Consider the following 139,254-nt stretch of genomic DNA (forward strand, 5'->3'; position numbering starts at 1 on the left):
GGATGCAGGGGGGAAACATAGTTACAGTGGATGAGGACATGGCTGAAAATGCCTTCTTTGCTTCAGTCTTTAATAGCAAGACCAGTTGCTCTCCAGCCACCTGAGATGGAAGACAGAGACAGGGAACAGAAAGAAGCTCCCATAATCCAAGGGGAAGTAGTCAGCTGCCTGCTACACTTAGACACTTAGACATACATGTCTATGGCCATGGACGGGGTCCATACAAGAGGACTAAGGGAGCTGGCAGAAGTGCTCATCAAGCCACTTTCCACCGTTTATCAGCAGTCCCGGCTAAACAGAGAGATCACAGTTGAATGGAGGTTAAGAAATATGATGTCCATCTACAAGAAGGGCTGGAAGGAGGATTCAGGAAACTATGAGCCTCTCAGCCTGACTTTGGTTATGGAGCAGTCAATCTTGAGTCATGTGCCATCATGCGTCACATATAGGACAGCCCACTCAGCATGGGTTTAGGTCCTGCTTGAATAATCTAATTTCTCTCCATGATAAGGTGACCTGTTTAGTGGATGAGGGAAAGGCTGTGGATGTTGTCTACCTAAACTTTAGTAAAGCCTTTAACACCATTTCCTGGAAAATCAGCTGCTCATGTCTTGGATTTGCATACTCTTTGCTGGGAAAAAGACCAACTGGCTGGATGGCCAGGCCCAAAGAGTGATGATGACTGTTAGCAGCTGGTCACAAGTTGTTTTCCCCAGTGCTCAGAATTGTCATCAGATCTATTTAATATCCATCAATGACCTGGACAACAGGATTGAGTGAACACCTCAGTAAGTTTGCAGATGATACCAAGTAGGGTGTGATCTGCTTGAGGGTTCAACGGTTCTGCAGAAGGATCTGGACGGGCTGGATCAGTGGTACGAGTTTCAACAAGGATGCACGCCGAGTCCTGCACCTGGACCACAACAACCCCATGCAGTGCTACTGAGTTGGGGAAGAGTAACTGGAAAGCTGCCTGGAGGAAAAGAATCTGGGGGTGTTGGTCAACAGCCAGCTGAACATGAGCCAGGTGCTCATATTCACACACACCTGGGCACACTCACATTAATATGTGCCCAGGCAGCCAAGAAGGCCAAAAGCATTTTGGCCAGTATCAGGATTAGTGTAGGCAGCAGGACCAGGGAAATCTAGGGAAATGATCATCCCCTTGTACTTGGCACTGGTGAGGCCAGACATCAAATATTGTGTTTAGTTTTGGGCACTGCACTATAAGACAGATATTGAGGTGCTGGAGCCAGTCCAGAAAAAAGTAACACAGGTGGCCTAGAGCACAAGTCTCATGAGAAACGGCTTAGAGAACTGAGATTGTTTAGTCTGCAGAAAATGAGACTCATGAGAGACCTTATCACTCCCTGTAACTACCTACCTAGGTGGGTGTTGGTCTCTTGTCCCAAGGCATAATCCACAGTAAAAGAGGAAATAGCTTCACATTGTGTCAGGGAGGTTTAGATTAGATATTAAGATATTTTTTTTCACCAAAATTGTTGTCAAGCACTGGACAAGGCTGCCCAGGGAAGTGGTTGAGTCACCATCCCTGGAGGTATTTAAAAGATATGTAAATGTAGCCCCCAGGGACACAGTTTAGTGGCGGATTTGGCAGTGTTAACAGTTGGACTTGATGATCTTAACAGTATTTTCCAACCTAAACAATGATTCTATGACAAAAACACACTAAACTCTCTGATTTTGATCAAGCTCTTCAAATCCACCTAAAGAACCTTATCACTTCGATTTTATTAATGTGGACTTCAGCAGTTACTCAGAGAGCACTTATTTTACCTACAGTTTTCAGAAAACCTTTTTTTTTTTTTTTTTAAGTTTAGAACAGTGTTATAAATATGGAATTAACTTCTTTAAAACAAATAACAAAATAAAATTTAGGAAACAATGTTGAAGGATTTAATTTAATAATATATAAATGAGAAAAAGATACACCAAGTATGATGATACAATCACAAGTGAAATTAAAGCTCAAAGATCCAGCTGGGAAATTAAGTATTGTGAAAGTTACATATTCTTGTCTCTCTGCTAAAATCCCTAATGTTAATATGATCCATGTCATAAACTAAAATAGCTAAGTCCCAGAATAAAGTCATTTCTCAGAAATGAAGCAAGGAAACTGGTGTATGTTTAATACACAACCGGCTAATCATCATTATTACCTAGAATAGTAGATAGGAAGGCAGAATTGAACACTTGCAAGCTATTCAAGATCATTCAGCTGTGTTTTGTTTGTTTTAAAGTCTGCTCAAATGGTGTATTTTTACATGTATATCTGGTAAGAACTTTCAAATTGGAACAGTACCACTACCTTATCTGCCTTTAAACATCTTTTTTCATCCTGGGAAATACATATTCACATACATACTTTATAGTCTGATTGGATTTTCACATACAGGGTAAGAGTTGATACAGCTGGACATATCACCCCTTATTGTTAAGAGACTTTGACAGTGGAGATCAGACACTGAGGAATTTAGCTCCATTCTACTGAACCCTTTGTACTTAGGAAATCAACACAAGACACAGGATGCTGTGGCATCTTTGGGGTTTTTTCTGCTGAAAATGGAACTGCAGACAGGTAGTCAACCCTTACCAATGCTGTGCACTTTTAAGATTATTTTGACAAATGAGAGAATCCAGGGTTTATGACACAAGCACTTGCCAAGTTGTGTGATATTTCTAACTCTCAGGAACATGAGGAAGTTCATCTTGAGATATTGTGGGTGGGTTTTTCCATCCAAAATAATAATAATGGTTTTGGGGTGGTTTTTTGTGTTTTTTTTTTTTTTTAATACTGCATGTTAGAATAAAACTGAAGCATCAAAAATTAGAAATTCAGATTTGAGTACATTTGAGATCTACCAAGAAATGAGGTAAATTGGTATTAGAATTTTATATCCTATATATAAAGCATGTGCTCAGTCGATCATACCACATTGATAATGACTGTAATCACTGCTGTCACAAAGTAGCATGTTGTAAAAACATTCACCTTCTTACCTTACACAGTTGAAAAATGTTAGGACCATTTGTACTGTATATTGCATACCTCTGTGTTGTTTGTTTTGATGAGAAGGGCAGACAAGTAATGAAGTTGAATTTGAGCAATGTAAAGCCCCGTATTAAGCCAATGATCTTTTTAGTAGTAACAAAAGTTTTCCTCCTAATAATAAGCTTTTAAAGACAGCGATGCTCTGGGATCTTTCAGCCTCATCACTTTCCTGTTGCAAACTCTAAGACAAAGTTCAATGAAGTTCAGACTTCCATCAGATAATTCGTACTCCTGGAAGGGGAGGTAGAGGCTGAAGCAGAAACATTTCTCTTTCACTATTTGGTGCACATTAACGGTGCATAAACTTAAACAAAAGGTTCATGTAGCTAAAACAAGAATCAAAGTTGTTAAGTTCTGTGAACTGAAACTGACTGAAATTTATTTACATGTATCTCCTCAGCTAATTTCCTACTTATGCACCAGTGAAAAATATTATAAGGTTGGAAGGGCAGAAAGTGTACCTACAAGTATCAATTTGTTCATTTCTGTAAATTTCTGTACAGCTTTAATTTCCTTGTTTTGCTAGTTAGCAGTTTTGTTACTGCCAACTCAAATATTCTTTTTTTTCTCTGACCTGTGTTCCAGATTAGGTTTTAAGATTCTTTGTCCCTACTAAATCCAGACGTACTTCAATAGAAGGGGAGTTTTTTTAAGTAGAGGCAGAATGAAACATTAGAATTCAGTTATTAATTTTTCAACCAGACTTACAGCTATTCAAAGTTAAATAGGTCAGAAAAAAATTAATATACATTCTGGACAAATGTATAGAAAAGGTTTACAATAGACTTTGCTGATATAGTTTTGCTCTGAGTGTGATCCAAGTAAGGATTAGTCAGTTGCTTCCAGTCATGTGGATTTTGCTGTACTCCTGCATTATTTAACAAGACATAAGAATTTCACAATGAATAATTTAATTATTTGCTTTATACTTCATCCCAAGAAAAGAGGCACTTTAAGTTACTTCCTTACCTTGTTTTCTTTGAGTATGCCTCTGTCACTGAAAAAAAAAAATCTACCCTATATTTTATATTATACTATTGCTTTTATTACTACACCACCAGTGTTTGCCTGTTATTTTAATAGGACTATCAAGTCAAAAGCTTTTTTTCTAGCTTCTATAGAATACTGAATGTTGCATCAAAAATTTTAACAGGGCTTCCCTATACCCTGTACTGCAAGTACATTATAAAAATGGTTTGGTTATGGTAATTTCTCTTGCTTCATGAGCTCAAGAAAGTACTTGGTCTCTATTTATTAACATGGGATTTGCAGGAACCTATGACTTGGGTAAATTGCACAACTGCAAGATAAAAATTATACAGCAGTTCTGTTTAAAAAGCATGTGGCATTACTGAGCATTAGAAGCCTATTATGTTACGACATTGACATGCTGTTGGAAAAATGACAAACATCAAACTAGGGTAAATAAACAGAAGCATACCTTTCAGAATACTTAAATATGCTCCTGCACTCTCCACTCTGGGGGTTTACTTAGCTGAAGGTTTGACCAGTTTTGGACTTCCTATATAATGAAATGCATGGATAAAAACTGGAAAGAGTGTAGAAGAAAGGAGAATCTAGATTAGAACTCTAAAAATATGGACTATAAAGGAAAGAAAGTAAAAGGTATGACACAGATGTAGCTGATTCTGATAAGAGATCTCTCCCACCTTTATGATTCTAAGACAATAAATAAAACAAGACATCTTCAGTTTTAAAATGTGCATGTTGAAGCTCCACTATGCCTTTCACAGAAAGTAACTTGTAGGTTTTGAAATACTGTAAAACTCTTCCAGAATTAAAATACACTGTAAGTATAAGATCCTCCTTAATCTTAGGAACTCTGCTAGTCTTCAAGAGATCAATACGGGAAAGTAGCTTATTTGTATTTTCATGATGACACATGAAGTTTCTGGCAGTATGAGGTGGGATGAAAACTACTTTGCTCAGAACAATCTCCTGCCGTACACCTAAGCTACTCTGTTGGCTACCCTATTCAAATATACATTTTCTGGGTAGCCATCTTTTCTGTTACCGGTTTATAGTCAGTACGCGTGAGTGTAAATTTGTTTAGTTCCTAAAGAAAGTTAATGAATCACTGTAGGGATAGACTGATGGAAGCTAGTCAAAAAGTCAAAAGTCAAAAGATGGTGAGACTTGTCAGACAATTTTAGTGAAGCCTCAATATTAAGCTTTGTTTGCTCAAATCAATTTCTATCTTTCTTATCCAACATCTTTCTTTCTTAGTGTCCTCACATTGTTATTATTTGTTAAAATTATAAATTTCTTTTGTATTTTTCTAAGTCACACCAATGGAAAAGAAATTCAGGTGACCACTTCAGTAACTACTTTTTTATGGTATCCAGTATCTACTCCTTGTTAATTGACAAAAATAAGATGGATGTCTAGTGAAATTTCTGTAATATTAAATATCACAGAAGCATTCTTCTGTCCATTTATGGGAAACCCTGTAAATAATGTAAATATATCAAAACAACTATCTTAAGTGTAAACTGGTTTTATTCTCACAGCCAAGCACATTATGCCTAAAAAGCCCTGGAATATTCATTCATAGAGAAACATGAGTTGGTGATAATCTAAGATTATAAGTGGACAGAGGGAAACGAAATTAACATTGGTTCCTGAAGCATGCTTATACATATAGCAGTCCTTTATATCGATATCTTATCAGATGGGAAGTTATAATTGTTTCATTTAATGTTGTTGCAAGCATCTGAGAGAGAGCACCAACACAAGTACATCTGCAAAAAGGCATCTCAGTCTTAAATTTTAGGTTTTTTTTATAATTGTTTCATTTAATGTTGTTGCAAGCATCTGAGAGAGAGCACCAACACAAGTACATCTGCAAAAAGGCATCTCAGTCTTAAATTTTAGGGTTTTTTAAATCTGATATAAAAATTACTTCCATCTACTGCCATACTTTCTAACTAGTAGCACTTCTATTCACTTCTATAGAAAGTCATTCCACTGTTTCTTGAGAACCAAATTGTTGCCTTGAAAATTTGGTGCTCCTTCACTTTCAAAGTGGAGAAAAAAAAAAGTAATTAAATTCAAGAAGTTGATTAGTTTAACCTAAAATTAATAGTTTAAAAGTAATAATTGAAAATTATGATGAACATGTCCAAAATAGGAAGCAATTTTAATACCAACTGCTCTCAATCTCATCAATTATTTTTTTTATCAGTTGCTGCAAACATGTGAACATGACCACATCCCAAAATGTAGGTGTGACAAACTATGGTGATAACTGAGTGATGCGCATCCAGTGATTTCTCAGTTTCAAAAACTGACAATTTTCATCCCTCTATTATAACATATCGTAGGGGGTGGAAAATGCACTTTTTCTCGTGAACTTGCAGATCCCTTGAGCACAGATTTTCAGCACTTTCTAGTCTCCTGAAACTTGTCTCTTTATATTTAATATAAACTTACATTGTTAATTGACCTGCCTAACTGTAAATTCAACAGCTGGACTTACTTTCCTATGACTAAATGTGTCTTGGTTTTCTTTGTGTATGTGTGTTTAAGTACACAACCAAATGTTACTATTACCTATAAATATGCAATCTAAACAAGTATCACTTAATTTAGTTTCTCTAGATTACCAGAATAGCTTTGGATTTAATCCAGACATCGTGGTGATCCACTATATTACCAAAAAATGAACCCTCGTTCTCAGAAAAAAAGCAGCGTTTTTGTTTACAATCAGAAGCTCTACTAGAAATGCTCTTATTTTTTTCAAGCTGCAATATACCTCATACTAATTAAACTGGCAAAGGAAAGTTGATATTCCTCATGTCAGCATGTACCAACCTATTCTGAACCCATTCTATCAAGTTATATGGAACGGGATTTGTCCAACACCCTTTCTTCAGGAAACTCTTACTATCCACTAGCAAAAAATTTAGTCTTGCTACTTGTCCATCACGACAACCTGTTAGCAAACGGTTCTGCCTTGCTTTTGGACCTATACATTCCCAGCTTCCTCTCACATTTACAGTTCTAACACGCCAACATAATCTCGCAGGTTTTCCAATAACCTGCTAGCTTCAGTCTCCTCTGACAGAAGAGGCACCATGTAGTTAAAATAATTCAACTCAAGACAACTTTTTAAGAATTGCACTGAGGTTCTTTCAGTGTTTTACATAAAATTCCCATCTAAATTACACCTCAGCTGTGCTCCTGGTGTGGGAGAGACACCGAGAACTTCAGCTGCATACCACAGAGATGACACCATGAGTCTGGGAGTTCCTTTACATATGACTTCTTAGACATCTCTACTAATACTTAAATATTGTTATCTTAAAACCTACTTTAAAAATACTAAAAAAAAAAATTCCATTACATGGCTCCCCATTGGGAAATACATTAAACAGTTATGGTAACAATTTTAAGGTAGAACTTTACATGGCTATGTCTTCAACAAAAAGTATTTAAGTACTGTTTAATCTCTATTTGATTATGATGGACTTTTTCTGATAAATTACCAGGCTTCTATACTCACTAGTTTACAAAATTGGCAACAGTAATTTGCAGTAACAATTCATATCAAGCATATTTGAATATATGAATTTTAAAAGCTAATAGTATTACAAATTCTAACAGCATGAAAATTAACACTATTTCTATTGTTAATGTCACACAAATCTAACGATTCAAAATGTAAGCCTTTTGAGACAAACATGAAAATAATGCCCTTACAGTGACTTACTTAAAACTTTTGACAAGATGTGTTTCTAATTTATCTTTATGGACAATTCATAAAGAACATTAATCCAACAGTGCTTGCTAATTGTAAAAATTATTTGTATCTTTGAGGGAGAGCTAGCATATGCCAATTATTGTAACATCTTGGAAGCCAGTACCACTTAGTAGTAAACAAAGCAATAAAACACTCCCAAACAAGTAAACAACAAAATTCTCAATTAGAGACTGCTACTAAATTCTGAGAGCATTTTCTATTGCCCTGTAAGCTGGAAAACACTCATCTTCCTTTTCCTTAGGTTGTGTGGAAGCAGCTAGGACACAACAGAATAAGGGCAGCTTTTCAAACTGAGCAGCAGAACAGAAAAGGGTGGATTTTATTGGAGTACAAGACAGGTATTTAGCAAGATTTGTGAAGGCACCATTATTTTTCCAGGTGCTCTATCTGCAGCTACAGAAACCAAGGGCTTATCTAGCTAAATATTAGTGTCATGTAGTGTCCCAGACTTCAGAAAGTTAAGAAACTAACACAGAAAATTCTGTTCTTCTGCTAACAGAGATTAAAGCCCCTGGGCCACTGAAAAATTATACTGCATTCAATCTTGGATGTTATTTTGGTATCTTAGCCATTTATTAAGTGGTATAATGACAAGATTGACACTTTGAGAAAAAAAAACGATACTTTGCAGGAATCTCCAAATGTGCACAACTCCTTAGTAGGTGCTACTTGGTTAGACCTAGTCCCATACAAGGAATGGAAAAGGAGAGGAAGTATATTTTTTTGACAGTGACTAGTTTTAATAGCCACTTATCAAGTGCAGTTTCTAGTAGACAGCATTAGAGAACAAACACCAGGATTACTGGACCACAAAAGGCTTGAAGTTGCCTCACCTTTGTCCAGTTGCTTATGTATGACTATAGATGAAACGCTGGTTTCATGAAAAAGCCTAGACCTAAGTCACTTGAGATAAAATTTAAATGAGACCTATTGTAAAAAAAAAAAAAAAATCATCTGGGAAACCTGACTAAAGAAAGCCTAAGGACAAAGAGATTATGATCTACCTTAAGGACACAGCATTTTAGGAAATTACATGACTAGTGGAATTAGGATCGCTAGTATTTCTTCTTTATTTTTTCCAACTGAAATATCTGAATTTCCGAATTAGTGAAAAATAGAACATAGAAAGATGATATGGCAAGATGATGTAGCTGACATATGTCTAATGGCCTTCAAAAATGCTTAGTTTTTTTAAAAACAACCAAACTGTGAGTACAGACCATGCAATAAGTATAGCTATGTGAGAAACAAATAGAGGTCCCTGAAATTTTTGAAGATAACCAGATCAGCTCCACTTATTGCGCTAAATGTTTTTGCACTATTGACTGGAAAACTGTTTGAGTTGAAGTATTTATTTCCCAGTTCCACTAGTACTATTTATTATAACATAGTAGTACCTTTTATTCTATAATGACCTACTTCTGGATGTATTTTACACAAGAAAATAGTGCCAGGGAGAGATTAATTGACTTGCTCAGGATCACACAGTAATCAAGAGGCATACAGAAAAAACACAGCTAATCCCAGCCATCTTCTTGACTCCTCTTGCTTTTGTGTAGCTCTTGCAAATATAAATTCAAAGCACTCACCTTCTCGCTTGTAAACATAGAAATAATCTTGGCTTTTAAGAACAAGACATCAGTCAATGATTCTGGTGCATTGTTCTGTGCAATGAAATACTATTGTATTTTTCTGAAGAAAATATAGCACTGTAGTAAATAAGGTGCGTATGAAGTTACTGATGATCAAATGGAGCCAGAGTAAGCATTACAAATGTTACAAATAATATTTCATTTTCCAAACTAGAAGCACATCCTGGTTTTCAGCTAACTCAGTTTAGATTTTTTCTGGTTGATTTTGCCTTTGAAATGTTCAGTCTCTTCAGTCTGGATCATAATGATGTACTAGACTGTTCTAACTCAAATTTTAACATATGTAATACCTTCTCCTTGTTTCTTTTGAATAATATAACTGTTACTATTTTTAAGTTTTCTACCAAACTTAAAATAGAAGAAACTACAAAGTTTTATATTTGGCTTCTTAAGTGTTCCTTTCTGGTTTTCACTGAGGTTTTAAGAATTGGGATATCTTCAAAGCAAAACAAAACAAATTCTGGAAAAACAAACTTTACAGATATAATTTTTGCACATTTGAGCCATTCACATAATTCTATCTCCAACACATGATGTGTACTCTAGACACAATTTTTCCCACCCTCTCATATTCAGAGTACTTTGGGGTTTTCTGAAAGACAAGCTTATCATTCTAAACCATAATAAATCCATGGAATATATTAAGAAATGTTCTTCTGATAAGCAGGTTAAATGAGGGAGAAACACTAAAAAGTCTTAATATGAATAGGGAAAAAAATACTTCAAAAGGGACTGGCGTCTTTTTTTAAGGTAATGCATTCTTTTTGCAGGTTATTGGTTTTACTAGAATCCTAAGAAGACATTTTGTTTTGGTTTCCAGGAAAAAAAAAAAAAAAGAAAAAAAAAAAAGAGCATTTGACCCAGAATTTGAAATGAAAGTCCTTGAAAGACCAGCCTTTTCTGATATTTCTTGAACATATTTGTAAAGCAATTATTTGTTACAATGCACTTTGTATTTCCACACTATAGCTGTTTGTTTTATTCAGAATGACTAACTGTGAGAACTTACTTTTGCTAAGAAAGTTATGGAATGATCAATTTTATTGAGCTGCTTTACTCCTCTTTGCTTTAGCACTTCTAAAAAGGAGGCAGATCTGAACCATTTTTACAAATCTCAGAAAATGAAAATAAAATGCACTGACACCCCCCGCCCAGTTTTAAAGCAGCATGTCTTGTCAAAACAATATTATTGCACTTATAAAAAGAATGTAACATAAAAAAAAAAGAAAAATAAAGCACAAAATACTGTTCATAGATAATTTTAAATTTCTATTTAAACTCGCAACATAAGAATTGCAATTTAAAATTTTAAAATGGCCAAAAAATCCTAATAAAAAATAGTAAGCGTACTTTCCCTTCCCACCTTGATTTGTTCAATAACTGAACACTTATGACAGAAGGCTGAATATACTCAAACCAGCCATTACAATGTACAAAAATTAAACTTCTTTGCATTCAGAAGACAGAAATGCATTCAGTCTTAAAGACAAAAAAACCCAGAAGCCTAGAGTTTTTTCTATAAAAAATACAGGAATGTATTGAAAAGAGCATTAAATTGAGCATTTGTTCATTTTGAAGCATATGATTTGTTCTTTCAAATCTTACATAGTGAAAAATTTAACATCATTAAGTTTGGACAAGCATGAGTTCACACAAGTGATACAAAGGTGTAGCAACAGAATGGCTGTGTGAAAACCAAAGATATTAAAAGCCAGATTTAAAAGATTACAGATCTGAAAGTGTAGTTCTAATTTAGAATTGCTAGACATCTCTTTATTTCTCAGTTATATACAAAGTGTAAATGAAGCCAACATTAGGTAGAAATGGAGCAAACACTGCCACAGAGTATTCAAGTATGTCTTGCTCAGATTTATGGCCAAGGCACCATAATAAGGAATACAGTGTGTACCACAGAAACACACAAAGCAATCTTCCTTCAGAAAGGAATCTATTATTTATTCATTGAGTATATCATGCTATAAAAATCTGATTATCCTGCAAATCAAAAATCTACAGAGTAACTGAGTAGTAAGTATTGTCCTTCTGCCCACCATTCTCTCCATAAATCCTTTATTCACAATGTCCGCTTAATATTCAGATACGCGAGTGTGGCTTTCCACTAAAAGGAAGTGGTTCCAGCTACTAAAAATGAAGACTGAATAATAAATTGATCAATCAAATACAATATCCTGCTGATCTTGACAGAGAATTTTATTTTACAACAGATGCCTGTGATAGCCATCAAGGGCAAAATAGGCATTAGTGAGCTACACACTGCAAAATAAATCTACAGCTCATTTAACAGGGAACAATAGACTACTTGATGACGGACTCCTCCCTCTGGCTAAGAAACCATTAGCCTATTTTCTCATCTAGGGCCATTCAAACTAGCAGGACCCTAACCCTGGATTTGCCAGACTGTCTCCCACCTCCCAGAGCTCTCATTATTTTAACTTTGTGCAAACACCACACGAATTGCGTCCTTCCCAGTCGGCACCAGCGCTGGAGGTTCCTGGGGAGCGCAGGCAGCAAGGGCAGCTCCGGCGAGCAGAGGCGGCCGGGGTACGGAGCAGGGCGGCGACGGGAAGCGGGAGGCGGGCGGGAAGCGGAGCCGGGCTGGAAGCGGGTCCCGGCCGCCCAGCACTATCCGCCCCACTCACTGCTCCGTGCTGGCACAGACGTGGTCCCGCTCCCACCCACGTGTTTTGCGATCGCTTTTCCACCTACAGACCGGCGTGTATGGGACGACGCTCCGCCGCCCGAGCTCCAGACACGGCTGCTCCCGGCGAGCACTGCCCGGGGACCGCGGGGAGGCAAGCTGCCCCGCTCCCCGCACCCTCCCACCCCGGGCTCCCCAGCACGGCAGCCCAGCCCAGCCCCACCTCTCCTCCGGAGCCTCTGCAGCCGCAAGGAGTCCCTCCCTTTCTTCTCCTGCCCGCCGCGGGGAGCGGAGTCGGTGCGACGGGGGGGTCCCGCTGTGCCCTCACCTCAGCGACCCCACCGACTCCCCTTCCCGCGGCCAGGAGCTACCATGGCTGGAGAGAGAGCGGCACCCCGCACGCACACGGCCGGAGCGGTGGGCCAAGCCGTCTCCTACCGTCTGAGGCCCTGGAAAGAGGAGGGCCAGGACATCCGCGATTTCTTCAAGCCGGGCCGGTGACTGGTCTCTACGGCATAAGAGGCGCGGTCCATGGCTCGGCAATAGAGGTACCGCTCCGTGTCGGAGTAGCCGCGATGCCTGACGCGTGCGCTGGCCAGGCAGCGGCCACGCGAGGCGGGCGGCGGCGGCGGGCCGGGGGTCTGCTGGTGCTGGAGAAATTGGTGCTGCCGCAGCTGCGAAGGATAGTGCTGCTCATGCCGCCACAGATGCTTGGGGGCTTTCAGACCCCCGTCGCCGTCGCTACTGCCGCCGCCGTCGCTGCTGCCGGCCTGCACGGACAAGCCGCTGCCGCTGCTCTGTTCTGCCTCCATGGTGCCGCTGGGCTGGGCCGGGCCGGGCCGGGCCGGGCGGCAGCCGCTGCCTTTCTCTGAGCAGCGGCAGGGAAACTGTGCTGAAAAGTTGGACAGCTCCTTCCGCACCGCCCCTCGGCCGGCTGTGGGAGCGGCTGCGGCCGGCGCGCCGCCAGGTCCTTGAGGCCACTCGGGAGGGGAGGCGGGGACAGGGGCGGGGGCCGGGGAGAGGGGCCGGCACCCGCTCGAAGCTATTTAAAGCCGGGCTGGAGCCATCGCGGGGGAGTGGGGAGGCTGTGGTGGGCTGCAGTTGGTGAGGAGGGAGTGCGGATCTATGCGGGAGACGGGGAAGGGCAGGGACCAGGAAGGAGCAGGATGAGAAGAGAGAGCCGAAAGGCTCTCCCTGCCGCAGCTCCGGCCTGCTGAGGGGCTCTGCTCTATCCCCTGTCCCTGCCGCGACTCCGGTCCGCTTGCTCACCGGACGCGCCAGTGCCGTCCTGGAGCCCCGGGAGCCTGCGGCACGGGCGCGGCGTGTGGCCACTTGCCGGACGTGACTCCCTCCCAGGGCACTCGCCGAGCAAAGCCAGGGCAGGTGGCAAAGTTTCACACGCCCCAGTTCACCCAGAACTTCGCGGTCGGCTAAAAATGAGTTCTTAGTCCCTAAACTCCTCCTTCAGCCACCCCTTATTTCCTACATCATACTTTCAGTCTTTGCTACATCAGGTTTAGAAATCGTCTGTTTCCCAACTTGAAACCTTCCTCTGGTCTGTCATCTTCACCGATGAGTAAGCTCTCTCCCCCCAGGGAGTAAAACTGGCTGTAAATCAATGTGAGGAAGGTTTAATTATAGCGATGCTGAGCCTACTGCTACAGGGAAGCCTTTATACTATAAATCACTAGTTTCGGGAGTTTGTAACTGTCACAGAAAAAAAAAAAAAAAAAAAAATCATTTAAAGTTAGAATGTACAGAACGCGAACTTAATCCTAAAAAGATATTTTTAAAACTCAGTTTCACATTTCAGTTTCTTCTGTGCTCATGTGCAATCAGTAATCCAGAACAGAAGCAAATTGCATGAGTTTTTTTCCTTTAAGTTGCCTTTTTTGGGGGGGGGGGTGGGGGTGGATGTGCCTTGGCCCCCCCCCCCCCCCTTTTAGTGGGTTTTTTTGGTTGGTTGGTTGGTTTTTGTTGTTGTTGCTGTTTTGGTTTTCCTTGTTCATGACAAACTTATAATTGCTACCTCCTGACAAAATATGAAAAGAAGACATGTAGGTGTTCATTTGAAAACTTTTAGTACATATTTGTCTAGTCCTTCTGTTTGCCAGGGTATCAGTACTAACCACAAATGCATTGCAAAAATGTCTCTCCTACAGTACCTTCAAAAAACATGCACTTTCTTCCAATCAGTGTTCACTTACTCATTAGACTGTTCTGATTAGCTTCATGCACAACTTCAACTTCCTCAATCACAAAATTGGTCTTGCCATCTTTCTTTCCTTTCCATCACAGATCTGCAATTATTTTAAAATCCATATTTTTTTTTCTGAACATCTTAGTTTCTTATTGATGGAAATGTGCACCTATATCAGTTATTTAACAGGTTGATGCATTTTTTTCCATTCATCATCCTGATAGTCAGCCTTCCTTCCCAGACATACAGCTCCCCTAAAATCAAGATTCACTCTCTAATAATATGCATCCAAGGTCTTTGTTTTTCCAAGTTAACAGCACTTTCCTAGATAATTTTGATAATCACTCCTCATCCCTTCATTTCTTTCTTTTTTTTTTTTTTCCTGTCCTAATAAGTTTCTTTTTCACCAACCAATTTCAGACAAGACACCATTGTGATGCATAATCTAAATACTGGGAAAAAGCTGAAGTAGTACTTCTTTGAAGTAAACTTAAGCTTGAACTGGTATGTTTATCAAGTTCTGATTCTCCTGCCATTTATGCAGACGTACAAGACTTTTTTTTTCCAAACCAGACATCTTAGATGCTACCATTTGCCTAGCCGTAGCAGACTGTGGCAGTTTTGGCAGCATGTGTGGGACACAGGAGAAAGACCAAAGCGAGACAAGAGGAGAGAATAATATCCAAAATGAAATACATAATGGGATAATTCCAGTGTGGGATATAGGCATATGGAATGCACCTGCAGTACTGTACTCAGCTCTTGAGCCTCCAAAACAAGAGGAACGTGGACATGTTGGAATGAGTCCAGAATGAGAGCCATGAAGGTGATCAGAGCTGGAGCACCTCTCCTCTGAAGACAGGCTGAGAGAGCTGAGGCTGTGCAACCTGGAGAAGACTCTGGGGAGAACTTAGAGCAGCTTCCAGTGCCTATAGGGAGTGCCTTATAGGGGAGGCCTACAAGGGGCTTTTTACAAGGGCGTGTAGCAATAGGACGAGTAGGAGTGTCTTTAAACTCAAAGAGGATAGACTTAGATTAGATATTAGGAATAAATTTCTTACTCTGAGGGTGGTAAGGTGCTGGCACAGGTTTTCCCAGAGAAGCTGTGGCTCCCCCACCCCAGGCAGTGATCAAGGCCAGGCTGCACAGGACTTTGAGCAACCTAGTCTAGTGGAAGGTATCCCTGCCATGGCAGGAACAAGATGATCTTTAAGGGCCCTCTCAACCCAAACCGTTCTATGATTCTATGAAATTTGGTGTCCTTTGCAATTACCCTCCAAGTAGCTGCAGGCTGCCTTTGAATCACCTTTCACCTCCTCCACAGCAGACCAAGTAAGCTCAGCCCTGAGCCCTCGTCACTGATCCTGTGCTCTAAGCCCAGGACACCCTGGTAGCTCTTTTCCAGGTTCCCAGCGTTCCCCTCGATCCAGTAGCTATGGTCACTTTGGCACAAGGTCTATTTTATGATAAAGAGTGCTTGGCTTCTGCCTGCCATGCAGTCCCTTGAAGCCCCAGGCCCTTTCCAGCAGGGTTGTGACCCTGTCAGTCACTTGCTGACCTGTGCCAGTGCTTCGGGTTAATCTTGTCTGGACTTCAACATGAGCTCTAGTAGTGATGTGCTCATTACCAGATGCCAGCTAGATGCTAAGACACCATTCTCTACACTTTTGATCCCACCTAACACTCTCTTCATCCAGTCCAGACCTCCAGAGTTTCCAAATAAGAATGTTTTGTGGGGTTGTTTCAAAAGCCTTACTAAACTGAAGGTATGTTACACCCACTGTTCCCTTTTCTTCACAGTCTTTTAATTATAAAAGACAGTCAGGTCAATCAAAAATTAGGTGCTTTTGGCAAATCCTTCAGGAACAGACTGCTCCAGCATGGGTCCCCCTGGGGTCACAAGTCCTGCAGCAAACCTGCATCTGGAAATAGATTCAGAGATGGGCTTGGAACTTTCCATCAACTGTGATCAGGCTGATCAGTCTGTAATACTTCTATCCTCCTTACGCCCTTTCTTAAGGATGAGTGTAACGTTAACCTTTTCCAATCTGTCAGAGACTTCCCTTAACCATCATGACTTTTCCGAAATGAAAAACAGCAGCCTCACAGTCACACTGGTACTGCCCTTTGCATATTAAATAAACTTTGACTATGCCATCTTGTCTGAATTCAGGTCAGTAGTGTAAACTTCATTAGCATATACACTGATGTAAGCTAAGATAGATTTGCTTGATTTTTGAAATGTATTTTGTTTGTATCCTGTTTAGGATAGGAATTTTTATTGCCTAACATAAAAGATCTTTGTATTTATGGTACAATACAAACAGTAAAAATAAAACTACACAGGCATCCTATGGCTCCAAACCCTTTCTTTCACATGAACTATCCTACCAAAGCCTAGATGCGAACAGAAGTTATTTTAGGTTTGTATTGGAGTGAGACAACTTCTGACTATATAGAAGACAATTGAACTGTTGGCATTTTTAACATTTTTGAAGGTTAAAATAAAATTAAATATTTTGAGCAAGTAGTACTGGTTACTGCAGTGGATTTTGGAGGATGGAGAATAAATTCTAATAGATGGAAGATGGCAAAACCAGACAGATACTTGTCTGGTTTTGGAGCCTTAGCCCTGTGCTGGAAATAGGCTCACAGTTTGACACTTGCTTTCTCTGGAGAGTATGGGCTTAAATTGTTTGCTTTTTTAAAAATTTTCCTGTAATGTCAGTTCAGAATGAACCTAATAATACATTAACATGTTTGACCCTGCTTTATAAGCTCTTTGTGGCAAAATCATTCCGTTTTCAGTTTGGTTTGGGGTTTTGTTTGGTTGGTTTTTTAAAGCTAACATGCAGGAAGCATTACTACAAGGAAAACAATAATAAAAAAATATGTTAATGTTTTTTGCAAACATTTCTGGGTTTGAAGGTCAGCGTAAATTGAAATTTTTGCAGTTACAGGGAGAAAGGGTGAAAGAATAGTGTCCGAAATTCACTGTCCTTTGCAAAACCTCTCAAATACCAGCCTATACAAAAAGACACTTACAACCACAGATTTTGCTTTCTAATCAGCTGTTAAGAAACACAATTTCTGCATAACTGTATTTGGGAGATTCATGTTTGCTCCCAGAGGCTGAAAGGAGAAAGGTATGCAGAAAGACTGATCTGGTTAAAATGTGAGTAAGCTTAGCTTGGGAACTCTGGAGGAGCAATTCTTTTCTTTTTAGAATTCTTAGCTGCTTCTCTGCTTGGAAGCATCAAAAACTTCTCTGATCCTCCACCTACCATAACAGGGTTCCTATAGAGTAATGAGATTAATTATTCCGAATGCAGTAAATCCACATTAACTGGCATAGACCATTTTTCTCTCCTTACAAGCTGCAGATCATCTCTTCCTTGCTTTTGCTTGTTAAATGGTCCTTCTGGCCACACACTCTATTTTGTGAAATAATACACCCTAAAAAATTTCATACCAAATTACAGACCAGTCAAGCCTGTAGTTAAGCAAACCATAGAAATCATAACCATCAAATAAAAGGTAAGACTTGGATCACACAAAGCCAGATCAGTCCCTGTGACCATGCCCCTATTAAGTAGATGTGATGGTGGGTTGCTCTGGCTGGCTGGCAGGTACCCACCAAAGCTGCTCCACCACTCCTCAACTGGAGAGGAAGAGAAAATACAATGGATAATAATACAATAACACGGTGGATGGATGATGGTAGAGCGGTGGATGTGGTCTACCTTGACTTCAGCAAAGCGTTTGACACGGCCTCCCACAGCATCCTTGCAGCTAAATTGAGGAAGTGTGGTCTGGATGGTCGGGTAGTGAGGTAGACTGTGAACTGGCTGAAGGAGAGAAGCCAGAGAGTTGTAGTCTATGGGGCAGAGTCTAGTTGGAGGCCTGTATCTAGTGGAGTGCCTCAAGGGTCGGTACTGGGACCAGTATTATTTAATATATTCATCAATGATTTAGATGAGGGAATTGAGTGTACTATCAGCAAGTTTGCTGATGACACTAAGCTGGGAGGGGTGGCCAACACGCCAGAAGGCTGTGCTGCCATCCAGAGGGACCTGGACAGGCTGGAGAGCTGGGCGGGGAATAACTTGATGAAATATAACAAGGGAAAGTGTAGAGTCCTGCATCTGGGCAGGAACAACCCCAGGTTCCAGTATAGGCTGGGGAACGACCTGTTAGAGAGCAGTGTAGGGGAGAGGGACCTGGGGGTCCTGGTGGACAACAGGGTGACCATGAGCCGACACTGTGCCCTTGTGGCCAAGAAGGCCAATGGCATCCTGGGTTGTATTAGAAGGGGGGTGGTTAGTAGGTCGAGAGAGGTCCTCCTTCCCCTCTACTCAGCCCTGGTGAGACCTCATCTGGAATATTGTGTCCAGTTCTGGGCCCCTCAGTTTAAGAAGGACAGGGACCTGCTGGAGAGAGTCCAGCGCAGGGCAACTAAGATGATTAAGGGAGTGGAGCATCTCCCTTATGAGGAAAGACTGAGGGAGCTGGGTCTCTATAGTTTGGAGAAGAGGAGATTGAGGGGTGACCTTATTAGTGTATATAAATATATAAAGGGGGAGTGTCACGAGGATGGAGCCAGGCTCTTCTCAGTGGCAAACAATGAAAGGACAAGGGGTAATGGGTACAAATTGGAGCACAAGAGTTTCCACTTAAACCTGAGAAGAAACTTCTTCTCAGTGAGGGTGACGGAACACTGGAACAGGCTGCCCAGGGAGGTTGTGGAATCTCCTTGTTTGGAGACATTCAAAACCCACCTGGACACGTTCCTGTGTAACCTTATCTAGGTGTTCCTGCTCCGGCAGGGGGATTGGACTAGATGATCTTTTGAGGTACCTTCCAATCTCTAACATACTGTGATACTGTGATACTGTGAAGGCTTGTGGATTGAGATAAGGATGGGGAGAGATCACTCACCAACTGCCACTAGCAAAATGGACTTTGGTGAAATTAATTTTATTTCAAGTCATAGAATCATAGGATAGTTAGGGTTGGAAAGGACCTTAAGAACATTTAGTTCCAACCCCCCTGCTATGGGCAGGGACACCTCACACCAAACCATCTCTCCCAAGGCTTTGTCCAACCTGGCCTTGAACACCTCCAGGGATGGAGCATTGACGGTTTCCCTGGGCAATCCATTCCAGTGCCTCACCACCCTAACAGTAAAGAATTTCACCCTTATATCCAATCTAAACTTCCCCTGTTTAAGTTTGAACCCATTACCCTTTGTCCTGTCACTACAGTCCCTAATGAAGAGTCCCTCTCCAGCATCCCTATAGGCCCCCTTCAGATACTGGAAGGCTGCCATGAGGTCTCCACGCAGCCTTCCCTTCTCCAGGCTGAACAGCCCCAACTTTCTCAGCCTATCTTCATACAGGAGGTGTTCCAGTCCCCTGATCATCCTCGTGGCCCTCCTCTGGACTTGTTCCAACAGTTCCATGTCCCTTTTATGTTGAGGACACCAGAACTGCACACAATACTCCAAGTGAGGTCTCACGAGAGCAGAGTAGAGGGGCAGGATCACCTCCTTCAACCTTCTGGTCACACTCCTTTTGATGCAGCCCAGGATACGGTTCACTTTCTGAGCTGCGAGCGTACACTGAAACCGGCTCATGTTCATTTTCTTATCAGCCAACACCCCCAAGTCCTTCCCCGCAGGGCTGCTCTGCATCTCTTCTCTGCCCAACCTGTAGCTGTGTCTGGGATTTCTCTGACCCACGTGTAGGACCTTGCACTTGACATGGTTAAACTTCATGAGGTTGGCATCAGCCCACCTCACAAGTGTGTCAAGGTCCCTCTGGATGGCATTCCTTCCCTCCAGCGTATCAACCAAACCACACAGCTTGGGTCATCAGCAAACTTGCTGAGGGTGCACTCAATCCCACTGTCCATGTCAGCGACGAAGATGTTGAACAAGACCAGTGCCAGCACCGATCCCTGAGGGACACCACTCGTTACTGGTCTCCAGCTGGATATTGAGCCATTGACCACAACTCTTTGTGTGTGGCCATCCAGCCAGTTCTTTATCCACCAGGTGGTCCATTCATCAAATTGATGTCTCTCCAATTTAGAGACAAGGATGTCGTGTGGGACAGTGTTGAATGCTTTACACAAGTCCAGGTAGATGACATCAACTGCTCTACTGCTGTCCATCAGCTCTGTAGCCCAGTGAAGCCATGCTGGCTGTCACCAAGCACCTTGTTGATTTTAATGTGCCTTAGCATGCCTTCCAGGAGTATCTGCTCCAAGATTTTTCCAGGCATAGAGGTGAGACTGACTGGTCTGTAATTCTCCGGGTCATCCATTTTCGCCTTCTTGAAAATGGGGTTATATTTCCCTTTTTCCAGTCATCGGGAACTTAGAGTAGGGTAACAAGAAATAAAACCTAAGTCTTTAAATACATTCCTTACAATTCTCTCTTCTTTCTGGGCTAAATTTGCTCCTGAATTCTCTACCTCCTCTCCTTAGTTGCTCAGGGGGATGGGGCATGTGGGTTGTTCATCACATGTTGTTTCTGCTGCTTGCTTTTTCCTCCTCAGGGGAAGACTCCACACTCTTCCCCTGCTCCAGCATATAGTCCCTCCCACAGCAGACTGTTCTCCATGAACTTCTCCAACATGAGTCTCTCCCACAGACTGCTGTTCTTCAAACTCTGATCCAGTGTGGGCCCCTTCCATGGGTGCAGTCCTTCAGGAACAGACTGCTCCAGTGTGGGTCCCTTCCATGGGGTCACAATTCCAGCAGAAAACCTGCTGCACTGTGGGCTCCTCTCTCCACAGGACCACAGCTCCTGCCAGGAGCCTGCTCCAGCACAGGCTTCCCACAGGGTCACAACCTCCTTCTGGCATCCACCTGCTCCGGCGTAGGGTTCTTCATAGGCTGCAGTTGGAGATCTGCTCCTCCATGGACCTCCATGGGCTGCAGGTGAAGATCTGCTCCTCCATTGACCTCCTTGGGCTGCAGGGGCACAGCTGCCTCACCATGGGCTACACCATGGGTTGCAGGGGAATCCCTGCTCTGGCACTGGAGCACCTTCTCCCCTCCTTCAGCACTGGCCTTGGTGGCTGCAGAGCTCTTTCTCACACACATTGTCACTCCTCTCTCTGGCTGCAGTTGCTCCTGCACAGGAACTTTTTCCACTTCTTATCTATGTTATCCCAGAGGTGCTAACCATTCTCACTAATGGGTTCAGGCTCTGGCCAGGGTGAGCCCATCCTGGTGCCATCTGGTATTGCTTCTTGCAGCTTCTCACAGAAGCCACCCTTGTAGCCTCCCAACTACCAAAACCTTGCCACAGAAACCCCATACACAGGCTTACCCATGTTTCGTTTTAAAATGTATTATAATAAAAAACAGCAATGCATGTATATTATAATATCTATATGTTAATTTTTGCATTGGTGTGTTCCATATCTGTACCAATTTTTTATTATTAGTAACAATAACATGTTATTAAGAATAATGGTGTTTTGCATTTACATAGTGGTTTGTGTGCATTTCATCCAAAAAATACATATGGGATGTTACTACCTATATTTTACGCAAGTGGAAACTGAAGCACGGGGCACAGTATTAAGGCAGACGTTCTATTGCATTTAAATATCTGACTCTTCACTTACAGTTAAATATCTGACTTTCACTTCAGTCACCTTCAAATCTTTAAATTTAAAACCCCACATATTTAACTGTTTATTACACCAGTGTGCTAAGATATTGACAGAACATATTGTTCCTAAAGAACAGGATATTTACACTTTATTGAAAAATATGCTATAAATAGAACCTAGAAGCTTTATCTAGAAACAAACAAATAAATAGCATATGATAACTTTTCATCAATATTTTCCATATGAAATCAAGGTTGGTTGTTGGTTTTTTTTTTCCTAATTTGGCTTATTTCACTACAGAATCCTCAAAAGTACCAGGTCTGCTGAAGACTCAATAGCAACAGAACATTCTATGCTTGAGAGTTGTAACTGAAATTATTTAGAAAAATATATTTCATTTTCTTGGATCTTGCCTGAGCTTCCTCACACAAGACTGGAATCTCCCTTGCGTGTTGAGGCTTGAATATGAGAACTATTGCTCCAGGCACAGCCATGTATTAGCCTTGTATTAACATCTTGGAGCTCCCTGTGTATATCACACCAAAATGCAGAGAGATCCATAAAATAAAATGTAACATTCTACCTTATAAAAAAATGCCATTTTACATAAGGTAGGTTTCTTAGCCTTTCACTTCTGTCTTTAAAAACATGTGCTTGTGTTTTTTAAGAAATACTTAGAGAAGGAGAAAGAATAGCGTTCAAAACTAATAAATTTGTTTGCTTTTGTATCTTTCCTGACAAAGGTTTTCACAGTATTTTCAAGGCTCTGTTTAGCTGATGGCAGTAGCACTAACAGTGTATGGTTATATCTCTTAGTCCTCAGAATGGCAGTTCTTAACAGATGCTTGTGATACTGCAGTGAAGATAATTCTGACATACAAAAAATATCATGGAGCATCTTATATTGTCACTTAATTTTTTTGGACTAACAATGGACATACAGTCATTAGAAACTATTTCATTTAATTTTTGGCCTCAATATAAAGGAATTATAATGTTGAGGTGCAATACAAACCATATATAATGTAACACTGAAGGTCAATGTATTAAGATAACATGTATAACTGGATTACATAGACTAATGTCCCCTACTTCGTGTGAGAGAAGTTCCTTCTGTAATAGTTTACATACCTTGTAAAAAACGGTAGAGTGAGAGAAAATCATTTACATTGTCTGTACACAAAATGAACCAATGCTAAAACACAAGTTACATAATGATAAATTTTACTCAGCAGTATTCACCACTTACTACAGTGCTGATAGTAATCATGTTATAATTCAGCACAATAGCGCTTAAAAAAATGTACTCTGTTTTAAATATAAACATGAAGTTTCACTGATTTATTTTAAGTCCACTAAGATTGAATTTCTGATGCAGTGGACAGTCACTAGCTCTTCATATAATTTTTTTATCACATCTGACTCATGAAGCAGAAACATATTCCTGCTGCTAGCAATGGATAAGTAATTCAGCAGATCATCATTCTATAAATCAATTGAAAATATTATTAAAGAGGAAAAAATTGAGTGCTTTAAAAAGTAGAGATCTGATTAAATGTAGAATATATGGTTAGATGTAGAACTACAAAGTGTAGAAAAAGAAAATATAACAAGACCATACCCATATACGTCTCACATAATCTACTTGTAGAATGTATTCTCATTAATCATTAACTTCTTTACCACTGCAAGCAAAGGGACAGTTATGGTAAGAGCACCGTATCTGTTTCAACATATATTCTGAAATCCTTTTGCAGAGACAAGTTAACAATCAGTAGCCCCTTTTTTCTTTTTTTTTTTTTTTTCTAAATGTCTTTTTTAAATTATGGAATTTGTCCATAATTTAATTTTACTAAAATTACTATTAACATGGTAAATGCTTATTGCCTATTTGGAAGGCTGCTTTTCCAGTTTGCAGAAAGATGTTCCTGTAGATAGCTCCGTGGGGATCTATTTTTGATACATTTTTTTAGTGAGGAATAACACTTCCAAGTTGGGGGGTGGGGGGTGGGGAAACACACCCAATGACAACAAACAAAACAAAAAAAACCACAACAAAACACCAAAACCACCAACAGTCCAACAAAAAAAAAAAAAAAATCCACACAAAAGCCCCAAACAAAAAAAACTCTATAAACTTATTAGCCATCTAGTCTACCGCCTTCTATATATAAGCAAGTTACCTGACAGATGATATTTTTTAGTGTTCTTTAATTTTCCCTGTGTCCAGTCACAATTGATTCAAAGATCTACTTTTCTTAGAATAGGTGTGGCATAAATACCAAATTAATTTATAGTATAAAGTGAAATAGAAATCATATTCATTTAAGCATTTACTATAACACATACAACATGTCTTTCAAAATCTGAATACAAACACAAAGCTAACAGTTCCTTGTGCACACAGTTTCTGCTTCTTACAGAGAGTATTTATGCTAGAAGGATGTTTCTTTGAATCAAAATTCCAGTTGCAAGAGCATAGTCTCTCTGTATAAATTGTGTTCTTGTTCTGTGTATTAAAGCACTGAGTTCAGTCCTGTGGAATACATTCATCACAACTCCGCCAAAAAGAAGAGAAATACCCTGACACACGAAAACCAACCCTCTCCTTTTACCCGTGTAATTTAAAATCTGTCAAGTGTGTAAGAACCATGTGTTTGATACTTCAGGTACATGGAAAGACACAGCTAAGGCCTGGGGTTTGACACCCCTAGGGCTGTTGCAGAGCTGTATTTATGAAAAGCTGAGCTGATTGAGATGAAAGGCATTTTGCCCCCATTAAGATCACAATTTCATGTATCCTCCCACTTGGAACACTGAGCAAAGGCTCAATCTATTTCAGAAGCACACTAAAAATCACAAGTTATATTCCTGCTAGTTCTATGTAATTACTGAATGTAGAAGGGGGCAGATCTTAAAAACATTTCCTTGACTGCCTTGATTTGCAGCTGGAGAAGGAAACAACAGCAACACTTATTACTTTCCCAGTTGGATAGTACAGGAGCAAGAGAGGAGAGATTTAGCACAGTCAGTGCTCTTCCCACTACCTCCTCTTCCCCACTGTACCACAGCAGCAGATTTAATGAAGCATAAGCCCCAGGAGAGGCTCTGTGGAGTTTCTTCCTTTTGTAGCAATAGGGGACAGTGATACCTTGATTGAAACTTGGTTTCCAAAGTAGTTCCTGAATAATAAAACTGCGTATCACCCATTGATCTGGAAAAATCACAGAATGAGAATCTAGCCTGTTTTGAACAAGGTCTGGAGGATAGAAGGTACTTCTCCAGTTTCTTTTCCACTCTATGAGTTAAATTATTGATCTGCTCACTTCAAGCAGAGGAACGTGGGTGGCATCCAAGGTATTTTATTAAGGGTACACTTGTATGAAATATAAAAACTTCAGTTTGCAGGGGTTTAGGAGCATTTAATTCCTTAAGACTTGCACAGCATTAAAGCCTCTTAATTTTACTCTGATTTCCACAAATAAGAAAGCTTACAAGTTAAAAGCAAACCTCATTCAAACCTAGATTCACTCAGTTCTCAGTGAAAAAGCATAAACCCTCACTGAACTAACAAACAGTAAGAAAAAAATCCAAAACAAACAAACAGAAAAAAATGGAGTGTTTAATCAAACCCCAAGTCAGGTGAGTTTTGCATAAAGCTGGTAAGGTGTTTACTCAGAACTAGGCAGTATAATTCTTTGGTTATTTTATATTACTCAAACCATATCTGAAGCTCACTACTCATTGTCTTAATTCATTTCATAATTTTTAATTATGGTTTGGATTAATCACACACACACACACACACACACACACACTGAAATACTCTGCTATTTAAGTTCATGTAAAGAGAAAAAAAAAGAAGGCTACTAGGTATTCCGTGAATGCAACTGAACCAGTATCTTTTGTAGGACCAATCTTGAAATAACTCTTTTTTAGGTAGCGTTTTACTTTTTTGTCTCTACATCCCCTTCATTCCTTCAAGTTCTCACATAAGCTTTAATATTTTTCTCCAACTTTATAAAGCAAGATGCAGAGAATAAAAATAAAAATTTTTTAAAAATAAACTTTTAAAATAGTCACTTTTCTGGAAGAGCAATGCAGGTATTTCAGTTGACTCTTGCCAAGTATTAGGAAGGCAAAAGAATGTAAAAGGCTCATGTCAATAGATTTCAGTTAATTGCTCCCAAAAATGTTTCCGGATTTATTTATTTATTTAATGAAGCAGTAATCAATCCACTACCATTAGAATGAATAATAGAATTTATTTTCTTTTCTGAAAGACCATTCAAAAGAAAATTACATTCTCCTGTAAAATATATTTCAATTATTGGACAGCTTAATTAACACTTACCTAATCTTAACTTGGACAGATACAAACCAAAATTCAAAAATATAGTGCATTGAAGCTAATTAAAGTGTCAAAATTTCTAACATGTATGAAACTATGTATTTTTTTATTAGAAAGTTAGGAATGTATATCAGTCTTTCAATAAATTATTTTTAAACAAATAAACAAATTGTATTTAATATTTTTTGATAGTAAACAAATTTTTAATATTTTCAAAAATAAAGGATATAGATGTAAATTATCTTATATTTCTGGTAAAAGGTTTGTTAATTACTTGCTTTTGGTGAATCAGAAATATTAACAGTTTGAATAGTAAAATGTAATTTTGCAAGTCAGTGGATTACTTATTATTTAAATGAAGGATAGAGGGGAAAGTAACATTCATTAGTGCGGGTAAGTGAGTGTGAATATTGCCAATTTAATTTCCCATCTGTAACTCTCCAAAGTAAAGGCCTTTATAGAAGAATATTAACTCGAGGTATAAAAAAAAGTTTTAAAGTGTTATTTATCAAAATTGTCATTTGTTACTTGTTCATCTCATACTCACTGAAAATATTAATGGCTTTATTTACTAAACTTGGCTCATTTTGGTTTGATAGCCCTCCAGCTAGAAGCACTTGGAGGTTTTTCTGCTGTCTTCATTGAAAGTTGGATTGTTCAGCTCATATTTGAGCTACAAGTGAACATTATTTGAATTGCAATATTTGCCTGAAGCCAGTATAATATATCAGTTTCAGTTATGCTCCAAAAATATGAAATTTGTTGGCTGAAAATTCTTTCACATTTGTCAAATGAATCACTTGTATAAGAAGAGCACTGAGTCCAGAGACAAATGTGAAAGATCTCATAGACAATGGTTTGCACAATAAAATTCCATCTATTTCAAGTTAATTATTTGCCAAAAATGGTGGAATGCTTTGATCCTATCTTTCACTCTAGCTAGCACACGCATAGTTCCCTTCAACCTTCTCTGTTCTCTCACCAGTTTTCAAGCAGAGAGAAATAGAGAAAAATTAAATAATTAAAAACTGCTTTTCAGTCATTTAAAAACCCAAGCAAACCAACCAAACAAACAAAAAAAAAAAAAGATTAAAAAACCAAAACCAACCAAAGCTACCAAAAACCAAATCAACAACAAGAAAAAAACAACACAACAAATAAACCAAACCAAACCAAAACAAAAAAAACCCAGAAGCTGAGCTTCTCCCTGATTTTTGCAGGGTTTATAAATCCTATAGGAAAATGCTAGCCAGGTCGTGACTATTCAAGGCAGCAGTCACAAACAGCAGAAGCTCTGAAACTATTCCCAGCTCTGTTTCTCTTGGGTCAGCACTCACTGAGTGCTTTAGTGAAGGCTGACCCTCTAACCATCAACAGAGCCTTACAGGGGCAGAATAGTAGACTTAGACATTATTACCTCTTTTAGAGCAGTGTGACTGCATGCTTGAGTGAACATGGTCTAGCACAATTGGGACATGTTAAAATTGTACTCAAAAACGGATTAAGATGGGGTCAGAGATGCTGAAATCTACCAGTACCTAGAAGCTATTGTTAAGATGTGATTAATATTTCAGGATTAATGGGGAATACTTGTAAGATTTTAAGTTTACATCTTTGTTACTGCTGGATTGAAGGTATGGGTCTTGACTTTTGTGGGTTTTTTTTTTTAAATAGTGAATCCTTCTAGCAAATTATTGTTTGTATATTCAGTATCATGAGGGTGTTCATGATCAAGATAGCAGCTTTCCATACACATATGTTTGCGAATACTTTCCCAAACACTTGTGTAATCTGACATCCTTGCAAGAAGCAGCAAATCTTGAAATACCTACCTACAGAATAAAATGAGTACAGGTTTATTTTCTTACTATCTGTTAGGTATCATAAAATATGGAGCACTAAATTTTGTCCTCAGGTTCTGCAAACAGCTCATGCTTCAGGGAATCAGGACTTTGAGTGACACTGATCACTCAGACAGTGAAATCATCTGGCTTGGATCTAATTCATGATGGAAAGCTAATATCCATTTAATGCTGAAGAAAAAAAAACAAACACCAGTAGCTCAATACTTATGATTTCTCTGAGTGAGATATAATAGTGGGTAAGAAATCATAATCCACTTACTGCTTTAATTACTGAAATAACTGCTGACAGTAAATGCTGTCATAAATAGAAACTGTTGGGTAGTTTCAGTTGAAATTATTGAGAGAAAAAACCCACAACTATATTCTTTAAGTGAAGCTTGTGTTCTTAGTTCATACCCTTACACCACTCTGTTGGTAACAACAATATTCCAGCTTTGTTTTCCTTTATCCGTACTACCTTTTCCAAAGCTTTTTGCATTCTTCAGTAGGTTGTCCCCTTAATTCTCTAGTTAAGTGCATTATATAATTGATGTTTACGTTTAAGTAACTCTGTAGCTGTTACGCATTTTACAGATCTTGATCTTCCCTGTGGAAAATGCTATACGGGAGAGGAATGATGGTAATTTAAACATCTTCAACAGCATTATTTAATTATTCTCATCACAGTTCCTTATCACTCTGTGTTAGTTCAGTAATACTGTATGCACATTTTATAAGCCTTGACATAATGTGGAAAACTGGTGCCATAGTTTTCTACGAGATTTCTTTTCCTTTCTTCACCGTGCTTCTTGGCACAAACCTTACCACAATTTATCTTGGCTTATAAATTTAATTTTCTGTGTTTTGCAGAGTGACAACATTTCTCAAAATATCTTCAACTTACTTCTAATCTATCTGTATTTTTAAAAGTATTTTAATTTATTATTAAACAAACCAGATAAGACTTACTTAATTCCCTTGTATTAAAGCTTCCAGTCCTACATCCTGGAATCACACTGATGATCAGCAAAAACTTTTATTATTTGATTTCTAAATAGGATTTAAAGCCAAAAGAGATCACCCAAAGCAATTCCTCTCATTGTAATGCTAATAGCATCTCATGAATTGGTGCAAAAGAGAGTAGCAATTGCTACTGCTGTATTACAGGACTAGCATGAATATGACTTCTGTTATCTCACACTACCATCAGGTGTCATTAGAAAGCAAACTTGAAAGGCATTGCAAATATTTTTTACTGACTATGCCAACACTCTGAGACTGAAAAAAATGTTGTATTGCCAATGGCACCATTTTTTAAAGGTCTAAATTCAAATGAAAAAGTTTTATGTGTGGATCTATCTACTTAAACCATTCTTAGCTACCTAGCTGCCAGTGGAACATGTTCAAGCAAACAAACAAAACCTGAAATATTCTTACAAAATTGCAACATCAATAAGTGTATTTCAATTATCTTTGAATTATGTGTTCTCTGACTTTACTATCGAGATTATCATGAGCTATTTTTACTCAGTCCTCTTAAAAGTTTAATTTTCTGGATTTTTTAATCATGTCTGTTGCTCATCTGTACCTGATCTTTGGTAGATTGCTCTCACTACTATTTTTAGCAGTTTTGTGGGGGTTTTTCCAAATTCAAGGTATACCAAAGATAGACAAAATAACCCAATACTGAAGTTACTGTCCTCAAATATAGGGAAAACTCCTACATCTAGCAACTGCTATCAATTCCTCACCTTTCTCAGAAACTACAGATTGACATCAGCAAGTTTTGTGCAAGGGTAAGCACATATTTACAAGAGCATCAAATGAATAATGGATCTTCAACTCAGCCCACAATTAAAATGCCATTTACATTTTAACTGGGATTCAGGATGATTTGGTTCTATGGAGATCACAGAATGTACAACGGCTATGATTCTATTACTCACTAAGGCATTTGGCAAGAAAAATCTTAAGAGGTGAGGATGTTAGAACCACAGAATAGCTTCTAATACAAAGTCAATACTAACCAGTGTTGAAAGAAATCTTAACTGTAGAGTATATTTGTCTGCAGTGATGCAGCTGCTTCTCAGGGTAGCAACTTCTACTTTATTTTGTTCAATTTTTCTCTAAAAAACTATGACAGAATACATCTAGCCTTTGCTTTAGCAAGGAAATCAATGACAGTCATCTGAAATACAAGCATGTTAATGAAGAGCTTAAAGATTTTTAAGCTACCAGAGAAGTCAACACTGCTTATTTTATTATCTTAATGCTGGGATTTTAAAGGCTTTTCCTATCCCTCCTTCATTTTTCATTTCCTCTCCTACTACAATAAAAATATCATATTTTATATGTTTTTAAATAATTGTTATTTACTTTAAGCAAGCATGCCATTTATACTTAACAGAGAAAATCTTATGATTTTTTTCTCTGTTTTCAATTAAGGCTAAATTTACAGAACAGTCTCCAGAGGAAACCCCAGACTACTGATGACTTTAGATTAATCTCCCACACAGCTTTTAGTACCTCTGTGTAGGCCGCATCCTGTCACCATTTAATTAAACAGGATTTTGTCACCATGTCTACATGAAGAACAATCAGGGCTTGAAAGTATATTCTACATCAAGATATTTTAGCATCATAAAGATACACCATATTTTATCAACATAAAGATGACAAAAGCATAGTTATTGTCCAGATTTATACCAATTAATCTGTCAATAAAAAAGTACAATTATATATTTACACTTGATGAAGAAGAGCAATTGTTATTAATTCATGCATATATAACAAATGAAGCATCTCAAAAGGAATATTTAGGGCTAAGGATTATTTCATACATTTTATTTTTGTGATTATAAAATCAAATTAGATTTTTGAGGAAAATGACTAGGATGACATCAAGTTTTACCACTGATTATTAAATATCTTAATGCAGATCTCTCTGTATATACAAAAAAAAAAAAAAAGTGCTATTCACATCTGTATTTACATTACCCCAAAAATAGATGAGAATTCTTTTTTCAAGAATTACATAAAAGTTTTTAGAATTTCATTTCCATAAAACAGTTTGGAAACCGTGGTGCTGAATGGCATATAAGTTACATGATACACTGTGTAAGTTACTCAATACAGACTACTCCATGTTCTCCATCTATCATGCACTTTTCCAGTAGTGATAATTTCAGAAACAACTGAATGCAGGACTTCTGCCAAAGTTGAAGAAGAGTTACAAAAATTATACAGAACATGAAAGAGAGCTATCTTGCATTGTTGCAGACCAAGAATGCAGAATATGTGTGATTAATAGATGGTTTAGACAGTGATAGAGATTATAATATACACCTATAAGCATCCAAAGATTTAAACATCTGGAGGAGAAGGGAGATATGAGCCAAAACAAGGCAACAGAAGGGAACTGAGGAAAGAAATGTTGCAGCAATTTGCAGTCAGAGAAATAAAAATCTCCTTCAAACTTTTCAGACAAAGATGTCATAAAAATCCAATTGCTCAAAAATCCACAGTACTGATTTGTCTCCATTGAAAAGTCTCCATTTCTGCCTGTTAATTTAAGATCATACATAGATATCAAAAATTATCACTATACATTTATTTTCTACTAGAGACATACAGGCATGTTTAATGTTGGATCTGAGAAGACCTTTTACTGTAGAGTCTATGTGGTTCCGCAGCCACTTATTCACACCTTTGTCATTGTCAAACTGTTCCATTTAATCACCCTATCACCTATACCAGAAAAAAAGATCAGAGTTACATTTGAATTAAAGAAAATTATAGTTGAGAAGAGATGTGTCAAGACAGAACAGAATGAGACCATTGCATAGCCATTACTTGAGATTGCCCAGAAACTTATTTTGTTGAAAGTAATAGCAGTCAACCAAATCTTACTCTATCACATGGAGCAGATCCTCTGATAAAGCTCATATTTTTCCTCTGTACTGAGAAGTTCAAGCAAGACACCTATGAAAAACATCTCATAAAATTGGTTCACTGCTGGGAAAGAGGTGAAACCAGAGTTACAGCTTTTCATGGCTTCTCTCTTCTATATTATTTGCTGTTACAAGAGCTACAAATTATCTGCCCTTATATTTTTGCAAGATAATTTTGAAGTTCTTTCTTTTTATCTCCATTTTATAACATTATCCCTTTTAAAGACCATTTTAAGAAAAGCAAAAATTATGGTACATTCAAGTCTCAAGAGAATCTGATCCATTTATTTTCCAGAGAACTAGTGTCGAGCCTTTGTCTGAAGTGAAAGGGGAAACTGTAACTAGGGTGTTTAAAAGAATCAGAAGAAAGTCTGGAGCTTTAGACTAGAAACAGAAAGTCAGCAGATGAGTAAATGTACTTAACAGGCTGTTTTCAGAGAGTACACCTAATGTAAGATTTGTAAGTGGAAATCGCTTTCTATGCTAGATCATTCGAAAGTATTATTTTGATTACAGCTGTGAAAAAATCAGCTTCCTCCTGTTTCCAGAATATCCCATTTATTCCCTTGTGTTCCAAACTGGAATATTACTCATTGTCTGCTCTATGAATTTTCCTTAAAATTTTCAGTGTGAAACAAGGCATCATCTCAATAAATTCAAATCTCACTTTCTGCATTTGAGCTGTCTACTTAATAGGAGACTATATTTTCCAGATAATGAAAAATGGCTCCAGAGTGAAGAGAAAAATTTTCATCTGCAAGAAGACAAAATATATTTTTCCCTAAATAAAGTTTCAACAAAAGGTGAAGTCATATAATGAAATAGCATTTTGATAAAAGTGTTGCATTATAAAATGTTCTTTTTATTCCAACAGTATAACCCTGCAATGCCTTATCACAGTTATCCAAAATAATCTGTATATATTTGGATGTGATATTGTACACTATTTAAACATCAAGTCTTAAAAGTGTTAAATGTTCAAATTCCGGTGAGATTTGTAATCTGCATTAACTACATCATTTGCTAGTAATGCAAAATGTTACCATAAATACATTCAAATGATCTAACTTAAATTTGTAACTCTAAATCTGCACCTACCCAGTCATAAAACAAATGAAGGCCTTACTAAGCATATGCTTATGTACAAATATAACTTTTGAAGTAGATTTATGGTTACTAATGGTCTGAACGTGGGTGAAAATTCTGCTGAATGAAGTTGAAGGAATGCAAACATGACAAACAGATGACAAAGGTCTAGAAAAGAAAACTTATTACAGCCCTTTTTATGTGAGAATGGCCATATTTAGCCAGACCAAGAGTCTTTCTAGCTAGCATTCTGTAACCCTTACTGGCCATAAGCAGGTACCTGACAAAAGAAAAAACAGGACAGGCATAGCTGATATGCTTATGAAAGCAGACCTTCTCAAGTAACCTTGTAAACCGATCATATTTCTTCTCAGAGGATTTCCAGGTATGTTTTAAGTTATAAATAGAATTGGGCTATAAAGTAACATACTTTATGTGTTGCTATATATATAAAGCACTACAGAATAGTACTATAAAATGGTTATTATGAATTGTGTGTACTAATTAGGTTATGGAATCAGATGCTTGTCTCTGCGCAGTATTATACTGAAGCAGGAAAGGTAAGAAATGGCGACAGCTTCATTCACTACATAGCCCAGATCCTTTCTTGTGCACTTCCTTGTTACTTCCACTGATTTAGAAAAAGGAAGACATGAGAAAAAATATAGTTAATAACCAGCCTCAATAGAGTTAATACAGCAGTAACTGTGCACACAGACCTGCAGAAAGATTGGGTGACGTAAATGCTCAGAATTAATATTCTTCTACTTTGATTCTCATTCCCAGGTGTGCATTGATTGCTCAGATTCTAGTCACCATTCTACACACTCTCATACAAAGGGCCTTTAGGCTGCTCTGTGCTTTCCTACTACCATTCACTATGTTCTTCCATGACAAGACAGCTTGGATAGAATTACCCTAAAGTCTGAGTTCAACCCCAGCTGCTGGCTGGATCACCCTCTTAAAGTGATTCCTATCATTCTCTCAGCTTTATGTGCCTGTAAGAGTCCATCAGGTTTCTTGTATTTGTAAGCTGCCACTGTATGGATGACTGAAATGCAAATCAAAAAGAGCTCAAGACATCATGTCCTGGGTTTAGCAGTGGCAGTCATTTTTTCTCCTTCTTAGTAGCTGGTGCAGAGCTGGGGTTTTGACTTTCGGCCTGGGAACAGCGCTGATAACACCGATGTTTTTAGTTACTGCTCAAATGTCTGGTCTGGCCAAGGACTTTGTGAGTCTCATGCTCTGCCAGGGAGGAGGGGAAGCCAGGAGGAAGCAGAGACAGGACACCTGACCCAAACTAGCCAAAGAAGTATTCCATACCACAGCACATCATGCCCAGGAGGTAACTGGGAGTTACCCAGAAGGGCACTCACTGCTCGGCCAGGCTCATTTTGGCAAGTGGTATCGTATTCTCTTCCCTTGTTATTTCTCTTATTATTATTATTATTATTATTGGTGGTAGCAGTAGTGGTCTGTGTTATACCTTAGTTACTTGACTGTTCTTATCTCAAGCTGTGGGAGTTACATTCTTTCAGTTCTCCTCCCTATCCCTCTGGGAGCAGCGGGGGGAAGTGTCAGAAGGGAAGAAAAGAGGGGGAGTGAGAGAGCAACTGTGTCATTTACAGCTGAGCTTAAACCACGACACATCAATAGTGGTGAAACCAATTCAATAGTGAAACCAACATAAAGTGACAATTTCCAACATGAAAAATCCTCATAAGGAAGACACTCTGTATTCCTGTAATTGGATAAGCCTTCTGATCTCTCTTGTCGTACCTAAATTGACATTAATGTGATATAGTGAAAAAGTATATTTTAAGAGATTATTACGCATTTTTTCACCCTGCATTTTCAACAGTAAATCACTATTTTCAATTTCACACAATTTTCAGTAGTGTGTGATCTTGTGTTTGGCTAATTGCCCAAAGAAATAGTTTAATATAATGACTACTTTACTAGTTAACTGCTCAAAAAAAAAGGCAATACCTGAAAAGTATAAATCTTTTTAAAACAACATAATACATTCTCCATTTTTGATACAGAAAGTAAAGCTGATCTTAATGAATTTTCAGCCTTCCCTTGCATCGCTGCAACTCTAACCAGTTATATAGGAGCAGTCTTTTACTTTTTGAGCTTTCCTTTGCAAGATGAGCCATTGTAGCAGTAGGCCTTGGCACCTATAATCATCTAAGTGGAAAAATGAGCTACACACTAGGAAGAATCATCAAGAGAAATCATTTAAAGAGATTACTTAGCAAATGACCAGTCTTTATATATCTACAGTCAAATCCATTATGAAACAAAAAAAAATCTCTCCTATTCTGTTTAACATAACAACACCAAATTATATGAGTGCAAAAGCAGAGAACAGAGTACAGTCACATTAAGAAATCCCTGATTATTTTTTTAATGCATACCAGAATGTAATAATAATTGAAAATTAAAATAATATTTCATCATAAAAATCCTACATAATCAGCCAGTGACTCACTTTCTTGTAGTACACTGGATAAAATGTGGTCGAAGTCTTAGAAACAATAGTAGGACACCAAATTGTCTGAACAAGGAACTTCTGATAGAGATGAAATTCAACAAAGCGTAAGTATGGGAGGTGGAAGAAGAAACACATTTCCTAGGAGGAATATGGAGGTATCACCTGGTTTTTCAGCAATGGCATCAATAAAGTCAAAGGTCAGCTGGAAATGAACCTGGCAATGAGAGGCAAAAAGAAGAACAAGGATGATATGGGCCTGACAGTGAATGTAGTTGGCAACCAAGTGATGAAGGACATAGAAAGGGATTAAATATGCAAAACCTTCTTTGCCTTATTTTACCAGCAAGGTCTGCTCTCAGGCTTCCCAGGTCACCTTGTCCAGATGGAAAGTTTGGGGGAATATAAGGTACCACCCATTGTAAGGATAGGTCAAGTTAGGTTCTGCACAAGTAAATGTCACATTCAAATCCCTGATACCACATAGGATGCATTCAACAGTGCTGACAGAAATGGTCAATGTCATTGTGAGGACACATTCTATTTATCATGCTGAAAAGCTGTGGTGGTCAGAAGAGGTTCTCAGTGACCTGAAAATGTCTGATGGTAAGAACATCTTTAGAAGAGAGAGTGTCCTGGGTTTAGCAGTAGCGGTCAATTTTTCTCCTTCTTGGTAGCTGATGCAGCATTGTGTTTTGACTTTCAGCCTGGGAAAAGTGGTGATAACAATGATGTTTTTTTAGTTGTTGCTAAGTAATGCTTACCCTGACCAAGGACTTTGTGAGTCTCATGCTCTACCAGGGAGGAGGGGAAGCCAGGAGGAAGCAGAGACAGGACACCTGACCCAAGCTAGCCAAAGAGGTATTTCCATACCACAGGACGTCATGCCCGGGGGGGTAATAGGGAGTTACCCAGAAGGACACGGGGTCTTCTGGGTCATACTCGTTTTTCAGCGTGCGGTGTCGTGTTCTCTTCCCTTATTATTTTATCTTATCATTGTTGGTGGTGGTAGTGGTGGTGATTTGTGTTGTACATTGGTTGCTGGACTGTTCTTGTCTCAACCCATGGGAGTTGCATTCTTTCAGTTCTCCTCCCCATCTCTCCAGGAGCGGGATGGGGGGGGAAGGGGTGGGTAAGGAAAGAAAGAGGGAGGAAAAGTGGAGGGAGTGAGTGAATGAGCTGTCTTGCTGAGGAAGAGAGAAAAAGAGGGCTTGGGATACTACAAAGTGCTCTAACCTCATCTTAAAAGCTGGGAAGGTTATTGAGCAAGTTCTCTCGTAATTAAGTTTTAAGCACATAGGAACACTTAGCATAATTTTACCAAGGCTAAATCATATGTGATGAACCTGATTCCCTTTCATGAATTCCTGGCTTTGTGACAGACAACAGCAGCAGCAGCAAGGTTTCTAACAGATGTGCACTGAAACCTTGTAGCTGAGCAGGAAAGATACAGACTAGATGAGGGGACTAAAAGGCAGACAGCAAACTGGCTGGACCATCTAGCTCAAAAAGTTTTGGCCAAGTGGTTCCAAACTTCAGCATCAGTTTAGGAAGAACAGGCATCCCTAGGAGTTAATACTGGAGCCAAGACTAACTAACACCTTCAACAATTATCTGGACAGTAAGGTGTAATGCACAATCATGAGTTTGTAGATGACACCAGAGTGGTGGGAGCACTTGATACGCTGGAGGACTGCCATTCACAGGGCCTTGGCAATCTGGAGGAATGGCAGGACAGGAATCACATGAAGTTCAACAAAAGTAAATGAATAACTTCAGCTCACTCTGCTATCTGCTGTTACCTCACTTTTAAAAGTTTATCTCAAATTTTATCTGATAATTATATAACCCTGCAGTCAAAAAGGACTATACCATATTTTAGATTTTTTCAGATGCAACTTTTGATTAAAAATAACTATTTTTGAATGCCTATTCTAAGTAGCATTTGTACATTTTTCCTTAAATTAGAAAACACATGCACACATACACTTACTCATCCACAATTTACAGTAATGACAGTAATGTCTGTCTCCCTTCTGTGCTATATAAATATATATAAATATATAAATAATGGTTTTGAAGGCCAAACAGGTAATTTTTTATCATTGAAAAGACAGAAGTTTTACCACTACTGAATAAAATGTTAGCATTTGACAAAAATTCTGTTTTTTTAAAAAGGATTTCAGAATGGCTAATGCTGTACTAGACACAGTACCTGCTGTCCTCCACAGTATACCTGTACATCAGATCTAAATCTGGCAGATCTTAATGATAGGCATAAGTTAAAATAATCCTTTTCTTTGGAGATGAGAGCCTGGAGATAAGTATCAGATATGAAGTCTTCTATGGTATTAAGAATTACTATTATGTGAGTATTCTGGTATGGGCCCTGCCACCTTCACAGCTTCCTTACTTCTCTAAAGCACCCAACCGATAAAACTCTTGACCAACAGAATTATTTTTAAGTTATTCTCCAAAATTACTCTAGCATACATATAGCAACATATAAATTGTTGATGCTAAACAAAAGAACAGAAAACTTGCTTAAAAGCCCAGGCTTGGATGCCACAAAACTGTAAAACTTCTAACACCCGTTTAACTTTACAAATCTTCACCGATTTTTCCCACTGATATAACTAAGCTTACATACTGAATCAATTTTGGTTTTCATGATAATCAAATATGCTTTTCTTTCTAACAGATACTGTAGTCAGATAGAGTTCAATGAGACTGAGTCAATATGATGAAAACACAGGTTCTGTGTGAGTCTGGATGCATACAACAGTTCCATGTGTAACTCCTAATAATAATAATTAAAAACCTTCTCAGACCTGGTCAATAACATTCTCCTTGACATACTGAAATAAACTTGAGGCTTTTTTTCTTTTTTCCCAAGTTCCATCCTCAGCTTTCTAACATGTAGCATACACTAGACACAAAGCCAGGAGCCAGAAACTCTTGAATTATATTCATAGTCTGATTACTTGTTTGTTCTGTAGACTTGGCCAGTTGCACTACCCCATTGCGTGCAAGTTTTCTAATACATAAAATGAAAATAAAACTTGTTACTCACTAACTGATCTCCCAAAGGCAACATGTGGGTTTGTTCATGTTCATAATGCTTTTAAAATAAAGAAATCGGCAATAAAAATGCTAAGAATTGTTGCACTATTCTTCATTATTCTCAACTGGCAGGTGAGTCAGGGAACACAGCTGTAGCTGAAAACAGCCTAGACCCATGAGAAGCTTCCTAAGAAGAATTACAGCATGGCAGGTCCAAGATCATAATTCTCGGTTAAAAAAAAAAAGAAATACCAATTTTTATTTTTTATCTTTTATTATTTTTTATCTTTCAACACTATGTAAACAATAGTTCCCACTTATTTTCACTACATATTCTACCCTACAGAGTTGCAAATTAATAAATCTGAAGGATAATTTTATCCTAGCTTTTATACTTACTACACGTTATTCTTCTAAGGTTCAGTCTCCTTATCTTAATCATCTCTCTCTCTAACACTCTGTTCCTTAAAATAATAACCCAGATTCAGAACTCTAGCTGTTGTTTTAAAAATATTTTGCTGATATAGGAAGTGAATAACTGCAAAATTATGGCTCAGGATTCACGCATTTCAGTCATTTAACATTTGAAAAAGCTCTTCTGGCCCTAACTACAAAAGGCAAAATCTAGTCTTTGAGGTATTACTCTGACAGGGCAAAGAAAATGAGCAAGCAAGTGGTAGACCTTAAGAAACATTTAGTTTGCAACTAGGACTCTCAGTCTGTATTGCCATAGTATCAAACTTACATTGATGATGCTAATAACACTTGTCTAGTATTTCCTTTCAAAAGCAGATATTAAAAAAATTAAGTGCATCTTTAAAGGGCAGAAGGAAAAACTGGGGATAGTTTTAAACCAAGTTTTTATTTGATTTCCAATAGAGTTTTGACTGCTTCTTTAACAGGTAATAAAACACAAATGTTCTTAAGCAGTACAGTGCCTATCTCATCCACAGAATTTAAGGAAAAAAACTAATAAATTAGGAGAGAAGGAACATTGCAAAAAAGATACTTCAGAAATTAACTATCATGTAAGTCATTCTTATAGCTCCCTAAATTTTCATAAACACGCTGAAATACACACTTTCAGTTGAACATAAGCAATACAAAAGCAATTTAAAATAGATCTTACATTGTACAATGATAATAATCTCTCCCAAATGATGTTTGAGCAAAGAATATGATTAGTAGTAAGAAGAGACAATATATATACTGAATTACAGATAACTAAATGAAACACCAAAAGAAAAAAGTTTCATATATTTTTATATTGAAAGCCTTTCTAACCACATCTTAACTCCAAAATACATTTTGCTTTCAAACAACCCTTTCAATGAAATCTTCAGAAACATGATGTACTCTTGACATTTCTGTAATTTACATCTAATGAACATTGCATTTCCCTTCATATTAGGTCAGCCATATGTATTAGGAGGACAGAAAAATCTCATCAGCAGCTGAAAAAGGCATACTTTCAAGGGGAAATAAAAGCCTTCATCAGACTCTTGATACCTTGAATCTGTACCATTGAGAGTGCCATTGCACTTCACAGTGTCCAACAAATGCTGGTCCAGCCAGCTCAAAAATATGAAACCTGTCTACTATTCCATCTCTTCTTCTGAGTTAAACAATGCAAAGAGGTAGTTTCCATCACAATGGTGACTGAAGAGACTTTTATCATATTTCATGGAGCTTTGGACAAATCAATATAATCATTATATATGGATATGACCAGTTGACCTAAATCACATCCAAGTGTTTGAAAGAAGAAATTAAATTTATAGTATCTCATTTGTTATCACAATATAAATATTTGCTTGAGTATTGAATCAGGGTGGGATCTGTGGCTATTGGGCAAAACAAACATAGAGGAAAGTAAATCTTCTTTGAAACACTTACTATAAAGGAGTTCAGATCAACTATCTTAAATCTCCTCAAACAAATAAGTTCCCATGTAGAACAGTCACCCGCCCTTTTAATACCAGGTGTTTTGTCAAAAGCAAAAGTATTCTTCTCTCAGTACCTTCCTGTCTGCACATATCATAAATGGCGGAGGTCATTGCTAGACCACTCTCCATCATCTTTACCAAGTCTTGGGAAACAGGAGAGGTGCCTGAGGACTGGAGGAAAGCAAATGTCACTCCCATCTTCAAAAAGGGCAAGAAGGAGGACCCAGGTAACTATAGACCAGTCAGCCTCACCTCCGTTCTTGGGAAAGTGATGGAACACCTTATCCTTGGTGCCATCTTAAGGCATATCAAGGATAAGAGGGTTATGAGGGGCAGTCAACATGGCTTTACCAAGGGGAAGTCATGCTTGACCAATCTCGTAGCCTTTTATGAGGAAATAACACGGTGGATGGATGATGGCAGAGCGGTGGATGTGGTCTACCTTGACTTCAGCAAAGCGTTTGACACAGTCTCCCACAGCATCCTCGCAGCTAAATTGAGGAAGTGTGGTCTGGATGATCGGGTAGTGAGGTGGACTGTGAACTGGCTGAAGGAGAGAAGCCAGAGAGTTGTAGTCTATGGGGCGGAGTCTAGTTGGAGGCCTGTATCTAGTGGAGTGCCTCAAGGGTCGGTACTGGGACCAGTATTATTTAATATATTCATCAATGATTTAGATGAGGGAATTGAGTGTACTATCAGCAAGTTTGCTGATGACACTAAGCTGGGAGGAGTGGCCGACACGCCAGAAGGCTGTGCTGCCATCCAGTGAGACCTGGACAGGCTGGAGAGATGGGCGGGGAGTAACTTGATGAAATATAAGGGAAAGTGTAGAGTCCTGCATCTGGGCAGGAAAAACCCCAGGTTCCAGTATAGGTTAGGGAACGACCTGTTAGAGAGCAGTGTAGAGGAGAGGGACCCGGGGGTCCTAGTGGACGACAGGGTGACCATGAGCCGACACTGTGCCCTTGTGGCCAAGAAGGCCAATGGCATCCTGGGGTATATTAGAAGGGGGGTGGTTAGTAGGTCGAGAGAGGTCCTCCTTCCCCTCTACTCTGCCCTGGTGAGACCTCATCTGGAATATTGTGTCCAGTTCTGGGCCCCTCAGTTTAAGAAGGACAGGGACCTGCTGGAGAGAGTCCAGTGCAGGGCAACTAAGATGATTAAGGGAGTGGAGTATCTCCCTTATGAGGAAAGACTGAGGGAGCTGGGTCTCTATAGTTTGGAGGAGATTAAGGAGTGACCTTATTAGTGTATATAAATATATCAAGGGGGAGTGTCACGAGGATGGAGCCAGGCTCTTCTCAGTGTCAAACAATGATAGGACAAGGGGAAATGGGTACAAACTGGAACAGAAGAGGTTCCACTTAAACCTGAGAAGAAACTTCTTCTCAGTGAGGGTGACAGAACACTGGAACAGGCTGCCCAGGGAGGTTGTGGAGTCTCCTTCTCTGGAGACATTCAAAACCTGCCTGGACACGTTCCTGTGTAACCTTATCTAGGTGTTCCTGCTCTGGCAGGGGGATTCGACTAGATGATCTTTTGAGGTCCCTTCCAATCTCTAACATACTGTGATACTGTGATACTGTGATAACTGTTTGTTACCTACATGAGCACCTTTGATCAATTTAGTTACAGTTACTTGAGGAAAACTGGCAAAATTTAAAACACATGGTCACATGCACACTGAAAATACCCTAGCCAACTTAGCTTTCAGTAAAATACAACGTTTAATATTCTATATACACAAGGTAAATATAATGCTTATTAAAATAAAATAAAATAAAAAACAAAAAGAACTAAAAAGAACTAAAATATCAAAAGCAATTGCCTGTGTGTTTCAAATCCTCCCCATAGAAGGTCTGGCAATTGTTACATTTCATAAATATCACTGTTGCTACCAGCTGCAGGCTGAGTCTATCAAATTGTAAGCACTAGTTTTTATAACTCCTGTTAGCAAATGTAAGATATAAATCTTCATCTTAATGATGATCTTTATAATTGTCTCGGTTTAGCCTGGGTTAGAAAAACTTGGAATCTGTCTCCCTTCATGCGTGGAAAGAAATCAGAAAAGAATGACAAGACACTTTGATGTCTCCTTAGAGTAAGAAGGCTAAAAGTTTAAAAGAGGATGAAAGATTTAGAAAAACATTATTGAATAGTTTATTTCTAATTTTTCATATACTCTGCTGTGTTGTTTGGGAATTTTTAAGAGCTTTTTTTGAATTACGTAGCTTGGTCATACAAAGCTAACATAAAACCAGAAATGATTCTGAGACATTCTAACGATAAAAAGCAAGAAAAAGTAAAAAGGGAAGTGTGTGTACGTAAGTGCATGTCAGGAATGAAATGGATATTTTATTTTAAAAACTACATGCATTGTCACTGGTTTTAGCTTTGAATCGCAGTGCAAGATGCTTTATAATGTTATATCTGTGGGTTTTTAGCATATTCCTTAAAAAAATGCATTTATAATTTATAGTGTTTTCAGAGGTGAAATTTTTCCACATCAGACTGAGTTTCTATAGCCCAAATGTTCCTCAGTCTTCACCTACTTACTGAAGACAGAGGTTTCCTTCTCTCAGCAGCACATTGCCATACATTCAAAGGCAAAGGAGGTAAGCATTTCCACAGACATAATAGGTCCCTTAAGTTTGTGTACTTTTACGGAGACAAGATGCCAAATAAAACGATAGCTTCCTCCAGCTTTTCTGCTGGCATTACAAGCATGTAAACAGGAAATACATAGCTGCATGAGAGAACTAATAACTGAAAAACGGCACAAAACAGCTAGAGAAATTTAATTTCCTGAACAGTATTCTTCCTGTAGCAGCGTAATTGCTCTTTAGCTAAGAAGGAATCATAAAAGCTGAAGATTTTATATTACAAAGAAGCACCAAAATTATAATTGCTTCTGCTGTTCTGTTCAGTTTTGGTTCGTTTGTTTGCTTTAACAGCCTGGCAGTTCCATTCAACGATCTGTAGATCTACTGTTTCCCAGCCTCTTTCAGAAATATACTTACTTGGAGACAAACCATTTTTTGTCCAGTTCTGAAACACATTATAACAACCATAGGATGAATATCATAAGCAGGATACAAACTTATCTCTTAATGCCTATGAGAAATTCTTAGCCCAGAGAAGCCTCTCACAAGTACAGCAGATAGCTACCCATAATAACCAGTACATATTATGTTTGTTAGTTATCCAAATACCCTTCAAACTGTTTTGCTTGCTCTTGCATATTTCAATCCAGCCTAGAAAAAATGCAGTTTCCAGAAATCTATAATCACTTAGACATTTACATAGGACAGAAGTAATATTTTTCATTCTGCTTTCTGATCTTCTATCACACCAGAAGCATACATATTTTCTTCACTTAGTGTTACGAAAGCTAAAAACCAGAGTACGCTCAGTGCATTACACAGTTTACACAGGACATCCAAAATCCCATTGAAGTTTCAAAGCCAAATACTCTAAAATCTGGAAAAGCCAGGAATCTGAAATACAATCACTCCACCTATACTTCTTTCCCTTCCGTATCTCAGACCAGTCTTCTCTCCAGCCTCCATGGATAGAAAACAAAAAAATCATGACAATTTATCTTCAAAACTTTACTAATTGCCATTACATTTATCTCCCAAAACAATATTTACATTTGTAAACAATCTAAATGTTTATATGCTTATATGGATGTAGTCACTGTTTCTATAAACATGTTTCAAGAACTGATCTCTATTAATAAAAAAAAATCTATATGGAAATAAGATTCAGGGGTGATACTAAATTTAAATTAGTATTAGATGATTTTGGATGTAGTAACCTGATGAATACTTATATTTTTTTCATACACTGCAAGTCCTGCATTCTCTTCATAGTTGCATTATTCAGAATACAATATTGTGTCTGAAGATCTATTCAAAAGTTCCTAAGTCAAGTACTGCATTTCAGCTCTCAGTGTGTTTGCCTTTCCTTTTCCTTATATATTCTCAGGTTACCAAACAGCTGCACTGCCACTGCTACCATTGTAATGAACAATTTCACACTAAACAATTCACATTTTGGAAAATAAACACAGCAGATAGGATGGTGTTAGAAACATTTAAGAACAGGAAAGTTTACCCTAAAAAATGTACATAATGCACGAAGTCACAGATGTAATATGAAGAAACTATAATACAAATCACTATAACCAAATATGTTCAACTATTTACATTTAAAATAGTGTAGTTATACAGGAGTATTCAAAAGCCTCTCGTGAATCCTTGAAACTTTTTTTGAAACTGTATCACAAAAATTTGTCTATGTAGAAAATGGCTCTTATATTTATTATGTTTTTAAAAAATGGTTATTCAAGACTCCAGAAGTCTACTTTCTGAATATATAGTATTAGTAATGTCCAGAGAAAATACTTTCTAGTGTTTGTATTTGGACATGACCAAAAGATTTACAAGCAGTATTATCAAGTGGCAGGCACAAATCTACATATTAATATTTTATTCTTCTTTTTCACTTATTTAGGGGATTTAGGAAAGAAATAGATTCCTGTTCTAGAAGCAGCATCTGCTGTCCTCCACCTGCCACTGGAAATATCAAATCAAGAAATTGTTAGAACTTACCTGCTGGACTCAGGAGATGTAATAGCAATGAGAGGAAGAATCCTCAGTGGAAGGGTCGTGGGCCTTGGGATAGTATCAGTATCATTCTTTTTATCCCAGTCTGCCTGTTCTAACTGTCTGAAAGCCAGGGGTGGAAGCTGGATGTTACGGCATGATAATCTGCGCACAAGATAGGGCTCCATTCCCTGGGTAGACTCTTCATCCTCAGTGCTGTGATGCAGAGCTTCTTCTGAAACCTATGATCAATGCAAAAGAAAATATCCATCATGTAAGACAATATCTATAATGTTAATTTGATAAATCTTTTAATTCCTTTTCGTAAGTTACTTTCTTACAAATATCATTTATACTGTCATTATTGAGAAAATGAAAGAATGAAAAAATGCAGTAAAAGGTTTCTAGGGTTTAGACAATTTGGTGTTTTAAAAGGAAAGACAAAGTTATTTTATTATGAGATTAACACGCTACTACCTAAAATGTGTACTCATACCTGTAGAGGGGACAACTGTTGCCTGCATTAAGCAAGTTTCTTTCTCATGATATGCTTGCTTTGCTACAAGTTATCATCTACCTTTTGGAAAAAATGGAAGTCCAAATACCAATAATAAAATAAAAGTAGTAGTCAGAGATTTTCAACTATACAGGTCTCAATGTGAAAACAGTAGAAAATTCATGCTAAATTCTCTCAGCTTTGCCAATTCCCATCTTTCTTTCTTGCTCAAGGCAATTTCATGTTAAATAGTAAGTGACAAATACCTAAAGCAATCACCGTAGAGCTTAGAAACAGTGAATATCAGAACCTCCTAAGATCAGAGTGAAATCTAAGCATTAATAAACGTTATTGTTTGTTTAATCATCTACACCACTGGTAATATTTCCTGTGTCATGGAATAATGGAAGACAATCCAAGAAAGAAATCTCCAAATATATTGATTTAAAGGAGAGAAGAAGTCTTCAGGAAGTTTTCAAAACTTTTAACAAAGAGCTCACCATTGTGAGAGAAAATTGTCAAAGAATTACATTTCTGAGAACACTGATATTCTGAGAAGCCTGTTGTAATAATAAGAAAAAATTGGCTTTTTTCCTCCATGTCTTACGCAGTCTTTTACCATTACCTGATAAATTCCCTAGCACAGATATTACAGTCTGCACCTATTGACTTGATTACTTTCCTTTGAAGAAACCTGTTCTGAGCAAGTCAAAAGATTTCTTACATCTAAATGAAGAATCAGGAATACAGCAAATATAGCTATGTATTATTCCACATAGGTCATGCATCAGTAGTTTCACAGTCACAGTACAATATTTAAGAAAGTTACACTGTGCAGTTGCCTCCGCCAAACTAGATTTCACATGTGTATTATAGCACACATGGTATACCAAATAAAGCAAGCTATACAGTGCCCATAATTTCCGATCAAATGTCCAGTTACAGCATAGACATGGCTTCAGTTTGACCCCTCTCATGACGGTTGATACAAACCTGCAAGAAAAGCTTGCACAGCAATGTATTTAGGTGTCCCTGCCCATGGGATGATCTTAAGCTCCTTTCCAACCCTAACCACTGTATGATTCTATGATTCAACGCACCCAGGGAGAATCACTAATGAAACAGCTTTTGTGATGAGTAATTATATGGGGTTTGCATGGCAAAGTTGGAGGTTTTTTTTGGGGGGTGGGGTGAAGCTACAATGATGGCTTCTGTAAGAAGCTGCCAGAAGCTTCTGCTATGTCCAATAGAGGCAATGTCAGCCAGCTCCAAGACGGACCCACCACTGGCCAGAGGCCAAAACAGTGACAGGGGTAGCACCTCTGGGGCAACATAGGAAGTGGAAAAAGTTCCTGTGCAGGAGCAACTGCAGCCAGAGAGAAGAGTGAAAATATGTGAGAGTATCATCGTTTAAGCCCAGCCAGTAACTCAGAACCATGCAGCCACTCACTCGCTCCCCCCTTTTCCTCCCTCCTGCTTCTGGAGGGATGGGGAGGAGAATCAAAAGAATGTAACTCACATGGGTTGAGATAAGAACAGTTCAGTAACTGAAGTGTAACACAAATCACTACTGCTACCACCAGTAATAATAACAATAAGGGAAATAAAAAGGGAAGAGAATACAACCACTCATCACCAGCCAACCGATATCCAGCCCCACCTGAGCAGTGATCTAACCCTTCCGGGTAACTGCCCCCAGTTTATATACTGGCCGTGACGTGCTGTGGTAAGGAATACCTCCTTGCCTAGTTTGAGTCAGGTGTCCTGTCTCTGCTTCCTCCCGGCTTCCCCTGCTCCCTGGCAGAGCATGAGACTCACAAAGCCCTTGGTCAGAGCAAATATTCCTGAGCAGCAACTAAAAAGATCGGTGCTATCAGCGCTGTTCCCAGGCCGAAAGTCAAAACCACAGCAGTGCAATAGCTACTAAGAAGGAGAAAAATGACTGCTACTGCTGAACCCAGGACAGTGAGAAACAGCTCTGCAGCCACCAAGGCCAGTGCTGAAGGAGGGGAGGAGGTGCTCCAGTTCCAGAGCAGTGATTCCCTGCAACCCATGGTGTAGCCCATGGTGAGGCTGTTGTGTCCCTGCAGCCCATGGACGTTCATGGAGGAGCAGATCTCCACTTGCAGCACATGGAGGTCCATGGAGGAGCAGATCTCTACCTTCACCCCATGGAGAACCTCACACTGCAGCAGAATTATACCCAAAGGAGGCTGTGACCCTGTGGGAAGCCTGCGCTGGAGCAGACGTCTGGCAGGAGCTGTGGCCCTGTGGAGAGAGGAGCCTACACTGGAGCAGGTTTGCCAGAGGAATTGTGACCCCATGGAAGGGACCCACACTGGAGCTGTCTGCTCCTAAAGGACTGCATCCGTGGAAGGGACCCATGCTAGAGCAGTTCGTGAAGAACTGCAGCCCATGGGAAGGACTTGGTTTGAAGAAATTCATGGATGACTCTCTCTTGTGGAGGGACCCTATGCTGGAGCAGTGGAAAAGTGTGAGGAGCCCTTCCCTGAGGAGGAAGAAGCAGCAGAGACAGCATGTGACGAAGTTACCACAACCACCATACTGAACTCCCCTGCACTGCTAAAGTAGAGAAGGTAGAGAAAATAGGGAGTAAATTTGAATCCAGGAAGAAGGGAGGGGTGGAGGGAGGGTATTTTAAGATTTAGCTTTTATTTCTTCTTACCTTACCCCTGATTTCATTACTAATAAACTAAATTAATTTTCCCCAAGTCAAGCCTATTTTGCCCATGACTGGAATTGGTGAGTGATCTCTCCACCTCTGCCTGTCTTTGTCTCAACACATAAGCCTCTAGTTATGTCTTTTTCCCTGTCCAGCTGAGGAGGGGGAGTGATAGAGCAGCTTTGGTGGGACCTGGCATTCAGCCAGAGTGAACCCACCACATTAATGTTAATAAGCTCAGTTTATACTCAGAGCTTCAGCAGTTGCTGTAAGCAAACGCCTCCTAATTAGATTTTTCATCACAAAATTTATATTCATAATTTAACTATTTTTCTTAATCTAGCTGTGATGTGGTTTAAGAAAACAAAGATTATAAAATGGTAGGCATTAATGTACGTACTCTGAAGGAAACCAACAACAAAATTGATCGCTATGAAAATTCTACAAGAATTAATGTGTTACAGTCATCCAAGGAGAAGTTTAACTTCAGGCTTGCATTTTCAGTGTGGGCACAGTAGATATTCAAAACATCTGAATACATTAAAAATAATAATGAAATTAATTATATCCCTGCAATAAATGAAAAATGCTGATATCAAAGCTAAAAATAATCTGCTACATGAGGCTATTTAAGTCACTTTATCATTTCATTTTTTGGGATGCTATGAAAATCATAAAAATACTTGAATTGCATCCACAGAGAATCCGAATGTGACAATTGAACAGAGAAAGTGAGCTCACTGGACAAACTCATATGCAAAAATTAAAGAAAACCATAAGGGAAAGGAAATACTTCCAACCCAAACATTAAAGTCAAGCTTCAGAGGAATCAAGCAATGGACACCTGATGTATATTTGGAGGACAATGGAAAATAAATAAATTTATGGAAAAAGAGGACACTGATTCAAGTACAAATACTTAAGCATCTAAATCAGGAAATAGAGAGATGTTGAGACTCCATTCTCTACACTTTTGATCCCTGCTGTGGAGCTGGTTTTCTGCTGTAGAAAAGATCTAGCAGCCTTTACACACTGCTCAGGTTTCCTGACTGAAATTCAAAGTAGTGTTTTTTAAGAGTGTAGTCTGCTAAGAGAGATTTTACACAATAAAGAGGCATGGGGGGAGATTCTTGTTTTATCTGACATTTACAGCTCTTCCTCTTTCTTTAGCATGGATAAGCAAATAATAATTTAAAAATTCATAGCAATCAGTGAATTTATATATTTTATATATTCATAAAATTATGGTTTCTACTGAGAAATCATGGTTCTGAACTAAAGACAGAAAGAAATATAAAGCAATGATGGTGGGTGTACAGATGCAGGACAGGGCTAGCTAAGTGTTTCTTGTAAAGTCCCTTTAACTGTATGTGATCTTCTGACAAAAAAGGAAAAATATAGACTCATAAGAATGGGCGAGAGCTAAGATACTCCATGTCAATCACCCATAAGAAGCCTGCCTTTCAAAAAGGGAAGACATGAAAACAGTATGACTGTAACCACCTATCAACCTCAGGAAATAAAAATTTTATGATAAAAGATTAGTTAAACCCATTGGTTAAAGTTTGTATATAGTCCTTGGCTGCTAGTCACTCATAGAATGCAATTTTAAAGTCAGCTTTTAATGTACATCTCACATTCATTGCATGATAACCTGGGCAAGTCATTGATGAAAAGCCATAGACAACAGCATAAGAGTTTTCATAGAATCATAGAATAGTTAGGGTTGGAAAGGACCTTAAGATTATCTAGTCCAATCCGCCTGCCATGGGCAGGGACACCTCCCACTAAACCATGCCACACAATGCTCTGTCCAACCCAGACCTGAACACTGCCAGGGATGGAGCATTCACAGCTTCCCTGGGCAATCTATTCCAGTGCCTCACCACCCTCGCAGTAAAGAATTTCTTCCTTACATCCAATCTAAACTTCCCCTGTTTAAGTTTTAACCCATTACCCCTTGTCCTATCACTACAGTCCCTGATGAAGGGTCTATCCCCAGCATTCTCCCGGCCCTCCTTTGGACTTGTTCCAACAGTTCCATGTCCCTTTTATGTTGAGGACACCAGAACTGCACACAATACTGCAGATGAGGTCTCATGAGAGCAGAGTAGAGAGGCAGGATCACCTCCTTCGATCTGCTGATCATGCTCCTTTTGATGCAGCCCAGGATACGGCTGGATTTCTGGGCTGCAAGGGCACACTGCCAGCTCTTGTTCATTTTGTTATCAACCAACACCCCCAAGTCCTTCTCTGCAGGGCTGCTCTGAATCTCTTCTCTAAAGAGATAAAACACAGCAAAATCTATTTATTTAAAAAAAATTTTGCCACCACTTGAGATGCTACTAAGGAATTACTTCACTAGCATGTTTCAGCTTTTCTAAACTGCAGGCATAATGTTCTAGTTCATTCAAATGGCATACACGATGCTGTCTGCACACAAGTTCACAGAAGCAACATTATCACACAGGTGATAACTCATATTTGCTTGAATGAACTTCCACTGCACACTTTTGGGGGGTTTGTTGATTTTTTTTTTCTTATTGTCTTTCTGACTGTTTTAATCTTGACCTTAGTTTAAGATTATATCCTCTAAAATGTTTACTTTGAACTGCGTTTTAATGTATGTCAAATAGAAATCTCTTTCAATATCAAGAAAGAAGCCTTTTTACTTGCTTTCAAGAACTATAATGTGATCATTGGGTAATTATTTGCATCAATTTTTTCATACTAACCATGTTAGACTCTGCTTTTTCACTCTGTGAAGTGGCCGGTTTTATGCTACTTACAAATAAGTCATTGCCCTTTAACCTTAGAGCCCTTTAACCTTAGAGTCCTCAAAGCCCAAACTTTTGATATCTTTTTTATTAGGACTATAAGGTAACCTTATAATTTACCCCCCCCCCCAAAAAAAAAAAACAACCCAGATACTGACATAATCCATTTCCTCTTAGCTCAGTAATTTTTTTTCTTCCTTTTAACTTAGATATCTTTCTTTTCACTTATTTTTGTATATAAGACCTCTTCCTTTGCTTTGTCACAGACTTACACTGAAGGTGCTTACCTGGTTGCTTCTGCCTGTTTCTAGTTCTTTTTGTTACTTTCCATTATCTTGCAACCTAGATTTCAGTCAGTCCTCCTGAAATGTTCTTGCTTTCACCATGTTAGTACTTTTATAGGCTGTCCAGCAATGTCACTACTGCTATTATATTCTCCTGATCTAATACTAATTGTTGGTAGATGCTCTATAAAGGACTTTTAACTGCTTCTTCCATTGAGTAAAAGATAGCTATGATATCCAGTTAGCTCTGCACTTACTGAACAACAAATCAAAAGTAAAACTGTTGGCAATTACCACCACTGTACACTTTTTCTTACAAGTTTTTTTTTAAGGAAAGCTTTTTCAATTACTTAGGACTTACTTATTTCCTCATTCAGGAAGAGGACACAATTACTTTGTAAAAATACCTTAAACTACAGCCAAAAGTTTAATACCATAAAAATCTGTGTAAGGGCATCAGCCCATCTGAACATTGTTTTAGACTAAGAAAATCAAAGGAAAAATTAAGTTATCTAGCAGCATGGTTATACAACATAAACCAAAACTCACAAAAACGGCACTAAGATGGTTTGAAGAATCATATACCTAAATATTAGAAAATGGCAGCCTAACAACCACAAGTGTTACCTCAATTCAACGTTCTTATGTTTACACATTACAAAACAGTGGTTAATAACATGATCAATATGGCTATATTCCAAGAAGATGACTGCCTTATTTATTGCACAAAATTGATGCATCTCAACTAATGAGTAGCTCTTTAATATTTTAATATACCTTCATTGTTGACTGTGACTACTGTTTTGTTACACAAGTCCTGGCTTGCACTGCAATTGCACACACAATTATAATTAAAAAGAAACAATGGAAGTGAAAGTCAACTTATTTAGTAAGGGATGAAGAAGCTTCTCCTAAGAGGGAGCGGGAGAAAGAATGAAGAAGAGACAGCCTGTGCTGCAGCAGAACAGTTACAGGAACAGGAAGAGAAAGGGATTGAAATCATAAATGAGACAGAAACCACATAATCTCTATCCCTAGGTGAGTTGCAACATATGCAAAAAGGTTTCAGCCACCACCTTGGCAAGAAAATTCTTAGCTTGTTACTCTGATGCTAGGATATTAGGGCCAGTAGTCAGGAATTAGATGGTAAGGTGGCCCAGCTGGTATCCCTTGCTATCAATAAGGCCATTAACAAAGGGATTGTAAAAGGGGTGGGAGTGTTCCCTTTAGAGAGGATTTCTGTCAAGTGTGAAGAACAGGTATGCCCTTAAGAAAAATCTTAGAAATTCCCAAAGAAAATGAGCCACTGAGAGAGGTATCCAGTATCTTTGTTGGAGGTGGCTAATAGCAACCTAGATGACAACCGGGTATGCAGAAAACTGGGTAGAATCTGGTCCACATGGTGAATGTCGTAGAAGTTCATACAAAGTACACCAATGTTGTATGCAAACATCCTGGAGATAATGAGTTGGACAGACTCAGAGATACCAGGTGTGGATGGATTAGACAGCCAAATCCAAGAATTCAATCAAAATCTCACTTCTTCCCTACAGTCTTGGCTGTAGATAAACTGATTCACCCTTGTTCCAGAAATTCCATAAAGGTAGATCTTCCTTACCCATACTGACCAATGCTTCAGCTATTAAGGGTCAGCCTTTTCTGTTCAAGTACTAGTGGTGCACATCACGTTTACCCTGTGGCTCTACATGCATAACCAGAGAGGAGGACATGAGGACGTGGGATAGTGATCCTACCTGAAGACTGGAAGTTTTATAGGAACTGCAAGAAAAAACAACAGCAAAAAGGCATCTATCCAGGAAAATTACCACTCCAGTGCCTGCTAGGCAGAGCAGATGGGCTGATCATACTTTTGACCCCAGTGAAGAGACTTATGGTTTGCAGTTACAAATTAAGTAATGAAGACTCCAACCAGGAGCAGAAAGGCCCTGACTTGAGGCAGGCAGAGGAAAGGGACAATCAAGCTTAGTGGATTGAGTGGGGTTTATGACCTGGCACGTTAGCCCCATGGTAGCATAAATCTCTAGTGGACACTGGTGCACAGTATATTCTAACACCATCAGATTACAAAGGGGCAGTATATCTGTACTTCTAGAATGGGATGAGGATACCAAGACCTGTCTGTGTCAGACGATGATGTAAACCTAACTGAATGACAGAAGCAACCTATTGTGTCTTATCTGGAGGCTCCAAATATCCTTGACACAGACTAATATAGGAAAGGATGCTTCAGGGGCCCGAAAGGGTACCAATGGGCTTTTTGGCCTTGAGTGTAGAGAAAATCAAGCAGCTGCCTAGCTTGCCTGGACTCTCAGAGGATCTTTTTGTTATGGGATTGCTATCAGTTAAAGAACAGCAGATGCCAATTGCTACCATGACAATGCACTGGTGACAATACAACACCAGTCAAGACTTACTGGTTCCATCCATATACTGATTCACTAACTGGAGAATAAAGGACTGATGAGTAAAACTCATTCAACCTTCAATAGTCACATATGGCCAGTGAAAAATTCTGAAGGACAGTGGAAGCTAATATTGGAGTATCTTAATGAAATCATGCCGCCACTGAGTGCTACCATACTGGCTCTGCTATGATTCCAATACAAATGGAGTCAAAGGAAGCCAGATTACATGCAACGACTGATACTGCCACCACATTCTTCCCAATCCTTTTGGCAGCAGAGTGCAGGTCACAGTTTGGTTTAACCTCGAGGGGTACCAAGTATACACGGAATCCACTGCCCCAGGGGTGGAAACACAGCCCTACCATCTGCTTTGGACTGAATCAGACTGCACTGTGACAAGGTATCCACCTCAATGAGCTGGAGGACAGGGACAGTGGGCAGAATGAAGCCCCCATAATCCATGGGGAAGTGGTCAGCAACCTGCTACACTTAGACACTTAGACACACACACGTCTATGGGCCTGGATGGGATCCATACAAGAGGACTAAGGGAATGGGTAGAAGTGCTCATGAAGCCACTTTCCATCATCTATCAGCAGTCCCAGCTAACCAGGGAGGCTACAGCTGAACAGAGGTTAAGTGCGAGGAGTGTAGGCGATAAGATCTGCATGAAGAACAGTTTGGGAATGAGCTCTGAGGACTTGGTGCTTTAACAAGCCCTGGGGCGATGAGCTGGGGTTTTGAAGGCCAGAGGAAGTGGGGTTGTGAGAGGGTCTGTAGCATTGTGTAGCATTTACCTGGAGAGTTTTACAGGGGCCAGTGAGATTGAACACTGTATGTATGTGCAGCTTGGGAAAGTACTGACCAAGGGGATAAAAAGGGCTTGGTGGTAATAAACGAGGACTTGATCCTCTGAAGCAACTTGAGTCCGCATCGTGAAATGCCACAGTTAAGAAATGTGATGTCCATCTACAAGAAGGGCTGGAAGGAGGACCCAGGGAGCTATGGGCCTGTCAGCCTGACTTTGGTTATGGAGCAGACCATTTTGAGTTATGCACCATCATACAGCACATATAAGACAGCCCACTCAGCATGGGTTTAGGTCCTGCTTGAATAACCTTATCTTCCCCCATGATAAGGTGATCTGTTTAGTAGATGAGAGAAAGTCTGTGGATCATAGAATCATAGAATCATAGAATAGTTAGGGTTGGAAAGGACCTTAAGATCATCAAGTTCCAATACCCCTGCCATGGGCAGGGACACCTCGCTCTAAACAATATCACCCAAGGCCTCGTCCAACATGGCCTTGAACACTGCCAGGGATGGAGCATTCACAACCTCCCTGGGCAGCCCATTCCAGTGCCTCACCACCCTAACAGGAAAGAATTTCCTCCTTATATCCAATCTAAACTTCCCCTGTTCAAGTTTTAACCCATTATCCCTTGTCCTGTCGCTACAGTCCCTAATGAAGAGTCCATCCCCAGCATCCCTATAGGCCCCCTCCAGATACTAGAAGGCTGCTATGAGGTCTCCATGCAGCCTTCTCTTCTCCAGGCTGTACAGACCCAACTTTCTCAGCCGACCTTCATATGGGAGGTGCTCTAGTCCTCTGATCATTCTCGTGGCCCTCCTCTGGACTTGTTCCAACAGTTCCATGTCCTTTTTATGTTGAGGACACCAGAACTGCACACAATACTCCAAGTGAGGTCTCATGAGAGCAGAATAAAGGGGCAGGATCACCTCCTTCGTCCTCCTGGTCACACTCCTTTTGATGCAGCCCAGCGTACGGTTGGCTTTCTGGGCTGCAAGCACACACTGAAGCCAGCTCATGTTCATTTTCTCATCGACCAGCACCTCCAAGTCCTTCTCCGCAGGGCTGCTCTGAATCTCTTCTCTGCCCAGCCTGTAGCTGTGTCTGGGATTGCTCCGACCCAGGTGTAGGTCCTTGCACTTGACATGGTTAAACTTCATGAGGTTGACATCAGCCCACCTCACAAGTGTGTCAAGGTCCCTCTGGATGGCATTCCTTCCCTCCAGTGTATCAACTGAACCACACAGCTTGGTATCACCAGCAAACTTGCTGAGGGCACACTCAATCCCACTGTCCATGTCACCAACAAAGATGTTCAACAAGACCGGTGCCAACACCGATCCCTGAGGGACACCACTCGTTACAGGTCTCCAGGTGGACATTGAGCCATTGACCACAACTCTGTGTGCAGCCATCCAGCCAGTTCTTTATCCACCGAGTGGTCCGTTCATCAAATGGATGTCTCTCCAATTTAGAGACAAGGATGTCGTGTGGGACAGTGTCGAACACTTTACAGAAGTCCAGGTAGATTACATCAACTGCTCTACCGCTTTCCATCAGTTCTGTAGCCCCATCATAACAAGCCACCACATTGGTCAGGCAGGATTTCCCCTTAGTGAAGCCATGCTGGCTGTCACCAAGCACCTTGTTGATTTTAATGTGCCTTAGCATGCCTTCCAGGAGAGTCTGCTCCAAGATTTTTCCAGGCACAGAGGTGAGCCTGACTGGTTTGTAATTCCCCAGGTCATCCATTTTCCCCTTCTTGACAATGGGGGTTATATTTCCTTTTTTCCAGTCGTCGGGGACTTCATCTGACTGCTGTGATTTTTCAAATATGATGGCCAGTGGCTTAGCAACTTCATTTGCCTTCAAAACCATTTCCTGGAGAAACTGGCTGCTCAAAGCTTGGTTTTATATATTCTTTGCTGGGGAAAAAAAAAAAAAAGGCTGGATGGCCAGTCCCAAAGACTAGTGATGAATGAAGTTAAATCAGTTGACAGCTGGTCACAAGTTGTTTTCCCCAGGGCTCAGAATTAGGGCCATCTCTGTTTAATATTTTTGTCAATGATCTAGACAAGGGGATTGAGTGAACCCTCTGAAAGTTTGCAGATGACATCAAATTGAGTGGGAGTGCTGATGTGCTGGAGGATAGGAAGGCTCTGCTTAGGGATCTGCACAGGTTGGATCAATGGGCTGAAGCCAATTGCATGAGGTTCAATAAGACCAAGTGCTGGGTCCTACACTTGGGTCGCAGCAACCCCATGCAGAGCTGCAGGCTTGTGGAAGAGTGGCTGGAAAGCTGCTCAGCCAAAAGGGACCTGGGGGGGCTGATTGATGGAGCTGAAGATGAGCCAGCTTGTGCCCAGGCAGCCAAGAAGACCAATGGCATCCTGTCATGTATCAGCAGTACTGTGGCCAGCAGGGCCAGGGCAGTGATCAGTCCCCTGCACTGGGCACTGGTGAGGCTGCACCTCATATCCTGTGTTCAGTTCTGGGCCCTTCACTACAAGAAAGACACTGAGGTGCTGGAGTGCCTCCAGAGAAGAGGAACAAAGCTGGTGAAGTGTCTGGAGCACAAACCTTATACGAAGCATCTGAGGGAACTGGGGTTATATAGCCTGGAGATAAGAAGGCTGGTTTGGGTTTGTTTTGTTGGTTTGTTAGGTGTTGTTTTTTTTCCTTTCCCTGACAATTATTTTCTAAACTTCTTTTTAATTATGAAACTATTTTTATCCCATCCATGAGTTTCTTTCTCACTTCTCCCCTTTGATTAGTCCTCCCATCTGAAAGATTGGGGAAGATTGGCAGCCAGGGGCCATAGGGGGGTGATGAACATTAGGTGCTTAGTTGCTGTCTGACATTCCTCATAGTTTTTTCTGAGGTTCTTATCATCTCTTAGATATTGTGTCAATAACTATGAGATTCACAGGCATTAATTTAACTTTGAAAAACTACTGAAGATATAACGATGGCATTATACCAATTTTCTAGTCAAGAGTCAGAAACATAATGAGATAAATGAACAACAACCTTTAATTTGACCAATTTGGGAAATATAAGTTTCATAATACTTCATGTTATCTTCTCTTAACATTGCCAAGCATATTTTCCTCTGACTTAAGTTTGCAAGAGTTTAGCTCAACACTTTTGCAGGTAACCCTACTGGCTCACACTGGACATTTAGAAAATCACGAAAAAAACCCCAACTGGACAAAAAGTTTTCTTTAACCAATTTATTTAGTGTTACATAGTAATTCTATGTTCAATGATCACATTTTATGGAAATAAGTTATTTCTAAAGTAAGACTCTATTATCTCAAGTTTCAGACTATTGTTTTCAGTCCAAATTTCCCAAAGCATTTGTTAAATATCTTGTTCTGCAAGAAATGGGAAGACTATGGTAACCATTGCTACACTGTCCTTACTGATCCTACAAGCAGCTTTAGCCTACAAGGTCACATCTAAGAGAATATGTGACCCTCTCATTAAAGTTCATCCTATTATACATTGTATGTCATAGCATAAGCATAAGGACACAAAAAAAAAAAAAGTAATTCTGGCACTGTCTGATTTCTGGGTGCTTGACTTCCTACCTTAGTGATTTTATGACAAATTTGGCATGTAATATTTAATTTTATTTCAGAAAATAGATAGCGTATTTCCATCATGGGGAATGACATTAACACGCATTTAATTCTTCAACTAAGCTGAAACTAGGTTGACTACAAAAAAGCAATGACACTCAAACAACTATTTAGATAAAAGCAGTAGGTTGCTAACTAGTCATCTATTTAGGCCTGTAGTCAACATAAAATAAACATTTTTCCAGTGAATTATCCAGTTACTGAGTATGTAGGAAAACATAAGATTTAGGATTATTGGTTTTGTTTTCTGTCAGTCATGGATTCTCCTTCAGGATAATTATTTCAGGGAACACAAGTTATCCTTTGTCCCTTACTCCAAGATTGTTCCTTTTCCCCAGACCTTATAATATGTTGCCATGCATGGTTAATGTTCTGCTTTACATTAACACCCATTATAAAGGTTGCAGAGAATATACAGAATCTAGCTTCTTCTTGGTGAGAAAGTATACATACCATGTTCTGTTTTTCCCACTCCTGAGAGAAAGGCAGCCAGAGAGGCTCCGAAGTACCTTTCTGGAGTAGTGTGGCTGATCACATCTACATTAATAAAGAAGGTAACATGTTTGTGCCTTCCACATGAACACATTATTTTCCAAACCTAAACTATTTCTTTTTTCCCCTACTTCCTCAAAATCTGTCAAAATTCTCTTTCCCTCCCGTTTTTCTTTTCTTACCCTACCATTTGCTCCTGTCCATTTCTTGAACTGGATAATTATTTTCTTTTATTTTCTTAACATCAGCAGAAGGTTTCCAAGAGCCCAGGAAGGGCAGGAAAAGAAGGCAGACAACTGCACAACTGATTTCTGTAATTTGCTTTGGCATCTGTAGTGGGTCTAGCTGGGCTGGAGTTAATTTCTTTCATAGCAGCCCATATGGTGCTATATTTTGGATTTGTGACCAAAACAGTGTTGACAACACGTCGATGTTTCAGCTGTTGCTGAACATTGCTTATACGGCATCTAGGCCTTCTCTGTTTCTCATGCTGCACCCTGCTGGATAAAACCAGGGTGGCTGACCCCAGCTGACCAAATAGGTATTCATTGCCATATGATGTTGAGCTGAGCAATAAAAGCTCAAGGAAAAGAGGAAATAGATTGAGGGCTTTCTGGGTTATGGCACATTTCTTCCCAAGGAACTATAACACACTCTGAGGCCCTGCATTCCAGGGCAAAACACAACTGAAGAATATACCTTTTTCTTTTTTGTCTCCCCAGAAAAATGTTTATATTGTGACTGGCCCTGCACATATATTCAAAAGCATGGCAACAGATGCATTTGCAGTATAAAGTGTGAGACTGCTAAATTATTTAAAAGAAAGTTTACCATCATATTTTAAGCAGTGAAAAATCATTCTTCTTAACAGTTGGCATATGTTAAGTTAAGAGTTGTGAAAATAATTATCCTAAGAAAGACAAATGATAAAGAAGATGTTATCCTAGGTCATAGTTTAGGTTTTCCTCAGTTGTAAGCAATTTATACCAGTATTCCACTAGGAAATTATCAGGCAAGCATAACAAAAGCCATTTTTGTAATTACCACAAAACCATCAAGAATAACAACCAAGATTTGGAATCGCAGGTATCTGACTTGCTACAGAAAGTGATTCAAGACTAGAATTGCTAATAAAAACTAAACAGCTCCAACTTCTGTTCCTGACAGTTCTCATCTCTAAGAATGTACACAAGAGAAAGGAAGTTTCTATAAGGTGTATGTTAATTAAATCAGTTAAATAAATAATTTTTTACTTTCTTTTTTACACTAGGGGTCTGGAAGACTCTCAGTTAATCCCTGCCCTGAAACCAATTAATTGAATTCTAGAACATAACATCCTTTTAGATACCAATTAACCTACTTCATCTGTTTTTGTCTAGAACAGACTCCAGGCTGGGTCATTTGAAGTGTCTGCCTCCTTATTCCATTTCTTCCTTATGATGAAATATATGATGAATCATTTGCTGTCTAACTTAATGCTCATGAGATCATTAACTAGCCTTCTGATTAACAGGTATGTTTCTTAGTTCTTATCAGTAATTGCTCATTAGCAGGCATAGATTTTTGTGCAACAATAGATGATTGTAATCTAAGGAACAAAAGTCAGCCACATATCACAAGCTTGCTGGAAAACAAAAAGCAGCCTAAGGGAAGTAAAATAAAGAAGAGACCTGACACGGAAATATCGGTTGTTTTTTGTTGCCATTTCTTTGCAAGCCTTTTGACAGACTTAACAAAATTATCTCTTTCTCAACTTCCTTAGCCTTTGAAAAATATTTTTTAGAAGAATTACAGTTTGCATCTCTAACAACGTAGTTGTATAGTGCCAGTTCTTGAATCATCCTTAACGAACCCACCCCGTCACACCCTCCCCTCCTTTCCATCTGCTGCTCAGTCTTGTGACATGGTCACATGAGTAGTGACATCTTAAAGTTTATCCATTGTCTTCTAAGAACAAATAAAGAGACTTCCAAGTGCTTAGAAAACCACCCAACACTGCAGTCATTTGTCTAACATCTTTGAGGTGCTAGCAGTGCTGTTTAAACCAATACTAATTGGGGAAAAACGGTACGGCTTCTTGACCTCTATGTCAGTTCTTGCATTACCATGTCACAATATACATCATGCCCACATAACAGTAGAATCAAATTAGAGGGTAGCTGGCAAATAGGTAAAAATAAACACTATGGTTTGTTTATTTGCAGCCCAGTGGCATACTGATTACCAAAGATCCAGAGGCTACAATGACAATTTATTTTGGAAGTTTGACACAAGGCAAACAATTTCTCCTAATGAATAATGTGATTGTTTCTCGTCCACCTACAGAACAACATCTTGGCTCAGCTATATGGTTGGCTTGAGTCAGAAAATTATAGTCTCTAATAATTCTACCTACTTCTACACAAAATAATTCTCCTGTTTGTACCAAAATATTTTGAATTAAAATGACCAAATATTTGTTTTATACTTAGAATAAGAAATTTTTGGTTTATGTTGTTGTGGCTAATCGCAGATGGCAACTAAGTACCATACAGCCACTCACTCACTTCTCCCCCCTCCTCCGTCCGTAGGATGAGGAAAAGAATCAGAAAAAAAAAAGAAAAAAGTATATTTCTGACATAGCAGTATTTATAACAGCTTAAAGTGTTCAAACAGGTAATCTAGACAGATAATCGGTGGGTACTTCACTGTTTTAAATGCTAGCAATACATTTACAGGACTCAAATAATAGTTGCTGGCTTGCGAGTGATAAGATCTGGACTTTCCTCTCTGCTTTACTGGATGTTCATTGTTACATTGGCAATTCTCTCACCATGACCATTCTTTAGCTTCTATACCTGAAGAACTGACACAATTATTTGCATCTAGCTATGACTGCATTTGAGATCAATGAGCACTGTTTATTGGCATAGCTATTTTAGATCTAGACTAAATACACTGTCATTCCTCCAGGCAGTTCTCTACTTTCCATTCCTACATACTCTCCACTTCTTCCTCACCAATAAGCATTTTAATACTTTGAAAATATAACCCAAGGAAACTATCAAATCAATAAAATGTACTTTGTCTTGGATTCCTTAATTTTTATTAAAAAATAAATGAGTCTATATTATTCACAAACCATTTGACTGTGAGTAATTAATTGCTGTTCATTATTTGTACTACAGAAAAAGAGAAGACAGTGATGAGTCATACTCTTAATCTTATAGTTAAATAAAATGAACTATATATTCAAGCAATTATTTACCTCTTTTGTCTATGATGCAAATATGTTTCGTTGGTAAAGCACCTCTAAAACATATTCAGAATGATTTTTTTGCCTGATCTCTCAAGTTTAAATATGGTTTAAAATAATTATACCATTTAAAAATTACTTATTTGTCTCAGCATAAGTTAAGAAATATTAACCTACATAAGATAATGAACAATTCTTAGTGATAGTATAGTTAATTAGATAGAGATGGTGGAATTGTTAATAGTGCAAGAAATACTTTTTTTATCTGTTCTGCAATTAGAAGGACAAAATTATGTATTCAAAGCAAATGAAGAGGAAATACCTTCCAGGCCATTAGAGGCTTTTTTTTTGTTTTTTTTTTTTTTTTGGAGTTTTTTTAAGAAAATAAAATATCAGATGAAAAAAATTATTTCCGCAGAAAAACTCTAAAAAAGTTGACAGAGAGTGCTTTAGCTCTTATAACAATAACAAATCCTGGAAAGCAAGAGAAGTCCAAAAGGACTGGAATAATAACTGTTCTAAGACAACAAATCAGATTAGCCAAATTCCAATAGAAGAGAGACCCTAAAAGATCATCACGAAAAGAAGTAGATCATATTGCTATAAAAATATAAGAATAATCCAGTGAACCTGGCTTTAGTGGAAACAGATCTCAAATAAGCTATTGGTAATTTGGTTGTATATAAACCTGAGTTTGTAAGACACTGACGTGAAATTAATAACAAAAATAATGCTATGTGACTATCACTGTGAAGCAGATACCCTGGTAACTTGCTGCAGAACTTCTAGGTTCCCAGCTCTGTTTCCATGAGGATTTAGGCTTCCTATTTTAATTTAACAGAGCTGAGCTCTAGCTCATATATCACTCCCTGGTCCTGGGCTTTTTTCTTAGAAGCATAGAATCCTTTAGGTAGGAAAAAGCCCTTAAGATTGAATCCAACTGTTAACCTAGCACTGCCAAGTCCACCACAAAACCATGTCCCTAGGTGCATCTACATGTCTTTTAAATACCTCCAAGAATGGTGACTCAACCACTTCACTGAGCAGCCAGTTCCAATGCTTGATAACCCTTTTGGTGAAGGAGTTTTTCCCAATATCCAATCTAAACCTCCCCTGGCAAAATTTGAGGCCATTTCCTCTCATCCTTTTGCTTGTTACCTGGGAAAAGGTAGGGTAAAAAATACAAGGCTCCAGCCTCAGCGCTAAGTACATTTCAAATATTCTTAGCCCAGGTGTTGATTTAAGATACAGTTTTCCTAGTGCTGCACTTCTTCAATCAGAAATTTTCCTACAAGCTCTTCTTTTTTATCTGTAAAGGCTGTCTGTTGATAAAATTTTTTGAAAGGATGTCGGCAGGCAGATGCTCAATAAGGCAAAAGCAACAAAAGAAAAAAAAATCATGCCAAAAGCAAGAAAAATAACATAACCAGAGAAAGTTATTCAAAGTCATGCTGATGATATAAATTTTTGAATTTCAGATCAGTTCATATAGGAGATTATGCCAAAGGTACTGCATTCTCTGCTATGCATATAATGAAAAGCTGTAGGCATACAGTGTTAGGTTTTGTGGGCTTCAGTAAGGTAGAATTACACTGACTTCAGCTTCATGATGTCAGTTGTGTAGGATGACCTCAGTCCGTAATAATCTCAAATCCTGCAGAATTCAGTAACTACACTAAGAGCATATGCAGGGCAGCTACTGATATGCTTTGGAATCCAAAGGTTCCAAAAGTGATAGCTGAAAAATCAAGAAACAAAGGTACACTTATACTAGCCCTGTTTGGTACCTGTTAACAAAAAAATCAGTTTGTTTCATGTAACCTGGAATTCTCCTGCTAAGTGTACTCAGGTAGACTGCCTTCTGCACATAAAAGAAGCTCAGATGGACACTGACAAAAAGTAACTCCTAAAATAGAAAAATGCTTCTGTTCCTTTTCATAACAGAAAAAAAAAAAAAAACAAAACAAAACAAGCAGCTTTTGCACAAACTGGAAGTAATCTTATAGAATACTAAAGAGTCTTCTGCAGAAACATAATTAGCAATAGAAATCAGTGAGCATGCTCATCCCATTCATTCTTTACCTGGGCATTCTGCATCACAGGCTCTGCTGAAGTAGTATGTATCGAGGTGGTGAGAAGTTCCTACTCTTTACCTTTCTGTAGATAGCGCAAATAGAGACAAATGGGACACAGAGGACAAAATTAGAATACACTGTCCCCATCAGGAATTTTATATCAGTTATTACTTTTTCATTTTTTTAATTTTTACAATAAAGACATAACCAGAAAAAAGGCAGATAAAGTGGCAGTTAGGAAAGCAGGGAAGGTGGGCACACTGCAACATTGTTATTATGATTCAATAAATTACTCTTCGTCAAACAGCATAAATGATTACATATGTATATGTACATTTTGCCCTACATATTACTCTTAGCTTCTCACAAATGCAACGTAAAACACATTATTTCAATGTCACTGAAGTAAGTTTTGTCTTTTTTCGACTACAGACACTACCTTTACTAATTTTTTTCACTCTCACTACAATGCAAAAATTGCTTGACTCAATTTTTCAGGACATTTGCACGTCTGAAAGAATCTCTTCTCAAAATTTCCTCAAAGATGTTATTTCAGTTGACCCAACTTTTCTGTTGCTGCAAGTAATCATCTTTGCAAAGATTCTCATCATGAGGACAAGAAACCAGCACGTTCTGTGGAAGCCTGGCTGGAATAAAAATGTGCAAAAATAATCTTCATTCCAGCAAGAAAGGATAAATGAAGCTAGTTCCATGATTATAAGTTACATGCAGCACAAGCTTGGAAATTTAGCTCACTGAACAAAAAAAAATATTTCAGGTAGAAAAGCTACAGATTCTCTTCTGGAAGTGAGTTTTACTGGAATTTTTTTTTTGTGTGTGTCTTACTTGAGCAAAACTTTGTTGTTATTTCTCTTTGCACAAAGATGACCACTACTTGTCAAAAGTCTGTAGAAAGCAGTACTATGCTTCCAAAATGTTCTTTTTTAGTGTTGTAAAACTACAGGTTGTTTATAGGCTATTTTCTGTATTAACCTGTTTTTTCCCTCTCCCTATGAATGGGGCTGAATAGCATAAGCTTCCTAAGTTTAGGGAAAATAAATTTTAGAGGGGTAAAATAATGTTTCAATAAAATAATATTTAGTTAATTTATTAATTAAAATAAAAAATAATAAATAAAATAATGTTTAGTTTAAAATAAAAGTTATAGAAAAAACTACTGAAACATTGTATAACAATGTATAATATAACATTGTATAATATACAATGTGCTGTAATTGTGCAACTGAAGGTCTCACTAGTTTGAGAAGAGACCTCCAGTTGCACCATTAGGAAGAAACAATAGACTCTCATCAAATCATAGTCCAGCTCTGATACATCTACCCCTGCTATTATGCTGTGCTAGCAACTTACAAATCGAAATTTATTTTTATAGAATTTTAGAATTCTATACATTTTAGTGGTCTTTAAAAACCCAAGAAACAACAAAGTTTAAGCTTTCCAATATCTGAAGGAGCCTACAAGGGTGACAATGAGGGGCTCTTCATCAGGGACTGTAGTGATAGGACAGGAGGAATGGTTTCAAACTTAAACAGGGGAAGTTCAGGTTAGATATAAGGAATAAGTTCTTTACTGTGAGGGTGGTGAGGCACTGGAGCAGGTTGCCCAGAGAAGCTGTGGCTACCCCATCCCTTGAAGTGTTCAAGGCCATGTTGAATGGGGCTTTGAGCAACTGGATCTAGTGGAAGGTGTCCCTGTCCTTAGCAGGGTGTTTGGAAGTAGGTGATCTTTAAGGTCCCATCCAACCCAAACTATTCCATTATTCTACGATTCTATGGTATATAGAGTTAGTTTCCTTGAAATTTTCCATTTTCTTAGAGAAAGTTGAGAGGTAGTTGAACAAAATGACATAACGCAAAACAAAATAAAATAATCTTCTATAGTAATGCACCTAGACAATATTCCATGTTGTACTTTAACAAATGTTCCTGAAAAATGCAACTATAAATTTGAGTGAGATGCTTCTATATATAAAAAATGAATTTTTCAAATGCTGTTATCCAACGTATTTGATTATAACGTTTCTGTAATTGTGAACCAAAGCTGCCTTGAAGCAATCTGTCTATTGTCTAAAAGGGAAAACCACTCATCCTACTTGCTGGGACATACCTCTTGCCTTTTAAGCTGCTCTTAAGCAACCTCATAGAACATTATTAAACAGCTATACACAATTTAGAGTCATGACTGTATCTTTAAGTGTATGTTATTGTACAGTTCACTTTAAGAAGAAAAACTGCAAGAGAAAGATGTTCCTACATTTCACACTAAGAAGCAGTACATTAAGGAACCTTCTGAATACTTTATAATGTCCTTTGAAATTGCATCCCAAGATACAGAAGCCATATCCTTTTAGTTCACTCAGATTGAACTACCATGTGACAAAGCTTTGAGATATTATTTTTTTACTAGCAATGGCTTAAATTTTATTAGAGTGCTCTGCTTACTCACCAGTAGCAAGCAATCTACACCAGAATATGTTATTTAGAATAAATAAATATTTGAGAGTGCTGTTATATATCCAGTTTAAGTTCTACAGTAAAACAAATGAATCCAGTATCACAAAGGTGTATCTTGTTTGACCCAGGGAGAGTTGTAAATACAGGTTCTTATTAGTACTATTCCTATTGCAGTATCTTCTTTGATGACAGTTTGAAGGAGATGTTTAGGGAAACTGTTTTAGAAAAAGCTTAGAAGCAAAAGTAATCCACCTCCCACTTTGATAGCTTCTATCTTCTTTCAATCAACAACCATAGGGTCTCCTTAGGTATGGGTTTCAATTGGATGTTGCATGTAATAGGCTCCAATAGAAATTCATGGTTCATTCCATTAATTTATGTGACTTTTCTTGAACCTATTTATATTATTTGCCTTTATATTTTTTAATGTTTAGTTCTACAATTTAATTCTATTTTCTGTTAAGAAGTACTCCATTTTACTTTTTAAGAGCTGCCTGGTAATTACATCGTTCTCTATGTCTTCCCGACATTTTGTATTGTCCCTAATACTGTATTTGACTTTGTGACCACTGCTGATTATTGAATTGATTTTTGCAAAGATGTACCCATGGTTACTGGATAGTACTTGCTCAAAATTTAAATATAAAACAGAACAGCTCAGTGCATATGGAGAGGACAAAAAGCAGGGAATTGAGTTATTTTAACCAGAAATCCGTTTTTGTACCCAGGTTAATCCTCAGTGAAGGACTCACCAAATCTCTCCATTTCCATGAGAAGTCTCAGTTTTCACAAATTGTTTTCTTTTCTAATGATAAAAACCCCCTAAAAATCTCACCACATACATGTTACAGGACCTTGAGCACACGAACTGACACAGTCAGTTTCTGCAATAATGAAAAGGAAGTGTAATAACACAGGACATACTCTACTGCAGAGGAAGTTAACCAGTTTTAAACTTCTATGCAAAAGACCCAGGAACGGATGGGTAGTCTCTCATTGTCTACAAAATTTTATACACAGAAATCACAGTAAGACTCACTAGAGATGATGATTCAGCTATTGCTCCCAGAAGCAGTAAATTCTAGGAAAAAAAAGAAAGAAAAAACAAAACCAAAAACAAACCAACAACTGTGGGTTTTTTTTTCATATACCATAAGCAAGAATGATCTATACTGCTCATTACAATCAATTTTGTAAGAGAGGCAAGCAACTCTGATCAATTTCTTAATTTGTCATATAGTGATCAAAACAGCATACTGCTTTGTATTTCTGACATACAGATTTTAGCAGTGAAAACCACAAAGATTTTTTCATATTAGAATGCAACATAGGAGCTGATCATTCAGCATGTCTGTAAGTGGGAATAGAACAACAGAACAGTGAGTGCTGGTCATCAGTGTGGTGGGTAAATCCAGCCACTTCTATGATGGCAGCAGAAAGAATTATGGTCACAGAAAATTTTTCATCACTGTCCAGACAAAAGACTGGATGGAAGAGTTGGACCACCATACAAATTTGCAGGCACCAATAAACCCTATTTCTACCTTGATATGCTGCAGTTGTTAGAGGCAAAAACAGGTAAGGGAAAGAAAGAAAAAGTAGTAAATATTATATATCACTGCTTGAATTTTGTACAGCATGGGGATGGCGGCATTTTATCAGTGCAGTCTGACTAGTGGTTGGGAATCCTGACCTTCCAGTGTCCCTTCAGTGTCTTTGAACTCTGCCAAATTATGCAGGCCCATCAAAGGCATGGCATACAAAAGAAGAAAGTGTTTTCCTCCCATGTGTAATACAGGGGTAACCTGTGAAGAAACTGTTATGCTACTGACACATAAGCATGTAGCTAAGAAAGGAGAATATCAGAGCAAAGTTCTATGAAACCTCTAATGAAAAACAGGGTCGGCTTTTATGCATTAGACCTAGTGTCTCAGCTCAATATGACTCCAAATAATACCACTGCTCCAACATATCAAGTTCATCAAATTTATCATAGTTTTAGGTTATAATACTTTAGTATTTTACATGAGACTGCAAAAATGCTTAGCATCCACTGGCAAAAGTACTGTGTTTTTTAAAGATAATTTGTAGTTGTTTTCTGAATAATCTCATTCAGTTCTTTAGGGTTGCATAAAAATTCTAATAACCAATGTTAGGCACCTAGGGGTATGTCACACTTTTTCTTTCTAATTTGTATTTTGCTTCTGAAGTCCCCTCAACCTACAATAAATCAACCTACCCCTGCTGGAAATCTGTACAATTCCTCTCTACCACAAACCTCTTTCTTCACATTATTCACTGGGCTGATACTCTGAACTCCAAAGCAACATAACAGATGACTGACCTCCAGTTATCAGTCATTCACATCTATTCATATTTTGAATTTTGAGGTTCTTTATTATAAATTTACACTTGATCTTAAAATTAATCTTCATAATTTTACATTTTTTCTAACTTCTTTTTGCCCATTTCATGATTAAACTAATAATGCTTTACGTGGAGACCTCATAGCAGCCTTCCAGTATCTGAAGGGGGCCTATAGGGATGCTGGGGATAGACTCTTCATTAGGGACTGTAGTGATAGGACAAGGGGTAATGGGTTAAAACTTAAAACAGGGGAAGTTTAGATTGGATATAAGGAGGAAATTCTTTCCTGTTAGGGTAGGGAGGCACTGGAATGGGTTGCCCAGGGAGGTTGTGAATGCTCCATCCCTGGCAGTGTTCAAGGCCAGGTTGGACAGAGCCTTGGGTGATATGGTTTAGAGCGAGGTGTCCCTGCCCATGGCAGGGGGGTTGGAACTTGATGATCTTAAGGTCCTTTCCAACCCTAACTATTCTATGTTTCTATGATTAGAGTTTTTCACTGGCCTCTGAAACTTGGGTTATTACTGCAAATCACTAAGAGTTACTACTGTTGATTTGTAAAAGCTAAATAAGTCACCTACATTCACATTTTGAATGCATTTAGGATTTAGCTTTATGCACAAGATACTCCTTCTAATAGGTGAAATTGTTGTTTCTTCTGTATGCACATTCATCTTTTGACTTTTTCATGGAGAACAGTCTGTTCTGTTCTAAAACTGCTACAGTGTGCAAGCACCTTCCATTCCAATTTTGTTTACTTGTTGAACACTGCTTTTCATATGAAAAAAAAAAAAAAGAAAAAAAAAACTTTCATTTCCTGAGCCTGATTGGAATAGCATACGGGAGAATATACACATACATTCCATTTTCGTGCCCTGTGCCCTCTCTCTTGTAAAAATCAATGGCATTCCTTCTCCCTCTGCATAGTTTTGGAGACATGCTGTGTTATTCTTGCCAGTTCTCATAGTAAATATTCTTGTGGGAGTAAGTCTTATACACCCAAAATTACTTTGTCACATAACAGTGAATGCATAAAATTAGCAAAATTACAGCTTAGTGACACTGTTTGAAATTTCTGACATTCCAGACAATATTTTCTTTTTACTCTTATCTTTGTGAACAGTTTCTCCCTTCCCCATTTCACTCTTTCAGGGTTATGACTTTATTTATAATTTTACCCAATTTTTTCATGCTTGTTCTTTTTTTTCATTTCAAACTGATTCGTGCAGTACTGTTTCTAATAAGATTATGAGACATCAGAATCTTCTTTTCTTTCCTGAACAGTATTTTTAATTCATTATTGTCTGGTCTTTCCTCCACATTCTCTATGTATGGAAAATATTTTTAAATTAAAATTTAATTTGTTTAGAATGATCTTCTTATTCACTTTTTTTAACTATTTCATTTTATTTTTCAGGCCTTCATTTGTTCTACAACCTCTTATTCTCCTAATGCTTCCGTCTAAATTGTAACAACACAGAACTTCCGAAAGCATATCTAAATGCTATATTGATAATTTCACATTACAGTAAACATTCATTGGTTTAGATACATCAGCATATTTATGCTATTGGGAGCATTTTCATGAAGAAGAGATAAAAATAGAATTACTTTTCATTTTTAGACCTTCCCAAGAAAAAAAAAAACAACAGTAATTGTTACTGATATTTAAGTTAAACCAATTATTTTCCATAAATATAAGATTAAACAGAAGTTGATTGTCCCATTCTGAGTATGAACCTACACCTAAGTTTTTTCTTTATTCTGTCCATTTGAAAGTATAAATTTGATACATCATTATGCAATCTGATTCCTTAATTTCACATCCCTTTAATCTTTTTTGAACCCTGCCATTTCTTAGCATTTGTCTAACTGTATGTATTTTCATCACTTATGATGTATTCTATAACTCTAAAAACAATAACTTACTGTAGGAAGAATCTTTAGAATGAAATTAGAGTTATTCCTGCAACTGTTACTGCTGGCTTTTCTATAACGCCTGTGACTGACAGGATTAAAAAAAGTGAAGTTTTAAATATAGTAGGTGTTGTGGTTTAAACCCAGCCAGACAGTTTGTTCACTCACTCCCCCCCCCCCCCCCCCTTTTCCCCTTTTCTTGCTGTCCCCCTACTCCTGGAGGGACGGAGAAGAGAATTGAAAAGAATGCAACTCCCATGGGTTGAGATAAGACCAGTTTAGTAACTAAGGTATAACACAAATCACTACGGCTACAACCAATGGTAATAATGATGAAGGAAATAACAAGGGAAGAGAATACAACACCTCACCACCAGCCAACCAATAACTTGTCCCTCCCAGCCCAACCAAGCACCAACCGATACCTCCTCCAACCCCGCAGTCCCCTAGCCCTTGCGGGTAACTGCCAGTTACATCCTGGGCATGATGTGCTGTGGTATGGAATACCTCTTTGGTCAGTTTGGGTCAGGTGTCCTGTTTCTGCTTCTTCCCAGCTTCCCCTCTTCCCTGGCAGAGCATGAGGCTCACAAAGTCCTTGGCCAAACCAAAACATCATTGTTATCAGTTCTGTTCCCAGGCTGAAAGTCAAAACACAGCACTGCACCAGCTACCAAGAAGGAGAAAATGACTGCTACTGCTAAACCCAGGACAGTAGGAAAACAGCGTCTACCTTTAACAATGCTCAGTGCCAGGTCCTGCATTCATGTCACATGCAACACTACAGGCTAGGAGAAGAATGACTGGAAATTTGCTTAGTGGAAGAGGACCTGGGGGTGCAGATTGATGGCCACTGAACATGGGCCAGCTTGTGCATAGGTAGACAAGAAATCTAGCAGCATCCTGGCCTGTATCAGCAATAATGTGGCCATCAGAGCCAGGGCAGTGATTATCCCCCTGTACTGGGCACTGGTGAGGCTGCATCTCAAATCCTGTGTTCAGTTCTGAGCCACTCATTACAAGAGAGACATTGAGTTCCTGGAGGGAGTCCAGAGATGGGCAATAAAGCTGGTGAAGTGTCTGGAGTACAAACGTTACAAGGAACATCTGCAGGAACTGGGTTCTATAGCCTGGAGAAAAGGAGGCTGAGGGGAGACCTTATCAATCTCTACAACTACATGAAATGAGTCTGTTGGTGAGGGGGTCTTGGTCTCTTCTCTCAAGGAACAAGTGATAGCAGAAGAGGGAATGGCCTCAGGCTGTGCCAGGGGAAGTTTACATTGGGTATTAGGAAAAGTTTCTTCACCAAAAGGGTTGTTGAGCATTGGAGCAGGCTGCCCAGAGATATGATGGAGTTGCCATCCTTGTAAGTATTTAAAAGATGTGTAGACGTAACACTCAGGGACATGGTTTAGTAGCAGATGTGGCAGACTCAGGTTTACAGTTGGACTTCATCATTGTCAGGGTCTGTTCAAACCAAAGGGATTCTGTGATTCTATCATCTTCTTTAAGCATAGTTTAAGCATAGGTCATGTAGCTTTATCATAGCTTAGCTCTTCATAGTAGCAGCAGTACAGCAAAAGCCATTTCAGGAAGAGTTAAACCAACAGAAATTATGTGTTCAAATGATAGCAAGTTATTCTCTCTAGGCTCATCTGAGAGTCAAAGATGAAAGAATGATTTAAAGATTCACTGAAAAATGTTGAGAAATCAACATATAATTTTCCCATTGCATAGCCTTAAGTGTTTGACTGTAGCTGTTGATAGATTTGTAAAGTCCCAGTCACAGTCACTGGAGATTCTGAATTGTCTGTCATTTGTACATTTACATACATAGAGAGAGGAAAAATGGCAAACAAAAGCAAAAGAAAGCATAGGTGGCAAAGGTCATCTTCAAAAATTCTAGACTACATTTATCAAAGAAATGACTGTGTAATTTGCATACAAGATCAAACTATTGCAGCCTCAAGCACTGGGTGGCAAAAAAACGTACCAGAAACAGAGGAAAACCCCTGTATAATCAGATCAGAGGAAACCTGATCTCTATCAAGTCAGTCCTAATTAAAAATCTTAAACACAGAAACATGAAGGTTTTTATCCTTCTCAATTTTTCTTCCATGCTGTTTCATCAGCATGAACTTTTGTAAGTCTGGGTATTCTTCTATATCTATATAAACTTTTAATTTGTTGATAAAAGTCCAAAAAGTTCTTGGTATCAACACTATGCTGTGACAATTAATTACACACATTTTTATGTACTTAATACCAAATTCCTTTTTTTTTTTTCTTTTTCCTGACCTGGGCTGTGTTCATTATCCTTTTGTAATCCATCCCCATGTCTCTGAAGTCCTTTAGGAGATGAGGTAATCAGTATTTCACACGATTACGCGTAATCAAAATCACTGATTTACATAATCTTAATCTCAACATTTTTAAGAGTGTCTGTGCAGCCACAAGAACTACTAGACGATGTTAAATTCTGTGTTTCTAATTCCTTCTAAATTTACCTATTTTTTTTAAAGCTAAGAATTTACATACAACATAATTTTTTAAAGAATCCTATCTTCACAGGAATCATAAACAGTGTTAAAATTGTAGACTGCCTTACAGTATTATACTGCCATGGAACTGAAGCAAGGAACAGTCCTGGAGAGACTGTTGGCCTGCCAAATTTCAGCAGTTTTGGCAGAGTTATCATGCCCTTTGCATGATTTTACTGAACTCTTACTATCTTTTGCCAAACTATTTGACTAGAAAATATTTACCTCACTCCACTCAGAGCATTCATTTCCTAGTTTTGGCCACAATAAGAAAAGAACAAAGTGTTAATTGAGTTTTTCTCAGCAATGCCCCAATCCATTTTCTTAGATGATCATGTTATTACTTACAGCCCTCTAAGCTGTCTACTTCAGTAAACTTAAACTAAGAAAATACTGGATGAAAATAGACTTTAATGGTAAGGATCTCTTCTAGTGAATTAAAGAGCCTTAGGAAAATATCAGGTACTTCTATCTAAGGAGTCTCCTGTTGTGAAGATTGGTCCACAGAAGTTCACAACTGTAGATGGAATCCCTTACATCATTTAATAAGTATTCCAACATTAATGAACTGGAACAAAATGGCGTTTTATAGAGTAATTGTATCAGACTACTGATTTATCACAGGTTTCTTATAAATTCCCTGAAGCTCAAAAAGAAACAATACAAATTCACACAGAAAATAATAGACCTGCTAAGGCAATAATAAGAAACTGAATCAAACACAAAAGCCTCAGTGTGCTGAACTTTGTATCTGAGCATTGAAGCTTACTGGCATATTAAATCATTCTCTGTTTTGAGGTTCCTCATACAGAACTGTATCATTAGCAAAACTAGCACTGCAAGAAGTCTGTTACAGTCTATGTTTCTACTTTCATTCTCAAGACCTTGAAGTTTAAGATTTAGGATGGATACACAATATTTGACCAACAATATTTGTTTCTCAAGTCTCTGTGAAACCTGTTTTTCCTCCAGTCATGCCCAAGATGACAAGGTTCCCATACATTCTCAGTCTTAAGCTATTCCTAAATAAATAATCAGTAAATGTATTATTTGTTACATTTGTGATCAAAAAATAACAAGCTTTACAGTGATAATTTACGATTACAGCGATTGCTAGAAGCTTATCTCTGCAAATAAAAGAGCTTTGCTTAGTCCAAAAACACTGATGCATACAGCATATATTCCTTAGCTCCAGAAGACAATGTCTTCATTGCAGGCAATTTACCATTTGGTCGAATAAATATATATACATATGCTATGGTGCTTCATTTCTCTCCTCCTGATGTTTTCCTTACTTTCCAGTGTGCAAAGATCTTTACAGCACAGAGAAGGAAATAGAATTTCCCCCAGTTTTTGCATTCAGATTGCTACATAACTTTCCATGTATCATAATAAGTATATTGGACTTGTGTTACAGGGTAGGCATGGGTCACAATAGATGGATGTTTTACACAGCAATTTCTTTTTCCTCCATTCATGCACAGGACAATGAGACTCCCATATACAATCAGTCACCCAATCACCCAGGAAGATGTTCAAGCCAGCCCTGGATTATCCTAATCTTTAGTGTAGCACCTGTCCTCGTAATGTTCAATGATGGTGATCCAAGAAAAGAAATATATTAGAAAGTGGTTAGGGCCAGACAAATTATCTATGGTCATGTACCAACATTTGCACTGTTAAAGAGAAATTGGTGCTGCAAGACTCTTCAGTTCTAGTGAATTGGAAGTGGTGAAAGGGCTGGAGGGCATGTCCTGTGAGGAGCAGCTAAGTACTTCAGGCTTGTCTAGGTTGGAGACAAGGAGGCTTAGGGGCGACCTCATTGCTCTCTACAGCTTGCTGAGGAGGGGAAGGGCAGAGGGAGGTGCTGGGCTCTTCTCGCTGGCATCTAGTGACAGGACACATAGGAATGATTCAGAGCTGCACCAGAGCAGCTTAATCCACTTCAGACTGGACATTAAGAAGCATTTCTTTACTAAAAACAAGATTTCATACAGGCTTAGCGGACATGAAATAGGCTAAGGATACGATTTCAGCATTTGTCAACATATAGCCTGGCACAAAGACCACACACATCTTAAGACTGGAGCAGTCAAAATACATTAAATAACCTCTGACACTCAGTAATTCCTGTCCAACCAATCTTTAAGGCTCTTTGTATGCATCTTTTATGGTTCCTACTTTCATCTCCCTTTTTCTGCTTCCTGAGCTTTTACTAATTAACACTTTAATAACATTGGCTTTCTATCCTGAACTGTCAACTTTTGCAGCACATATGTACATGCATGTTACATGCAAAAACTAAACCTCCTATTTACACTTATCTACTCCAAATGTTTATTTTGTAATAAAAAAAAAAGCAAGGCATTGCAAGGCATCCATTAAAGCTGAAAATAGAACTCAAGTGTGGTATTTTTGGTGCAACTTTTATAATGTATGCTTCTTTAAAATGTTATTTTCAAGATCATTAATAAAATGGTACTGAACTTGTTTCTTAATATAATCCATCTGAGCAGGTGCAGTAACAGATCAATTCAATTTTTGTTTACACAATTGCTGATAAACATAGAAAAAACCCACTACACTTACAATTTTAATCATTCATTAAAGAATTGTGATCAGATTTTCAATTAAAAATACGACTATGCTGACTGAAATATTACAACTAGGCACTTCTTGAGGAATTAGAAAGGTAAAGGCCACAATTATTTTTCTAAAACAAGCAATGGCATAAATTAAAATAATCTATCACTCAGCAGGATATGTATCTTTCAAAACAATTTAATAATCTAGCAAATGCAGCAGTAAAAAGAAAAATTTCAACACTGTTTTCATTAAACGGTAAATAGAGGCAAGTTTACTACTTTCAGTCATCAGTGTTTCTCCTCCTAGAAAAAGAATACTTGTAGAATTAGCATGTCAAGTAAGCTACTAAACAGCAATTCATCTGTAAGTCATGAATGCCTTGGTCAAGAACTGTTCTCATTTCTTCATTTTAACAAGACCTTCACCTTTCAGTTTGAAAGGAGAAGGCCAGGGGAAGTCAGTCTTGAATACCTGCAAATGAGTGCAAAGGGCACACATCCCAGAGCCCACCCCCCCAGTTTAAGCAAAACTGTTGCTCAAGTTTATATCACACTCTGAGTGATGCATTAAAAAGAAACAGCAAACAGTTGTCACAAGACATTGAAACTTTCACTTTCCACTAACGTGGAAAGATTACCTATTTTTGTTTCATAGAATCATAAAATAGTTAGGGTGGGAAAGGACCTTAAGATCATTTAGTTCCAACCCCCCTGCCATGGGCAGGGACATCTCACACTAAACCATGTCACCCAAGGCTCTGTTCAACCAGGACTTGAACACCTCCAGGGATGGAGCATTCACAGCTTCCCTGAGCAATCCATTCCACCGCCTCACCATCCTTTCAGTAAAGAGCTTCTTCCTTACATCCAATCTAAACTTCCCCTGTTTAAGTTTGAACCCGTTACTCCTTCTCCTGTCACTACAGTCCCTACTGAGCAGTCCATCCCCAGCAGGCTTATAGGCCCCCTTCAGATACTGGAAGGCTGCTATGAGGTCTCCATGAAGCCTTCTCTTCTCCAAGCTGAACAGCCCCAATTTTCTCAGCCTGTCTTTATACAGGAGGTGCTCCAGCCCCCTGATCATCCTCCTGGCCTTCCTCTGGACTTGTTCCAACAATTCCATGACCTTTTTATGTTGAAGACACGAGAAGTGCACACAGTACGCCAGGTGAGGTCTCATGAAAGCAGAGTAGAGGGGCAGGATCACCTCCTTCAACCTGCTGGTCACACTCCTTTTGATGCAGCCCAGGATACGTTTGGCTTTCTGGGCTGTGAGTGCACACTCTATGAAGTTGGCATCAGCCCACTTCACAAGCATGTCAAAGTCCCTCTGGATGGCATTCTTTCTCTCCAGCGTATCAATTGAGCTGCACAGTTTGGTGTGTGGTTTCTGCTGAATACAGATTTTCTTTGCCAGATGCTAGTAGAATACAAAGGTAGGTGCAAGTCTTTGGCTTCTATACACCATAAACTGAAAAGAACTGAAAAGTATGTCTTCACAGTAAATGCCTTAATTTTTTTCCTGTTCTGCCAAGACTGTAGATATTTCTTCCAGTTAATTTTCTAAGTATGTGTTTTCCTGAACACTCGTGTCTTTGCAACTGTACAACTTCAAGACTGGAAAATATTTGCAGTAAAGTCCATTGTCCCTTATGCAGGCAATCCGAGGGAAATAAACAAGTGTGAATGGAATGCTTATCATGATGCCCTTAGATTCCACTGTCAGGGAATAAATGTTTTTCCTCTCTGTACAAAGATTGTGTACTCTGCCCCTCCCACACAATATTATAACCCACAGAATAGTACATATAAGCATACAACCATCCTTCACACTCAAGGCTGAATTCACTCTGTTTTGAAGATTTCTTCTTTTTAATTGCTCCTCCTGTTATGGCTTGATGTTACAAAATCGTATTACAATCCTTATCTTCCTATGCTTCCTAAGCATCAGAGGAGAACACACTAGAGGTTTCTTCTCTTAACTTCTGGAAGCTACAGAGAAAATGGCTTTAAAATAAGCAATTGTCTTAAAAACTGTTTTTTTTTTTTAAGTTGGTGCTCTTACAATAGGAAAATTGCATAGCTGTACAAAGAATATACTTGTCCATCTCAAAAACTTCAAAAACAACATTTGCAGAACCTTAGTCTCTGTTTTAGACAGTCTTTTAGACCAGTATGCTTAGGATTGTGTTTAGAATCAAGGGTAGCCCAGAATACTAAATACAGTACTGTGGAGAAAAGCATGTTGTAAAATGGATTTCTGCCACATGGCACCAAATCCTAAAAGAACTGAGTGCAGTTCATGTCAGCTGGACTCTCAGTGGAACAAAGTCAAATGTATATTGGAAATAAAATTGCTATAATGGATAAATCACATCCAAGGCAGCACTGAGATTCTAGGTAGGCCCAATAAAGTATTAATTCATGTGGAGCACAGATTTCAGAGGGTGCAGTAATGAAAGTCAACTGAGGTAGACAAAACCTTATATATTATTTCAAAAAGAATCAGTACCAGCTGAAGCTGCACAACACACTTGATAAAATCAACAAACCTATGCTCTGCTTTCCAAAGCACATCCATGGAGGAAGACCTCTCTCCAAACTGGTACATTACAGAACACCCATCCATTCACAATTCCTATTTCATAGAAAAAGCAGATTTCACATTCTCCAGTATTCACATCGATTTTGCAGACTTGGGGGCTCTACTTTTTTTTTTACTTCTTTCCCCTCCACTCCCTTCCTCCCACCCCCTGCCTCTCCCCCCATTAAAACAACTCCAAAGAAGCCATACTTTCTGTTTCTTCAGAAAACACCTTCTACTCCAGCAGGAGGGTCCACAATATATACTTGGACACATTTCCATGGCTATGACAACAATTGAATTAGCTACCGTTACTCTCTTCAAATGAGAAAGTGTTAGCAGCTGATAAAATGTAGACTCTGATCTATGTAGTATAGGATGAAAAACTTAATAGGACTTTGCATTGTGCACTTGCAGCCCAGAAAGCCAACCATATGCTGGGCTGCATCAAAAGAAATACGACCAGTAGGTCGAGGGAGGTGATTCTCTCTTTCCACTTCACTCTGATGAGACCCCACCTGAAGTACTGAGTCCAACCCTGGAGTCATCAGCACAGGATGTGGCTTTGATCAACCTGATATAGTTGAAGATGTTCTTGCTTATTGCAGGGGTTTGGACTAGGTGGTCTTAGGAGGTTTCTTCTGACTCAAAGTATTCTATGATTCCATGATTAGCTTTCATGAAAAACATTTAATTGACTAGGTCTTTATAAAAGTGACACAAAAATTATTTTTAAGTTATTTTCCCTCTCCAAAGGTGGCTGAAATGCAACTAGAATAACACAGAGCTTTGCAAGAGCAAGTTGAGAGATTATGGGTAGTGGGCAGACCAACACCAGCTATGTTGTGGTATGGGCCTCCTTTGGATATATGGAGCAGAAGGAGGTAGTAGTAGATGGGTAGAGGAAGTGGAAGAAGCCTCACATTCATAGGGGATTTTAGCCACCCTGATATCTGCTGAAAGGACACCACAGCAAGGTACATGAAACCTAGCAGTTGCATGCTGTTTCTGGAGTGCTTTGGTGACAACTTGTGACACAAGTGATCATGGCACCAACAAGGAAAGTGTCTCAACTGGACCTGGTACTCAAAAAACAAGGAAGACCTGTAGGGGAATTGAATGTTGGTGACAGTCTTGGCTGAAAAGGCTATATAATATGAGTGGAGTTCAGGATAATGAGAGGAAGGAAAAGATAAATAGCAGGACTGTGGCCCTGGACTTTCAGAGGGAAGGGTTTGGCCTGTTATGGGGTCTGCTAGGAATGGGATACAGCCCTGGTGAGAGGAAGGATCCAGGAGAGCTGGTTGGTTCCCAAGGATCGCCTTCTCCAAGCTCAAGAACAGTGCATGCCAGCAAAGGGGAAATCACATGGCTGTAGCAGGAGGGCTGCATGGATGAAGAAAGCTCAAATATTAAAAGGAAGCATTCAAGAAGTGGAGGCAAGGGAAGGTACCCAGGTAAAACATCGAGATACTATCTGAGCATGCACAGATAGGGTTAGGAAAGCAAAGTCTAGTTGAATCTGGTGAGGGATGTGTAGGGCAACAGGGAAAGCTTCTATAGGTACATCAGCAGTGAAACGAAAATTAGGAAAAATGTGGGTGTCCTGCTGAATGGTTCAGGAGACCTAATGACAAAAGACAGGGAAACTGTCAAAGTACTTTTTTTGCCTTGGTTTTTACTGGTACAACTGCTTTTCAGGAAACCTGTGAGCCTCAGACCAGAGCAGAAGTCTGGAATGAATAGGATGCAGCCTCATCAAAGTACAGATGTACAGAATACAGTACACAGCTAAGAAAACGCTGTGCAGTATTAAGTGTGCTATCATTTTGTCAAGGAAAGTGATCCTTTCTATCGACTTGGCTGTAGCAAAAGCACATCTGGTGTGCTGTGTCATGTTCTGGGCTCCCCACTACAAGAAAGATACAGCCATCCCTGAATGAGTGTAGTAAAATCCTACCACTGGGAGTATGTTGGCAACTGACCTAACATAAATAATTTGGGAAAATAGAACGGAAAAAAGAGCAGTAAAAATTTCATGTTCATTCATCTTATGAATTTGCTTAAAATAGATAGTATTTTTTCATGTTATTTAGTATACAAAATCGCATACTGAGTCATATTTCTGAAGAAACACTGAACGGGTGTTCAATTCAGGAGCAGTTCATAGCATTTGCATTTTTAGCTTGAAGTGTGGGAATGGTGACTACAGAGCATGGGAAATCCTAAAACTTTAATATCCTTTTATTTGTTACTTTTGCTGTAAATATGTGTTCTAAGTATATGCTTGCTACTAACACAGACATGGAGATCTGTCTCATTTTTGCATAGGCATGAAAGTAACTATATTCTTCAAGAACATAGAATGACACTTTTGTAATTCAGGGTAAGCTGTTCCAGTGTCTGCTGAAACAAGGCTTCTGAAATGGACGGCAAGCTTTCTTTTTCATATTATTTTAATTTTCTCCAGGAAGGATTTGAAAGAAATGAAAAATTAATTTGTGCAGCATGATAAGGCAATTCAAATATAAGAATTCCAGTCAGGCCTTGCAGACCAGATGGCTTTTAATTTTCTGGCAATGCTGTTAATTGGAACTCAGGATGTAAACTTCTTTTTTAATCAAGTTTAGGCAACTGAGGTTTTTTCTAATCATATAAACAGCTGCACACTGGAAGCATCTCAGCATCAGTATTGCATTACACAGTACACATTAGCCAGGACAAGTAAGCTACAAGCAAAAATAATCCCAAGTAAAGTTACAGACAACTGATAATTGCTTTAAAGGCTCTAAAAATAAAAGTTGGGGGTTTTATAAATACCTCATTTTTTTCCCTCTTCATTTCTGAAATAAAATCTCTAGAAATCACAAAAAAAAAAAAATTGACATTTATTTAGTCACTAATAAGTTATACTCCTGATTCAGCATAAAAAAAACTGCAAGCACATAGTTTGGTGTCATCAGCAAACTTGCTGAGTGTACACTCAATACCACTATCCATGTTGCCAACCAAGATGTAAATAGTACTGATCACAGTACCAGCCCCTGGTGGACCCCACTCATCACTGGTCTCTACCTGGACATAGAGCCATTGACAGAAACTCTTTCAGTGTGACCAACCAGCCAATTCCTTATTCACTTATTCCCTATTCACACCTGTCAAATCCATGCCTCTCCAATTTAGAGATAAGGGTGCTATGCGGGACAGTATCAGATGATCTGCACAAGGAAGATGATGACAGTTGCTTTTCCCTTATCTGCCAACATTATAACTCCATTATAGAAGATCAGAAAATTTGTCAGGCACAATTTTGGCTATAGCGAAGTCATGTTGGCTGTCACCAGTCACCTCTCTGTTCTCCACATGCTTTAACATAGTTTCCAGGAGGATCTGCTCCATGATCTTGTAGGGCACAGATATGAGACTGGCTGGCCTTTTTAAAAATGGGGGATATATTTCCCTTTCCAATATGATGGAGAATGACTTGGTAACTTTGTTAGTTCCCTCAGGAGATGCAGATGCATCTCCTCAGGTCCCATGGTTCTGTACACATTCGGGTTCCTTAGATGATCTTGAACCTGGTCTTCTCATATGATTCTTCCATTCTTCAGGTCCTTGTCTTTGGATTCTGTGAATTTGGCTGTGTGCTCCAGTGTGGCTAGAGCACTTGCTGGTGAAAACTGAGTGAAAAAACTTGTTGAGTACTTCAGCCTTCTCCATGTCGGCTACAGCCAGGTCTCCCATTTTGTACATCAGGGGAGGTAGTTTCTTTCATCTTCCTTTGTTGTCCTATGTACCTGAAGGTTATTTCCCACATCCATATCCAAGTTCAGCTCCAGCTGTTTCTTGGCTTTCCTGATCCACTCTCTGCTTTTTCAAGCCATACAGCCATACCGCCATAACCAACCCAGGATGTGTGTCCCTGCCTGCACTGCCTATGCATTTTAGTTTTGTGCTTTACTATGGCTAAGGGGTTTTGAATTTGCCAAGCTGACCTCCTGCCTCCCCTGCCCAACTTCTTGCACATTGGGATTGAGAGCGTTCGCACCCTAAGAAAACTGTCTTTAAATATCTTCCAGCCCTTGTTTGCTCATTTGCCTCTGAGGGAAGTTTCCCTAGGGATCTCAGTCATTAGGACCCTACACAGTCAAATTAGTGTTTCTGAGGTTTAGGGTACTGACTACTTTTTTCCATCCTGTACCCCTCAAGATTGAGAATTTCACCAGGGCATGATCACTGCAGCCCAGGCTACCTCTAGTCATGATCTCACCTATAAATTCTTCCACATTAGTAAGCAACAGGTCCAGCAGTACCTCTCTGCTCAGGGTCTCCATCACCTCTATGAGGAAATTTGTCTTCAATGGACTCCAGTAGTTTCCTGGCCTGCTAATAGTTTGCTGCAGCACTTTTTTCCAGGAGATGTGCAGGTGATTGAAGTCCCCTATCAGGATCAGGTCTGTGAGTGTGGTGCTTCCTGCAGGTGAAGAAAGAGCTCTTTGTCAATCTCTTTGTGATCAGGTGGCCTGCAACAGACACCAACCACAAAGATGGCTTGGTCTGTTATTTTCACCCATAAGCTCTCAACCTATGCATTGCTATTCTTCAAAGGTAGCTTTGAGAAATCAATCCCATTTTTAGCACAGAGGAGAGCTCTACAACCTCCCCTTCTGTGCCTTTATACTTTATATAATACTTTATAGGTGCAAATCACAGCACTCCAATTGTGCGACTCATCCCAGTTAAGTTTCTATAACAGCAATCAGGTCATAATTTTCCATCTGGGAAATGGCCACCAGCTTCTCCTCTTTGCTTCCCATGCCACATGCATTGATATAGAGGCACTTCAGTTGGGCTACCCACCACATGCCCTTTTTAGAAGAGCTCACCCTAATTCCCTTAAGGCAGTTCAACAGGAGTTTCCTTGTTGCTTCCTAAGGCCTCAGCAACTCCAAGCCATTCTCGAATGCTTAGAACACCATCTCTTTCCCCCACTAGATCTAGTTTAAATCTCTGTTGATAAGTCCAGCCAACTTATTGCCCAGAGCTCTCTTGCTCACACTTGGTCAGTTGAGCCCTTCCAGTTGTCAACAGATCCAGTTTCCTATTGGTATGCCCAAGGTCATACAAGCCAAGACTTTAAGCATGGTGCCAGCTATGCAGCCAGTCAACCATCTGTTCAAAACTCACTTGGTGTTCTGAAGGCAGAAGTCCAAAGATAACAGGAACAAATTTCCAGTTAGAAATTTCTCAGTCCCTCCATCTATTTCCCAGGAAGAACAGTATATGTGAGAGATTAGATCAACAAAGCCTTTTAAAATCTTCCTGCAATTATTTATCTACAGGAAGAAAATGCCAGCATACAGTCAATGTTCATGAACACTTCAGGAATTTTTTAACAAAAAGTTTGGTTTACAGTCATACACTGCAGTATAAATGACATAGGTATAAGACACTTGGAATCATTTAGGGGATTTCCTGCTAATATTTAGAAGGGGCCATAGATTCTTTGCATATGACATATCACATTCACAAGAAAGAGAACTTCCCAGCCAAAAAGGTATGACAATCTATGCATACTTATGATTTGATATTCTGAATTAATTCTGCTTGTTCATGGCTACACTGATTTACTGAAATAATTTAAAAAATCAGGGTATTTTCACTGTAATAGTCCACACTATGAGTATTTACAGTATAACAGATTCCACACACAGGGTTCAGACTGCTGCAAACCTTTCAGCAAGGAGTTTAATTTGTTTTTTTTTTATTTCATAAGGCTTAAGACAGACAGTTTTGCTACATGATGAAAGAATCAATTTTCCATGAGCACACATCTTTTGAACAGTCTAGAACTTGATTTTGTTACTTGACACTGGAGAAAAACTCCTTATTCAAAGGAAAAGTTCTGTCTTTAACACAGGGTGGATGATACATATTGTGTTAACAATTCTAACTTATTTCAGCACCTCAATTCTCTACAGACACATTCTATTTTCATATTTTGTATAAAACTATTATTTCAGGAATTTGCATTTATAGTAAACAAAGGTGTTTATTCCTATTACCAGGAGACTGCCAGGTGCTTGGAATCTAGTTTTACATTATTCTCTACATAGGCAAAGTACTACATTTATAATAAGAAAATAAAAATCAAAAATTTATTGTTTAAAGAAAGGATAAATAAGCTTTTGTTAACGCAGATTATGCTGTTGTTATTATTTCCATAAACTGCTGTTTTTCCATGACTATATTAAAATTCTAAGCCTCAGAAAATCATTCTTGGTGAAAAGTTCCAAATCCAGTCACGATCAACTGTAAGAATAATAAAAACAAAACGAAGATTTTGAAGACTGGTGTTGAAGTATTTTCTCTCCAACATATACTGGAATATGCAGTGAAAAGTGTCTGAAAAAGTTTTAAATTCGAATTAGAGTTTTGATAAAAAAAAATAAACAGGAATGAAATGAAAGGGATGTTCCATGGTGCTATTATCACACTAATATGTGTACAGGTTTCACTCTTAAGGTATTATTAGCACTGAGCAAGGAATCTATTTTTTTGACTTCTTACAGCATAGTCCTGCAGAGTTTCATACATATATGTGCTCTGTGCACAAAGAGCCCTGAACTGGACTCTTTGTAGACGGAGGTCCTAATTTTGAATTATTAATCTTCTTTTATTCCTTGGGTATTTTTTTTCAGACTGCAGAAATACAAGTAAATGTAAAACAATGGAAAATGTAACATATGTCAGTCAAAAGTGAAATCCAATGTTTGTCTATATGTACAATATAAAGTGAAAATAGAATAAAAACTGTTATCTAAAGAAATTTATTATTGAAACCAGCTACTTAAGTTTTTCTAAAGGCAAATCATACCATATTTAAATTCTATAAAGGAGAATCATATTCTATGATTCTATTCTATGATTCTATCATTCACACATTTCCCATTTAGCTAATAACCTGCTTGGACTTGGAGAAGGTTTTCTGTCAAAACTTTTGAGAAAGCTAGGAAAATGCTAAAATAAGAAAGACTTTGCATAAGTATGTAGTTAAAAGAAAAGAAAGAGAAGATAGGAGTCAGGTCAGATCAGTCTCTGCATTGGAAAAATATTATTACTGGTGTTCCATTAGAATGTGCACTGGTGTCCTTGCTACTCAATGAAGTCCTAAACAATCTATAAAAAGATGACTGGACAATAAGATGACAAAGTTTGATGATGATACTAGGTCATAGTAGTAAAAATAACAGCTACTTGTGAAGAGCAGAAAACAAGCATGGGACTGAGTGACCAGACAATAAAACAGCAGCTGAAGTCTATTATAGAAAAAGGCAAAGTAATGCACATGGAAAAAAAATAATCTAACTTTACATGTAAATTGAGATCTCTGCACTTATCATTTCCACTCAGGAGACTGTGGAGTTATGACTCCATGGAAACAACCTCACTGCTCAGCAATGGTTTTAAAAAAAAAAAAAAGGAAAGAAAAAAGCAGATGTCTGACATTATTAGGAAAGGAATAGGAAACAAAATTGAGAACACCATGGTGCTGTATAAATAATGGTTTAGGCACATCTTGAAACACCGCATGTTTTTCTGTTCTATCTACATTTCAAAAAGAAATTTATAGACTTCAGAGAGGTTCAGAGTTTGTGGACAAAGGTGATCAAATGTACAAAAAGTCTTATTTGCAAAGAGTTGCTAAATAAAATAATAATAACCATATTCAGAACTGGCATGAAGAGATAGATTAGACTGATCCAAGAATCATTCAAGTTTGGGAGGAACCTCTGGTTTTGTCTATTCCAGCCTCCTGTTCAGAGCTCAATACTGAGTTCACAGTAATATGATTACAGCTTTATCCAGTTAAGTGTTGTTGGGAATCCTCCACAGATGGAGACTGAACTGCCTCTCTGTGCAACTTTCCAGTGCTAAGTGGTCTTCAATATAAAATGTTTTCTCTGTATCCAGTAAAAACCTCTACTCTTTCCATTGAAAGCCACTTGAACTGCCTTATCTTTATCAGTATCTTTAGTCTCCAAACTAAATTTTAAAATTGCACAGAATAGACCTTGAGTAAGATGCAGGACTAAGGTCTGAAACAGACAAAGGAGCAAGAGTCTGAATCGTGGAAATCTTGCTGACTTGCAGATTATGAAATTTCATGCGTATTCAAGGAAAGACTTGGCATAGCCATTCACAGAAGAGTAATTCACTGATGCTTACTAAGGAATGCTTGGGAGACACGATATTTGATTAAATGGACTCTTGTGCACACCTGACACAGCTATTCTTACATTAATGCTCTTTTAACAGTCTGTGGTTAGCACACACTGTCACTGATGAGAGCTGTAGATTCCAATTTTTCAGGTCAGTTTCTCTCATTAATTCTATGTAATGGTAGCCCATCTCTCTACCCAGAGCTGTTTACATAATGTATAACAACCATGGTTCTTCACAGTTTTAAATATCAGAATTCTACAGTTTACTTCTGATAAATTCAGCTACGCTGGCCATAGTCCTAAAGCTTCAGCTCTGCAAGTAAGGGAGGATTTGTCAAAATGCTTTCAAGGGTCATGATGCTATATATGCTATACAGGTAATGGTTCTGATAGGCAAGAAACCTCCTTCATGAGCTCTGGCTCCCATGTTGTTATGAAAGCTGAATATAGTACTCTTGAACACTAAGGATTAATGTTGATGCATTCCATGCTCCTAAAATCACTAAGTACCTCCACCAGTGCTCTTACTGACTATATGCAGCAGTGCATCGTTTATTTGGTATTAAACTTCTCCTGAGTATATTTTGCTGACTATTAAAAATTGTTACAAATATTCTGTCTCACTTTGCATCAGCTGACTCCAGTGTAGACATGAGTGTAAACTCTTGTATTTAATCCATGTGAATTGGAAGGGAGAGGACACAAAGATAAATCAAAAGAGAGCAAACCCCAAAATGGGAGACCATAAATCTCCATCTCAGAGAAATTATGAGTTTGCATGACTTGCTAAAAAGAAACAGACCTTGAAGTTGAGCTGCAAATTAAAATATTCTAATACCAAATGTCAAGAGCCAAACTATGAATGTACCATATCTGTTTTTATGAGGAATGCCATTAATAGTTATTTTCTTTCTGAAGACTTAATCAAATGTGAAAAATGAAGGAAGAAAATAGTACAGACACAAGCAAAGGCAAATCTGGAGGAGCATTTGTAGCTAGGGAGAAACCCAAATGTCCATGAATGATATGCAATTCCCACAGTGTTATATTTACTGAGTTGGCCATTGATATTTTGAATTTTAGGAACATAAAAAGCTACCTGAATTAATATTAAATTAAGAGGTGATTATCCTCCCAGTAATGTTTTATCAACTGAAAACAATTCTAAAAGTTGCTAGCCTAAGAGTTACTTCAAAGATGGGAATATTGTGTGGAAAAGGGATTGTCAAAGATGACAAGAAAGGAATAAAATTACTCAGGCCAGAGCCAAAAGCCATAAAGTGTGTGTATAACTTGTTTTGGTTTTTTGTTTGGTCAGTTCTTTTGAGGCAGGGGTATTTTTATTTTTATCCTGAGTGGTGGAAAAAAAGTTGAGTAACTCAGAAACATGAGAAATCTGCCAGAGGTAAAAGCACACTAGAAAATAAATCTCTTTCCCTGAAGAGAAAGATTTTATTACATTCCCCTGTTTTCACTTGATTGAAAGGTATGTCAAAAATTTCACTTCTGAAATAAGGAAGAACCACATCTTCTAATTTTACCAAAGATGTTGTTCAAATTACCTTGGAGTATTAGAGACAATAAAGTCTCAGAGCTCCACAAAATCTTCCATTGCATCAGTCATTGCATCATTTCAAGTCAAACACTACTGAAAGGAGTTGCCATGTATAACAAAATACAATTCCCAGCGAAGTAAATATGTATTAGAATTCAAGTCCAGATTTCCAAAGGTGGGTTACCAAATTTCATTATAAGCAGAACTGAATACCCTAAAACCAAGAAGTACACACATGTTTACTCCCCTCATAAACTGTATCCTTAATTTAAATTTATCGGATTAATAAGACATTTTATTTTTTTTAGAATGAAGACAATCTCACTTTTTTTTTCTAGTTTGAAGATATTCCCTCTCGAAACATCTAAAAGCCTGATAGTATTAGAAAAGCTGGACAGAATGATATAAAACCAAACATACTTTGCCAATGCAGTTTTTTCAACAGCATTTAAATTTGCTGGAAAAATTTAGTGTTCAAGTAAGCAAAAATATAACCCGATACCTTAATATCACGTATTTTCCTCTTTTTCCGCCTCCCAGTAGCTTCCTTAATGTGGAAAGAATCTATATCAGAAAGTAGACAGGAAGGAGAACACAGTGTTCTAACAGAGAAGCAAGGAGCAGCTTATGGACATTCATTATCTGAATGCAGGAATGTGACTTAAGTCAGGAACCTAGATTCTTCTATTCTGCAGAGAAAAAGGCATAATCACATCTTAGATACTCTGAATTGCCCTGGAGATTTCCTAGTCAGGAAATAAAACCAGCTCCCAATCTGGGTTTCTGAAGAGGGTTCTCTGGTATGACTGTCAATGACCCCCTTCCCATCCCCAGAATGGCTGTATCCCAAGCAACTCTGCTTTCATATCTGAAAATTCCACCTTCATTATTTCTTTATCTGTTCCTGGGAGCCAAAAGCAATACTCCATCATTTAGATAAATTATTTCAACAGAAATAGCAGCCAGGTTGTCAGGTTGTCAAACTAAACTATATTAAGAAACATATGAACTTCATATTCTTTGTGTCTGGAAGGCCTAACTGTCAATCCAGTAACAGAGCTACAAACTAGAAAAGACTTCTGAATTTTATCTTACTGTTAAGGATATATTAGTCTTGCTCCTTGATCAAATTAAGCTGTCTACCACCACTACAGCCATAGAATTCCTCTTGCAAAGTAATCAAAATCAATTGTTCCAGCTCACCTATTTGGAAGCCAGCCCTGAAACCTCAGTTATCTGACAGTCATCTTATAGTCCACCTAGATGTCTTGCTGGCTACTCCATTCTTTTTATTTTTGTACAAATACTTCCTCCATTTTAAGCAAGATCTTAGTCCTTTCTGGTTCCCAGACTTTATTTCTCCATTGCTACCACTTCTAATCTCTCCTTTTTTAAGAGGATTCAGCAGCATGACATCATATTAGTGGTCAACATCATACTTCTCCCAGTATGGATAAACCTTTCTCAAACTTAAGTAATTAAAAATGTGTACTATATTGCAGCTGGATGGCTTTCTACTATGCAAGGTGAAAGTACATATTTCACTAGTGGAAAATGTTTGCTTTATGAATTCTAGAATCCTATTTTTCTTTTTCAAAGGAACCTCAGACTGTGAAGTATAAGTCAATTTATGATCTACTAAGAGGCTGAAGTCTGTATTGTCTTCTGTACTTTGAAGTTGATAAGCCTTCAATTTGTGGCAGAAATACTTCTTATAAAGTCCCCTACGTGCATGACTTTTTATTTCAAGTTATTATGTTTCTTCCTATTTCAGCTAGTCCACAAGGCCACTAACATCTTCACAAGAGGCAATTGTAGTCTCATTTATTGATGATGCCTCATGACTTGAGACAAACCAAGTTAGCCAAACCAAAAAGGAAAACTTCATGTAACCCCTAACCAGCCTTACAGATACTGCAATAGAATTTGCTGGCTGTCCTTTGGATAATTCTTTGTCCAACTTGTAATTCTTAAACTGATAATTGCCTTCTCCACACTGACTAATCCACACATAGTGCGTCTGACCAGATTAAATCTCTAATATTTCCTCATCTAGAAAATGAATTAAGAAAGAATGATAGCAGCTTAGAGCACTCTATTACAAAGGATTGATGCATTTCAATATTATTTGCTTTTAAAATCAGTTTTTTCTTCTACTTTAAAGCAATGTTCTGTGAATTGTCAGAGACCATACTGCCCCCACCATAAATCACAGGAAGTCAGTAATAACCTTTTAAAAAGAGCAATAGCTCTTAAAGGACAAACTTTCACACACAACAAGCAAAACAATATTTAGAACAAAAACACTGGGCAGATCTATTTGGTAGACATGGCAAGGAAGTAGAATATGATGGGAAAGTATGGGTATAACCCTGCCTTTTCACAACACTTCAACATTTCTTAATATATTCTGTAGGAATTTTATTCTAAAAGAATGTGTGTATTCACTATTTAAATTATAGTTTTATAGGGTTTTTTTTTCTACTCAACAGTATTCCTCATAATTTAAAATTTTCTGATTCAGCTTTACCTTAAACTTTTCTAGCAATAAAACATTAATAAGCGCACATCTTCCTGATTCAGATGTTTTACGAGCTATACACAAAGTCCAGATTCAACTTACTTAAAAAATGTAAGTCTATGTCTTTTATGTTTTTCACATGGATGCCAGTACATCATAGCACTCTATAGTAGCATGCTACTACTATGTACTTTCTTATTTCAATATGTTTAGATGCAAGGTTAACTTGAAAATTTCTAGGCTTATCTCAAAGCCAAATATTTGTAATTACAGCTCCTTAGGAATTCAGTTCACCTTAAATTAGTAATATATGAATTCCACATGAACTCAGTTTCAATACTACTTTGTAGGGAGTTTTGTTATCTGTATATTTTTACAATTGTGCATGTCAACAACAGACAACTTCAACTCTGATATGAATAAACTGTGTCTGGAATATAATTTGCTTTCAAGTTGCAAAGTAAATTAACCAGTGACAATATGTATAATAAAGATATAGGCTGACTGGAGAACTTATTGAGAGCAGCCCTGAGGACAAGGACTTGGGTGTTGTTTGGTGACAAGAAGCTGACATAAACAGGGAGTGTGTGCTCGCAGCCCAGAAAACCAACCGTATCCTGGGCTGCATCAAAAGAAGCGTGACCAGCAGGACGAAGGAGGTGATCCTGCCCCTCTGCTCTCGTGAGACTCCACCTGGAGTACTGCATCCATCTCTGGGGCCTCCAAGACAAGAAGGACATGTACCTGTGGAAGTGAGTCCACAGGAGGTCACAAAGATGGTCAGAGGAGCATCAGATCCTCATACCTGAGCATGAAGACAAGCAGAGGGAGCTGGGCTTGTTCAGCCTTGAGAAAAGAATGCTCAGGGGACACCTTATAGCAGCTTCCAGTACCTAAAGGGCAGCTACAAGAAATCTGGAGAGGAACTTTTTACAAAAGTATGTAGGCATAGGACAAAGGGGAATGGTTTTAAACCATTTGCCCTCAGCAAGTTTGCCGATGACATCAAGCTGTGTGGTTCAGTTGATACACTGGAGGGAAGGAATGCCATACAGACGGACCTCGACACACTTGTGAGGTGGGCTGATGCCAGCCTCATGAAGTTTAACCATGACAATGCAAGGTCCTACACCTGGGTCAGAGCAATACCAGGCACAGCTACAGGCTGAGCAGAGAAGAGATTCAGAGCAGCCCTGAGGAGCAGGACTTGGGGGTGTTGGTTGACTTCAAGAGAGCAGACTTTGGTCTCTTCAGGAACCTACTTAGTAAGGTTCCATGGGATATAGCCGTAGAGGGCAGGGAGGCCCAAGACTGTTGCTTGATATTCAAGGATCACCTGCTACAAGCTCAGGAGTGTTGCATCCCAACTAGAATGAAGTGCAGCAGGAGGGGCAGGAGACCTCCTTGGATTGATAAGGAGCTGCTGAGGAAAATTCAAATGAAAAGAGGGGCTTATAAAAAGTGGAAGCAAGGACAGGCAGCCTGGGAAGAGTTCAGGGATGTTGTCTGGGGAGTTAGGGACCAGGTTAGGAAAGCTAAGGCCCAGTTAGAATTAAACTTGGCTAGGGATATTAAGGACAACAGGAAGGGATTCTACAGGTACATAGCAAATAAAAAACAGACTAGGGAGAACATAGGCCCCCTCAGGAAGCTCTCGGGAGAACTAGCTACACAGGATTTGGAGAAGGCTGAGGTTCTTAATGACTTTTTTGTCTTGATCTGGACTGGCAAAGGCTCTGACTGCACCACCCAAGTCTTGGAAGGCAGATGCAGGGACTGTGAGAATGAAGACCTTCTTGGTCCCACTGTAGGAGAGGAACTGCTTTGAGACCAGCTTAAAAATCTGAACATGCACAAGTCCATGGGACCTGATGAAATCCATCTGTGGGTCCTGAAGGAGCTGGTGGATGAAGTTGCTAAGCCACTAACCATCATATTGGAGAAATCATGGCAGTCAGGTGAAGTTCTTGATGACTGGAAAAAGGGAAATATACCCCCCTTTTTCAAGAAGAGGAAAATGGATGACCCAGGGAACTACAGACCAGTCAGTCTCACCTCTGTGCCTGGAAAAATCTTGGAGCAGATTCTCCTGGAAAGCATGCTAAGGCACATGAAAAACAACAAGGTGCTTGGTGTCAGCCAGCATGACTTCACTAAGGGGAAACACTGACTGTCCAATTTGGTGGCCTTCTGTGATGGGGCTGCAGAACTGATGGACAGCAGTAGAGCAGTTGATGTCATCTACCTGGACTGGTATTCGACACTGTCCCACACAACATTCTTGTCTCTAAATTGGAGAGACATCAATTTGATGGATAGACCACTCAGTGGATAAAGACCTGACTGGATGGCCACACACAAAGAGCTGTGGTCAATGGCACAATGTCCAGCTGGAGGCCAGTAACAAGTGGTGTCCCTCAGGAATCGGAGTTGGGACCGGTCTTGTTCAACATCTTTGTCGCTGACATGGACCGTGGGATTGAGTGCGCCCTAGCAAGTTTGCTGATGACACCAAGCTGTGTGGTTCGATTGATACACTGGAGGGAAGGAATGCCATCCAGAGGGACCTTGACACGCTTGTGAGGTGGGCTGATGCAAACCTCCCAAAGTTTAACCATGAGAAGTGCAAGGTCCTACACCTGGGTCAGAGCAATCTCAGGCACAGACACAGGTTGGGCAGATAAGAGATTCAGAGCAGCCCTGCAGAGGAGGACTTGGAGGTGCTGGTTGATGAGAAAATGAGTATGAGCCGACAGTGTGTGCTCGAAGCCCAGACAGCCAACTGTATCCTGGGCTGCATCAAAAGGAGAGTGACCAGCAGGTTGAAGGAGGTGATCCTGCCCCTCTACTCTGCTCTTGTGAGATCTCTCCTGGAGTATTGTGTGCAGTTCTGGTGTCCTCAACATAAAAAGGACGTAGAACTGTTGGAACAAGTCCAGAGGAGGGCCACGAGGATGATCAGGGAACTGGAGCACCTCCTGTATGAAGGTAGGCTGAGAAAGTTGGGATGTTCAGCCTGGAGAAGAGAAGGCTGCATGGAGACCTCATAGCAGCCTTCCAGTATCTGAAGGGGGCCTATAGGGATGCTGGGGAGGGACTCTTCATTAGAGACTGTAGTGATAGGACAAGGGGTAACGGGTTAAAACTTAAACAGGGGAAGTTTAGATTGGATATAAGGAGGAAATTCTTTCCTGTTAGGGTGGTGAGGCACTGGAATAGGTTGCCCAAGGAGATTGTGAATGCTCCATCCCTGGCAATGTTCAAGACCAGGCTGGCCGAGGCCTTGGGTGATATTGTTTTAGAGCGAGGTGTCCCTGTCCATGGCAGGGGGGTTGGAACTTGATGATCTTAAGGTCCTTTCCAACCCTAACTATTCTATGATTCTATGATTTCCAGATTATTTCACATTTATTTTACATATTTGAGTCTTAATGAAAAGAAGGAGGAAAGCTGGAATATGTAGTTTGCCACGTCACCATGAAAATAGGAAAGTTTTTCTCTACTTCCAATGTCCACATGAAGGAAATAATGAAACAAATAAAAGGAAAACACAGCTAAATATCAACAGTTTTCATTTGCATGACAGTTGAAGTGTCCTCCTGTGTCAGCATAAGAACTTGATTAATTTCAGACTGTGTTACCTGTCACCTTTAATTAAAGCTGGTCAGGCAGGGACAGTTGCAGCACGTGCTGAGTTTGGCAATGGCATATCATCAATTTATCCTAAAAAAGTGAATGACACAAAAACAAAATTCCAAATATCTTCCACAATAGATTCCGGGAAATACTTAAAAAAATACCCCAAGAAATGAAAAAATCGTTCTCAAGAAGACAGATTTGGGGTCATGCTGTTGCCACTATCATCCTAGATTATCCTTGTTTTTTAAAAAAAAAAATAAAATAAGACCTGAATTATGGGATCATAAATGCCCATTTTGTACATGTTTAAATTCAGTATCCTTTTGTTCCAAAGCACCAGAGTTTACTCTTAGCAAAACTTCCACAAGGTGTTTCCTTTCAAAAAATATCAAAATGGTTGATATAATTTGTCTTCCCCTAAAATAATCTGTATAAAGAATGGTGTTATGATGCTGAAAGATAAGCCTCTCCATTTAAATTGTGGGATCACTTCAAATCCTAGACATTCCCCTCTCTCCTTTCAATTCTATTATGCTATATATCTCACTGGTCACACACAGATCTTTGAACACAGAAGCATTAACGTTTCAAAAGTATAGGTGTCTATGCCTGCTATCTTGAAACTGTAACAGCATAAAAATAAGACTGTGACTGTAGCCATACATGCAGAGGTGCTTGCTGTTAAACTTTAACAGAATCTGAACACCTTGTGCCCACTTACAAAGTTTTCTGCAGCAATTAAAACACAAATTTGGTGCTTGAGCTCGGAGTCTCCTTGAGCAGAGAACGAGCGTAGAGGAACATATTTCTGGCACTACAGGGAGTGCTGTATATGCATAAGTGGATACAACTCATCATGTGGGCAGGAATATCTCTTAATCATGCTGTGTTTTCCTGAGAATCAGGCAATCAGAGAATCATAGAATGGTTTTGGTTAGAAAGGATTTTAAAGATTATCTAGTTCAAATCCCCCTGCCATGGGCAGGGACACCTTCCACAAGACAAGGTTGCTCAAGGCTATCTCCAACCAAGCATTGAACACTACCAGGGATGGAGAGCATTCAGAGCTTCCTTGGGCAACCCATTCCAGTGCATCACTACCCTCACAGTAAAGAACTTCTTCCTTATATCCAATCTAAACTTCCCCTGTTTAAGTTTTAACTCATTACCCCTTGTCCTATCACTACAGTCCCTAATGAAGAGTCCATCACCAGCATCTCTATAGGCCCCCCTCAGATACTGGAAGGCTGCTATGAGGTCTCCATGCAGCCTTCTCTTCTCCAGGCTGAACATCCCAACTTTCTCAGCCTACCTTCATACAGGAGGTGCTCCAGTTCCCTGATCATCCTCGTGGCCCTCCTCTGGGTTTGTTCCAACAGTTCCATGTCCTGTTCATGTCAAGGACACCACAACTGCACGCAATACTCCAAGGGAGGTTTCACAAGAGCAGAGTAGAGGGGCAGGATCACCTCCTTCAACCTGCTGGTCACACTTCTTTCAATGCAGCCCAGGATAAGGTTGGCTTTCTGGGCTGCAAGGGCACACTGAAGCCGGCTCATGTTCATTTCTCATTGACCAGCACCCCCAAGTCCTTCCCTGCAGGGCTGCTCTGAATCTATTCTCTGCCCAGCCTGTAGCTGTGCCTGGGATTGCTCTGACCCAGGTGTAGGACCTTGTGTTATGCATTGTTGAACTTCATGAAATTTGCATTGGCCAGCTTTCAAGTGTGTTGAGGCCCCTTTGTGGTGGCTTCCCTTTCCTCCAGCATGTCAGCCACACCAATTAACTGCTACCAATATAGTAAATAAAAGGACTTACAAGTGTAATCCATTTTATATCCATTGAAATGATACCATACAAAACCATCAGAAATTTATATTTTCTAGCTATTTTTAACTTGAAAACACGTTTAAAAAACCCTCAAGGTGCTGTGGAGAGGGGATGGGAGGGAGAGCTGGATTGTTAGCCATTTGCATGGATTTGAGAGTTAAAAATATACGAGATCTGGACACAAATTTGTAGCACCTTACTGTAGAGCTCAAGAAAAATTGCATTGTTCTCCATACAATCATTTCCTATATTGACAGAATTTTTAGCTATGGTGAAACTGGCACTCTACAAATTCAATCCCATAACTAAAAATATTGTTGTTTTCCAAACTTTAAGGCTTCTTTAGCAAAAGTATGGTGGCTTCCAGAAGTTAAACTCTTAGAAAATCTCATGCATCCATTTATGCAGTTAAAAATATTGAGGCAAGTTTCCGTGAAAACATTGCACATCAAGAGGAAAAACTCCACTGTTTTACTCCAGCAAATGAATGTTAACAAAGAACTTCAACTCCAGATGTCCCAAGCTTATATATTATTTTTTATTATGTAGTTATTTTCATATAATCATCTTTTTGTAGTTTATTTTATATTAATATTCCCACAAGTAACACCAACTTTAAAAACATTTTCCCCAATTTTCTGCTTATCAAATGCTATATTAAGGCATGGACCTTACCTTTACTGGCTCTGCTGAAGACACAGTTTCCTAGTTTCTGTTCTGGTATTTTGAAAAACTTTCTCTTTTTAATATTTCATGAATGAGAGAAATGGTTAGAAATACAGTTTGTTGAGTCTTTATTCTCCATGCTTCTGTTTACTAACTCAGCCAACAAATAAGTCTTTCATACACAATCCCTTATGCCAACACTGTAACTTCTGACCACCAGCTAAACATGCATCTTCAAACATTTCAACACTGCTACTGTCCAGTCCGTAATTTCAGAGTTTCACACACCCCTAATGAAGGGATGCTTACATAGTTATTTTTGTGTTGCCTTGGTGATGTCATGAATGCGCTCTTGTTTCTATAGCACCCAGAAAGGAATTCTTACATCAGAAGTAGATCTTGCTTTTTAATAATGCTAGATATTTGTGTTCACTGATGTATGGGGAAAAACACAAAAACATTGTTTGGCTGAGATTTATGCAAGCAAGTTTTTATTAGCTATTCCTCTGAGTTGTGACACCCAAACTTTCCCCCTTCATCCTAGCAAAGGCAAAAAGCACACTTCCTTCCCTTGATTGTTTCCTTTCTGAAAACCCTTTTGTAACATGGCTGTATATTTTAAAACACCAGAAAGACTGGGTGAAGGGGGTGGGGTGGTAGGAGTGAGTCATGGGCAGAAAAAGACAGAAAGGAGTGCTAATGCTTTAAGTAGTTGCTACTATCCTTGATGTACAGATTGGGTACACACCAACGTGTGTTAGCAAATTATTGTTCACCCTAGGATATTCAAGAATTGCTATAACAGCAGTCTTTCCTTTCCCCTACTCTAATCCTGTTCTTGAGAGAATATTGAGCACACTGAAACAACCCTAGCAACATCTGCAGCTTTCAGGTCTCCTTTAGGCTTTTCAGACTGAATAAGATTCAAAGAGTACTCGTGAGTAATCTTTGCTCATGAGTAATCTTTGCTCATTCTCCTCGGAATGCAACTGTTTTCTTTTTGGTCAAATCAATTGTACATCTTCTGTTTAATACAAGCAGGTAGCAACAATTAGAAAAAAGGTATTTTTGCTCTTCTAGAATGAAAAATCTGGATTTCTAAAACTTCACCAGTCCCATCAATGACACTGCATAGAGGTTTTCAAGATCACATAAAATCTACCTTCTTCTGTCACAAATTTCTCCCTGTAAAATGCCAACAGAGGTACCTTACCATACCCTTGACAAAAGCAATGAATCAATTTTAAACATTTTAACCTGCAGTTTACCAAAGCCTGAGGGCTTTCTGTTGCCAGACCTTCAAGGCATATTTTAAAGTCAATAGATACTTTCCCTGAGGGAGTTTTGTTTTTTTTTTTCTGAAGAAAGAATATCATTCAGCTCTGAGAAAGTAGTATTTCAGCTCTCTACCATATGATATGCATCTTACTGAACTATTAATTTTTTACTTTTTTTTTTTCCTTAGTGATACTGTGATGGATAAATTGTACCATATTTATTCTTTCCGTTTATACAACCCACCTAGTTTTCAACACTCTTGGAGCCAAAATAATGGTATCTCTCCCAGAGTCACTACATTTATTGCAGCTTCTCTATTACAGCTTTATTCATTGATTCAGGCTTAGAATAACACAGTGGAGTGTTTGGTTTTGTTAGGTTTTTTTTATTATTATTGTTACTTTGCATTTAACATTTAGAGGGATTTCTCATAGAGAAACACAATCAGAGGAGGTGTTAAAGCTAAACTAGAGCCACAAACAGAAACTGGAACAGTAAAAGGAATTGTTATGCACTAAAAAATGAGTAAGAACATATGGCTAACTGAAGGAAAAATGAACAGAAGACTAGTACTTGTGAACACTGAAGGAAAGGAGGGAAGGGAAGGTATGATTAAGCAAGAAATATCCAATAAATGTATTCCCTAATTTGCATCCCTTTATCTTGACTGTTCTGCTTACTGATGAAGTCCATTAAGCAGCAACTCATGTCATTACATGGTCAGCACAAGCTAAATAATTACCATATATTTAATTCTAACTAGATTTTCTAGGGGAAAAAATAGTCCTCAGTTTCTCTTTTCCACAGGCACACACCTTTCTACAGACATAAAATTCTATAGTTGAAGAAAAGAGGTGAAGATTTAAGACATACTCAACCATAGTTAGTTTCTTGTAATTGCAACAATCAAAACATGGCAGTTTGAATTCCCAGGGAATTATGCAAGTCACACTTCATTCACTATGCAACACATTGAGACTGATGAGTTCGTCATGACAATATATAAGCTTTAGAGGTTCCAGTGTCTACCTCTGCTTCTGAAAACTCATCTAATAGCATAGAACTGTGAATTATTTAATGTACCAAAACAGAAATGAAAAACAGTAGAGAACATTTGCAGTAGAAAATTAGAAAAAGGCAAGGATTTAACGTCTCCAAGATATCTTTTGCAAAAGATGTAGGTAACTGTTGAGAATTCCCATGTTATTAGCTACTGAAAAGGTGCAAGACAACAGTGATTGATTAACTAAACTTGGTACACAAAATAATTGAAATAAATTACAGAAAAGTGATTTTTAGTTTCTGTTCATCCACAGAAAAATCTCAAATTGCTGACTTGTAGCTGAGTAGATCACATCTGTCGTCTGTTACTTCAACTACTTTAATTAAATCTTTTTCCCAAAGTCTAGAGGAGAAGTACAAAGCAATCAAAAAAATAGCAGATGTTCGTAAAATAGCAACAGTTCTGATCAGGTGCCTGATTAAGGAAATATAAATGGTTAGCTGGGACTGCATCACTACACAAGCTACTGCACAACCAATGAGGCCAGAGTGCAGTTTGGAAAATATGAAGCAGCACTTTCAATACCAGTATATATGACATCTGTCATAACCATGTTCAGAAGTTGTCAAAGTGTTCCAATTATTTTTATATGTTCCTATTACCCAGAAAACTAGATAGTATTAAAAAAAACAAATCTTGCAATCTAGATAGTAACATAGTAACTTATGATTCTATCAAGAGAAAACATAAAAAGGAAATTCAGGACAGTTATTTTTAAATAATTTTATGACTTAAGATTTTATGTCTAAAGTGATTCCAAAAGGCACAAGATGGAAAAGGACTATAAGAGTAATTAAATGGATAAGTAATAGGTATCATTGTTATGTCTCCTTTACACCAGTTTAATTTTGCTTAAAGGTAGGTAAGATGCAGTACCATTTGAAGATATGAGAAAAAAAAATAAAATAGAAGTTTACATCAGATAACAGGTTTCTGATATTTACAGCTTGATGTTTTATGGCAGACAATAGTACCTCTAGTAAGTGAGGACCCTGCTAACCCTCATCACAGTACTGGTACACGTTTGATATAAAAATTTTCAGCCTTGCTACATCGAATTTAAAGGATTAAAAATATTATCTTTTGCCTGGAGGAGAATGTAATTTGAAGAAAAATAAGCAAACATTCAGAGTGTGGAAGGAAAGTGGTACAGTGTAGACACTAGAAGAAAACTGTAGCTGTCTTCACACCCCAGTTTTTGGTGGTATTGGTGTTTTAAATTGATTCGTTTGGTAAACAGGGAGAATTGCTAGGTAACAGGAGATGCCGGAATAGCCTGCAAAGATACTTGAATGGTCCAAATAGAGCTACAAATAACATCATGCTGGTTTTGTGAAGGTCACCTCCACAGACCCTGACTCAAGTCTTACCAGAAAACCACCCATTCTCTACAAACATTCATCACATGTATTTTCCAATGTAGTTCCCTTTTTTTGTTGTTTTTTTTTTTTCCTTTTGTAAAACAACACCTTCCAGGGACAAAGGAGCCGTCATTTCAAGAGATAAACACAGCAAACTTAATTTGCTCTATCAAGAGACAATCGTTAAGTACAAGTATTTGAACTGAGATGATTGCTTTATTTTGAAAACTGCATAGCAAAACCCTTGAGACTTCAGCCTTTGCTGTCTAGATGGTGCCATTCAGCTGGTTTCTTATGAAAAGACTAACAGCTCAAAATTGTTTCTAGAAGGGAGTTTTTATAGGTACCAAGAAAACTTCTAGGATTTTATTTCCTGAAGCAAAGCAACCAGAGTGGCCAGAGATGTTGATGCATGTAGATAGATAACAATTTTTTTCCTCACTGTCCATGTATAAAGTCTTCCCCTCCCACCATAGTTCATTTGCTCTTACATTATCATTCAGGGACTATTTTACTAAGCAATATCTGGGTCTCAGCGTGTGTCATGTAATGTAGATATAGATCCCTGCTGGGAAATCAATGATATGCAATGTTCTGCCCCAGAAAGAGTTAGAAGTTGTCTATTAAGTGACATTATTTATAAAGCACATACAGTGAGAAGAATGTAGACAAGAGACTGATAGCCTTTGCCTGCATTTCAGACTTCGTTAGTAGAAAACTCAATAATTTATTTACCTAATGGGGATATTGGGCAGTATTGCCTCCAAGTATTTTTCAACAGTACACCTATGTTTTGAAGTCAGTTTTCTCAAGACTGTAATCCAAAATCTATCAGAAGAAACACAGCATATACACTTGCCCTGGGTTCAGCTGTAGCAGTCATTTTTCTCCTTCCTAGTAGCTGGTACAGTCCTATGGTTTTGACTTTAGTCTGAGAAGACTGATAACACCAATGTTTTTATTTGTTGATAAGTAATGTTTACTCCTATCAAGGACATTTCAGTCTCATACTCTGCCAGTGAGGGGGGGCACAGGAAGCCAGGATGATGCAGAGGCAGGACACCTGAGCCAAACCAGCCAAAGGAGTATTCCATACCATGGAACATCATGATCAATATATAAACTGGGGGCAGTCACGTGGAAGGGCAGATCACTGCTCCGGTCGGGCTGGGTATCGGTCGGTGGGTAGTGAGCAGTTGTGTTCTCTCCTCTTGTTATTTCCCTTATCATTATTATTATTGGTGGTAGCAACAGTTTTGCGTTATGCCTTAGTTACTGGACTGTTCTTATTTCAACCTGTGGGAGTCAATTATTTCGAATCTCCTCCCAATCCCTCTGGGAGCAGGGGAAAAAGGGGAGAGAGTGAGCGAATGACTGCATGGTTCTGAGTTATTGGCTGGGCTTAAACTATGACAGCACTGAAAAAAGAAAAATCCCTGCCTCATTCAATATTTGATGAGTTTCTGAATCCCTTAACCAGAAATACTGGGTATTGTAGTTCATTTCTAAAAATCATGTTGCAATCAGTTGTAGTTTGTATTTATTTAAGAGCATGCAGATTACCTAGGTGTCACTTTGATATTGCTGCATGGACTTTTTCAGATGAGCCTTATATTATTATTGTTGTTGTTGTTTTTAATATTATTATTATCATTATTATATTTTATCTCAAAATGTCCTGATTAGGATGATGTTATACAGAAATTGGCTCAGTTTACACATAACAGATGAATTAATTTGGACATTATATAATTGCATTTATTACCTTTCTGGGTCTTACATAGGAAAAGAAATACAAGTAATGGAAGTGCTGTATAGAAGGGGAAACTGCAAAATTTTCTCCCCTCTGAGCTCTCTCTGTAGGGGGACATGGAACAAACACATCATAGGGTCTCATTTGGTCTTCTGGGAATCATATTCAAGATCTACCTCCAAGCATCAGCTGTAACCAACCCAAAACTTGCATCAAAACATTTGGAAACAGGTTTGCCTCCAAGACTGACTTTGAAAATCAAAACATTTACATGAACCAGACCCAGGTCTGAAAGAAGATACCAGCTTTTTACAGCATCTTTTGCTGCACATGCTTAGCTAACCCTACTGCTGCTTGTCTCTTTCTGTTAACTGTGTGCTCAAACTATATTGAAGAGCTAGCAAAAGACATGTTCTTTGAAACCTTTGAAAAGTTTGAAAGTTCTTTGAAAGACTCTTTTTCATTGAGATCAAAAATTAGAGAATGATATTTGCAAGTGCTTTAAAATCCACAGGTAGATAGGTTTAACTCTACAGAGTTATTACTGAGTAAATTAGTATTAATTCAATACAGATAAGATACAAATATCTCAGAAACCAATTTAGTAAGTATAATCATTAAAGGAACTTAATAAAAAGCAGAGCTTCCAACTTTCTCAGCCTCTCAAACCAGGTAGGCTGGAAAAGACCTTTAAGGTCATCAAGTCCAACCATTAACCCAAAACTGCCAAGACCACCACTAAACTGTATCACTAAAAGGGTTCATCTACATAGTTTTTTAACACTTCCAGGGATGGCGATTCTACCACTGCCCAGGGCAGCCTGTTCCAATGCCTGACCACCCTCTCTGGGAAGATTTTTTTTCCTAATATTCAGTCTAAACCTACCCTGGTGCAGCTTGAGGCTGTTACTTCTTGTCCTATCACCTGTTACTTGGGAGAAGAGACTGAACCCCACCTCGCTACATTCGCTGCGGTAGTAAATGATTACAAATGTGATAGCAAACAATGAAAACAAGAGGTCTGGAGCTGGTTTCAGAGAACAAGAGCTGGTTTGGGGAAATCAGTAAGCAGTAAAACACAGAAATAGGTGCAATTCTGATACAAAGAACTGAGACCTCTCAGTGTTACCCATGAAACAGGGCCTGGACAATCTATTGCGCATCTTCAAAGACAGCCTAAATTCTAGTATTAGTTGGAAAGATTCAGAAGAATAAAAATAATCAGCATTGCTTGGAAAATGGATACAGCCCTTCACGCAGACGGTTATCACTGGAGCTAGGAAGAACTGGGACAGAGGCTACCAGTGACACAAATGTGCAAGAACTCCAAAGAGACAGCTACATTGCAAGGATCTGTTAGTATAGCTGAGCTCTAAAATTCTCTGACAGTCACATTCAAATCATTAACAGATTTTTTCTGCTGATGTAAACTAAATAAATGTTATGGGTCCGCAGATTATTTTTTAAATCTACATAATTGTGGATGGCGTTTGAGTGACAGTTTAGGCTTATTATGTCTGTTAGCGTATAGATGCGAGTGTCTTCATGTTCCAAAATGGTGAAGTCATAGGTCAAAACTTTGAAGTATTGCCAAGCCTGAGATGAGGAGGTAAGACTTGTTTAAAAAAGGCTGGAACTTTGTTAAGAAAGTAGGTAGGAGCTGAACCAGGAAATGAGTCATAAAAAAAAGAGAGAATGATGATAAAAGCATGTGCATTTATGTCAGAAATATCAGAGGCAGAAGGAATAAAAGCATGGAGAACAGATTTTGAAATCTGATCAGAATAGTCTTGCTGCAAATAATAGTTGGAACATCCATGAGAGACTGGAGAGGGTGGAAGACAGAAAAGAAGAAATTCAGAATGAGTGGGAGTAAAGAAACACATCTGTAATTGCACTGTCAGGAATACACAAGCATCTTCCTGCTATAGAACCTTTTATTTCTCTCCAAATGATAAGCCCACAATTAAAAGTGGATTGACAAATGTACTCATGTGAATACAGTATATTAATCTAAAATAATAAATAGTAATTGGCTGTTATTAATTTATTAGGGGGTCAAATCCAGCAATTCTTTCTCAGACTGGACTCTCTCCATAGATATAAATTACTACATGTCTGTAGAGGCAATGTTAGAAAACATGCAGAAAGGGTTAAAGTTGCTCCAGGCATTACTTACTCTCTCTTCAAACGTCGCCTGTGCATCAGATGCTGCTTTGCTGAAGAGAACTTGCTGCTTAAAATGTCTGCCAAGCAACCACAGTAACTGACATTAAGGGAAATGTAGCACCACTGAATGGGTATCAATTTGACTTTTAGCAGTGTCTCACCTTCGTCTTTTTTATTCCTTGTTTCATTTACAAAAGCTGTATTACAGATGGAGGGGTGGAAGAAGGCAAAGAATACATAATGTAATTGTTTCCCATTGATAAAGAATGGTTAGTCCAATCAATCTCCCTCTAAGTATCCTTCTATCAGCTAATAAATGGACCTAGCCATTGGCAGTGCGAGAAAAATCAATTTATCTGGAAGTAATGGAAACTTATTATGAAAAATGCTCCTGGAACACTGTGAGCTTCCCCTGTTTATGTTGACAAAATGACAAATTCTAATTACTTAGAATTATTGACCTAAAGCAAGGATTGCTGTCTGGCAGGATGGCACTGTGACAGAAAAGGGCCTAGAACTGAACCTATTTGCGATTCCTTCACACTCTCTGTGGAGACTTACGTCACTGTACTTTTTGGTGTAGAGTATCTTATCCTGTTGCTGAGCAGCTATTCTAGCTGGTGAGCAGAGAGGTGTACTAGATTTGGCTGGTTTAGGCAGGATGACATTTCCTCTCTCTGACCATTTGCTTACAGGAGGAGTGGCACAGAGGAACCCCTGGCTCTTGTTATCTCTGTAAGTCATAATCTAAGCAGCAATAAGCATAGGAATAAAGGAAGTCTTTAACTTCCTCACTCCCTGACATCATAAGTAAAGGTTATGACAATCTAACTGTGAGTACTTTGGATGAAAACAGCTCGGTGAGTACGCTATTTGCAAACAGCTCTCTGCATTTCTTTGATCATCTCTATGGGTGCTCTGTGTTTGCTTTGCATTTCATTTGCATGAGTTCCACCCCACCTCCCCACCCCCCTGCAATTTCTGCATGCAGCTAAGCTCTCAGAAGCTTTGCTGCAATCTGAGTATTCCCTTTTGAGGTCCTCATTCATTTGATCCCATCAGTAGTCACAACCTTGCTTTTAAAATTTTGATCAGAGAATGAGACAGCCATTTTGTCTCCTACAAGGGATCTGTAGTTTATCCAGAAGTTACAGCTGTTGGAAATACACATTATATATATGTTTATGATTCAAAACAGTCTCACACTTCTAGACTTTTACAGATATTCTTAAGTTAAAAGGCTGACTAAACACTGTTAAAGCTCTAATTTTGTTTTCTGTCCCCCGCTCTGTTTTTTGTTGTTGTTGTTGAAGCTGTTGAAATTCCACAGTTCAAGCAGGCCCAGTTGCTAAACATATCCTCTTGGTTGGTTCATTTTCTTCCAATATAGCTACTTTCTGATTTCACAAGAGTTGACTCACTTCTGACACAATGTTCCAAGATGAACACCCACACAGTGTAGCATTCAGACTTTCTTCTTTTCTCCACATATACTAGCACCCTCATCACCCGAAAGTAGAAAGAATCTCAATTCCTCTAACTGACCAAATATGTGTCCAGTATATTGCTACAGAAAGCAGTTATTATAATACTCTATTGAAAACTTTACTATTTATGGTGTATTAATCATCAGTAAAGCTCTGTTAGTTTAACTGAAGATAGGGCAAAATTTTGATTTTAAAAATACCAATTAATAATGTATTCCATCATGCTTTTTGATTAAGAACAGATTATGTTGAAATTTGTGAAGCTGTGTGTAGAAATACATTAGCTTGTTAGTCCAGTTACAAGGACAATATGAAGCTCTTTTAAAACACAAAAAAATACAGTTCAGTGTTTTATTTTGAAAATATTCATAAAGTCTTCTTCCACAGCTGATCAGCACTAACTAAAATCCCTGTCCTATACTAGAAGTAATTTTGTAAGGGGAGGGGAAAAACCAAATTAGATAGAGGGAAGGTGGGAAAGAACAACATTTAGCTGTATTTTCAGGAGTACCAGATGGTAAGTCATGGAAGTTGAAGCAATAAAACACCTAGAATATTCTAAGCAGTTCAAGACACCCAAAAAAACCCAAGACATTTCAGGAAAGGAGGAATTTATTTATGAGGAAACTGTAAAAGAAAGAAAAAGCTACCTAAGAAAAGGAACAAGACAAATAGTACACATAGACTGAAAGGACATAAATACAGACGTCCTCACTGATGTCTTGCTGTGAGCAAGAGTGAAAGAAAGAGCTGACTACTATGCAAACTCTGATTACAAAACACAGTTATATGCAACTCCATGGATTATCAACAGAAGAATGAATAGCAATACTGTGCAAACCAGCTAGGGAGAAGGCAAAGCACTAGCAGGATTATATATATTGTGCTGTCTGAGGACATAAGTTTATTTTACATATTGTATTGTCAGAAAAAAAATGGCAATTTTAACATCTTTTCTATGTGCAGTTTCTACTATTCTACACAGCAAAATTAAGCTTCAGCTAGGTCATGATGCACAATTAGTTCTGCATTCAGTGAGAAATCCAAAATGTTCACATGCATCTGCAGATTCAATTTCTATATTAGATAAATTACACTCAGTAGCATATGAAAACACTCAACCAAGGTTGCCATACTTCCTAGAAACTTACAAACCTTCTCGAAAGCTATGTGAGAACATCCCACAAAATAAACATAAAAGACATATTCCATTTTTATTTTTAAGATTATTCAGTTCACTGATGTCTTTTACTTGATCATTAGGTGGTCTTCTGGTTAAATAACTTGTCTGGCAGATCATGGATAATTTTGGCAATCCAAATTCTAATTAACAGGCATGTAGGAAGATAGAAGATTTGATGTCACCACCATCATGTGATATGAAATCTTTGGTTGTACTCAAAATGTGCAATTTCTCCAAAGTCACTTTTGTTTATATGGTGCCACTATTCCACTGCAAGCAGTAGTCATCAACTTATTTAAACAGCATACTACCACATGGCTTAAAATAATTTCTTAAATATTAAATATTTTTCAATTTAAATATAAGAAACACACAGTAGGAATTTTTTTATGCACCTCATTTAAATAAAAATAGCTGCAGGTGGTTATGATTAAGTTCAGACAGAAATTTGTACAATGATTTAACACTAAAAATAATGACTTTTATTTGTAGGTTAGAAATTCTCATTCTGGACTGAAATGTTCAGTATGTTTATTTAACTTTTAAAACTTAATTTCACAAAACATATACTAGGATATTTGTACTAAAATACGAAGATCCTTAGAATTAATAAAGATTAACATAAAAAAACAGTTAAATTAAAAAAATGTTTCCCCCTAATTTGACCAAATTTCATTAGATCAGCTAACATTGATATTTTATGCTTTTCAGTCTTTTAAAAATGTTATGGGGAGTCTCACACTTCACCTAATGCTCAGGAAGTCAGACAACATCAACAGTGAAGATTTATTAAGCACTCTAAATATCTATCTTCATTTTATTGAGATATATCGGCTGCTTTATTTGATTCACATGTCAAACCATGGCATCATGATGAATTTAGCTTACTTCTGTCACTTTTCCCCTATGGCTGTACATACATATTCTGATATCATGTACAGTAAAATAATAGGATAGAAAAAGTTATCTACATAGAGATTAATTTATTTTATTTTTAGGAAATTTTTAAGAATAAGCCAAGAAGAGCAATGCCAATATCCAGGGGCTCAAGCAGATAGAGCCTGCCAGATTCAGGAAGCTCTACATCAGGGCTGATCAGAGATGTCTCCCTTCCCACACTTGAGAGAACAGGGAGAAACTTGAGTAATTCTGGATGAAGTTGACTAAGCTCATCTTCCTGGTCCAACAACCAACCCCACTGGATTAGAAGATGTAGGCAGCAAAGGCAAGAAGGAAGCAGACACACCAAGGCATTAATGGCAACAACGCAGAGACAGCCTTTCTGGTATCATTGCAGGAGAAGGTGGAAGATGCTCATGGGAGGATAAAAAGTCTGGATCCAGAGTGATGTGGAATATTTCTCAAGTGAATTCTGCTTACATATAAGGTAGTATTCCCCTCAGAAAAAAAATAACGTAACTGTATTCTTTGTCTTTGTAGATGCAGTGTCCCTGTACATGCACACTAGAACTTTCCTATCGCCACTTTTCAAAGCACTTAAGTAAAGTGTCCTTGTCCATTAGGAGAAAGGGCAGATCCAACAGCTTAAATATAATAGTAGCATAATAGAAAGGAGCATTTAGTGTTGTCTGTGCCTGAAAGGCAGTCGTTGTCATATAATACAAGACATTCAGCACCTGAAACCTCTCTGTTTCAGTAGTACTCTTGGATACTGGGAGACATGCGTACGCATATGGGACAAAAGAACACCACAAAAGCCAGAAACTAAACAAAATTAAGTCTTATTCAAATCTATGAATATATGATCAGCATATTTGACCACTGATCTCATGGAAAATTGCACAGTCAACAATGTGTTGTCAAATTGAGTGGAGTACAATTTGTGATACCTCAGTGCAGGGGCATATATTTATGACTGAGTACGTTACAGATAATATGTATCTCACATTGCAGTGAATGTTTAAGAAATCAATTTTAATATCTCTGTATAAAAGACACTGAGAAAAGTCTCAAATACAAAAAAACTATCCCAAAACATGCAAACATGCTCCTGTTAAATAATGTTATCTCTGTATGTGTAAGTCACACATACATATTTACTTAGGCTGTAAGTACAAGAATGGGGTATAACTAACAAAGATTTTTATCACAACTACTGTTATACTCAGAAAGTGGTATTTGGAAGACTAACAACACATAAGTAGTATCGAAGAATACTGATAATGAAATACAAGCAAGAAAGAGCAAATTTTCTACTCACACTTTTGCTCTTCCCATGTGCACTACAGGCATTCTTGCTCATGGTGACTGTGACTAAATCAGAAGTGGTTTGTAAGTTTCAAAGGAGAGGTTTTATTCCTTGACCATCTGAATGCCAGACGTAATCCTGAAAGAAAATTAATCTTGTTAGCATCAAGGTCTTTGCAGGTTGTACAACATCCAGGATTAAGCCACCACTTCAGTGTATAAAAGCTGCAAATATTCTTAAGATCCAGTAGAGCATATGTTTTATGTAGCAGTAACTCATAACACATACAGTTAACCTGAACCATACAATAAGCATGTGCATGAACAGTTCATGCTTTCCCATCAGTAACAAATGCATGCCAACCCAAACAATTACAGAAGGTTACAGACTTCTGAAGCAGGGCTTTTTGCCACAGTTATTTAACTAGATATTGGCAGTATTGTTTGTAATAATGAAATAGGGCTTACTGGGTATTTTTATTTTTGCAGTTGCTCAGTCTGAAACGATCTGTTAAATTGTATACTATTCAGACTGGCAGACTATATGCTGAATTTAAGGGAAGAAGGTAAACTAGAATAATTTTAAAATCCAGGTGCCTAAGGATATCTAAACCAGCAGTTGGGAATTTTTATATAGCTGTCAGAATCTGACAAATTGGTCTTTGTATTATAGCAATACAAAGCAAATAATACTAAGCAAAATACTAATATAAAAATACTAAGCAAAAGCTTCAGCAATTGATGATGGCATGGCATAGCAGCTTTGAAAATCAGCATTCATCAGCCTCTGGGTAAGTGCACAGCAGTAATCATGGAAGAGTAGAGTTAAAGGGAAATTCATATTCTACAGCATCAAACAGCTGAAAGATTTAAGTTCTCATTTGAGCCAGTTACATTTCTGCACACATTTTTTTCCTTAGCTCTATCTGTCAAAGAAAAGGTGAAGTGCAGTTGCTGAACAACAGAGCTGTTCTGGTAAAAATTCCTAATATAGTATCAATCATACCATCAAGATAAAAGGTAAGCAATCCCAGGCACAGCTACAGGTTGGGCAAAGAAGAGATTCAGAGCAGCCCTGCAGGGAAGGACTTGGGGGTGCTAGTCGATGAGAAAATGAACATGAGCCGGCAGTGTGCGCTTGCAGCCCAGACAGCCAACTGTATCCTGGGCTGCATCAAAAGGAGAGTGACCAGCAGGTTGAAGGAGGTGATCCTGCCCCTCTACTCTGCTCTTGTGAGACCTCACCTGGAGTGTTGCGTGCAGTTGTGGTGTCCTTGACATAAACAGGACATGGAACTGTTGGAACAAGTCCAGAGGAGGGCCACGAGGATGATCAGGGAACTGGAGAACCTCCTCTATGAAGACAGGCTGAAAAGTTGGGGCTGTTCAGCCTGGAGAAGAGAAGGCTGCATGGAGACCTCATAGCAGCCTTTCTGTATCTGAAGGGGCCCTGTAAGGATGCTGGGAAGGGACTGTTCATTAGGGACTGTAGTGATAGGACAAGGTGTAATAGGTTAAAACTTAAACAGGGGAAGTTTAGATTGGATATAAGGAGGAAATTCTTTCCTGTTAGGGTGGTGAGGCACTGGAATAGGTTGGCCAAGGAGGTTGTGAATGCTCCATCCCTGGCAGTGTTCAAGTTCTGGTTGGACAGAGTCTTGGGTGACATGGTTTAGTGTGAGGTGTCCCTGCCCATGGCAGGGGGGTTGGAACTTGATGATCTCAAGGTCCTTTCCAACCCTAATTATTCTATAATTCTATGATTCTATTCTATGATTCTAAGGCATATTTCCCTCATGGGCAGACACATCACTGATGCAGCTTGTATGGGTACAAGAAATATTTTCCACAGTTAGATATCATCCACACTAGCATAGTTTTGGTAGCATAACATACTGTTTTAAAACGATCAAGTTTTTGAGAATCTCCAAATCCCACCTCTGCAAACAGAAAATGAATTCTTAAATCTCAGTATGATACTAAGAGCAAATTATATTCAAAGGTAGAGACATGACTATGTGTAGTTTCCTGCCTCCACTAGACAATATCATGACCTGGGACAGATCTAAAAACCTAGTTTTCCTTCTTAAGAAACGCACTTATCTTCATGCATGAGCAAGTCTTCAGCATGCTACTTGATCTTTTGTTCTGTTTTCCAAAACTCTGCCACTATCTTCATGTAAATAAATATGTTGATTATTTATGTATTTAATTATTTAAAAGGAGCATCTAGTAACAGAGAGGCAAAGCCAGCTGTTAAGGAAACAGCTAATTTTTTGCATGTTTGATATCATACATACAAAGATTGCTGTTGGCAGTTTTACAGCAATGAAATAGAGGATGTAATTTGCAATTAGAGCTGCAGAGGCAACACATCCTCATGGTCCTGCTGGATGCCTTTCAGGGTAACCAAGTTAGCCTCTGCCCCAGTGTGATGGAGTTACAGCTTGCTTCCTCTCTATAGATTGGCTTCACCAACCACTCAGTAGTTATTTAGCAAGGTGAAACAATGTCTGGTATTGATTTCGTACCATTGCCCATCGGTATATAGGTGGGCCTAGTCTGTCAGTTCTTGAGAATAGTGCTGGCTGGCTTATGTATCCCCTTACATTTTAACTGGCAGTATGGGTCAGCCTTTGCAGATGACACTTGTATCAGTAGCCACTCAAGTCTATTCGACTTGTGAGATGATGTGGTCATCAGAAACATCAGAGACCACAAGAGGCTGCTGGAAGAGGAAATTGATTTGAGTGGACAGGAGTTTATTCAGTCAGAGATTGATGAACTGGAATGGTGCCATCCTTCCACCCAGAATGACAGTCTGGTTAGGCTGCTGGAGTTGTATGAGGTGCCCGCCTCTCAAAGTCTCAGGGGCATTACCATCAGCCCATGCTCAATGGAGGCAGTGAGGAAACAAAGGAATCCTCACTCCCAGGAACTATGGCTCAATTTTCTCCATGGCCATCAACACCTATCCCAGCTACCAGTGGAGATTTGCCAAAAAAAGGTACACCAGTTGTGAAGGTCCCAGACAGAAATCCAGTAAGTCCATGCTGTGGGAACAGGAGAGGAAAAATGTTGGAACTCATGGAGTATCTAAAGAGAATGCATGGGAAGATAAAGATCTTATTCCAGCATGCCCTAGAATCCAGTGAAAGAAGCAAAAGCAATATGCATGGTTTTTTCGGTGATTTTATACGAAAAACCTAAGTATAACATCAGTAGATGTGGGAGCACATAGGAGGTGAGTAGTGGAGAGTGGATTGAAAAACCTGTGAAGGTCTGAAGCAATTTCTGGGATATTGTTGTAGGCTTTCTTTAAGAGATATTGTGTTCCTAGAAAACTACTTTATTACAAATTATTCGTATATTACTCATATACTATATCTAACATATTTGAATATATATATACGTAAAAACCATATCTAAGTTTTGTGGAAAGAAAAGAGAATTTTCAATGACAATTTTTTTACTTTTTATCTCTACATAGAAATCAGCATCCACAGAAGACTATCTTCATGTTACCTTTCCTATTTAAAATAGCTATATGATAAAATGGAGACAAAAGTAAATAACTGCTTAATCTGTTCCAGCAATGCTCAAAATACACACAAGAGAAAAATATCTAATTAAACAGTTAATGCATTTAGAGAAAATTCGCAGAAGACACATAAAATACCTGCGACTAAGTATGAAAGTGAGGTGCAAGTTTATGGGTTTAACTCAGGAAACCAGTAGTAGCATATTAAACAGACATCAATTATTTCTTTCACATTAAGGAAGACTTAAGTCTTATATTGAGAGACTTAAATGTCTTAAACAATTCCAATTGTTTGTACTAACGTCTGTAATGTACCAGTCCATAACACAGCTAGAAAGCAGGATAGCAGAGCTCTTAAAATCAAAAAAGTATAACAGCAAACCAAAGGTTATTCATTGCTAGGATGAAGTTTTGAAGAGATTGCTTCCTGCCCAATGTAAGTTTGATCAAAGAGACTGATCACTATTTTTCTGTGGATGTAATGCCTAGAATTGTCACGACATCTCAAAAAAAAGACCTTCTTCAACTAGCCCAGAGGTGCCTTCAGAAGCCACATGTCCTACTTTCAGATCTTTAAAGTTTCCCAAGTTTTCATTTAAAGCACTGTGAACCTCATTCCTGTTGAACATGACAGATATGTCCAAAATATTAGCCAAAGAAATAGTTAAAACAGAAGGTAGTCAGAGTGGACTTCAAGCAGAAAGAACCTTATACATACACTTTTATTTCACCACTTTAGTCCTTCAACCTTAATAATTATTATTCATATAGCAACTGTGAAACACAACAGACTAAAAAGCTAGTGACATAAAATTGAAGATTTTTCTGATATCGCTTAGCTTTTAAACAAGAGAGTAATTAAAATGTAAACGCTTATACTCAGTAGCTGAATTACAAAACATTTTTATTTTTCTGAACAGAAGATTAAGAGATGACAAAATGCATAAAAACACCTTCCCATTTGTGTTCTGTTTCTAGATGTATGTTTTCATTAGTCTTTCAAGATGGTTGATGGAATGGAAGTCTATTGAGTAGAACAGCACATTCACACAAAGCAAAACAATATCATTCACATCAGAAAATCCTAAGTTTAGGAAAAAGACCTGACAGAGCAATATTCAAACAGGAGAAATGAAAAATAACAAACTGCTCGAGCAGATTCTATGGTGAATCAGAAGATTTTAAAAATAAGTAAGAGACATTCTTGTAACATCGAAGATATCACTGTTCTTTGTATATGGGGTTTTTTTGTTGGTTTTCCTTTTTTTTTTTTTTTTTTTGTATGTATGTGTGTCTCTTCAGAGAAGCAAAATATTTTATTTAAAAAGAACTATAGAACTTTGCAAAATAATCCTTGTGGCACAATTTGATGGACTTGAATTCCTTCTGCCTGCCAGATAGCCTTACATTCCTTTAATTTTATTTATTTTTCTAAAACATTCACTAAAATTTGCACAGGCATACATTGAACTAGCTGGGAAGTTCTTATGTTCTTTTAATATTTATTTCTTGATCATGGCAACATGGAGAGTTTAATGCTTGTGTACAACAGCTATTGATCCATCCACTACCAGGCATTTAACAAAAGTTAAAACTTAGGTACTTATCTAAAACCCAAGGAAAGTGTTTTCAAAATGTGAATTTGGAACGAGTGATTTCGGGGATCAGACTGCTGGCAGCTAGCGAGATAATGATGCTACTTATTATTTTTAGTAAATCTGACTCTCAAGGCACCTGCAACTGCATCAGAGCTGTGTTTAATAAAATACAGCTCTAGGCTTAAGGTTTTTTTTCCTTTCTGATTGACAAGAGTACAAATGTTACACTTTATCATTCGGAAACATTCATGATCTAGAAAGATTTTAAACAGTAATTTAGGTTGCCAATCACTGCCTAAAATCTTTCTATAAAAGGTAGAACAAGGACTTAAGATATATCTTACTCTCTTATTTCCCCCCCCCCCAACATCCATATGCATGAGTGAGATGAAGAACTCATACTGTTTATCTCTGACAAGTCTCTATTTCTGAGCAGTTCATGGCTGGTTAGCCAAAATTTTTTCAACTAAAAGACAGGGAAAAATAACATCATGCAGCACTAGAGATCTCTTGAATTATCTGCTGCCTCTCTGCTTTGCTGTAAGAAACTTGGTACTGCTCTAAAAAGTTGTTTGCAGATTTTAATCTCTGGGACAAGCAAAACATGTTCTCTTTACAGCAATTGAGGATAAAAATCTAAACAGCCTGATCTTCTCCCTGCAATGTATGACTCATTCAGTGACTAGGACCAATTCTGGAATATTTAATGTTGACTTGTTTAATTTCAGTTGGAATTGCTGCTTAGGGACATCCTTCTTCCCCAGCACAAGAGTATACAAAAGAAAAAAAAGCTGAAACAAAGGAGCACAGACACTCCAATCAAACTGGTAAGTCATATTGACGAGATTTTCAAAAGGAACTGGCTGTGAAACACTTAGACTACTGGAACAGATATGAAAAAAAAAGCAGAAGCATGATAAGGAATGAGGTCCCAAAATAAGAATGCATTTAGATCCATCTTCTTCCAGACTACATGCTGAATTTTTATTCATTTCTCTTATGTTAAGCAAGGCACTGTATTTCTCTCATTATGACTGAGTAGGAAAAACAGGCTTATACAGATAGGCTATGACTGAAATATGAGAAATCTATAATTAAGAGAGAGATGGGCAAATAAATACTTGCATACTCAAGCCTAAAACTATTATTATTATCATGTTACCAGCCACTTACTTCCTTAATCATCTGGTAAAGCATAACCTAGAAATCAGTCGAACCTGCCTAGCTAGGCTAGCTTTTACCTTCTTTCATTCAATATGACATATTTTCTATATAGTTTCCTTCACGTTGTAGGCATTTTTCAAAACCATAGATTTCTTCAGAACAGAGAGAAAACAATGTGAATAATACAGTGTAAGATCATTTTTTAAGCCAATTAGTTCCATCATTCTACAGAAGAAAATGTCCAAAAACTAATTCAAAAAAATGAAAGACCCTGCTAAAATCCCAGGTATTTTTTTTTAAAACAGTGGAACTTAAATGGAAAGTCATAATATCAAACAAAATACATCATCTCTCTTTATACACATATACCCTGCTTCTAAAAAAGCATCATTAGCATGAGTATGAACATTCCACATTTTCACATTTGACTAAATGCAGAGGAAGCAACAACATGAATGTTTTACAAAAAAATTCAATGAGAGACAGATCTTACTTCTGTTATTAAACTGAAAAGATAATTTCTACTTTCCTTATATCCTCCAAAGCTTGAAAACACACCTATAAAACCCAGACTTTCAGAAGAATTATAAGGGATTTCCTTTGAGAAATGTACTGTATACAGTACTAGCATTTCTGAGGAGTGCATAAAAATAGCATTTAAAAATGGCAAATAGACCAAATTCATTCACAAGTGGCTTGTATTTTAGTGCTTCTTTGGGATTTCCTGTTTCTATGATAACCCCATCTCTTAGCATGAATGATATGTAAATAAGCTCTCTAGTAGGGAAAATCGGAATTTGACATTGATCCAGGAAATGTCAAAATTTAATTTCAGGAGAATAGACATGAACTTGTCACACTTGCAGAAAACTCTGTTTTTAGCTGGTTTTCTTTATTTTTTCAGAGGGAAATAGTTTTAGCCATTATTCACTTTAACAATAATGTCTCTGCAAGTATTAATCACAAATCCAGCAATCAAATAGCAAGAATATTTTTACTATCAGCCCTTTATTTTTAAGTAATATACCCTTTCTTAGGGGGTGGAGGGAGAGGTATATGTTCAAATTCCCAAGATGCTATCAAACAAAATTAAGCAATACTGGAGAATTACTTTCCTATATACTTTCTTCAACAATTGGAATGCATGAAATGCAGGTCATAAAAACAACTTTTCAGGAATTTTTGCAGCCTATGCAAGAAGGAGAAGCCTTCTATTTCCAGAAATTCTTTGAGAAGGCATCTTGCTGTATTGATGTCAGACAATTTTGAGGACTTACTATTAGAAATGTCATTAATCCCAGCTCTTTACTGGATAATGAAGATTGGCCAGCAGGATGCTGAGTTTTTAACAAAATATAAGATTAAAATTACTGTAGTAGGTTATGAAGCATAGAGGAATTCAACAATATTCCTGTTGCTAGATTATCTGTTTATTTCTTTAGATAAAGTTATAAAGCCTGGTTTTCTGGGGACAGGGAATGTGATCCTAGCAGAGTGGAGCATGACCTATAGAGGGACACTGAAGTCCACTTAATGCTTTTTTTCTTTTAAAATAACTGCCATCCATCCAGAAGTGTGCAGCACTTACCCCAGAAAATGCTTTAGAACAGAAGGACAGAGATGTGAAAACTGGGGAACCCCACCTGGCATTTAGGCTGGGGAGGGGCATGAAAAGGCAATTTGGGTAAAAAATATATTTTCTTTATGACCGTGTTTGATAACTGTGTTTATAAACTGACTCACTTAGCACTGGGGACTCGCAGCCAGGGTCCTGGGCTGACTCAATCCTAGTGATTGTATCAAAACAGAACAAAACAAGATAGGCCTTCCTCAAAGTAGGCGCAGCGCTGTTCATATACAAGGCTAACTACCAAGCTTGACCACAAGAAAAGAAGTGCATGCTCACCTTTAAAATACTGAGAAAAATCTTGGTTTATTTTACAATGAAGTAACAAGTAACACTTTTCTTTTTAAAAAACAAAACCAGTAAGCACACTTTTTCTTCCATGTTTTTCTCATGCTAAAAACAGGTCACGGGAAGATAGAGAATACTGGAGAGAGTAAATCACTAAGTATTTTTTCTCTGGTATTTGGTTGAGAGGAAACAACAGTAGCAATAGATATCAGTACTTTTGATAATGTAATGTGAACTCCTACTTAAATATAGTTTGAACTAAAAGTACATAATCTTTCATTGTCAGGGGAGTCCTTTTCATACTGAAGGTAAATACATGTTTGACAGTGGATTGCTTCAGACTGTGTCTAGACTGATAAATGAGATGTACCTGGGAGCACTGTCTGGCACCAAGTCCAGCTAGCCTCCATCCAAAACACTGAACTTAGTCTTGAAATCCAGTGACCAATGTGTGGGAGCTGAATCAGGCTGGGAACTGCCCTATGAACTGAACAGCAGAAGCCATTGTTCCTCTTTTACCATTCACTCCCCCACTCCGTCACCACTCACTGACCTTCTTTTATGTAGGCTGTTGGGTGTAAAAGCAGGGTTAAGGAGCTGGAACAGCAGCAATGCCTTGCATGGGAGGCAGCTGTACACTTTGCTGAAGCAGTCACAGAAGGCTCTCACTCCAGCTGGTTCCATAATGGCTGCCAGCATCTCTGCAGGCCCCAGAGGTGGTTGCAGCACCAGCCTGGGGATGGCTGGAGGGGGCTGCAGGAGATGTGACTGATGAGAAGAAGCACTTCACTCTACTGAGTGTCCCTCTGAGGATACAGTGGCCCATGGGAAATCTGCACTGGGGCAGGGACACCTTTCTGAGGGGACTGCACGCAGGACATACTGGAAACACCCCTGAGGGACTGCCATCATTCTTCAAAACTAGCCAAGGTTTTCCTGATCAGCCTAATAATTTCTCATTGTAAACCATCGCTGGCACCCTTCCAAATCTGCTCCATCCCACTGTGCCCGGAGAGAATTCCTTCTTTCATTAACACTTTGAATATTACACATACACACTGTGCCTGTCCTGATTTTATGCATGACATGGTCAACAGTGCAGATGTCAAGCACCTCTAGATCTAGGTTTTTGCCTGTTGGGTTACAACTGTTTTAAGGATGCTTGTTTTTAATGGAGAAATATACTTAAAATTGCTGTATACGCTGCAAGTTCTCAAACATGCACATCCTCCTGGCACTGACTGGATAATACATTTATTAACAAAAATATGTACACTTCAATATGTCTGACCAGAATCTCCCGCATTGCTCAACATGCAGGTGGTCCTGGCATGTACTCACCAGCATGACAGTCCCTGCTTTGTTTTCTGCTGTTTTCCGCACACTTCCTAACTTTTCAGCTTTCTCTTTGACCTCTGAGCATCAAGCTAACATATTCATACAACTGTTCACTTTTGCCCAGTGACCTCCTTTCTACACAGCATTACTCAGTGAGAGCCCATAATGCGAGATTCAGCTTGCCCCCTTCCCAATGTGTGCATCACTTTGGATTTCATTTTAGATTTCATCTGCTATTTTATCACACTCTGGAGTTTTGCAATTTTACATAGTTGTCTTTAATGCCATGAATAGCTTAGTATCACCAATTTTTTTTTTTCAAATCATTTTTAGTATATAGAACAGCGCAAAGCTCTGCTTCCTGGCAAGCTCTAATCTCTGAGTTAGTAATTCATCTGTTTAATTCCTGTGCTCCTTTAGAACTATTCTGTCAATTGTCCTTTACCTCTTTATTTAATAAGGTCTTCTACTATTACCTAAGTCTGTAGCAGACCATTTGATGTCTCTCACAAGGAAAAAGTCTATCCTAAGAGGCTTTGCAAAATCTGCTGTATGAAGCCTTTGCTAAATGTTCCTTTAAACCTAGTAATGTCCCTCTGATCTCCCTAGGTGACTTCAAGATCTGGAGGAGATTTCTTAGCGGATTTTTATACTTTCACACCTTTTTCTTATTGCTTTTTTTTTTTTTTTTGGCCTTCCTCATTGCATTTTTATGTGTAACTTCTCAGATTTCTGCAATTGGGCAAAACTGCAACTTTCTGAAGGATGTCTTTTTTTCTTTCTTTTTCAAGCACTGTCTTTATCTTACTGTTTCACTGTGTCAGCTTTCTTTCACTTTCTGAAAACCCACAAACTATATATTCATATTCTCTATTTGTTTTTCTTGCACTTCTACTGTTGCACAAAAAAGCCCCACATATTTTTATAGAAGCATGTCCTTTTTCTTCTTTACTGTGTCTTCTAATGGCATTGTTTGCTCAAACCTGTCAAATGTCCTATTCGATAAAAAATTTCTAACTTTTCTTCAGAGATACATAAATTACCTAGGGGAATGCATCATTTTGAAACATATTCTTTGAGATCTGCCTTCACTCACTGTTGAATTTAAAACCTCAGGTATAACTTAGCCTCAAAGGATTTAAAACCTTAGTACAAGCGCTTGACTTGATACGTTACCTGCTTCCTTTGAGATTCAAATAAAGTCTATCCCTCTAAAAAGAATTCTTCTGTTCTAGAAGCATAAATACCACATTCTTGCACAATTTTCTCTCCTACGTGATGAAACTTTGGCTCTCTGCTTATTCTTGCACTTCTGCATAGAACATGGGAAGCACTTGAGAGAATACCACAGCAGAGATAGAATATTACTTATACAACTTTTGAAATCTTTTTCTGGAAGTGTTCACGCTTTCCCCATCTCATCATATACTCATTTGAATAAAGGATAGCAATAACACCATTTCAGAATAACACAGACACCTTTTCTTTCTATAACTACATCTGTTAGAATCTACTGATGCATATCTAACATACAAAATTCGTATTTTGTACTTTAATTTAAAAAAAGAGAGATACATAAAAGTCATCATATGCCATCCCCTCTAGAAATGTTTTAACTACTATAAAGCATCAGTAATTGTTTGCTTTCTACGTTCTACCCATGCCATGCATTCACATTATAACTTTACAGAGCAACATGGTATCCTCTTCTATATGCTGCTTTTCATTTCTTTTACAGGCACGACTAAAATTCACCAGTGCCTCATAGTACTATAATTCCTATATGCTATATCCTTTTTTTGAAAATCCATTACAATTTCTCTCCTTCTATTCGCATTATCTACAGAATATATTTAATTTTTTTAAAAGCTCAAGTTTATTAAAAATTAATCCCTTCACTCCAAGCTATTCAAATTTGCGCTATTACCATTTCAGGGCATTTCCAGGGGAACAGGTCCAGACTGAAGTGGTAGCGAGGCACTCGAACTCAGGATTTGGCTCTGTGTCAAAACATGTAGCACACACTGCATACAAATGACTGTTTAGAAAGAGTTGTGTGATCTAAGGGACAAAAGCAACTGGTTATGCAAGACTAACAGTTGTATCATTTAAGACAGATGTTTGCAAGTATGAACTTTTCATGCAGGTGAGAGCTGGAAACGGATGAAGAGATTTATAAAAAGCTAGGTATAAAACCTTTAATTTTCTACCTCACATTTGGATGGAATTTTGCACAAAAGCAGTGGAGTAAAAAATCAAAGCTGGCAAATGTAAAAGTTAATTGATAGAACAACCTTGTAGGCTATGATTTTAATAGTATTTTTCTCATAGTGAAATACATAGTTAGGAGATCTTTCACACTAGACGGACTCTTGGACATGTTTCCTCCAGAGAAATCTTCTGCTTAATATTCCTGTCATATGCCAATGACTGTCAAGATCAAATTGCTAATCCTTAGTTTGTAAACTCTAAATATAAAAATACTAGTGACAAAGATCTTGGCTTTCATAAAATAAGATACACATGTATTCTGTGATGATCTTACATCATTTACCTGAATTATACCAAAAAGCATGCTACTCTGAAATTAATTGAGGTGACTGAAAATGAGCTGTCCTCAGGCTTCACAAACATGTATTTGGAAGGTTATTATTCTACAATATCAGACTGAGAAGGTGTACAAAATACAAGTTTATGTCATTCTTCCTCTGACTGAATTTAATTGAAGGAGATTGGAGCTAAAAATCAATTTGCTTAAACTGCTATTCAGTATCTCAAACATACACTTTTTTTTTTTTTTTACAGGGGGACTTGACATTTATTTAAAAAAAAATAATTACTTGTGTTGTTTTTATAGTGTGTAAGGGGACAAATTCAAAAGAGGAACAGAAGAATCTTCACAGTGTAGCTAAAATACAGTTTTCTGAATGAACAAGTAATCCATTTGCTACAGCAAAAGAAGTATTTGGATTAAAAGTTTTTGAATAAAGTTCAAAAGGAAATTCTAAAAATACCCAAAAAACACACAAATGAGAAATCCAAGAAGAAATTTATGTCAACGTACACAATGTTTTAGATTTTCCTACTTTTTTATATCTAACTGTACAGTGCCTTTCATAGATACAGCTAGCACTGCCTTCATGATATCTTAACTTTTATCATCTCCACTACTGCAGATAAGATTTCTCTTAGCTCAAGACAAACTCCAGAACAGCATTTGATTTTAGATACAGGAAAGATACATCTAAAGCTTTATCTCTGTAAGCCCAGGAAATGGTAAAACACCTTTTATTTGATTGGATTTTCTCCCTCTTCTGGCAGAAAAAAAAAGAGTGATTGTGAAAAATACACAAGAGTTTTAATATGTTTCTTTGTTAAAAAATACTAACTGCTTCTTTTGGAGTTTTGATTCTGGCAAGAAAGCAAAAGCTATTCCATAAGGCATATCAAAATTATCTCAGTAGCCACAAGATATCAAACCACCCCAGAAATTGAAACAAAAACAAAAACAAAAAACATAGAGGCGTACAAGTTATTACTTGTTATTGAAGAAGGAAAGACTATAAAAAAATTCTTTGTGTGTTAATTTGCAAGAGGACTTCAAGGTCCTTAATTTCAGCATTGACAAATCCTTCTTAACCACAAATTACATTGCCAGGCTTCCTATACAATACACATTAAGAAAATTAAAAATATGATCTGTAACTAAGTAACCAACCAAATTAACCAAGGAAAACAACCAAACAAAAAAGACAAGCTAGAGCTGATCTGAAAATCAATGCATCTCCCCGACAGAAAAACCTTTCCTGAAGTTTGTATTAACACAGTTAATACAAACCTCCTCTCATATGGAAAAGCCTGTGTTTTTTCCTAATTATCCTCATTCTTTAAGTGATTTAAGTGCTCCCAAAGTTCTGGGAAATGCTCTGAGCTGAGCTTCACTACCTGCACCCTTTGGAAGACGGCCTTAAATACACACCTTCCAGTTCACAAGGGAGTGTTCCTTGTTATATGTGATGTATGTTTCATAGATTCTGAGGTTAATCTCTCTTCTTAATTACTATAATAAACTGTCTAAAGAAGAAAATTTATGATGTCTTCTTTAAGTCACCCATTACTTTCTGCTTATGTTTCAGACTAGACAGAATTCAGTTACAATACCATTGGAGGACACCAAAGAATAGCAGTTAGATAAGATCATGTTTCAAATAGCAGGATATTATCTACCCCAGATTGATTCTGAGCCTGGAGTAATTTAGCCTTATACTGTTGAACCTTCAATGAGAAACAATAAATTGCCTTAACTCTTCTGCAACATAAGAATATGCATTGTAATTTTCAGACAGAAACTGCTATTTAGCAGGTGTACACACATTGGCCTACTGCACAAGAACCTATTCACCAACCCATAATCATAGAACGATACTTAAATTGATTTCCATGAGGAAGATACCAGAAAAATGCTTTACACAAAAATCTAGGCATGAAGAGCATTAATGGCCCAAGCCTTCAGTGATACCTGTTTATGGTACATTGCACCAGTAGCAGTTTTACAAACAATGACACTTACAAAATTTAGATACCTCCATAGATACCAGCAGGGAACAGATTTGAGCTCCTGCAAAACAGGCCTAGACATTTACAAGCAGACTCTGGTACAAGAGTAACGAGACCTGGCATTTACATACTGAGTGTAAATTGCTTCCACAGATTTGACAGTAGAGATATTGCTAAATTGCTTCTGTACCAAGTTAAAAATATTGTTAGAAAAATGAAATCAGGTAGGGAACATGAGATAAATGCAAATAGCAGAATGCAGTCAAAACTCAGTACAATTACTGTGAAGTATATATAGATGATGGTGCTGATATTTTTGTTAGTTTCTACTTTGAACTAGTGATGTTCCCATCTGAGCTGTGACTACAGCAGTAACCAGGATGATCACACATAGACTGCATGTCCTGGCCCACTGAGCCATGACTTTACCAGCTTGTTAAACCTGCTATGCTCTATGGCTGACAAGTAAAGGACGTGCCATTCAGTGTGTCCTTGACATTTCAGAAATACGTGTTTTCCCCAGATGAGAGAAATGTCATGGGTTTATCTTAGTCAGTTCTTTAGGATAATGATGAATCTGAAATATCGCAGAACTGTACATAAGAAATACAAACATATTTATGGTTCAAGTTTCAAAACTATGCCATTTGTTGTCTGGATAACGAAATAATATTATGACAGTAAACCTATGTCGCACAGACCTACATATATTTTCTAGTTATAGTAACCTAAGTACATATAATGCCAATAAGTAGATCTTTAGAAGTAAATAAGCTTAATTACGCATTTTTAACATTATTAATTAGAAGTCTGTTGCTCAATACTGGATGAAATCATTTGGTACATTTGTAAAACTGAATTTTAAATCTTTACATCTAGGTTTTCAAATCAATTTCTAGATTACTTTTTTTTGTAGTCAATGAATATGGGCTTTTTTCTGGTTCTGTCAGTATTCACAATAGTATTTTTTATATCTTCAAATTTCTTCTTAAACATGTCTCAATGACTATGTTGCAAACCACTGTTACAGTAATCATCATATGAGCAGTACACTAAAACACTGTTTTTCTGAACAGGCTTCATGTCAGGCAAAAAAGCAGCAGCATCTTAGAAAACCGATATTGCATGTCTGTTTTTTCCACTATTTAGCATTAAATTGTTAGCCCTTTCAGAGTAACAAAGACATATTTTATTTTATTTTTCTTTTAATTGGATTGTTAACTTAACCACTAGAACCATTAGTTTTAACCAAAAACTAGTTCTGAATCCTACTGCTTTCTTTTTTGAGAGCTCAGTCTGGAAACACATCTGTGAAGCATGTCGTATTTTTACATGTTTTCATATACAGACATACACACATACATTTGCCTATGCAAAAATACACACATTTTGCTATGTTTATGATGAGTGGGAGGCAGAATTCTGAAATGCAAACACAGATCTCATGCTATTTAATTAGAATCTGACTAAGATAATTTGTGTGACTATGACTTCATGAAGCACTTAAAAAGAGGCCATACAAATCAGAAATACTTACATCCAGAAGGGATTTGATTCACAGCTCAAGCAAAACATATGAAGGTGAGAAACCATCTGATACCATATAATCCAAAAGAAAATCTTTTCCCAACTAAACAAGAGAATCTGCATTGATTAGAACTTCTGAATGGATAATTATGTATATTTTGATTTAAAATCCTGGGAACCAAGAATTACTTAAAATTCTTTCAGCGTGCTATTTCTGTCACAAAACACACAGTTTATGTGGCATATTCACTTTAACAATCCAAGAAAAAACCCCATATTACATTTAACAGTTCATGTAAAAAATCCTATCTCTTCCAAAGCCATAAAGTCACCATAAGTTAAAAGCAAAAGGAATAAAAAATATCTTTTGCAGTGTAAGAAATTTTGAACATGAGACCTTACAACCTAGCTAGGAAAAGTTTTTTCTTTGTCTCTGTCTACTTCTCAAAACTTTCATCTCCATGCTCTAACCAGATATTATAGTGAGATGTATTTTATATTATGGAAGACATTCTTGGAAACCAGAAATTTAATTCTGTCTACTACTACTTAACATAAAGTTAGAAATTTCAGGCTTTTTTTGTCCACTTTCTTCACAAGTCTTAATAATTTCAGGAAATTACTTAAGTGGTAGTTTTTAATTCAATTATATACAATAAAAGAAAAATCTATGGTATACAAAAGAGAGATTACAGCTAAAAGGAAAAGTTCTCTAACTGCTGTAATATACAGACCCATTTTCAATTACATGCATACTCAAATCCAAGAAATGCATTCCCTAAAACATTATAAATATTTCTGACCTTTAAATTTCAAGTATATGAATATGTATATCTTGGTACAGAAACAACCACACAACATAGAAAAGCTCACAGTAAAGTGGCTTCACATTGTCAAGTAGTTTTAATGCACAGAGGATAATTTTTCCCAAGTGTAAATATGATATGTCCATCCCTACATAGTGCTGTGCCTTCCTTTCCTGTGCAATATCAGATTACACTGCAGCACCCCTATGTGATGTTTGACATTTTGGGGACAACATAAATAGCCTCATTTATTTTCATGTTGCTATTGACTAAACCTACTATTAGTCTGTGTCTTTGCTGCTGTTCCCATTTATTTGTTAAACTGACATTGCTTATTTTTTCTTAAACTTCCCGTTCAACTAATTTAATCTACCAACTTGCTTGCTGTGCTGAAGTCTGGAGTCTGCTTCTTGAAGGTCATTGGTTTGGTTTTGCTGGTTTCCAACTTTTCCTTCTTTTCATCATGTTTGTATCTATCTGAGCTGTATAATACCTTTCTATGCCAAGAAGCTGTAACAAAATCATCAGGGATCTGACATACAACTGACAAGAGAGTTAACATCTTATTGTATTCCTTCCCCAGGCAATTTCTGAGAAATCCTTCCTACTGCAGTATCTACTGCAGCTGCCTAGTTGCTCACAGAAAGGTCTGTCTACCTGTCCTTTCAAATTTGGTGGTGTGCTGTGCAGCATCAATATAATAGTGTCTCTTACTTTTTCTGCTTTAAATATTGTTAAAGACTTTCAGCAGATCCCATTACATCTGCATTCTGAATTCCAGACCAAGCTACACATCTTTGATTAGCAACATACATCTTCCCTTTTATCTGTTCCCCCTCAATATTCCAGTCAGATAAGTTATTCCACAAGTCAGTTGAGCATTAGGAGTTTCAGCTGCTCTTGCTTGTTCCTCATTCTTCCTTTATTGACATTCATGCTGACTAAAAGGAAAAAAGTAATAGGCAAAGACAGATAAGAATATAACAAATAGAAAGTGGCTTTAATTGTAAGGATTTCACAATTTTTCCTCTAACCACTGGAGATTTTTTTTTTAAGCAGACCCCAAAAATCGTCTTTATGCCCAAACTGTTTCAGTTTTCCCTTGTTCCATAGTAAACTTCTGCCTAGAACCTGTCAAAGCAGCCTTTCCAGACCTGGCTTCCAGCTGAGTAAGAAGATAAGCTCCTATAACTGCTAAATTTTAATGTCAAGTAGAAGCTGTCAATCAAAATTAAATTTCTTCAAAGAGTCTGTTCTCATATCTGCACAATTGAATGACACTAGAAACATCTATCCTTGCACCCATGAGTTATATTCAGCCTGTGCTATGAAGAATGGTATAGATTAATTAAAGTTTTTTGAGAAAGTAGAAGTACATAAAGTTCTTTGCACCTTCTCTAGGATCCACATGGTTGCAGTTAACTTTGTAAATTCTCTGCCTAGAATAAACAAGCCAAAAGTATATTAGCAAGTCAAAGATGTAGCTCTACTATGTACAGAGCATGATTAAGAAAAGAAAACAAAACAAAAACATTTTCATTTCTTTCTCAATATCCTCTCTTAGTGGATCTTTAGGGATTCTGTAGCATAGGAGTTAGAATTATGATCAGCTACAAAGTACAGCAAGTGCTACCACAGGTGGAACACAAGGTGGTTGAAAACTTAGAAAAATAGCTTGTGATTTTACACATCAAGGAAAAGTGGAAAAATATATTCTTTTCTCCTTCTCCCACAAAAACTATTAAGGCTTCTGGATACATAATGAAATACTTATCTAGAATGCCACTTCTCAGAAATGGTGTTAATAAATGCCTTGATGTTACATTTATGTTGCAAACTACTTTATAAGTATCCAGTTTTCTGTTTTCAAATTTAGATTACCACAGTTGCACAGAGAAGGTAGGCAAAATTTCACAATTATTGAAGAAAGAAAAATAAACCCTTACTAATAATGTATTTTTTTGTTTTATTTTGATGCAGTCCCAGCTATTCTTGAGGGAGGGAGAGGCAAGAGATCTCCTTCTTTTATCTCATCAGAAGTAAAACTCAATACCTTAGAGATCTAAATCTGCCCTAAAAAAAAGACCTCAAAACCATTTTCCACCCCTTATTTAGCACTCTGTGCTTACTCTGGGACCATATTGCAATTGCTACTGTAATATGTCCATATCTCTTCGTAGTCCTACTCTGCTGTTTTCTTGTGCCCTCCCTCAAAAGCACAGGCCCCTTTGCTTCTTTGTCAGTCAAAATAATTTCTCAGCTTCCATAACCCATATTTTACTTAGTCCATTAGGCAAACAGATCTGGAGGGCAGTGGCCTCTGCTGATTGAGTGCTTATAGCACTCCCTCACAGAGTGAAAATGTAGCTTCTATACCCAGGAAAATAATCACTTACTGCTCAGGACAGAAATCCTACTGAAGATGACTAAGACCCATTTATTTCCCTTGTGTTTTCTGGCATCCTAAGAATGTATATTTTTCACACATTCGTTTCTTCCCTTCGACAGAATGTGCTCACATGCACTTAGGCCCCAAGACAGGCATGTTGTGGATAAGAGTATAGTTCTTTTTTTCAAGTCCCTGTCCTAACCTTTGCATATCGAAGCTTGAAAGCACTTCCAAAAAGTGATTAAAAAGATACACGAATACGCATGATTTGGGGGTAAAAGTAAACCCAGATGTACAAGACTGAAAGTCCCTAAAAAAAAAAAACCAAACCAAAATGAAAACCAAAACACCAAACCAGGAAAAATCCCCACCCCACACCTGGCCGATGCTTCTTTAAAAGTTAAATGCAACTCAAATCCAATCCTGTATAGACTTTCTGTATTACTGCTTTATTTTTTCCTCTTTTTACCTATTATATTATACTTCTTTTGTTTTACATCACAAAGATATTTGAGTTTGAAATCAAGATCTTTGTCACTGTACTGTCTGTCTAATCAGGCCGGCTACCCCAGTGCATACAAAATACTTCTTATCGGCATCACTATCTGGTCTAGAAACCTTAATAGCATCACAGTCAAAAGATTATGGCCAGAGTTCAGGCAAGGAGCAGGACCAGAAATTACACACAGACGGATGCTTACAAATGCAAATCCAATCGGAAAAAGAAAATAAATCAGAAGAATTAAAAACCAAACCATGAAAATGCACATTTCCTACACTACTTCATAGCTCATTCTGTAACAGCCCCTTACTATTGTGTCATTATCCTAATTGAGAAAAATATGGATCATGGCTAATCCACATCCAGCTTTAGATTTACCTAATTTATCAAAAAAAGGTAAGTAGTGGCCACTTATACATTCTTAATCCAAAGCAAAGTAAAACAAATGGCTGTGAGTCAGCACTGAAAGCTTAGTCAGTTATTTACTTTGCCCTGAAAGAAAGAGCTATCACAGAGTTATTACATGTCCCAGCTGGTGGTGCAAGGACCATAAGAAAGGGTGGTAACATGTTATGCTACCTCACTAAACTTCAGAGTCTTGACATTTAGCTGTATCCTGCATCTTAGGGTAACGCATGGAAGAGACTGAAAGCCCATTACAAATAGGATCGTCATGAAAACTTTTTCCTACCATTTTTATCCACTTTTTTTTTTTTTTTTGGAAGCATGCCTGTGACTAAACAAGGGTCATTACATCATCAGATTAAAAGTCCATGTAACCCAATTCTTTTGTTGTTGCTCACAGTGTCAAACACAATGCCCATGGAAGATAGAACACAGCAAGACCATAGATGTTTTTTCCCTTGCATAATCTCCAAGACCTCACTAACTTCCAGTTCAGGATCTCCATGAGTCAAAGTAATACCCTTGTACTCAGTTGTCTTTTTGATACATTTTTTTGGGTGTTAAGTCACCTGAAACCTGCATGGACTGCATTAGCTAGAAAACTACTATCAGATATATCCATGATTTTCACATAAATGCTTTCTAACTTCAAAGAAACACTAAGCACATGTACTAGAACAGATTTCTTTCTACATTCCAAGTTGTAAGTGTTTGTTTTGTACAATAAGTATCACTTTAGAGTGTGCAAATGACAATGCATTTTAATGTATAGATTATAACAATAATTGCTAAACTTAAATTGAAAATATTTTATCTCTGTTAAAGAAAGAAAACAAAATTACTCTGTTCTTATTTTAACATACCAGTGTGTTGGCTATGATTATAGTATATTTCCCATTTCTATCAAAAACTGTCCAGAAAAAAACGGAAGGATAAATACGCAAACCCATATCATCATCATCATCATGAAAAAGTTATTCCTTGGAGAACAGAAGTAATTAATTTTTGTTTTTCTTTAAAGATGGGTAAACATGCAATAGAACAAGAAGAGAACTGAATATTTTGGTAAAAATGAAAAAATGTGTGGTAAAATAAATGTTGCATGAACGTTTTTCTGCAAAGACTTGACTAATCTCTATCCTTTTCTATACAATTTAGACTGACAAATAAATGTCATGCTATATTGTAGGGTACTGGAATTAAAGATACTAAGCTATAAAAATGCTCTCTGCAAGCCTATTGGTAAGATAGATTCTGACTAATATAGCAGAGGGTGTAAGAGAGGTAGAAAATACTGCTAATGACTAGTCATTAAATTTATTTGGCTGAAAGGCTTTTGAAATGCATCATGTGTTTTTCTCCCTAGAAAAAGAGGTGTGCTTGCTTGCTGAAGAGTGAAGGAGAATGAGCTGAGGATTCGGTATTTGCCTTTGAAGAAACCATTGATATTTCTTATGAGACTGCATTTATCTTTGATCTTCCTTTAAAAGAATTTTGTCATGATTGAAATGAAGAATTAAAATCAGGAGTCTGCCATGTTGAGAATGGCGAAAGACACTCATGTCAAGAAAAGTGTTAATCTGATGGAGTCTATCAAAAGCAAATAGGAAAGCCTATCTGCATCTCTCCATTTGGTAAATTTCAAGTGGCTGTGACAAGAAAAATCTAACAATTCAGAAATTAATACTGAGGTTGTTTAACATTTCCTTGTAGCTGTAAAAGCAAGGAGATAAAACTGAGAAAATAAAAGAGAACAATACCAAGTTAACCAGTGGAAATGGAACTATTATGCTGACAGAAACAGATGAAAAACACCTGTAAGCAACACACATTTTAAAAAATCTTACAATTTTATGCATTCTTAGAAAATAAATGCCAGAATTGCACTTTTATTTTTAAAAATATTTGTTGAATGACCACATGAACACTCATGTCCCACAGCAAATATCAGCTAATAAGAGTTATATCTTTTGCTCAGTATGGTTTTCAGTTAACTTTGAAAATTCACAACCTTACTAAATGTTAGCAAGCAAGCAAAAACTTTGGAAGAAAACTCCTTTTCATTTACTTCAGAAGAGCAGAAACTACTGCTCAATATTAAACCTGTGCACAACAAAACCCCTTGAAAATATTAGAGGTTCTTTTATTCAAGAATATTTAGTGCAATGTTACAAAAAATTCCAAATGGTTTCAGCGTCGTATTTAATTTGAAAGTCTATACTTAAAAAAATTGTTACACACATGAAATCTTCTAATAGAACTAAAACGTATACCCCCTTTCTCTATTTTTAATTTAAAATGGTTTACATCAATTGCAAAATTCAAAATAATCAGTGTGAACAGACTTGATTGCCTGCATAATCCAGACTAAATGATTGCCAGATTTAATTGTCATTTGAATGAGAAGATGTATTTTTGAAGCATCAAAGGTTGATTAAAAATGTTGCCATGATGAAAACTTCATGGCAATCTTAACTAGTTCTGTGATTGACTGCACTCAAATTAAAAAAAAATAAAAATAAAAATAGGTTCCTTAATCACCTGAATTTATCTTGCTTCCATGTTCAGCCGTGTAATCTTGTCCAACATTCAGTCCTCTCTATTCAGTTTGATTGAAGTGCTTGAGTCCTTTCACGACAAGTCATATTAGCTGAGTATTTTCTAATTTTTCAGCATTCTGGAACTTCAGTTCCCATAACTCAGCACTCCCGTAACAGTTTTACCATTCCGAAATTGAAAGATAGATCGAGTAAGAAGGTTATTCTAGCACTGGTCATGCAACATACCCATTTTTAGAGGCATTTTTTGAAAAAAATAAGTTCACAACTGCTGATTTTCTATCAGAGCTTACAACTAGTTTAAAAGCACAGTCATTTTTATAGGCCATTGGCATCTATGCTAAATGATGGCATAAAAAAGTTGTACCTCTGTGAAAATTCATTTATAATTTTAAAAAAAAGGATAATGCAAATTCTCATTATCGATTTGAATTTCATTCCATAGGACCAAGTTAGTATTCCCTTATGGTTTTTTTCCCTATTTCATTTCTGGGACATCATTTTAAAGCTTAAACCATTGACCCTGACTTTTAGGACTGTATAAGATAGTCAGTCATAGCAAAAGTCAAAAAGCTGCAGATAAATAAAGGATCAGCCTTGATTTGTTTTAGTATGAAAATATTACAGAGCTGAGGATTTACTTCATGGGCAGCATTGTCTTATGTTTGACTTCATGAAGGAAAGACATCTCACAGTACATGAGTATATACACATATGCACGTATATAAGTGATACATCCTGTATCTAGAGAATTATCTAATTCTGTGCAAAACAGCCATTAGTTACATGAGCCAAGGCCTGAAAAGCAAGTATTTTTCATAGTAAGAGACTTAAATGCAAAACACCTAACAGGAAAGTTTATTCTCTTTTCTTCTGAGAACCAGATGATACAATATTAAATCGTTCATGCCTTCTAAGCAAAAAAAATCTCTCAGATATTTCGCAAGAGATAAACCTGAAATAATGGAATATTTGTTACAAATACTTCTGTCAGATATTGGTCTGAACACAGAGTTTATAATGTTCTTGTTTAGTTTCAATAGACTTGTGGCATTTTGAATGATGAAAAGTGAACAAGACCTCAGCTTCACACTTTTGTAATGCAGAAATAATGCTTTTATTGACACAGTAAAGCTCTTCATTCTTCTGTAACTTCATGTTAGGACAGTACTAAAGGCACTACTTGAAAGTCAGTTAGATTTCCTACCCAAATCAGTAGCTTATTAGAAACGGATAATGTTTATAAATGTGTATCATGGACCTTGGGCTAAGTACAGAAGTCTTCTATTTGTGCCTTACCTAACTGCAGAGCCGATTTGTATTATCTGATTGATATTGTGGGTAGTGAAACCTGCTTGTGCAGGAATTTAAGCATACAGAAAGTCTCCTACCGGCAAAAAAGCCGGACAGTGTTTGATGAGATCCCTCATCTGCACATGCATCTGGAGAGCTCAGTAAGCATAAGGAAACAAAAAAGGTTGGAGGGAGATTCTGAGAAATGGGTCACATCAGGAAAAGAAGAAAGTGGCAGAGACTTCCTCACATCAGTATCACAGTATCACAGTATGTTAGAGATTGGAAGGGACCTCAAAAGATCATCTAGTCCAATCCCCCTGCCGGAGCAGGAACACCTAGGTAAGGTTACACAGGAACGTGTCCAGATGGGTCTTGAATGTCTCCAGAGAAGGAGACTCCACAACCTCCCTGGGCAGCCTGTTCCAGTGTTCTGTCACCCTCACTGAGAAGAAGTTTCTCCTCAAGTTTAAGTGGAAACTCTTGTGTTCCAGTTTGTACCCATTACCCCTTGTCCTATCATTGTTTGCCACTGAGAAGAGCCTGGCTCCATCCTCATGACACTCCCCCTTTATATATTTATATACACTAATAAGGTCACCCCTCAGTCTCCTCTTCTCCAAACTATAGAGACCCAGCTCCCTCAGTCTTTCCTCATAAGGGAGATGCTCCACTCCCTTAATCATCTTAGTTGCCCTGCGCTGGACTCTCTCCAGCAGGTCCCTGTCCTTCTTAAACTGAGGGGCCCAGAACTGGACACAATATTCCAGATGGGGTCTCACCAGGGCTGAGTAGAGGGGAAGGAGGACCTCTCTCGACCTACTAACCACCCCCCTTCTAATACACCCCAGGATGCCATTGGCCTTCTTGGCCACAAGGGCACAGTGTCGGCTCATGGTCACCCTGTCGTCCACCAGGACCCCCAGGTCCCTCTTCCCTACACTGCTCTCTAACAGGTTGTTCCCCAATCTATACTGGAACCTGGGGTTGTTCCTGCCCAGATGCAGGACTCTACACTTTCCCTTGTTATATTTCATCAAGTTATTCCCCGCCCAACTCTTCAGCCTGTCCAGGTCTCGCTGGATGGCAGCACAGACTTCTGGGGTGTTGGCCACTCCTCCCAGCTTAATGTCATCAGCAAACTTGCTGATAGTACACTCAATTCCCTCATCTAAATCATTGATGAATATATTAAATAATACTGGTCCCAGTACCGACCCTTGAGGCACTCCACTAGATACAGACCTCCAACTAGACTCCGCCCCATAGACTACAACTCTCTGGCTTCTCTCCTTCAGCCAGTTCACAGTCCACCTCACTACCTGATCATTCAGACCACACTTCCTCAATTTAGTACTCCAGAATAAATGCACTTTGGTTGCAGTTTCCATTACAGACAGGGTAAAATGAAGCTTTGAGTCTGTGACCCAAACATGGAGCATTCTCCTTGCTGCAAGAGCTGCTTCTTCTTTCATTAGTAGGGCTTCCAATCAAAACACAGACAAGCCAGGCTAACAAATGATAAACAGGAGATCCATAGGAAAAATGTGTTTCAGCAATTCTGAGATTAAATTTAGCTTTCACAGTCTCAGACTTGAAGACTCAAATCATACAACATGGACTCCCAAGAAAAAAACAATAAACCAAACCAAAAATGACTGACTTGTCATTAGCATGGTGTCATTTATCAGAGGGTTTAAAGAGCCAGATTTTAGATCAGACATAAATCATTCAAATTTGTAAAGGGCAATACTTAGTTTAGGGGTTACGTGATTTTTGGAAGTTACCCTGTTCAAAAGAACATTTTTCTAATTTTCTTCAATATGCTGTCATAATACACAGATAAAAAGCACATGATTGATTAAAGAGAAAAGGGTTTAATTCTATTTGTGTGAAAATGAAGAACTCTGACTTGACATGTAATCATAGAGCAGCTTAAAATATTTTACTAAAAATCAAAAGGACTGTTTAAAATATAATATAGAAGCACAGTGTATTTATTATTGCAAGCCTGACAGGTTTCTGTTCACCTCCTTCCTCCCCAAAAATGTAATACATTTGGCATAAAATAAAAGGAAGGGTCACAGGAGGTATCATCCTTCTGCCTTTTTTGTCCGCATCCCTCTGTGCAGTCCCACACTAAGGGGTCCTTTGCACTGCTCCTGACAGCCCTCCCTGAGAGTGGTTTTTTTAAGAGACACTCTGAGCAATAAAGAACAGAGCACACAACTGTGCATATAGAAAAAAATAACAAACTGTCACTTTGTAAACCAGCAAGACATTTATAAGGGTATCTCACAAACAGTCTCACTGGGGATCTCAGAGTAGAACAATGTGGTCACAAAATGATTAGTCACGGGTTATTTTTGAAGCTCCAGACCAATGCATGGATTGCTGCTGCAGCCATTAAACTATGAAATGTTTGCACTCATTTTCATTCCTGTGCTTCATGGAACATTTAATGCCAACTATGAAATTATGTAAAAGGCAACTGCATTTTCAGCTGAGAAAAATGACTCCCAAACACTACCAGTGTATTGACAAAGCGTCAAGTAAAGAACAGCTTAAACTTAAACAGAATGAGAATTCTTGAGGCATTGGCAGATTTTAAAAAGTATTTTTGGAGATAAACATGTAATAGCAGCTGTGTAGGTGTTCATTCTCTGCCTTCCATGTAAGTCTTGCTCCTGAAAGGATGACTCTATAAAGGCCTTAAACATTTTCCAGTTTAATACTGTTCCTAAAATGATAGGATTATTATTTGCCACAGAACACTAAAACCTTTGTATGCAGCCAACCAGACATAGCTGAATTGCTTAGTTGCCACCTAGAATGGTTTCAAAACTAGTTGAGATAGCAGAGTTGTTCTCTATAGAAGCTACATCTCAGAGTTATGAAATGTTGTGCCTATTATTCTTCCATTCTTAGAATAAATTAAATTGAGAATATTCACTGCACGACTTAAATACATTCCCACATTGTCCAAATAAATTGGAAATTCTGCCTGAAATTGCAGAGATCTCCATAAAAAGGGAAGTCTGCAAGCTAATTATTAATAAAACTCCACTGAGCTTTACCATGTATTCTTGAGATTAGGACACTACTTGTATTATTTTCATTAAAATCTGGAAAACAAATATTATTTGAGATATTCTGAAAAAGAAAAACAAAACAAAACAAAAAAAGATCACGACAAAGCCAGAACCAAACAACAAAAACAGTGGCTTCAATCAGTAGCTTCAGTATACTCTCAGATAGGCACAGATAAAATGTAGTTAGCATTACGTGGACCTCATTCTACATTGCACACTACCACATGTAGGTGGGAAGTATAACCAGCTACAGTTTCATCAATGTTTAAAAATAGAATTTGAGTTAATACTTTGGCCTTCCTAATGCCTAATTTCATACTTTTTTTGATATCTAGTTTGCTCTCAGGTCTTTATCCATTATCATAATATGTGTTAGTATTGACTGTATGGTTAATCTGCAATGCAATTCTTTGATAAAGAAGCCAACTGGATTGTTCAATATTGCAAAATAAATGGTTGTTTCAGCTCATAATACTGACTACTAAAAAGTACAATCAGAATCCATGTATCATGTTGGATTTAAGTATACAAAATGATCAAATGCTGTACAACTAATGTAGTGAACTCATGCCTTTTCAGGGAAACCCTGGAAAAAATAGCAAATCTGGAGACTGTGGGAAATGAGACAGCATCTAGAGCCAAGAAAAAAATGACAAGCTTTTGCTATATAATTTGCCCATGCTGTCTTCCTTTCATTTACAGAAATGTCTCATTAAATAAATGGCCTACATCCCAAAAGAGACAATTAGTCAAATAGCCTAAAAGATATAAAAGATGTTCATTTTTGCAGAACAAATAACTTTAATATTTGTTACTCTTAGACTCCTAATGTCTTTCTATTTCCGTAAAACTTTTTCCAACAAAAATAAGTAGTCAAGACAATAGAAAGAAAGCCTGGAACAGTAACAGCAGATCAAGAGGGGAGATTCTCCCCCGCTGCTCCTCCCTCATGAGACCCTATCTGCAGTACTGTGTTCAGCTCTGGGGCACTCAACACAAGAGCAACATGGAGCTGTTGGAGCCAGTTCAGAGGATGCTCTGAGGGCTGGAGCACCTCTCCTATAGAGACAGCTGAGAGAGTTAGGCTTGTTCAGTGTGGAGAAGGCACTGGAAAGACCTTAGAGCAGCTTCCAGTGCCTAAAGGGAATGGCAAGGTATATGGAGAGTGACTTTTTACGAGAGCATGTAGGGATAGAACAAGGGGCAATGGCTTTGAACTGAAAAAGCATAGATTTAGATTAAGTATTTGGAGGCAATTCTTTACTGTGAGGGTGCTGAGGCACTGGCACAGTTTGCCCAGAGAAGCTGTGGCTGCCTCATCCCTGGCAGTGTTCGAGGCCAGGTGGACGGGGCTTGGAGCAGTCTGGTCTGGTGGAAGGAGGCCTCTGCCTGTGACAGGGTCTTGGAACTAGATGATCTTTCAGGTCCCTTCCACCCCAAACCGTTCTATAATTCTATGATTGAATTGTATACTTAATATATCAAACTGAATTTTCACTGTTCTGCTGTATAACCATTGGGAGACTTAAGCAGTACTCAAAGAAATCTTCCCATATTATGGAGAAATGGGAAGAAGTGAATTCCTAATTTTATTTGATTTTCATCAGCAGGTTAGCACTTTTTTTAAGGCAGATAAAAATATTTCAATTTAAACACACCACTTAAGTGTAAAGCTTGCTGTGATGCAGTGTACCTGAATTAATTACCAATTCCTTCCTTTGCTCCTTACTTATATTTCAACCCTATTGCCATCTTCTCATCACACTTGATCATAAGGGTGTTGCTACTGAATCTAATTAATTGAAGAATCCAACTGACATTAGTTAAATACAAAACACAAGTAATAACCAGAAGAAAGTTAAGTAAGCTTTGAAATATTTATTAAATTACGCATATGAAGTTTTAACCCAGGCTGGATGATATTCTGTATGTCATGGATCCAGTTCAAGATTAACTGTGGACTACCAGAGTTTGTGTTTTGAGGGTCAGATTATATGACCCTAATGGTTCTTTCTAGCCTTTAAAAGAATGCTGTTTACTTATGGTCTCTAGCTTTTAGTATCGGTGCTATTTAGTAATGGCTACAAACTTCTAGTCATTGCAGATCTGCAAATAATCTAACAACTCCAGACCAATCTTCACAGTAACTCATTAGCCCACTAAATGTGCTAATATTTGTTGTTTATTAATGGCTGCTCTTTTTTAAGCAAAACTTACAGCTCTAAAACTCCTAAGTGTTTTTACCAGGAGACCAAGAGCAACAAACTAAAATATTCTTCTAGAAAGCAACACATATTGCCAACGATAGTAACTTAACTTCATATATTTTTATATGCAGTAGGGTTGGAGGAACCAGTTTCCACCTAGCAGCTGAGGACTTTATCTTGGCCTAGGCAGAAGTATATGGCTTGCATCGGGTAAAATCCTAACACAATTGGGAGAAAAGATGCAGCTTTGAAAGCAGATTAAAGAGACACCTCAAACAGAATGTCAATTATAGCACAACCAAGCAGCTCACTAGGATATCAGCACTTTTACTTATCACCCCAGGTTCACTTTCTTCAGTAAAGCATGTATTTTTCCTTTCAACACAGTTTCTAGAAACTGAATGAGATCTGATTTAGGTCATGCAAACAACATCTATTGTTATTTGCAAAGAGTTAGCTGAGCTAGGAAGGAACACAGCGAGAGGAAATATTTTTCTTAATTTTACCATTCTAATGCAGTTATACTCCTTTAGAGGATTAATGAGTGAGGAAATTACAAAATGCCGATCATGTTGCTGATGATTTTTCATATGTGTTTCATTACAAGCTGCATCTCCTTAAAATTACAGAACTGAATCAGACTGCCCAGGGCTTTAGGATGGTTTAGCAACTACTATAACTCTAAAACTAGAAAGAAGCTG

At 38.1% G+C, this 139,254-nt stretch overlaps 1 protein-coding gene across 1 annotated transcript; it reads right to left on the reverse strand.

Moving 5' to 3' along the window:
- Positions 1-23,157: 23,157 nt before the first annotated feature.
- LOC133217039 (cAMP-specific 3',5'-cyclic phosphodiesterase 4D-like) lies at positions 23,158-118,984 on the reverse strand. The gene is made up of 4 exons (XM_061362158.1): positions 118,433-118,984; positions 109,675-109,800; positions 45,346-45,581; positions 23,158-23,480 (listed from the first exon to the last, which is right to left on the reverse strand). The coding sequence occupies exons 2-4, from the start codon at positions 109,714-109,716 to the stop codon at positions 23,465-23,467; spliced, it is 294 nt and encodes a 97-aa protein (XP_061218142.1). The 5' UTR covers positions 109,717-109,800; positions 118,433-118,984; the 3' UTR covers positions 23,158-23,464.
- Positions 118,985-139,254: the final 20,270 nt, after the last annotated feature.

Source organism: Neopsephotus bourkii, unplaced genomic scaffold (assembly GCF_033783945.1).
Source record: "Neopsephotus bourkii isolate Nb327-2 ecotype Australia unplaced genomic scaffold, CSIRO-AGI_Nbou_v1 NB_1085, whole genome shotgun sequence".
NCBI classification, from domain to species: domain Eukaryota; kingdom Metazoa; phylum Chordata; class Aves; order Psittaciformes; family Psittacidae; genus Neopsephotus; species Neopsephotus bourkii.

Excerpts from the sequence above, each read along its gene's own strand:
- LOC133217039 (XM_061362158.1), bottom strand. The coding sequence starts at position 109,716 with ATGAGCAAGAATGCCTGTAGTGCACATGGGAAGAGCAAAAGT. Across the intron at positions 45,582-109,674 it reads CACATGGGAAGAGCAAAAGT|GTTTCAGAAGAAGCTCTGCA; the intron begins GTGAGTAGAAAA and ends CATTGATCATAG.